The following is a 137533-nucleotide window of genomic DNA, read 5'->3' as shown; positions in this document are numbered from 1 at the left end:
TGCGTGCGCACGTTTATTCCGGTTCATTACCAGAGACGTCTTAGTGATTTGGAGGCGCAGGAAAAGAGAGAAACATCGAGCAAGGCAAACACAGCGATGACGCCCTCTGCATTTGCGGAAGGACACACGAGTCCCCGAGAGAAGTGTCTCGCTGAGAAGCGCGCCTCGTCGACTTACTGGAAGAAGGTCGTTGACAGCACTTGCGCCGGAGAATGCGCCGCCATCATGCTGTTCAAAACCGTCAGTCTGAGCAACGCAAAGAGAAGGGAAAGCGACGCTATTCAGCGGAGGTGAGGCGGGGCAGCTTCCAGCCCCCTGGAAAGTTGGGTATCTGCATGCTTGACTCGTTTTTGATCTTCTCCGTGAATGTGTAGGTGATTTAAAGGTACAGCCGTCAACGGTTTGAGCGATGGACTTTGAAACTATCCAAAATGCGAACCATAAAACGGCTGCCGCACCATCTAAAGAAGAACCGCAAGAACGAAGCCGTAAGCGCGAGGGCCTTGGTTTCGCCTCTGCGTTGGAGAGACAGAACCTCGCGCCGGGACACGGACGGCCCTGCGTTGGCGTCTGGGTGACCCTTGCCAGTGATCGCCTCTGCATTCATCTCTCGCTTTCCTTTCCTATCTCGCGCAGTGCGGATGCACACCCCGAGTTTGTTGCTCTCTTTGCTTTCGGTCCCGCCCTCTTCTCGCTCCTCAGCTTCCCGCTAGCCGCACGCCCTTCCTGATACTCTCTCTTTTCCTGTCGACAGCCGCTGGATTCCTTGCGAAGTCGTTTCCGTGCTTACGTGCAGTACGGTTGGAGGTCGTGGAGCACAGGCGCCGCGAGACACCACGCCTGCGTCATTGCCTCTGTCTTCAGACTCTCCAAAGTTCCCCTTTTCTTGCCTTCTGCTGCGGCGTCTGCCGACCCGTCGCCCTCTCTGGAGGAGACACCGCGCGCAGCAAGAGCGTGCAGGAGCCGGGCGCAGTCCCGCGGCGTCGCTCGGCCTCGCTCGGAACAGAAGTAGCTGCGGGAGAGGCGCTCAGGCGCTTCAGCCGAAGAAAGCGGAGAGGAGGCGAGGAAGAGATCGACGTCACAGAGGAAGTGTTCCAGCAGCGCAGAGAACAGAGGGGAAGGCACTGCGTATCCCGACTGAAAAGACAGATGGAAAACCAACAGGAACATTCTCCACCTTCAACAGGTGCATCCACGAAAACCACCAACACAAGCAATATACAAATATTCATATATATATATATATATATATATATTCACATATATATATATATATTCACATATATATATATATATATATATGTTTGTATATTCAAAGATGCAGGCGGAGACGAATGTGGAAGTGGGTAGAGCTACCAGAGGCAAGAGACCACTGTCGGTGACCGTATATATAAATATATACACGCTAATAAATATGTGTCGAGCATGGCAAAGCACGTATAAGGAGGCAGGGGCTCGGGCACATCTCCACAACCTTTCGTTGGGACTCCTTTCGTTTCCGTCACGTTACGCTTTCCTTCCTGAGCCGCCCGTCCTCTCGAGCTCAGGCCCTCACCGTCGCGAAGCCGTCGAGAACGGCGGCAATGTCCGTCAGCGACAAAACGTCGCTTTCCTGAAGAGAGCGAGGAGAAAGCGCGCTAGATGCGGAAGAAGACGGCGGCGCCGAAGAGGGCGGAGACACGGCAGTCGAGGGAAGGACAGCGGTACGGCAGAGGGAGTTCCGTAGCGCGTCCGAGAGAAGAAGAACGAAGTCGAGCGAGGCTGAAGAGACCAGAAAGCCAGGTAGAAGACGGAAACGCGAGAAGGAAAACGTGCGTCGTGAACGAAAGGCAAGCTCAGGCTGACAGAGAGTCACATCGATCGCTATCTAGGGAGACACAGGAGAACACGAGCAGCTTTCCCATGTCCCACTCCCCTCCCCCCCTGCCATCGCTATGGAGGGATTCTGTTCATAGACGAAAGGGGTCTTTTTCGGTTCACGACGGCATATCTGTCGCGCTGTGTGTGCATTGTGAGGAGAAGCTTCGCGCTTTCTTCTCCTTCTCCACCACCGGCCGTCGCCGTGGGGAAGGGGTCGTCGCCGTGGGCAAGGTGGAGAAGCGTCACCACGGAAACCGTGGTTTCTGTCTGGTGCGGACTTCTTCCCAGTTGCGTTTTCGTCGCGACTCAAAGTGAGAGCTCCTCCCGCAGCAAACGAGAGCTCGCTGGAAACGGAATATTGCGTTCGTCTCTGCGCGAGTTCTTATGTGGGAGGCTTCCCCGTTTTTTCGGGCTCGTCTTTTAGAGTCTCGCGTCTTTGTTGACGCCAGACTGGCGAGACGGTGACAACCGCCGTCGGCATGTCTGTCGGTTTCGACTTTCTCCTTTTTTTCTCTTACGTTGATAGTCGGCAACTGCCAGGAAGGTTGAGAGAAGCTTGGCGAGGACGCGACACTCCCAGATTGCCGCGGAGTTTCTCTCTTCTCCCTCAGCCGGTGCGAGGTCCGCCGATGCCGGGGAAGCGAGGGGCGATGCAGGTGTCTAATTCGGCAACACACACACAGAGACGCACCGCACGAAGGCCGGGTAACGAGAAGAGTCGGAGAACAGGGGCAGAGAGGATGGAGAAAAGATGGGTATGGAACAGGAAGGACGTGCACATGGTGGTGAGGCCGAGCGACGATGGCAACGCGTGCGGAGTGCAAGAGAGAGGAGCGAGGAAAGAATCCCCGAGAGGGAGACCGACGCAGATTTGAAACAGTGCACGGCCCGCGTTATCTTCCTTCGCTTCCAGTTTGCATGCACTGACAGAGTGGACAGAACCGAAGATGCGCGAGCCCGGTGGCGCGTTTCGTAGTTGCTCCGCAATCGCTTGCAGGCGCTTCTCTCCTTGTGTCTCCGAGGCCTGCTCGTCGCTCGTTCGACGCGCTTGTTCACTTCCTCGCGTCGCGAGAAATCCGTTCTCGCGAAGCCAGAAGCGGAGCGCGTCCTCCAGGTGCAAAAACAAGCGTTTCGTGAGAGTGAAGGACGACTGTGAGAGAAGAAACGAAACGCTGAGAAGGTGAGGCGCGACCGCGTCTGCCGGCCGCCGCAGGAGTCTGCCGAAAACTCACAATCCAAAAAAACGCGTGGGTAAAAGCGGACGCAGCCGGAAACCATGTCGAGGAACAGTCAAAACACCAGGACACCAAGGAAATACAGGGAGAGGAACGAAGAGGGCGAAGAAGAGGCAGACGAAGAAGGAGAAGGAGAGAAGGAGGACAGGGGGAAGAAGACGGCGAACAAGAGACAGACGAAGAAGAACACGAACAAGAATGAGAACAAGAAGAACAAGAAGGAGGAGAAGGAGAAAGATAAAACGAGACCAAGGAAGAACGAACAGATGCCGGAGGAGAACAGAGCGAGTGCCGGCACCTTCAGGGAATGAATAAGAACGAAAAAGACAAAAGGTGTCGACAGAGAACGCAGCCGTGGACAGGAACGAAATATCATCATCCGTACCTGGGGCAAAAGTAATGTATACACTACCCAATGGTATGCACGTATTCCCATTCATATATATATATATATATATATATAGCCGAGGAGTACGTAGGCACGTCGACACACACGCTTATGTGGTTCGCGTATGCGAATATATATGCATGCAAAGGACAGGAATCGGCGCAACACAAATCGCGTACTCAGCAGCCAGCAGATTGAGCGTTTCGGGTAGCAACTCTCCCCGCAACGGCCGCTGTGAACTGGGGGCGCACATAGCGGCGACGGCGACGAGAGAACCGACTGAAGCATCGCGATGAATTGCCTGAAGACAAAACACCCAACCACGGCCACAACCCCTGCGCCGATGCGTGGCGAATCAGCGGAGAAAGAGGACGGCATAAAGGCGGGGGGATGCAGCCAAGAAAAGAAGCGCGCACAAAAAGAAGGTCGGGCCACGACGAGAACTGTGCGTCGCGTGCGCCAGGACCGACCGACCCGAAAAGATCGTTTTCCATCCCCTCGCATACCTGACGGCCATGCAGAGCAAGCGCCGCTGCGAGCTTTCGCCCGTCAGCTTGGCGGATGACTTCCGCCTTCACGTAGCGCGTCCGAACCACGCGCCGCTGCTTCTTCTCCCACGACTCCATGCTGGAAAAAGTACGCAAACGCAGGTTCTCGCCTGGCTGGGATAACAACGCAATCGTCCCCACTGCCCGTAGCGTGCAAAACAGGCTCTGCAAACTGCGTAAAAACGCGTATACAGACGTATACATATACATATATACATAGAAAGAGATACGGGTGGATGAGCATCTGTAGATATGTCTCTGAGTACATGTGTTTACATACATACAGGTGTAAATGTACATGGAGTCGCATAATCAGGTAGATATGTACGGAGTCCTACGCAGCTAAGCGAGGAGGCGACGTCTGTCTGCCTAGGAGGGCGTATCGCGCAAGGATATGAAACTTGGTTGGCCACACAGGTCTGAGAGTGCATGTGTTGTGTGATTTCGCGCTTGCGTTTGGACAACTTTTGCGAGTTTGCTAGCGGTTTGCTAGCGGAGGAGCACGGAGGCGCAGATCGACGCAGGCCTAGCAAGACTGAGCGACGCTCGTCCGCGGAGTTGGGCTCTTTTTTCGTACTCGACAGGATGCATCGTTTTCCAATTCGGAAGAACGAGGGGAGCTGACTCCGGAGGCGCCAACCAGCCTTCGCTCTCTCGTCTGTCGCGCTCGGAGCGCCGTTCGGCCTGGTGCGACAGAAAGCAGAGGAGAGGCGAAGAAAAAGACGCAGGAGAGAGACTCGGTGAAGACAGCAGGCCGCAAAAGGAGGCGCGTGGCGAGACACCTCAAAAGACCAAGCAGCGGCGAAGAAAACGGAAAACGAAGGGAGAGGCAGCGAAGCGAGGCAAAGCGGGAAAGGGACAGAGAGTGGGAAACAGCCTAGGAAAACAGTACCAGGAAAAGGACAACCGAGAAGGCGAAACTCGAGAGCAACTCTACGGAGGGTGAGTGACGTCGGAAAGAAGAGATCACGGCTCCGACGCCGGAAGACGCGGTGAGGTACCCCCGAGACCGTCGAAGACTTCAGCGAAGAACCCGTGAGGGCGGATCGCCAACTGCTCTCGAATCGACGCTTCCCTCTCAACAAGGGAACGTTCAGCCGTGTCTGGCGTAGCCTTCGTTTTACCTGGACAACAACTGCTTTCGCGCTGAGGGGAAGCACGTTCACCAACGCTGCAAAGCTGTCGCACGGCGGTTCCCAGACTTCGAACAGCTGACGCGAAACACACACGAGAGCGGAGAACGCAGATCTCGCTGGAACTCGTCGGCGCAAAGAAAACGCGAGCGAGTAGCCACAGAACTCCCGGTTTCATCTCGGGATCGACGAAAAAACTGGCGCATCCACGCATTCACATCGACGCAAAAAGACGGGGACCCGCCTGGAGGCCTGCACACCGCGCCCCGTGCCCACCAGGGAGCGTGTACAGGGTATACCTATAACTATGTACGTATATTTGCACATACGCACACATACGGTTGCATACATATAAAGTGTATTTGGGCACGTATGCATATGCGTTGGTGTGCCGCACATCTGTGTGCATCCTTTTTGGACTCGCAGTCGAGAACCTTACCGGATGGAAGAGAGGCTTCGAGAGCGCCTGCGAGGAGAAGTATCCCGCCTCCAGTCTCTCCAGCAGGACCGGCAGCAGCTGCGCGTCGAGCCGGTTGGTGACGCACATGGAGTAGAACACGAGGAAAGCGTCCTACACAGGTCCCAACAGGCGGGCGCGAACCGATGTGATATCGATCGAGACGGCGAAACCAGCGGGACATCAGGCCGAACGAGGCCAGACTTTCACGAAGGAAAAACGAACCGGTTTTCTGAGGAGGCGCACGACAGACTGAATGGGGCAAGGAAACGCGAGATCGCCCAGGCGTTGCGCTGCGGACACCGTGCAGACCCTCATCCCGGTGTTTCGCGCAGACCGCATGCCGCTTTTCGGCTGTCTAGGCAGTCTCGCCCAGTCGCGTTTCGCTCGGGCCAGGAAAAACACCGCTCAGACGGAGAGCAGCCCGACCCTGGGATCGCGGCAAAGCGAGCGACTGGGTACGGAGAGAAAGTAGCGTCTTTTTCACGCTTCTTCAACGGGTGAAGCCTTAACCTACCTCGTGGTCGAGAGCGAGTTCTTTCAGTCTGGCGATGCACATCTTCCATTTTTGTTTGTTGGATTCACACTTGAGGCGCCATTCCGACGCGTCGGTCTGCGCGGTTTGAGACGCGCCCCGCGCCTCGCCCTCTGTCTCCGTCTCGCCTTCCTCGCCTTGTGTGCTCTGCTCGTCTGCCGCCTTCCGTCCCACGTCTGAGGCCGCCGTCGCCTCTGTCTCCTCGCCCACCTCGCTCGCGGTTGCGCTGTTTCTCCCGCCCCCGGTTCCCAGGCTCTCTGCTTCTGCTGCGAGGAGCACCAGGAGATTGACGGCGTCTGCGTGCGGGAGGAAGGCGATGCGGCCCGTGTCTCCGATCTGGTCTGGCGTGTGGTCACTCGCGGAAGCCGCGAGCGTCTCCAGAATCTTCATTTTCTTCTGGATCTCCTCTTGTCTCGCGACGGCGTCTTCGAACGTGCACGAAGCCTCGCCGTCCGTCCCCGCCGGACTCGCGCTCTCTGCACTCTCCCCGCTCCCCGCGCCTGCCGCGCCTCCCGCGCTCGCCGCCTGCAGTTGCCAGTCACGAAGCAGCTGCTGCTGCCGCGCCTTCAGCCGTTTGAGCCGGGAAGAGAGAGCGAGGAAGGGAAAGTCTTTCACGGGCTTGACCGAAGCGAAGGCCTCAGGCGCAATCTCGCCGGTGTCCAGCAGCCACCCCGAGGAGGGTGTTGCGGCCGACGAGCGCGAAAGAGAAGACAGGAGAGACACTGCAGTCTCGTCTGCTTCGTCTGAGGCGACGCGCTTTCCCTTCCTTCGCTGGGGAGCTGACGGGGCGTGTGAAGCCGAGGAGAAACGTCGGAGAAAGAGAGGCGGCGTGGAGGGTGGGCAAGCGCCGGCGTTGGCCTGTGTAGGAGAAAGACATCCAAGTCGAGTCGGTCTGGTCGTGCGGTGTTTCGTAGCGCGAGGAGACGCCAGAGAAGCACTTGCAGGGGAGAAGGGCGAAGTGGAGGCGAGAGACCGACGCGCAAGAGGAGGCAGAAGGCGAGTAGACGAGACGCGCAGCGACGCGACACTGAACTCAGTTCCGAAAAAGAGAGGCGTGCGCGGCGACGCAACCACGGAGGAAACAGAAGGACCGGGCTGCCGCGCCCCGGCGCTTCGAAGAAGTTGCCCTCGAGAAAGCATCTTGAAATTGGGAAGGAATTCCCCCGGCCCCGAGATTTTTCGCGATCGTCCCCGCTCTCTCTGCCTTCTCTTGCGCGGGAGACACACGGGGACACCCGCCACAGAAAAACACAACGCTCAGACGCCTCCTCTCTTCCTCGGGTTTTCTCTCCGTTCAGCGCACGACCCGTCCCCTCCCTGTCTCTCTGTGTGTCTTCCTGACTATCCCTTCTGCAGAAGAGCCATGGAACGCGGCGAGAGAGAGGGAGAGAGAAAGAACCGCGGTTGCGAAAATCGGGGACTCTGCGCGAACAGGAGACAGCGAGACAACACGGTCGAGGGAAGAGAAGATTCCACCGGAAAGGCTGACCACGCAGACAAAGGACACGAGAGACAAAAGACGGCAGCGCAAAACGCGTTTTCGTTTTGAAGCAGAATACACAACTTTGCAAATCCGCATGCACATAAATGTAGTGATGTGTCGGGATATTTAAGTACACACACACGGAGGTGGCCCTGGCGTCTGCACAACGGAGAAAGAAGGAGAAGAAGGCAGGTGGGAGACGAAGAACAGGAACAGAATGTAGGATAAGGATGGACAACGCAGGCAAAAGGGGAGTGATTTCTTGAAAAGTAGGGTGGAAAAAGAGGGACAGCATCGAAGTCTCGCTGCCTCTCGAGGTTCGGTCTGGGACTGCATGCTCCCATGCTTTTTCGTTGCATGCGCGCGCTCGCGGTCACTTTTCTGTGGAAGTTCATCCACTTGTCTCTGGCTGGGGCCCAGTCGCTCAGAAACACACATCACGTTGCGAAAGATAGTGTATCTTTTTTGCCTTTGTTTGTCTTGGTTTTTTGTCGTGCCTCTAGATACAGTTTTTCTCGCGCACTCTCACCGACGGCACGACCGCAGTTCTCCCAGTAAGGCCCCGACCTCGCCTCTGCCACGTGGGCCTTTTTCTTCCCTGGCTTCATCTGCTGCCTTTCCTTCCCCTGTCCTCTTCCTCTCCTCTTCCTTTCCGCTGTCATCTTCTTCCCTCCGTCTTTGCCTCTTTTCGTTTTCTTTGGCTCAGCGGATCCTCCCCGACGAGGCAGAGATAGCTTATAGGCGCCTCGCTTCTTCGCATTTCAACGATACCGAACCGCGGACGACTTAAAAGGAAATCAGCCAAAAATTCGAACTGTCTCTACAGCCTCTCTGCTGTCTGAAGCAAATTAGCTGCCTCTTTCTCTATCTCTGGATCTCCCTCGTTCTCTCGTTCAGTCTCTCGCCTCTTGACCCCTTGTCCGGTTCCTCTCGCGCGTCTTGCCTTCCTGCATCTCTTCCTCTCTTCATCCATTCCTTTTTTCCTCCCTGTGTTTCTGCTTCCTCGCTTTCTTTTTTTTTCTCCCTTTCTTTCCTTCTCGCTCTCTCACTTCCTCTCTTTCTCTCTTTCTTCTTTCCTCCTCCCTCTTTCACCCTGTCTCTCGACAGCAACGCCCAGGAGATACGACCGACCAGGGCCAGATTGCCGGAGAGAAGTTAAGCGCAAAGTCGACCACAGGGAAGGAAAGTTCGGGTGTCCGTTTATAAGCCGCAACAGAATCAAGATGAAGCAGCGACGGAGTGTGGCGTTTTTCTCTGCCGGCGGCAGGGCGTGCTCCAACGCCTTTCCCTTTCCTTTGTGGAGCGCGTGGGAAGAGACGCAAGACAGAAGCCGACGCAGGCCATTCCGTATCAGATTTCCTCGTATGCCTCGATCGGGTAACTGCATGCAGATGCTCGTTTTCCACTTTTTCCCCCCTGTCTCTAGAGGCTCAGTTTTTTTTCGTTCTTTCCGCTTTTCGAGCACTTACAAACACCCGCTGACAGGGTGAAAGCTGAGGGTTCACCTGGAGGGAAACATCTGCCAAAACCCGTTTCCTCGTGCATCCTTTCTCGTCAAGGTTTTCAGTTCAGAAGTCCGACACCGCTGTGCTGCTCTTTTTATGCAGCCCCAAAACAGGTCTGCGGTGCTTGAGGCTCCGTTCCGTGAATATCCCGTATAAACCACTTTTCTCCTGGCCTAAAAGTGTTTTCTTTTGCCCATCTCCTGCCGGGACTGGGCCGATTCGGCGTTTGTCAATCCGAACCTAGTCTCCACACACACAAACACCCACTTCCTGACCTCGCTCTTTCTCTTTTCAGGACTCGCGGCTGCGGCGGCCTTCTTCGCCCTGTCCCAATCTCGACCTTCTTCGCCTCCTTCCTCTCGTTCGCCTCCTTCCTCTCGTTCGCCTCCTTCCTCTCGGTCGCCTCCTTCCTCTCCGTCGTCGTCTTCGTCTGCCTTCCCGCTGCAACCGCGCCGACCTGCGTTGTGTGCGGTTGTTCCCTCTCCGGAAACCTCTTCTGTGGACAGTCGAGTCGCACTGCTCGAATCTTCCTCATCTCGGTGCACGCGGGAAACTCCTCGCCCTCTGGCTGTGTCCAGAGCCTCAACGACCGGCTTGGACAGGCTGGACAGACGCATGCAGACTCGCTTCGCTTCCTTGACCAAGTTGCCGCGCCTTCTCTCTCCGGCTCCGTCAGCGAGATGTGCGGGCGAACACGGCGGCCGTGTGAAGCCGCCGGAGGCTGCCGCCCCGCGTGCAGAAAGCGAGAAGGCTGCCAAGAAATCGAAGACGAGGCAACAGATTCTGATGTGGGGAGACCGCGCCGCGCTCCCTGGAGGGGCTCTGGGCGACGTCACGACGCCCACCGAGTTCCACTGGTTCACAGGTGATTCAGATTTTGCTGAGCGTCCGGGTCTTCTTCGGCCCCGCCTCCACAAAAAGGAAAATTGCTGATCCATCTCTGACAAACGCGGCATTTCTCCGTTGTGAACAAGCCTGCACAGGCCTGCGCTTCAACGCTTCACACTCAGAGAGAAGGGGATTCTCTCTGAGTGTGAAGGTTGGTTTGCTCAGGCATAGATAGGGAAAAGCGAGGATGGCGCACCTGTTTTTGCATATGTAGGACCGTGCATGCAGCCCTTGGCCTTCAAGCGTTTCTACAACCGAGGAAAGTCCTAGGCAGGCCGCTTCCTCGCATGACCAAGCACAGGGTCCACCGAGACACGACCACGAGAGAGAGAAAAAACCTCCTGCGAGGACATCTAACGCATTTACCACGTTCTCCGGCGTTTGTCCATTTGTGCATTCCTTCCTGAGTTTCCGCGGGGTCGCTCGAGGAGGAATGCAGGCTGTCTTCGCGCTTTGTGAATCGATTGCCCACGTTTTCCGTCAAAAGGTGAAGCCAGGCCCGAGAGGCAGAAGCACATGCCGCTTCTCTCTGCGTGTGTTGCCTGTGCGGGATGCCTTCTCCAGATCAAGCAGCTTCACGAGCGCCGTGGCAGCAGATCTCGTTCGGACCGGCTTTTGGCGTCGCTGTGAACGAGAGACAGCAAGTGGCGATTTGGGGCAGTTTTGTGCCGAAAACGGAAACCGAGGACGGCGCCAGCGGCGCGAGGGAAACCATGGAGTCTGCTTTGCGTAGGTTTCTGCGCTCCCTTTCTCCTCTTGTGTGTCTTCTGCGACTCTCCCCCTCCTCATATCGCAGCCTGTGAAGGGGTTGGCCGTTGCGTCGTGTTTGCCTGTCGCCTCTTCCTGTCTCCGTTTGCCCTCGATGGTCTACTACGGGATCAGTTTCCCCGCCCGCCTCTTCTTGCGGCACTGTCTCTCTTCTCCGTTCCTCGATTTCCCGGCCTGCGTCGCGCCACCCTTCCTTTTCTCGTTGCTTCCTGTCTTTGCTTCTCTCTTTTTTTAGGCTTCGTCCCGCCTTTCTACCTCGAACTCCCGTTTAAAGTGACCGACGCCCAATGCTCAACAGCTGAAGTTTTCCTTCTCTCCGCCGACGGTCGAGTCTTCGTCCTGGACAACCTCCCCGACGTCTTTGGCCGCGTCGCCCAATCTTCTTCTCCTTCTTCGATCTCCGACGAGCTCGCTTTCTCTGTCGTCACTGGGGCCGACGGCACGCGCTCTGTCCGCTGCGCCGTCCGCCCCCTGCGAGGCCTGGCAGACGCGGAAGAAGAGAGCGGCAAGGCCAGCAGTTGGACCTGGGCGCTCGACAAACTCGGACAGTGGACGGGATGGGCCGACCGCGTGGTGAAGATGAGCGTCGGAAGCACGCATGCAGCCTTCGTCACGCGCCGTGGAAAGCTGTGTGAGGAAGGCAAAAGGGGAGAAAGCATCGGCCCGAATTGGGGAGGGGGGGGAAGGGGAAGGACTCGGGGAGAAGTCTCTCTCGCTGGGCAAAGGGAAAAAGGGTTTCACTCGAAACGAGAGAAGACGCAGACGAAGGCCAAACGTGTGGAGAGAAAAGCATAGGGGAGGTGAAAGGGGAAAGCGAAGAACGCTAAACCGCACGCAGTGGAATTTGGAGATGCGAGTTCCGACGGCACTCCTGTGGCGCTTTCAGATTTCACCGTTTCTACCTGCTGGTGTCTTTATCAACGTAGCGCGTTTTTTCTGCTCTCGTGCCGCGCACCCATTTCGTGTCTTTTTGCGTTCGCTCGGTCGTCTCTTTGTTCCCCTCGCATCGCGTCTCTCCACCTCGTCTTCCGGTCTCGCTGTGCCTTGTGTTTGAAGATTGCTGCGGGGAGAACCTCTTTGGCGAGTGCGGCGTGGAGCCCCGGCCCTTCGACGAGGCGAGCCTGCGCGTGCACTCCCACCGGGTCGATTTCTCAAACGCCGACTCCGAGTGGATCGGGAACGCGAGGCGAGAGCCGCACATCGTCGATGTCTCCTGCGGCCTTCATCACACTCTCTGTCTCTCGAAAGACGGAAAAGTCTATGCGTAAGGCGTCTGTGACCTATATATATATATATATATATATATATATATATATATATATGCATGCATGTCTATATCTATGTATGTGTTTTGTATAAAGGCATCAGTAGAGTCGTTGGCAACGGATATATACGAGTATATAGGTAGATATGAAACAGAGAGGCAACGTCGCTCACCGCCTCTTGTATAAACGTGTATATCTATCCATGCATGTGTATATACATCTAGATGTATATTAGGGATACACCCCGACGCCTGCATGCGGAGAGGACATGTTCGGGTCTGATCCGGTCCACGTGTGAGTAGATGCCGCAGAGGCTCCGCACGCAATGTGTAGAGACGTAGAATTTGTTTACGGTTGAGACACAGAACCATAAACCTATATTCCTCCATATATATATATATATATATTTATTTATATATTTGTAGACATGCATCTGTATAAACGTGCCAGCGCACGGTGTGCGAGACTCTGGTTGCCTTCTCCGCTTTTGGGTTCTCGCTTTAGGTTCGGAGACGATTCGAAAATCCAGCTGGGCCTCGGCGACACGCGCTCGAATCAGCAAGGCGTGTCGGGCACGACGTGGATGGAGCGGTTAAAGGGTGGGGCTCCGAAAAGGATAGGGCCGAGGGGACGGAAAAGAAAGAGACGGAAAGGGGAAGGACTCGCGGAAGCGAGGAACTGGAAATGGTTTCTCTGCTTCCGATGGGCCAGCTTCTGTGGCGGAGAATACATTGTTGAGACAGTGGGGCGCGGGGGAGGGGGGGGGGGGGGGTCAACAGAACGCGGAAATGAACCGGACGCGTATTAAAAAGTAAAGAGAAGAACAGGTGAGGGGAGAGATGTGGTCGTGAGAGAGGGACGGCGAAAGAAGAGTGAAGAGGGTGGGAGAACGGGAAAGCATGAACGAATGAACAAACACAAGAAGTACCCAAACTGCGGCATACGGTCTTGAAGAACGCACAGCATCTCCTGCCGCTTTGTGCCATGGTGTTTGGTGGATGTGTCTTCGACTAGCGTATTTCTGCGTTTCCTTTTCCCCTCTTTTTTCAGGCAATAAAATCTCCATTCCGCGGGCTGTCTCCTACACCTACGCGGACCGCCACCTCCAGCACACGCCAGTCGCCGTTTTGCCGCCAACGGGCTTTCCAGGAGGTCCGACATGAAGCTCCGGTTCCTCGTTCCCTTTATTTCTCTCTCGAGATTTCTCTCTTTTGCTTTCGTTTTTTCTGTGGCCAAGGCGTCGAGATCGGCCCTATTGTCAACTGGGGAGCACGCACAGTGCCCCTCCCCGGAGGCAACAACTCCCACCTCGTCCCGCCGGGATCCCTCGTTTCTGTTTTCCTCGCAGCGCCTCTCTGTCCCTTCCCGTTCGCTCCGGCGCCCACAAAACGCTCGTTTTTGTGTTTTCTTTCTGCAGCCAAGCAGTGCGCCGTCACCGCAGTCGCAGCTGGAGACGACTTCTCGCTTCTTCTCTTCCAGGATACCCATCAACCGTGCGTCGTGCTTCTCTCGATTGCACGCGCGGTTTAGCGTGTGTGTGTGTGTGTGTGTGTACGGGACAGCGACACCAGTAAAGAGGCGTATACGCCATTAGTCAGTGAGATGGCTACACAGGGAACAGAGGACCCGCAGATCGGGACACAACCACGAAACTGTACATTCTTGGAGAGACAGAGACAGACTTCGCGCGGGAGACAGCCTTAGATAGCTTTAGAGCACATGCTTTGCTTTGCATGTAAAACTTTCGGACTCTTGTCGACTCGTGTGTTCATAACGGAGGGACGATTGGGAGACAGATCCGGTTCCCCCGCATTTTTAGGTTTCTCGTTCCCTGTTTGTGCATGGTTCTTCGTGTCCTCGTTTCGTTGTGTACTCCTTGCCGCTTCCATCACGTAGATTCGCTGACACGCTGTTGAGGAGAAATGCGCTTTTCTGTTGTGGAGAAACGGCGCGGGGGCAGTGCGGGAGGACACTCCAACAGCAGCAGCAAGTCCTCTCTCCAGTGGTGGTAAGTACCCTCGTCTTCGTTTCTCCTTCTTTCTGCGTGTGCTTTTCAATCTCGATTCGCCGCGGTTTCTTTTCCCCCTGTTTCAGGAGGTCCGTATCCTTACTTTCCGACCACGCGCTTTTGTCCTCTCCACTCTCACCCTCTCTCTCCTTGTCCCTCTCGTCGTTCGTTCTCCTTCTCTCTCTAAGTCTTGCTCCGTATCCTTGCTCCCCGTCCCTTTGCGCTTCTTTTCCCTGTGTTTTGCATGCAGTTCCCGCGTTCGGCCTCCGCTGTCGCCGCGCCTTCTTCGTTCGCTTTGTCATCGTCTCGTGATCTTCCTGGCCCGTCCTCGATTTTTTGTGCGGAGAAAGTTGCTTGCGGCAGCGCGCACTGCCTCGCCCTCATGGCCTCTGGCAAGCTCGTGGGTTGGGGCTTCAACGCGCATGGTCAAGTTGGCACCGGAGGGCGAGGTAGGCAAACAGAATGCTGAAGAACCTTGAAGGAGCAAACACTTAAGACAGCCTAGCAAGTGTGGATGGGGAAGCAAAACGGTCTCCGTCTTTTGGGCCACGCTCTGGTGGGTTTTCTCTGTCGCGTTTGCTTTTCCATTTTTTCTCGGGCGCGGCGAAGGTAGGTTTGGCCGCGCGCCTTTGGCAGCAAAGACAAGGAGGCGAGAATGAGAGAGGCGACGAAGGACGGAGAAACGGAGAGGCAGGAGTACTCAAACATCCCTGATCTGGTATCTCTGCGGGCAATCGTTTGCTTCGCTCCCTTCTCTGGCACTTGTTGGTGTCTCTTCCATCTGCCTGTCGCCACCTACTGTCTCCTTCCGTTCAGTGAAGGGGGCTATTAGCCCCCCCAAGACGATCGCTGTTGATCCGCCTTCTCAAGAAGAGCAAACGCTTCCGAAATGCTCACAGAATGAGGAAGGCGCGGAGATGGAGGGCAAATTGTCGCCGCCTCTGCCTCGCTATTTGCCGGGCGAAGACGGACAACCCAACATGGAAATTAAAAATGTCTTCTGCAAATTCAATGCATCTGCAGTTATCAGAGCAAGCTGAGACGGGAGACTCTCGTCTCCACGTATCTGGAGTGAACAAAAAATGCACAGAACCATGCAGCTCTCTCTGTCTCCATACACACATGTGTGTGTAAGGAACGTGCCCATCCGTACGCATTTTCACCCGTACCTTTTATACATGCACGCCATATCTAGGCGCAGCTGAAAACATGAGCGCTTCGGCAGTGTTCCATATACAAGTATACGCCCATATATATCATCTATATATTTATGTTATGCTTTTTGTAATTGTGGATCTATGTGTCCATATGGGGTGTATGCACACTCTATGAAGCGTGCTGGCAGTGAAGATGTTTTGTGTGTAAGGTCTGCATCTTGGCTGTTGTCGATGTGGCTCTGTGAGCTGCTCGCGAGACACGAAACACATGCTCATGTAGAACACATTTGTTAAGACTTTTTCACATAAATTGTTTGACGCATGTTTCAAAGAGCACAGCGAACCATCTTGAGTCAAGCTTCTGCTGGGTGTTAAGCCCAACGCTGAATTAACTGCACGCATGCGTGCAAATGCATGTATAAAGAGGTCATAGTATCAAGGCATTGAGCCTCAGTTCATGATCCTATCTCCCGAATTTTGCGGACAGACATCCTTCGGCCTTCGTCGCTGCAATGGGTACGCTGAATTTCCATTTGCACTACATCTGGCAATATATATATATATATATATATATATATATTCGGATGTCGCCATGCGTATGCATATAGAGGTGGATATACATAGATTCGTAGATGCGGAGAGAGAGCACGAGAGATCCTTTGTTTTGCAAGGATGTTTGTACGAATCCTGCATGTACCGCGTCTCCGACTGTGGCTTTCAAGTCTCGGTCTGCGTACCTGCGTAAGTATGTTAGTCTACATGTTTCTACAATGAAAATACGCGAAGGCAGGGCGAAAGCGATTTGTGTCTGTGAAAATCCTTGAAGTAGAGGAAACGCGGCAACATTGTGTATTTCCAGGCCACACTGATGGAAGTCCTCGTAGGCGATCGCGACGGGAAGAGACCGCATGAGGCCGAAGCACGGATTTTGCTTGTGTTTGAAAGAGCAGGGAAATTAAGAGACGAAGTTGCACCTGTGTTTTTATTGGAAATGGTACAACGACACCCGCTGCAATGAACAGTGTTCAGAGACTTCGGTGGGTACTGTTGTTTCACAGAAAGGGAAAATTCGGAAGAAAACCGATCTAGGGGAACGGCAATAGATATGACAGCTGTTTTGAAGCTCGATTCGACGGTGAAGTTTACCAATCACAAACCTCAGGTGTAGAAAGGAAAAGCTTTTAGAATGTTTTCGGGGAAAAGCAGAAGGGGTGTCGTCTTCGCACCATCTCGTTCGTCTTCCTCAACTGTGAAGAACGAAACGAATACACGGACTTTTCACGCAGACGCACAGAGAGGGGAAGCGTATCTCTCTTGACGGATTGTACACGTCGGCAAGAAGAGAGTTTCTCATGCCTTGCATGCCAGTGATAGGAGAACGAGCTACGGAGTCTCTTCCTGTAACACTGGAGAAAAAATGGAAACTGACGAAGAGGACCTGTCAATTCGTCTGGCGAGCATAGAAAACCAATCAATCTTTTTTCAAATGAAAAATAGACTTGCCGGTCTTGCTACCTTACAAGACAGGAGGTAAACGCGAGGTTGCCTCGCATTTCGAGACCTAAGAGAAGAAGCCCCTTATGCAGCGTCCCTTATCGGCTTTCAAAAACAAACATAAAGCAGCCCGAGACGCCACCGATATCCCAGACCGCAGTCGGATTGCTTTTTCCTGATGAGCACAAACTTCGAGGTCGAGCCCCCGTCTGGGGCTCTGTAGCACCCAACACACGGCATCGTTCGTGGGAAAAGGCCACAGTATCTTCATAAAAAAGTGAGATTATACATACGAATATATATATATATATATACGCATATAAGCCACTGACTCAATCGCTACACTCTCATATATATATATATATATATATATATATATATATATATTTCCGGACACCCGTGCGTGATCATATATTACCAGTGTAACCCGATTACAAGAGGCTTACATTATACATGCATAAGTCTGTATGTAAAGATCCGTACGTCCGCATACCTACCGGGAAATATACGTATGTGTATGCGAACACAAGATACGCATCTTTTTGCTTGCATAGCCGCCACCCGCATAGACGCATGCACCTGGAAGATTCAAGTTCGGTGTCCCTACCACACATCAGCGTTGTGGAACCGCAAGAGTAGACTTTGCGTTTGCGTGCGTGGATCGAAGGAGTTCGCGTCATTAGTCAAATGCGTGAACCCTGCGTCCTCTTCTCCCTTTCCATGAAAGAGAACGAGACACGCGAGTAGAAGAACCAGACAGAGGCACTGAAGCTGTCGAACTTCCTCGCGCGTCTCGTGCCGTGTCCGTTCCCTCTCTTCCTCGTCTACGTCGTGTTCCACAAATACGTATCGTTCACCTCCGCTAGCGAATGTCGAGAAAGGATGAGAGTACGGCCCAGGAACCCTGCACAGCGAGGTCGGCGTCGCGCCAAGAAAAGCCATGTAACAGAGGGAACCTTGAACGCATGTGGCCACGGCTAATCGAATGATCGCGTCGGAAGGCAGGAGCTCCAAGAAGCCCAGACCGCACAAAGATAACCAGTACATCTTTGCACAGGTTCTGTTGAGGGTGCAAGGCATCCAGTGGGCGGATACGAGCACACCGCTCGAAGGAACCACCAAAAAGTCCGGAAGCACACTCTCGACTGAAGCCAGCGGGAACCTTTGCACCTCGAAATTTTCACGGCAGCGGTTTTGGAAACCACTCGTGAAGAGCCGCCGGCACCTGATTGCTGGTAAGACGCATCCATACAGTGTTCCCGGTGTAAGTAAACACTTTCGGGTGATCGATCGTGGATGGCAATCACAATCGCTGTGCACGCGTGTCTGTTCAATAGCGTCTACGCATCTGTTGGAATGCTAATATCTTCGCTCGAGATTGCGGTTTCCTTCTTTGCACTCAACTACGCGTCCATCGCTCAACACCATACCTGCTGGTCGGAGCATAAATATATACAAGACTAGGCAGATCAAGAGACAGGCACATGCACACACATAGATGTGCGTATACGTAAACCTGTGCATACGCATATTTTAATGCATATATATATATATATATATTTTTACCCGCTTGCAAATGCACCGCACTGTTTAGCCCGGATTGGTCTCTTTTGCCGACGCTATGTTCGGTTTCTGATCAATGCCAACGAAAATTTCTTTACAGAGCAATCTCTTCCATTTTTTGGAACATCAACGTTTCTCTTCCAAATGGCAACAACGAAGAGCCGGCCTCCACATTGAGTGTCTCTCAACGTTGGTGGCTCTGTCGTCAATCCTGAGGGTTCTTTGAAGCCCTGTCTCTTCCCACAAGATCGAAAAATGCCACAGTTAACGTGTGCAGTTCTAATCTGGGGGCGGCGCTCGCAGTCCCACATATATTTCTTCAGTGCCCAGATATTCATGCCAGATATTCGAGATCAAAGGCCTCCGCAATCCGCCAAATTTCCAGACGAACGATGGGTGCGATACTCAGCCTTAATTTTGAAACATACCGAAGCCATTTCCTTGCTATTTATGAGTTCTAACTGAAAAAAGAACCACACATGAACGGAGAGCGATCGGCCGTCACAACTCACGGAAATGTAGACGAGAATTCAATCATGGTTGGCAGTGTAGATTTTCGGCGATGATTCACCGGAAAACATCCGGAGGTATTTGCAACAGAGATCACGAAAAGCTCGGCAGGCACTAGTGCAGGCCTGATGTTACGTTCAAAGGTCATCTGGGTTTTTCAACCACTAAGAAACCTGTTTGTTTCGGAGATTGGTGAAAAAGACAGTGGAGCTTCGGCAGGAGGGAAGTCTTTTAGAAAATGGGCGAGGAAAATCAACTTGGGTCCGGCAAGATTCGAGACACACACGACGGCAGACGTTCGCAGCCGAACAAGGGCGAGAAACTCTCCCCGTATAGGACTCAGGGTGCTATCGAGAGGATTCACAACACAACCATGAAAGAACCTGAAAAGACTGTAAAACGCCTGTCCTGTGGGAAAAAACGGGGGGCTTTGCTTCGTGTCAGAAAGCCCGTAGCTTCTGCTGGAAGGTTTGCGTGCGGCAAAAGGCCTGATAAACGCCTAACCAAGTTTTCGACATCGACTTTCAGTTGTCGGAGAGCAAACAAGGCAGAGTTTAGGCACGAGAGCAGCGGGCATGTTTCTCGAAGCTCAGCAACACACACCTGCAGAGTCTGGAATGTTCGAAAACAAGTCAGGACTGCTGTGAAACCAGCAAGGGCATATTCGGCCACATGCACCTCCCATCCCTCCGTATCTGCAACATATCTCCTTTGGTAGCAGGAAGGCAGGTCTGTCGAAAACGGGAAACATCTGTGTTTTCCTCTCTTTCTGTCCAACCTTCCAGCTCTACTCGACGAGAAACGTACCTAGGTGTCTGGAAACTGGGAGTGCACATGGATTTAGGGTTTTATGTCTGTATCAACAATAGAACATTAGGTTGATATGAATAGCGGTGAATCCAGTGCCTGTGGTATTAACTCGTGATGTTTGGTAGTTCTCTGTCCAGATGGGATCGTCTCATCTATTGACGGTGCAGGCTTTGCTGGGTGAAACTGGCAACGCTGTTGAGAATGTAGTCTGTTTTGTTGAGGATTCAACTCCGCACAGACGGCAGAGTAAGGTTCCTATGGAAATCTATGCATGTTCTTCGGATGTAAAAGGCCAGTTTTCACCGCACCGAAAAGGCAACCAGACTTGTCTCCTCCGATTTCTTGCCTACCGTCTCTTCCGCCACTGTGGACAAAGCCACAAACGCGTCGTCATCTGGATTTATCCTCACAAATATATGTTGTCCATTCTCGCTCTCCATGAAATTTACAAGGACCGAACTCGAACGTAGCACTGGGACCTGCCCTCCATGCGTGTGTACGGAAGCAAACAAAGTAAACAAGAGGACGGTCCGTGGTACTGCTTCACTGTATCAGCGGTTAACTGATTCACTGTTGTGTTCGTGTTCCCCGGGTTCCCTCAGACCTCTCTTCTGTCCGCGGCCCAGCAGCGAGACCAACGCCACGGCAAACGTACACGAACTCTGAACGTGGAAGGAAAGAGTGACTCTCGGATGAGCGGTCTGCGGGCTCCGAGCGACAGAAGCGGCTATTGAGACTCGTTTCTTGTTGAAATGGAGACAAAAGAAAGTATTTCGGGTTCGCGCTCTCGGATCAAAAACGAGCGACGCATGATATTCCAAAAACCTCCGCGAAAATTGGAAAAGGCGTTTCTAGGAAAAACACGTCGAATCGGCATACAGTGGGAATGTAGACAAACACTCCTAACCACATGGAAGAACAGACAGAAAGACTATTGAGCCGTTGCTTTCTCTCGTGAGAATGCCAAGCGCGTTGTGGTATTGAACTGGAAATGAACTTGGTGTTCTTTGTCACACAAACGGATGAAAAAACGTAGGTGGAAGAAAGTGCCTTCCCACTACAAATCATCGACCTCCCGAACGTGGCCTAGAATTCCCCCTTTCTACGGAACAGAAAGTTTCCGCCCTTCTTCGCTTTGTTCACTTGCTCACGCAGGAAACAGTGGCGGACCTGCCTATGCTGGAATCGTCTCGTCAGTCATGTGTGAGTCAGGCGCATTCTGGAGCGTCTTCGACACAGACACCCGACTGTAAAACTCTAGATGAAGGGTCTGAGAATGTTTGGCTCCTGACAGACACAGGAAAACCTTGACCATTTTTCTCCGGGTCTTCCTTTTCCGTTTCCTCTGCTTCTCCTTCATCTTTCGTCGTGGGTTGTAGAGATAAAGATAGAGAAAACAGAGAAGAACCCGGCAGGGTGGGACGCGGAAGAAAGGTCGAACCCCCGTCTTCTTGACGAGACGCCTGGGCCACAGAAAGACAAACATGTGGCGGAATAACGGCAATTACGTGCAAAACAGACCGTTCTACACGGGTACACACATATATACATAAATAAATACATATACATTTATATATATAAATATATTTCCAGGAATCCACAGATGTACACAATTCGGGTACATATGTGTCTCTGTTTAGGCACCATGTGCATGAGCATGGATATACGAAGGCGACGGAGACGGACGGTTTTCTCCCAGCAGAAACACAGATCTCTTTTGAGATAAGTCGAAGGCGCCGCAAAAAGTACAAGAAACCTCGGACAAAACACAAAGAGTGGAGGGTTCATACCACGCATCTCGTCCAATGCCTGGAAGTCTTGTTCCGTTCAAGGTTAACGTGTACACCTGCCGACCTCTTCAGACTTCAGAAGAGCGTAAAGGAAAACTATTCACGGATTTCTTTAGCAAAACAAAGCGACTTTCTATCTCCCACGAGCGGTTCGGAGAAGATTCAACATGAGACACACGCTGAACAAACATGTGATGGTAGCATATATATATATATATATATTCATAGGCTGCCATAAAATTTGTTTGAACAGAAACAGGAGCCACACCCGCAAGTATCCATGGACCCCTCGACGCGTATTTGTCTGATCTCATATATTTCTATATATTTGCACTGCAAGCCGAAAACTGCTGTTCTACCGCAACCAGTATACGGCCGCTAAAATTTTTCCAGGCACAGGCGCGGCCGCTGAGTCCGAAGTCAGGTTATCGCTTCGTACCGCACACCCGTCCATTTGTGTACATACTATATATATATATATATATATATATATATCTATGCATGCGCGGACTTTGAACAATCGCTGGTGGCTCGTCGTGAAAGGGGTACTCGCCAGACCTCGTCGAAATTTCGCACCTGGGCAGAGGTCGCACTCGCGCTGCATCCACTGTGCTGCACGAGAGCATCGGTTTTCTTTCGGGCTCAGAAAAGCGGAGCGGAGCCGAGAGAGGGACTTCCACAGGCTCCTCCCCACAAGCGAACGTCGCTCCTGCAGAGGCTTTCACCACCTAGAGACCATACAGCCACCAGCAGCAGGTATATATATATATATATACATGTATATAAAAGTAGAGAAGTACAAGAGAGCGAAACAGTGAGGCCTCTCTCTGCATATAAAGAATGCATGAGTTGACATGTGTGGGCGTGTATCTACGTGGGAGAATCTGGATTTTTGTTCCGGCTAAATGCAGAAGGAAAAAAGGGAACCCGAGCGATCGATATTGGCGCTCCCGCTTCGATTCTTCTGTCTCCGCAATCGTCCTGTGAAAACTCGTTCATCCTCCAGTCTCGGCACATCCGTGTCTAGGACGATCGCCCCTCCAGTGGAGATTAGCCCGCAGGAGAGTCGAGAACCGCTGCAGAATTCATCGAAGAGTCAGAAATGCTGTCCGGTGTTTGCTTTGATGTTTCCATCCACCACACACTCGTCCTCGCACCTTTCCTCGTCTGCACAGTACGTTCCATCACGAGATGCGAGGATACACCCAAAAACTGAGCCGTCGCTGGTACTCTCCCATGTGACATTTTTTCGCTCTTGTCTCTCCCTCCTTCTCTCTCGTTTTGCTTCGTTTGCGCCGATATGCTTCCCTCCGTCTCCGTTTCTGCCGCCTCCGTCCTCTTCCCCGAAATGTCCATTTCCCGATTCCTTCTCAAGAGAACAGAAACATCCCCACATTGAGAAAAGAGCAACGCAAACTGAAAAAGTGGAGAAGCACGAAGGAATCTGGGGGTTGTGGCGGAGTTTCACGTGAATACACCCTGGGATTGCCATGTCAGGCTTTCATTTCTCTTCTTCACTCTGTTTTTCTCTCAAGTCTCTCTCCGGCTGTCTCTGTGCCCTCAGAGCTCCATCATCGACACCGTCTTCCCTTGCTCTTGATCGCGCCAGAAGTTTGCTTCCTTTGAGCATCTGCATGCAGAGAAACAAAAAGGAATATATACCCTTTGGAAAAATATGGCCTCTCTCCTGTGTTCCCTGTAAAAACGATCCTCTACGACACCCTTCTTCAATGCCGCAACTGCGGGCGAGGGCGTGTCACACAACACGCCTTCTACACAAGGTCTCGATTTTATATAATATATATATATATATATATATATACCTATATGTGTGTAGAAACAGATATGCATATATAAATATATGCATCGTCTAGATTTCTATTGGAAGAAGGCCTGTAGGAATGAATCCGAACAGAAGTAGAGTGAGGAGGGGGAAGCGCGATGCGTCCTTGCATGTGAAGAACTGAATGGATTGGACGGTACATGAAAAATAGCAAAAACACGGTCATGACAAAAGGCTTTCATGTATAAATCTAGAGACACTTGATGTTCCGGTTCTTGTTTTTCAGGTGGGTCGTTGAGTGTGGTAGCCTCGGTCGTCTTGATTGTCCGCACCTGGTTTCGATGGTTTCCATCAGCGCCTTTCGGTTGGCAAGAATGCGTTCGACGAGCTCTCGGGTGGTCCACGACGAAGAACTTTCCACTTCTCGGTACACGCCGAGTTCCTTTGGCACGCGATACGGGTCCACAGCTTCTTCGTTGTCTTCTTCCTCTCCAGACGAGAAGACTCCCGGAGAGCAGGAGCCTTCGCGTCCACTTGCCGTGTCGCCCTTCTCGCGCCGGCGCTCCGCGGGACCGCTCTCTCCTGCCGCGTCGCTGCGTGCGTCTTCAGAAAACGAGTAGGCGATGGAGTCAATTCGACTGCCGCGCACGACCACGTCGATCTGAAACTGCTTCAGCATGTAGTGCGGAATCACCCATGGGGCGCCAATGATCACCTCGTCCACGACTCGCATGGCTGAAAAAAACAGGAAAAAGCAAAAAGGGAACCGAGCCATGGAACGAGAGCGACTCAGCTGTATCCGGACAGGACACTGGCCGGAGCCCGCTAGAAAAACGCGCGCAACCGAAGAACGCCGCGACATGCACACACCGCCTGCAAGTCTCATAAAAAAGAACGGGGGAACCCGTTTGAAGAAACAGCCAGAAAACGCCTTTTCGACAGGTTTCCTGACAATACAGAAAAACAAGGAATCAGTGAGGAAGCACTTCAAGAAGCAGAACCCTGCAACGACGCTGACGGCACAAAGACATCACTCAAAGAAGCGAACACGTATTTAACCACACACATCAAAGACATCACCCAAAGAAGCGAACACGTATTTAACCACACACATCAAAGACATCACCCAAAGAAGCGAACACGTATTTAACCACACACATCACATTTGCATGTTCACGCGTATATGCATATATACGTGAATATCGATATAGATATAAATAGATACGTAGACATCAGACTAACATAGATACACACACCACACCTCAGATACCCGGTTTGAACACGGGAGCTCTCAATCGGAAACCCATGCTTGCGGTTACACATAAATTTCGCAGCGAAGAGTGTCTCTCCCTGTAGAGTGTAAGCCCTGTAAGGAAGCTGTCCGCCCTGAAACCGCGCTACACAACCAGGTCCTACAAGGCTCTACTCGCTCCTTCGCCTTCCCCCCCCCCCCCCACAGCGGGGCGCGCACAACCGAAACGTGCCACATCTCCCGAAAGAGAAGCTAAACTGGATTCCTCCCCTGAAGAAATCTTCCAGTGGGGAGCGCGCCGCGCAACGCGAAAAGCCACAGAGCCGAGAGACGTGACCTACCGAGGACGTTCAGCGCTCGCTCGTGGAGGTTCAGCACTGGGAAGCCCGCGCCCTTGACTCTCGCGACAGTCTCATCGTCTATGAACGCAAAAAGAGTGGACATGGACACCGGGAGATGAAGGATAAGAGATGTCCATTCTCTTCCCATTTCTCTTTTTCTCGTTTGTTCCTCCCTCCTCTCTTCACTCGATCGCTCTCGTGCAAGTTTTCCATCCGTTCGCTTTCAATCCCCGCGCACTTTGCGGTGCTCAAGCGGCCCCACGTGTTCTTCGGTGTCTATGTCTTCTTTCCATCTTTCTTTGCATTTCGGTTCTCGAAAAAACCTTCGCTTGGCTGATGTTTCCTCTTTCGTTCTTCGTTTCGTGCCTGTTTCGTCTTTCTTGTGTGCTTATGCTGCCTCTCACCGTGAATGCCGACGATCAGATAATCTCCCAGCTGCTTGGCCTTCTCCAAAATGCGCAAATGACCCACTGAGAGAAAGAGCATTCGCAGACAAAGACGCCAGACACGGGAGCATGTAGGCAACTTCGGCCCTCCTTCGTTGCCGTCTCCACTGTTGGCTGTCACACCAGCTGACTGAGGAGGCCTCACCTCACACACCGGGTTCCACTTCTCAGTATGTCTCTTTTTTTCATTCGTCTATGAATATATATATATATATATATATTTATAAAATTCTTCGCTAATGAGTTCTCCGCTGCAGCCGCCTGTGCTGGCTCCCGTGGCACTTTTTCCGGTTTTGTAGAAATTTATCTCCGTGCCCACATCTCTACACGCGGCGGTCTCTGTCCGAAGTCAAAGGCAAATGTGCACCCGGGTGTCTGAATTTACGTTTGTGACTACGTCTGTGCTATGCCTGCTTGGGCGGTGCACAAATCCTCTTACCATGGAAGACGTCGAAGGATCCGTCAACGTATACGATTTTCCCGCCTTTCTTGGGGCGTTTCGGCTGTCCGATGAACTGGAGGAGTCGCTTCGTGGACATGAGCATTCTGCGCTCCTCAGGGTCTTGCGGTTTTCGCGGGCGATGGCGACCGCGGACTGAGCAGCACTTCTTTTCTCTCTCTTCGTTCGCGTTTCTTTCTCGTTCCGCAGGCGATCCGCCGAAACTGCAGTGTCTCCGGTCGCTCCCGCTCCAGCTCTCCCGGCGCCCTTGTCTCTTTCGGGCCCCGCTCTCTCCATTGCTCTTTCCGCCCTCGCCGTCGCTGGACGAGAAGGAGAAACTCGACAAGTTTGCCGAAGATCCCGCATCGCTCCCGCCTCGCTCGCCGAGTTCTTCGCCCGCCCGGGCGCTTGGGCTGTCCGACTCAGGCGCCTCCCGCGCGCCGTCGCTCCTCTTGCCGTGCTTCTCGTCCCGGTGTCTCCGTTTGTCCTCGTCCGCGCCCCGGTCGTCCTTCTCACGCTTCTTGCTTCCGCACGAGCAGGTTAACAAACTCTCCTTCTGTTCGCGCAGCGAGTCTCTGGCGAAGCGCTGGACCCGCGTCGGCTGCGTCACCGCCTGGTTTCTGCTCAGCGTAGACTTCACCGGCTTCTCTCCTTCGAAAAGATCGTCCCCGAGAGCGGCGGCCCCGCGTCTGCGGCGCTGCTCGACGTTCGCCGTCGCCTGGAGGAGCCGCGAGACAATCGTAGACGTGCTGATCCCTTCCGTTCGCTTGAACAGTTTCATGCGCCCCGCCTGTCTCGGGCCCGCGTACGCGTCGGTGCCGTCCGCCCCCACTACCCAGTCGTCGCCGTGCGCCGCGAACGCGCAGTTCAGCCGATCCAGCATCTGTACAGACACCTCGTAGGGTGTGCCGACAATGACTTCGTCAACCCACTTGCAGCCGCGGACGATTTCCGCGCGCTCCGTCTCCGTGTAGATCGGCCTGCACTTTTTCGCGGCAAACGTCGCTGCGTCGCTGCAGATGCCCACGACCAACTTCCCGCCCAGTTGCCGCGCCTGGCGGAGCGCGTTGAAGTGGCCCGAATGCAGGAGATCGAAGACGCCGTCGACGTAGATGCGAATCGGGGCACCCGGCCCGCACGCGGGACCGGCTCGGAAAGGGGACAGTTGCGGAGACAGACACACTGGCCAGCGCGACGGAGACAGAGCTGCGCGGAAGGCGCCAGAAGAGGGCCGGGAAAGCGCAGCAGCGGAGGCGCGAGCACCCTCCTCAGTCTCCTCAGACAACGGGGACGGCCGGGGCGTTTGCCACTCAGAAAGCGAGGCCAGTGGAGACGAAGGAGACGGAGAGACAGCTGTGAGAGGGGCGGAGCAGGCGTCGGAAACCGGAAGCACCGGAGGAAGGGCGTTCCAGTGGTAGGCGGGCACGCAGTCCAGGGAGGACCGCGCACAAGAGACAGAGTGTGGCGGACTAGAGACAGAGTTCTGGAGACCGGCAACACCGGCGACAGTCGCCCAACACGCCGCACGTGCCATATCGCGTCCAGAAGCGCTCGAAGAGACAGCAGCGGAAGCGCTTGAAGTCGCTCCTGCCTCAGAACGGAGCTGGGCGAAGCTCCCGGCTGCCTCCGCAACGTCTGCACACTGTACCGCTCGCGTCTTGGTTTCAAACACGTCTACTCCACTGAAGCGGCTTTGGCTTCCTCGACGCACAGAAAGTTCTCCAAGCGTTTTCTCCGGCGCCGTGTCTCCAGAAAGTCCGGAACACGACGCGTGAACGCGACGCTCGCCGTCTGGAACACCGCGATCGTCTCTTCCGGTCTTCTCTGGCGTGCGGGCACCTGCATCCTGCATCTGAATGGTCGACAGCGTCACGTGTGTCCTTTCCTCTTGCTCGACGCGCGTTGCCTCTTCGCTGCCACAGTGCGAGACCACGTCGCTGCAGCGCGTCTCCTGTTCTTGCGGAGACGGAGCTCGATGGCACGCCTTCACGTTTGTGCCTGTCTTTCGCTCTTCCTTCGCCCCGCACAGCCCCGGAGCGTCCCGTCCCGTCTCCGCTTCCGCGGGGAGCCCACGAGAGACAGCAGCTTCCAGTTTTCCCACGTGCGCGCTGTCCGTCTGGCTCCAGTGTCCCCCGAGGCCTGCGTCTGCGTCCACGTTGTCGGTTTGTGTGCGTTCACGAGACGCCGCGAACGTGCAGTCTCTGGAACTTCCCTCGGCTCTGTTCTCGCCGGTCGAGTCACGCGGAAGAGTGAGAACACTTGGACTTTCTGCCCCTGCCTGTTTCTCGCCCAGACGCGATGCATCCGAATGCAGGTCCGCCGAAGCTTCGCCGCGAGCAACAAACTGAAGCAGGTGCGCTCGCAAAGCCGAGAACTCCGCGTCGGCCTCGGCCGTCCACTTTGGGTCTCTTACGCAGCAACAGAAGCAGCACGGAGGGGAGACACCCTCGCCGCTCGGGCTTTCGGCAGCCTTCTCTCCCCCGCACCCGCAATATCCGCACGAGCTGCTCCCTCCGCGCGGGCACGCAGAAAGAGTCGACACAGAAGAGCGAGCGGCAGAGAGAGACGAGGCGTGGAGAGAGGCTGACAACGGGGACGCGCACTGGCAGCAGGAGGACCGCCAGTGTCGAAGCGTCGCCGAGAGCGTTTCATCGGCGTTTATTCGCAGGTAGAGGAAGATCAGTTTGTGGAGATACGAAGAAGAAATGAAGGGAGAAGACGGCCACCTCTCGGAAGAGGAAGCCAAAGCACCGGACCGGCCGGGGCCGGGCACGCCTGAAGCCGCCACCGCTGTCATCGGTGACCTTCCAGACAGGGGAACCCCTTTCGAAGAGGGTTTGAAAAGGTGTAACAACAGCTGCGAAAGCGCTTCTAACAAAACAAAGCACGAGTCAGAGAGGGAGTTATGGGCGTAAATCGGAGGAAAACGCAGGGACGGAAACCACGTGTGTTGGTTTCAGGCGATGGAGGAAGGCCTGAATCGACGGGTCCTCCCCGTTTCAGTACACTGCTGTGCCTAAACACACACGCGCTGTCCTCTCTCTGTTTCGCGCGTCGCATAAGAACCTCCACGAAACGATGCCTAGAAGCCTCCGTTTACAAAATACATAACTACACTGCAGCCCCGTTTTCACAAGCGGTGCACGTGAACCGCTTTGCTCTCGCTGGAAGATACGCCTTTTTTGCCCCGCCTTTCGGTCCGTCCCGCATAGCACCTGCACACAAAAAGGTCGCCTTCTGGGACTGAAGAAACCAAGCAATCAAAAGGCGGAACGAAGAACGCACGACGGAGAGAGAGGCAGGAAAGGGAGAGCCAGCGGAGGCTGTCAAGACACCGCAACAGGGGGCCGTCTTGGGCACGGTTGGCTGGGCAGTAGACAACAAAAACGGCGGAAAACTTGCACAAAAAACGGAGATAAAAAGTTGAAAGGGAAGAGGTGAAACAGGTTGGCCGAAAAGCACAGAAAAGCGACGCGAACATACAGCTCTGTGGAAAAAGGGGCCGAGTGCGCTCGAACGCGAGAGGGGGCGTGTCACTTCTTGCAGGCTAGCAAAACGCGAAAAGGAGTGATACACGACAGATTCCCGTTTCCGTCGTCTCGAAAGAAAAAACAATCACGTTGAGGGACAAAATCAAAGCCCCAAGGGCAGTTCGACAGCAACATACAGACATGCAGGGACCCCGCTGCGGGAAAGTTTACGCAGTTTGTAGCAGAAGAACCGCGGGAGGTAATTAAAACCTGGACCACAGGCAAGTGTGCACGGAAACGAACTCCGAGGTCAGGAGACTGAGTCGGCAGAAAAGAACGGGGAAAACAAAACAGAGAACCACGCGTTCAGCTTGAGGAGACTCTACGCATACACAAAGTCGGGGACTCCACCAAGCATGTACCTGCGCGACGGGTCTCTCGCGTCACCTGTAGCCCCGATGTTCTTCCTACATCGTGCTGGGAACAGTCGCACGAGTCCAAATGAAGAGAGAAGTTTCCCCTTCTCCGCCTTCTATATTCGGGTAGAAGGCTTCCGTTTCTTGGGCAGTAAAACTAACCCCCAGTTCAACCCTGTATTATTTAACTCAGTTAATTCCTGTTACACGATTTTAAATGGTAGATAGGGGACAAACTGTCTCCGATGTGGAAGAAACTTAATGCAATAGGATATTAAAATCCAACACTTGTAGCCGTCTTAAGCAGTCCAGGGGGGTGGTGGACAGCCATCGTAAAGAACTCTCTCCTAAAGCGATTCCTCAAGAAACAAACTATGGATCCCTCTTTCCCCCTTTTTCTTTGCACCCACTGCCTAACGGGTTCCCCTGCGTGGACCCGCTGGTTTATGAAAGGAGGGACTCCGCACTGCTACTGCCGCCGAAGAAGCTTTTGTTCCGGTTCTCTCTCAGCTCGTCACAAGGGAAGGCGTTCCTTGGAGCCTTGTCTTCGCGTCTTTTAACCGCGACTGGAAAGTGGCAGAGTGGATAGACCCCCCAAAAGTATGGGACTCCTGCACAAGTGATGGTTCGAACCAGTCGCATCTCTGAACGAGGCGGCGTGGCTGCAAGGCTCCCGAAGCCACTCTCTGGGGTCTACCCTCCCTCGTCCACAGAGTCTGCTCTTCGGGCAAGTAGCGGAGCGGCGGAATAACGCTCGCGTTGCGGGAAACGAAGAGTCGTGGTTACAGAGGATTATTCAGGTAGTAGCAGAGACTAAGAATCCGAGGAAACGAGGAACAATGAGACGAGAAGACAAGTCGCTTCCCACTTTCAGTTTGCTTACATCCAAGGAAAACAGGGGGTTCGCGACGAGGCTATGTAAGTGTGGTCATGGAGAGAGAGAGGGACAGAGGGAGACAAATTGACCTAGTGGCTGTTTTTTAGATTGAAACGAAGGCATGCCGGTGGGCGGGGGGAAACTCATAAAAACGGCATAGGACTGAACTCCTCTACCTTTAGACCAGCTTCTCTTTGTGTTTCGTGCTTCCACGCAAATTGGCTGTCTCCAGAAAGCCACCTCCGAATACTCTTGCATATATATATATATATATATAAACAACTGTCGGTAGGGGAACTCTACAAGCATAGGTACCTATAAATGCATGAAGCCCGTGCGCCGACAACTTAGCGCGGAGATCTACCAGCTCTATATTGTTCCGAGACAAGGCAGCGGAGGTTGATGCAAGGAGGCCTCTCGAGAGCAAATCTGGTGTAACTCGCACGCTACGGTCTCCATAGTACTGCAGAGGCACGTACTCTCTGCCGTAAAGCCGGTTGGGAGAAGGTAGGCCTGCCGTGGAGTCTCGAATGCACTGGTCCGTCCCTGGCTTCTGCGGCCACTAGGTCTGTGATGTTCGCCGCTTGTTTTGGGCTGTTTTTTCTACAGAATAAAAGTGATAGAAACGGCCATGCTGGGTTTAGTGACATAACAAGCAGCTTCACTCGACTGGTGGGGGCAGTGTAAGCTTTGCAATCCTTTGTGTGGCAGATGTACAGACCCCACAGATGAGAAACGAACGCGTTGGCAGCCTCAAAACAAAATAGCATAGGCCTCAGAGAGGAGGAAACGAAGCAAGAGAATACGGGAGGATGGCGAGCGCTGCTGGGGCGCGAGCAAGTCAAACCGCTTCCCTCAAGGACTGCAAGGCACCAATCCGTTCTCGATAAAGTCGCCGATTCCGTGCAAACTCTCCAGAAAACCACAGGCAATTTGGATCAGAAGGTGGATGGATATCCTGCCGAAGGAAAAGGCGACACATCGAAAAGGAAACAGTCGAGATAACGAGTCTAGAACTAAGCGGGAAAAGCCTCAGCGCCAGGTCAGTGATTGAAGTGGAATTTGTCGTGTGCGATCACACGTACCTACTCAGATGCAAATATACAAGTACTTTTGTTTATCACTATAATTCGCCCTCAGCTTTATATAGATATATATGATTGCATTCAAAGGCTTGCCTGCTATTACATATCTCTGCATATACACAGATAGGCGACTCACCGCATCTACGGTACAACCGCACACCTATTTACGTATATATGTATGTATGCATACCTCGCCACAAAAATGTATACATATGCATGTAATTGCATCTTGCATGCGCATATGTATAGGTTCGTAGATGTAGATGCCTATATGTATCAGTATGTATGTGTACTTGCATATTGGAGATTTCCAAACGCCTTCACGGGGCTGTGGATTACTGTAGACGCCTCGGCATATATGCAAGTCCAACTGAGTGCATCCACCGGTGAGTTTGTTTCCCTTGCGACTGTTTTCTCGCAGACTCTGTTTACGTTCTATGCCAGACTGCGGTGGGGAGCCCGAGTTGCGTCACAGCGCGCACATATTCCTACGCAAGTTGTCTATACGGGCCCCAAGTGACTGTCACTGATTCGCTGGAATCCCATGTGAACCATACTTGGGACTGAGTCGTTCGCTGTCTATCGGCCAAGCGTTCGCTGAGAGCGAGACAGCTCTCAGACCATAAAGTGCAAATGGAGTCAGCCAGATTCAGGTGTTCGAGAATCTCCGCAACACGCTCACAACGGGGATCAGTAGTTCTGAGCGTAGTCGAGGCATCTCGATCCTTGAGCGGAAAAAACAGGAAGAAGCCCCAACGGAACCGCCAGCTGGTCAACTCCTCTCGGGATGTTGCGCTCGTTCGAGATGCAGAGGAGAGACGAACTCATAATCAGTGCTTTTGTAGGCTGGCTTTCTGTGCGTTGTGTCTTCTGTGGATTATCCAAACGTCATTTGAATCCTTGGTCGCCGCGGCGCGTTTCGCCTGCAAGTTTCTTACGGCTCTCTCTCCGCTTTTTCTTCTGTTTTCTTCGTGGCGGCTCTCGGAAAGGCTCGAGATCTATCCACCGCTCACCCCTGCTCGGATTTCCCCATCACCTACCTCCGACCCTGCCGTGGTTTCTTGTTCCTCGCCCTCGTTATCCTCCTCTTGTTCTCCAGCGTGATCTTCTCTTGCTGCTTTAGTGGCGTATTCGTGCGGCGGGGAGGCTGTCTCTCTCCGGCTGCTCTTCCTGTTCTTTCCAACCGTCTCTGCGCTGTCCTTTTGATGCGTGCAATTGAACAGCGCTCGTTCGCTCCGGTGAGTGAGTTCGTTTGCGAGCGTGTTGAGCTCTGTTGTCGCTCGAACTCGGACTGTTTCCTGACAGACGATGCAAAGGAGCCCAAAGAAACAGAGAAAACCAGAATCATATGGGATCTGGTGGCGTTGGCTCGGGCTTATCCGCGCTTGAGCGAGGGAACACAGGAAAATCTTCATTATCTTTTTCAGTAAAGTGCTGGAGAAAAGCAAAGGGAACCTTGTTCGCGTGGCTACCTTCACCGTTTTGGCTTCTTGATGAGGAGACGAAAGAGAGAACTCATTTCATTGTTCCCTCAAAGACGCTGGAACTGGAAAAGGGAAACCAAGCGAAGCGGACCGTTGCGATCTTGACAGTTTTTTCCCCTGCTCCGCACGCGTTTCCCGACCTGTTCGTACTTTCGAGTGGGCAAAAACGATTCCGCAGGAAATCGCTTGGCAAGAAATCACCAGCAGAAAAAACGCCTTACGGGAGGAAAGGCATGCGCATCTGTAAAGTGACAGATCTGAACAGAAGCTCTTGAAGGGGACAGCAGTCAACGTATAAACCAGGTGAAGCACAATCAAGGATTCCCGCCAAGTGCCCGAGAAAATACACACGTGTAAACGGGCCATGATAAATCTGTAGATCGATGGAAGAATATAGATATATGCCAGTAGGACATTTCCGCTGGTCCTTCGGAAACTTGTTGACCGATTATTCCTTTGAGGAATCTGCCTTCGTTACTATTTTTGCCTCGATTTAACGTAATTTTGTATAAACAGAAGGAGAACCCCTTGTTGATGTTCCGCACTCTGGACGTTTTTGTGTTCATTATTTGTGTAGTGGGGCTCGGGCTACTGCTTACCAAATAGCCAGCAATAGCCTGGTCGCCTAGGTGAAGAAGAAGGAGATCGCTGCTGCCTTTTCGGCCAGTCGAACGAGTGCGTTTTGTCTTGCCGTCGGTTTGACGATGCTTTCGCCAGCAAGGAGGAGGTGCGGGGTCAAGACTATGGAGTTCCAACAGATTGCGCAGGAGTTCCCGTTCTACTCTGCATCTCTTCCAGGTGTCTAATTTCTTTTCTCCACAAGTAGACGTCGTACGCGAGACGTTTGCCGCATTGCTGTCTTGCCCTAAAAATGGAAATCGCGTTTTTTCTCGTATTGTCTTCAGACCCTGTCGAGGGCGGTGCTGTTCACGTGTACAGTTATCGCGAGCTGTCTGCCCGTTTCTGCAATGATTGCCGTCTGTTTCCGGAAAGAGGGATACGCATTCCTCGTCTTTTGCCTCTCTCCGCTTCTTCAGGACATACTCCCAGATCCCGTTGATAACAATTTGCATCCTCAGCACCACTGCAGACGAGACAAAATCCAGGAAAGGCAGACAAAAAACGTTCCGGAGGGAAGTAACAGAACAGCCAGGGAAATTGCCCATTCGGTTTCTTGTCTCACGTCTGGTGCCGACTGGAACGACTCTCAACGAAGAAATGCGAAAACAGAATGTTCGCTACGTTTCAGAAAAAGACGGTTGCAAGTTGTTGGGGAGCCGGAAGCGTGTTTTTCAGATGCGCAGCCTTTCCCGTGCTTTTGCTTACCAATTTCACCGGCCGACTTTGTGAGGAATGTTCTACACGCTTTGCAGTTGGCGAGCAGCCCACGAGCATGACGCGTTCGCCTGTAGGTCCGCGATCTTCTAGAAGAAGGGCGAACATACGTGAAAAACATATTCTGCGTGTCACCTATGTCAGCTATGAAGAGACGACAATACAAATAAAAAGCCTTATTTGCCAGCACGGCCTGTGATCACCCTTACCACTTTGCCGACCCCCTAACCTCATGCAGACAGGAACGCAGATATATATTTACGCAAACAAATGTGCTATACTTTCACGTAAGCATGCACACAAATCCGCGTATGAACACACCTACAGCTACGTATTTAGATGACAGCTCTACATCTCTATAGCAGTAGATTGAAATGCACATATGCAGCGTGCGACAACGTAGGCGCTTCAGGGATATAAATGTGTCACGTCTTGTGACATTGCGCCGTAGCGTGAGAAACCGTTAACTACTTACAAATGAGCGTCCGTGCGGTTCGCTCTAAACAAAGGAACGCATCTTTGTCGTGAGGCAGAAACGGGCCGCAGAGTGAAGCGGAAGGCTCGTCGGAAAAAGCAGTTTTCGTGAATTCCATTGACCTGAAAAGAAGAACAGTGGACCAACGCAGCCCTGGCCACAAAGTCTTCATTGCACTTGCATGCCATTCTTCTCACTATCCACCCTGTCCCAACTGCAATGGAAGCTTTATCAGGAAGCACTGAAACGAAACTTTGAAACGACACTTGCGATACTCGTTCCAGCAGCGAGTTTTAGATTTGGGATCCACTGTAGAAAAAAAGAGACAGAAGAGCTCTTCAAAACACAGAAAAGGAGAAACTCCACTTTGTTCTAAAGCGAGCGTAATGGCACATAGACATTATCGTTAGTCGACTTCTTTCCTGGGTCTTGAAACGAGGTACAGTAGCTGCATCTGGAAACTTGTTACTCCGCTCTCGTTTCAGTTTTCAGTGTATATTCAAGAAGTCGGTTGAATCTGTCTCATCACAGCGCCACTGACATTTTTTCACAAGACTGGACTTTCAGTACGTCGCGCTTGGTTCCTCGTGATGCGGTTTTACGAAGAAATCCTTCGACCATCCGTTTTTCTTGGGGAAAGAAATGCTGTCCTGGGAAAAATGAGCGCGTAGACAACTTCACAGAACCGCGTGCCAAGTGGTACCCGGTGTCCTTTGTTTTCGTGGAGTCATGCAGGGCGCAGCCTTTGCCGATCGCTTTTGTGAATCCACCAAACGGGGAGGCGTTCTTCACAGACGTTTTCCGCGTGGGAGTCAAACACACACTCGAGGAAAGGATGACATCACATGCGTTTCAGCGCTAAACGAAAAAGGCAAACTTCCCTCCCAACCCACAAGACACCAGGCCGCAACCGTTCGCGACCCCGTGTGGACGGCTTCGAGAAATTTCCCAGTCTAGCGACTTTTTACTCATGGCAGTAAACGTTCACGTGTTTACCGGGAAGCTGGCGATGGCAGTCGTCGCTTTTTGCCGTGAGAACCGCTTCTGATTTTGGTAAATCTTAGCGGCCGTGCTCGCAGATCACCATAAGTATATTTATATATATGTATGATTTCCCCTAGGAATAATCGGGTATCACCGACCAAGACGTCTATATATGACGGACAGAATGTGCGCAGTCCACAAGTTCTTGACCTATATCCTCAAAAGGCAACTTTCCAGCATCCCTCACATCACTGTTTTTTCTGTGTGCAACCGCTGTAGGCTCGGCGTTTTTGGAATCCACTGCTGTATTCAGATGATCTTTGGGCAATCGCTGATCTGAACCCCTTTGACTGATGTTGGCCGTGTGCGTCCCGATACGGCACGGTGGTCGCACAACAACTGTTGTAGTTGTGTAGTATTCAATAACGCTGTTCTCCGTACAAAAAGAATCTCAAGCTCTGCGTTGATCGATGACTGGTCGTCTTTCTGCTAAAACGCGGACAAAACGCTGACAATTGTTGAGAAATCTGGGCCCCCAGTCAAATCCATCCCGTTTCATCAAATGCCTCGCCTGCCTGACAACCACTCTTTCTGTTCCTCTACTGTCTCTGCTTTTCTCGACTTCGTCTTCAGCCCACCCCTAGTCACAGAAACACATTCGACCACTGCTGCTCTTCACGTGATAAACAAAAAGAAAATACAACGTATGATCTGTCACGTGCACAGGGTGGGACCGCCAACAACATCCGTACAAAAAAATCGACTTGTGCGTTCAAGTCACATGCTTCGATATGATGAATTTCTAGACATATATACACATATATGTACATATATTTATGCGTAGGTGACTGTGTCGGTACGGGTGTGGGGATAGGGAGATGGAAGCACTCAAATTTTCCCAGGCAAAAGGAGTCATCGTCTTAGTTATGTTTTTTCGGCAGAGAGGGCCCCACAACTGTAACCATACTCGCAGGCGTGCAGTAACGGTATAAACGATGTTACACGAGTTGTGAATCAGCAGATAGATGAACAGATTAGAACGCGTTCCCCTCGTTTGACACACACCGTCACTTTTCTCGGCAACACAGACGCCTTCGACTCCAACCTCAAGGAGTCAGACTTGTGTTCAGCTGCAGAGACTCATGCAACGGACTGGTCCCAGACATCGATCTCATCCCAAGTTCAGTTTCGCCACCGTTCATCTCTGCTTTCGACTCGGAGTTCGTTGGTCTATGAAGCAATGAAGCCCCGTTCCTTTTGTTTTTTGAAACGACAGCCTAGCGCTGACGCAGACAGACCTCACATCCCGCTTCTGACACGAAAGTTCCTTTTAACGGATTCACAGCTCCGAGACGGCCGCCGCCAGCGTGGAAAGCCGATCGTCCCGAGTGTACAGAAAAACGGTTTTGCACGCTGCTTCTCGAACTCGGGAAAACGCCCAAAAGCCGTGCTAGGGATAACATCCTCCCCCTCAGTGAATATGTCGAGATGCAGTCGATGCCCTTACGCAGAAAAGTGTGTTGTCCTCGCCTCATCCAAGTGGGACTCTCCAAGAGATGCAACGACGAGGTGATGATGCGCCTCAAAGCTAAACATCGTGTCCGCACTTTGTTCTGAGTCACTGATTTCACTCTCTTCCACTAACGCGGCGCTGATTTCTCCGATTTCTTCCCAGTCCACAACGTGTGCTTCTAACTCTTGTCGCCTTCTCTCTTCTTCCTCTGATCCGGCTTCCGAGTTTCCGTTCCCTGCCTCGCCGTCAAGCCTCACTCTATGGCCTCCGCTTCTCTTTTCGTCCTTCCCCGTAGCGTCTCTTCTATCTACGCCTCCGTTCGCCTTTCTTTCTTCCACCGGCTCTCTCTTCTTCGCTTCCTCCGCCGCAGCCTCTCCCTCGCTCTCCAGCGTCTGCCGCTGGGCTCCGGCCTCTCCCGGCTCGTCATCCCTCTCGTCGCCCCTGCTGGCCGCACTGTCCCTTCTGGAAAGCTCAGCTGTGTCCACGGACGAATTCGACAACTGTTTTTCAGAGAACTCGTGAAGCAACGCAGGCAACTGCTTGGGCGCCGCCGCAGCTGTCAGGTCGTGCGGCAGCCACAGACTGCAGTCCGTGAGGTTAGGAAGAGCGAGGCCAGACGCGGAGACAGTCGCCTCATTCACCCACGCGCGAACACAAGCTAAGATATGCTGAAGTAATCCCGGCTGAGATTCTTGTGCCTCGACATCGGCTGCCACCGCCCGAAGGAAATCTCGGAGAGGATAGTAGCTGACGGCGTAGCGCTGCAGGAGAGGAACAACTCGCGTGTACTGCAGAGAGCGAGAAGCAGCGAGAGACAGACAGAAGGCCCGACGATGGGAAAGGCGGGAGAAAAGAGAGGGAGAAGAGAGTGAAGAGCGAGGCAAGCCGACACGAGAGAAGAGACGTAAGAAAAGACGCCCAGGGGGAATGAGGGCAAGGAGCGCGAGATGAAGTGCCCCCAACGGTGACGCAGGAGGCGGCAGAGAGCGAGGCAGGATATGAAGACGGAGGCCGTGAAGGGGAAGGAAAATCGAATCCAGGAGAGGAAAAAAGGGAGAAAAGAGGGGGAGACAGCTGGGGAGGCGAGGTACGAAGCGCCAGAAAGAGGTAACTACACACACATCCAAAACCTGGTTCGAATGCGCGGTGAAACAAACGCTTAGAAGTGTTTCCGGCAGCGTGAGCGGCCGAGACCTGCAGAAACTGCATAGAAATGCATTCCGCAGCTGAGAGCACGGCGGAGAACGAGAAAAGGAAAGAACTGACGCACGGAGAGAAGGAAAGCCTAGACATGCGCAGCGAAACAGAGAGACACACGACTAACGCACCTGCTTGAGCTCAATGAGAATCTCGACAATCGTTCCCCAGTCTCGCTGACGGAGTGCCATGTCTAGGCACGTTTGCCTCGTCCATCGTTCGTCTATCGCACTCGCGAGACACCGGCGGCGCATGCGTAGCTGCTGCCACACGATGTACAGGCGTTTCAGCATTCCTGGCGAGTCCAAAAGAACGTGGTATTGCAGAAGTTGCCGAAGAATGTCCCCTGTATAAAGAGATGCGAAGGTCCAGAGGCCAAGGCAGGATCACAAGGAGAGAAAGGAAGGTCGAGGACTGCGAGGAGCCCTCTCGCGTTGACGCACATACGGCTGCCACTTGGCGGGCAACCTCGATAGCCGCCTCCTTGCGGGGAGCATCCACCGCGGCAATGCATCAAAAATCTGTGTCGCCTGCACAGCTCGACCTTCGAAAGGCGGCCGCCGCCGTGATCAGGAAAACAAGGTTTGAGAGCTATGCGCTACTGCTTCGTGTACTTTTCCTACCTCTCTTGTAGAAAACGCAGGCATCAAAAATAAAGGTTTGAAGCACTCGATGAGGAAGAACCTGCTGACCGAGGAGCAAGCGCATGTACTCGAGAGCTGCGCTCAAGACATACGGGATTTCACTCGAGTAGCTGGAGAGCTGCCCGCCGCCGAAAAAGCCAGACCCGTCGCCTGAGACTTCTGTCCCTCCCTCGCCTCCGACCGCGGTCGGAGGCGGAGACGCCGAAGGGCCTTCGGACTCCCACGACCCGCTGCGGGGGTCACCTCTGCGCCACCCCACGCCGTCCTTCCCCGCCGGGCTTCGAGTGATCGCCCCACAGAATTGGCCCGGGCAGCCGCACGGCGCAGCGAGAGGAGAAGCGGGAAGAGAATGCGACGGGATTTTGCGGCAGAGAGAAGACGACAGAGACGAGGCGGTTCCCGGGGGAAGGTCGAACGCAGCTTCCAGCAAAAGCTGGCCGGGGGGTAGGTCCAGGGTCTGAAAACGAAGCAAAACCGGCAGGCGGAAGACAGAAGACAGGAAAGACCAGGACACCACGCGAGATACAGGAAGACGGCAAAGAACGTGAAGAAAGCAAGAGGTAGAATACCCGGGCACAAGGAATGAACCCGGAAGTTAAACAAGATTTGTGATTCGACTCAGAGCTGGCGTCTCCACCCCACTCGTCTCCAGGGTGTCTCTGTTCTCGCCCGCCGCCTAGACGGTGCCTTTGAGCGTGCTACGAATCCGCTTGCTCCCATTTGCGTTGCTGTGCCGAGCCCACGAAGTCGTCGTGAGACTGACCTTGTGTGGCCCCTGTGCTTGGCGTACGCTGCCCGTTGCTTCCCGATGGATCTCCGACTCCATATATACTCCCCATTTCTCTCTGTGTTCCGGCTGTCCTCTGCACTGTTTGCTTTCTTCGTCCTGTCCGGGTCTCTGTCTCCTTCCGTTCCCCGCCCTCTTTGTCCCTCCCTTCTCTCCTCTCTCTTTTGTTTCTTCGCTTCTTCTCACCTCGACAACGTACGGATAGAAAGCAGACAGGACGACGTCTCTCTCCGTGACAATCGTTGCATCCCCGACCCAGGCAATCAGCCGCTCGAAGGCGACTCGGGTTCTCCCTTCTTCCTCCTGTTTTCTTCCCCGGTTCTCTGTCGCCCCTGTCTTTGCATGCTCCGCCGCCTGGGCCTTCGCCTTGACCTCGCCACTCCCCACGAGTCTTGCGCGGTCGCTATGACCGGCGTCTTTCGGGCTTTTGCCCGCCTCTTCTTTCCCTCCGGCTCGCAACCCTGAGCCCCTCTCCTTGCTCGTCCCATCCGCGTCTGGCTCGTTCGGGTCTCGCCTTTTGCCGGTGAGAAGAAACTCGTCAGGGACGGATTCCACTGCAGACCTATAGCGCTGATTGACGAGCATGAGGACGGGTGACAAATCCGAGAGTGGCGTGCGCAGCCGCAAAGCGTGCTGGAGGAGGCGAAGGACGTGCCGCCGGCACCCGCTGCGCTGCTGCATCACTTGGAGCGCGAACGACTGGAGAGACAGATAAGACAGATAACAGAGAAGAGACACGTCAGAAGGAAGGCGGCTAGGGCCGAGTGGAGAGAGGAAACATGATCGACGAGGAACAAGAACAGCAGGGTCGAGAGAAGGTCTGAGCGACGAGAGAAGAAGTTGTGGCCTGATGCGCCGTTTCGGCCGGTCAACCGGCAGCGAAATGGAAAAAATGAAGGCAAAGACGAAACCAGGAAGACACATGCACAGGACAGAGACAGGACCGAACGGCGGGATCCCACCGTGCGATGCCGCGCGGCCTCCAGAGGATTCTCCATTTCCAAGAAACACTGTGCGTCTCATGTATTCCACGATAGGGCCGCTAGGCGCGAGCAATTGCCCGTGGAAAGAACGCAGCTCGTGTGTTTCCTCAGCACGGTGGCACGCTTTCCTCAAAACCTCTGTCCAATTCCCTAGCTGACTGGACAAGGAGACGGACGAACGCCAAAGAAGGCGCTTCGGAAAAAAAAGAGAGACAGACGGTCGGCAATGCGTAGCCGGGACAGCCACCAGAAAAAGAGAAGAGAGCAAAGAAAAAGGTCAGGTGTCTGTAGCATGGGCGTGAACGGTCGAGACGGAGAAAGGGGTACAGGAGGGGCGACGAACGGCATGTGAGGCCTGGAGGCGAAAAGAACTGGTGACAATCGGAACGAGGACGGGGTCGATAGACTCGGGTAGAGAAGGAAAAGACAAGCGAGAAAACACATGGAAAAGCGAAAAAGAGGGGCGGAAGTTGAACTGACCAGAGACTGCCGCTCAAGCAGCAGCAGATGCATAAGTACATCATGGTTAAGCGCCAAGATGTACATGTGTCCTCCCTCTTCGTCCATGACGAATTCGCCTCCGACAAAACGCGCGGTATCTGGAGAGGCAGGAACCAGGGACAAAGGCGAAAGCAGAAAAGTCGAGAACGGAGAGGCACGCCAGAAAACCCTGCAAACGCACGGCCCCCGAGAGCTCCGTGTCAAACAGCGCCGAAACGAGAGGAGTGAGCGCTCTTTTCTTTCTCTGGAGGCGTGGACGCCTCGGCGAACAACGCGCATGGGCAGCAGGCCGTCCCCCCAGATCAACGCGCATGCGCATCAGGCCGTCCCCCAAGATCACAGCTAGACCATGTATTGTTATTACCACATTGTAGTTAGATAGTGTCTGACGGCGAGACAAACTGCGATACACAAAGGAACCGGTTTGCAGCGTGAAAGATGAACGAGAGGCGGGCCGGAGGTGACGGGAGACTAGACACCGGGTTAGCGAAGGAGTGACGCGTGCATGCGTGCAGCGCCAGGAAGCCGGCGAACGGCACGTGGTCCGCAAAGCTTATAGGCAGAACCGCCGAGAATAGGTGCCCCGGCAGACGCAAAAAACACACATTACCATTTAAAATCGTGTAATTATATTCACCAGAACTACAATGTTCACGCTCATGGATTCAGAGTCGAGAACTACCTGGCGCTTAAGACAGATTCCGTCTTTGAGCTTCCAATTAAACTACAGTTTAAAATGAGCGCGAGCTCCGGGCCCTCAGAAGCACGTCAGGCGACGCAAAGTGCAGAAGACGCAGCCTGGCGAGCACATAGCGATTGGGGCGGCAGGGGATTGGACCTCGAGACAAACTAGGATTTCCCCTGCTTACCAAAGTCGACAGTTTGCAACTCGACATCGTCGAGTTGCTGAGAAACGCTCCGCTTTGACAGGCTGGCGCTTCGCCCTGCCTCGTCTTCGTCTCTCCCTGCCGACTCCTCGAAGGACGGAGACGGCCGAGTCCCGGCCACGCTGTGGTGCACCAGCGGCGTCACGGCGCGAACTGTCTTCGCGGCGGCGGCAGACGAGAGAGACGAAGAGAGAGAGACCGAGAACGGAGCTGTCGGAAGAGCGGGGTAGTCGTAAATGTCGTAAATCAGAGTCGACCGCAGGCGCTGGTGATGCACGAGAATCAAGTCGTCCACTACAGAAACCTCCATCGGACCTGGGAAGCGCAGACAACTCAGAGACAGACGGGCTGACGAAGGAGACACAGAGAGCCGAGCGAGAGAAGGCAGTGACAGAACCAAGCGACGAAGCACCGATGCACGAGGGCAAACACGAGAAAGACAGAGTCGAACGCATGCAAACGCGATGTGATGCTATCGAACGGAAAAATGAAAGTCGCACCACATACAACATATATACATACAGATGATAAGCTACCGCATGCTGGGAAACTTATGCGGATATATTCAGCAGCATAGGCTTCTATCTAGCCGTCGAAAGTTTCTGGCGTATCCTCATCGAAGGGTTGTTGTGCGCCGAGGATTGGATTTCTTTTTACCAGGCTGGAGGCAATCCAATACGATGTCGGGCTGCAGATGACCCGTCAGAGTCCTCATCGAAATACGCCCAGCTGCTTGGTCGACGTGGATACAGTAGACAACACCGTAGACAAGAAGGAAGTGAACTTCTTGTTGCTGAAGCGTTTGCCATTGAGGTAGATTCAGTTCAATCTTTGGAAGCTTGGCGAGGGTCTGCACAAAAGGCGCCCACAAAACGAAGCCAATCAAAGATGCCCGTTACTCACCCGCCTGCGCATCTGTGTGAGGGTGTACACACCGTGTGCGTGCACACTCGAGGTCCGTAGATACGCCTGTCGAGCCCCTATCTCTGATTCGAGAAAAACTGGGGAGTGAGTCCTCTGCTGGCACACACGTCGAGAAGTAGATCTGGTTGTATTCGACCGGAACAATGGACAGGCAGCGGCTAAGAAAGAAGAGGGAATGACAAGATACAAAGAGATGCTCTCTGCGGGTGAAAGCGGAGGAGACGTCAGTGCTGTGACTCTTTCCCTTCATGGGACGTAAGAAGAAACGCTCGCTGTCTCCTCAGTTTCATAAATCGGTTGCATCTGTGTTTTCCGTTTCCTCACCACGCCTGGAACTCCATTTTCATTCCACTTGAGGAGGAAAGGCTGAAGCGCCCGTGCGGCCACCGCGAGGACGAATGCACCGGCGACGGCCGGTCGGCGTTCGCCGGCCGCGAGGACGGACGGCCGCGTTGGACCCCGCGCCCGACTAGCGGTCGAAGGTGACCGGGAGAAGACAGAAGGCGCACGTGAGGACATGGTGGTTGAAGGAGTGCTCGGGAAGGGACACAGAACCGCCCAGGCAAGATTGCAAGGCTGGGGAAGCCGCCGGACTTGACGGACTGAAGGAGGCTCGAAAACGAACTGGAAAACAGTGAAAGAAAAGAAAACCGCGCACAGCGTGCAAACCCATGACGAACAGACAAGAAAAGCGGGCGGAGAAGGGGCCTCCCCGAAGGAAAGCTCAAGACGGGAAAGGTAGGTGGAGAGAGAAACGAAAACACAACAGCAAAAAGTGCAAATGGAAATAAGATTCAACGGTCCCTGCAAACCATACAGATTACAGGAAGAAAACACGGCATTCTTCCGTCACAGAATCAACCCTCTGCGGCCACCAAAGCAATCCACGCAATCCGTGGTACACCCGCATGTGTGCACCTTCACAGCACTTGGTGCCAGCAGACGTGGCCGACCGTTATCTGTGGTTAACACCTTTCTTGTGATCTGCGTTCTGTAGCGGAGACAAAGAGTCCGCGTTTCGTTTACTACAGGAAGCAGAAACAACCCCCTCTAACAAGAAAGGGCTAGGGGCGTTTGAGACTGGACGTAGTTGTTCAGGGCACTCATAATCTTTTCTCTTCTTCGAATTTTTCTCCCGTTCCTCTTCCTTCGCCGTTGCTTCCTTTTCTCTGGTGCTTGCGCCCTTGTTCTCTTTACCGCGCTTCTCTTCTTTCCTTCATGTCTCTTTCCTTTTATGTCGCTGCCTGCTGTTGCTCTCACCCGCTTTTCCTCCCCGTCACCATTTTCTTCCTCTCCTCGCAACCTGTCTCTTCGCCTTCGCCACTTACCGTGAAGATCTCGACGCCTTGCCGTGTGATGACACAGATGTTTGCCTCCGTTTCAGCAGGGACCAGAGAGGGGAGCCAGAACGCTTGAAGAATGCCTCCTGCATGTGCGCCGTCCTTCCCCCTCTCGCCTCCTACAGTGCCTTCTACTGGGAGAAGCACAACGGGCCCCGCCTGCGGCGCGACGGTGTCGACAATTCCAATTTCCACCTCCTCTTGGAGTGTCGCCGTTCCGCCTTCGGGCATTGCCTCCGAGGCCGAAGCCGCGGCGCCTCCAGTGGCCTCGCCTCTCCCCCCTCCGCCTCTTGGCGAAGGCGGGACACGCGGAGAGCCTGAGCCAGAGGAGGGGAGAGAAGGCTGGGCCGGGGGAGCAACGTAGAGAAGATACCGACCACAAGGTGAAAAACGGAGAATCGACGCGAGCCCTTTGTTGAACGAAATGACAACGTCTTTGCCTTCTTCGTCTTTCGACGAGCCGGAAGCTGAGGCGCTTTGTTTGTGTCCTCGGCTTCGCTGTTTCTCTCGGGTGTCGACACAGAGAAGGAAAGAGCACGACCCATTTCCATGGAGCTGTGGTGTGTGAGCCCCCCCGAGAGCAGAGGCGGGAGACTGCGCTGTGGAGCGATGAAAGGATAACGTCTGGCCAGAGAGGGCCTGAAGATCCGGGTCTGAACCCGTCGACAGCGGAGACGCCTGCAGCTCCAGTTTCCCGAGCTGAGTCCCAAGCGTCCCAGGCAACGCAGATGGGGGACAACCAATTCGCTGGTGGATAATTTTCCGGTGAACTTCATCGAAGAGAACCCGCTGCTGAATGAAAGGCTGGGGACTCGTTCGAGCTCGAGCAGACGACGTCCACGAGTAGATGGGCGGCTGTAGATACACCGGAGGGAGAGCGGCGTAGTAGCGCAGCTCTGCCTCTGTCAGGGGAGGCGGCGGCTTATGAGCCGTATATTCCAGGTGGCCAATGCCGGTTCCGGAACTGTCCGGAGGACGACTGATTTCAGCGCGGCACTGTCCGGACCCGGCAGAGTCTGTGTAGTTCTCCCAAGAGAAGGACGGAAATGCACCCGCCCTCGTGCGAGACGGCGAAGCCCCAGACAGTGTTGCCTCGGCGGAAGCCATGCTGCACAGAGAAGGGTCAGGCATGGGGGCATCTGACACGCAGGGAAAAGAGGGCTGAGAATCAGCGAAAAAGAGAGCATACGCTTGGTGAAGAGGAGGGGAGCGTGGAGAGACACACCAGCTGGTGAAAATCGGCTCCAGGAGTATCTGCTCCTGGCAATAGGAGAGGCGCGGCGACACGGTCTAGGACATGATAAAAGTGACACAGTAAGAGATATGAGGGTTCATAGCTCTTTTCTCCAAAGGAAGGTACGACTTTTCGAGACACCAAGGCTCAACTGGTTGGCGACCGACGCCCGCGGGGCCGTAAATCCAAGAGTACAGAATACAATAAATCAAAGAATGTAACTTTGGGGACATGGAAAGATGCGAATCTCAGGCGTTGAAGCGTTGATCGTATCACCTCATCGGAAGAACGGGGTACAGTCAGTAAAGTGTGGTAGATATATCAGCATCTCGGTGCCTCTCTGCGACCAACGACGAAACGAACTTTTTGGTCACACACTGCATGCGGCAGAAAAACGCCTGCTTCTAACAGAACTCCCATGAAAGTTCGGAGCTGGCTCTGCTGCGACGAAAGAGAGAGAATAGACCTGGTTTCAGGTGTTTTTGTGAGCCTGTGATGCTGGCCGGCAACTGCCGAAACAGGGTGCACACCGAGGAGACGTGAGTTGGAAGAAGCGGACTGGCCCGGAGTGCACGGAACCAAAGCTACCTGGAAGTAGACGAGTGGGTAACACAGCTTCTACGAGGAAGACCAGGATACGCAGAAGCAGAATGTTATGGGCTGCCTGAACAAAATGACAGAAAACCACAGCTGGGCAAGTTATCACTACGCTAGATGTGTGTGACGCTAGTCATTGCAACTATCAGCCAACCGCGAACTGATCGCACATAAAGAGTAGACATTTCAGGCAGATGAACAAGTGAACTTCCAGACCACACACATTACAAAATTTGAAGATGCCTAGTCAAAGCAGACGCTTCAGGCAGTATGGGTTGGCGTGCTGTCTTTTGTAGGGAGTGAAGACCGCCCAGACAGCCCAGCTGGACTGCATGCAAACCACACTGAAGCGAGACTTCGCATTCGAGCGCTGAGAAAATCGCCACCGGAGCTTGTGCATACAAGAATGTCTTTTAAAAAGTACTTTCCGCTACATCTCATGGAAACCAGCGTGCCTCGTTTCCCGTGATATTTTTTCAGATTTATTTAGGCTTGGAGCTGGTGCCGTACGCCCGCCAACTGGCAACCGTTGTCCTTGAGGCAGTATGGTCCTTTGGCAGCGACGCCTGTGGCACGGCGTGGTGATCTGAAGTCGACGAACAAAACTGTGGTAGCGGCAGTGGTAATTGGGCTCTTCCTGCTTTTTTACCTTATGCAACGAGACTTTCACACAAGTCATCTCCGGTGCCGGATATCTCTGCTTTGCAGACACAGCGATAGCGGCAGACGGCGCCGGCTCCTACGTCTCTATGCATCTTGGTTTTTGTGGCTTTCATGCCGTGTAATGGCTGACTGCGACCGTGGGGTGGATTACAATGGAAGCAATGCCTATATCGGCAATCTGTTTCGGTTCGATCGCCACCGACGCCATGTTCGGAACGACACTGTTCATCTGTACGTCACGCGACACAGGCACGGGCAGCAACTGTGCTCCCGTTAGTAAGAATCATACTATAGGTTGCGAGCCATGGGATACCAATCAGATAGCAGCTGAAGCTAGACTACCTTTTACACATTAGAAAATGAGATGTCGTGGTGTGGACAAACTACCTGTTTTGGGTGGTATATACAACGAGTTGGAACACTAGTTTAGATCTTGAATGTCTTTTTTTCCGGATCCAAGTTCCCTTGTGTCATTGGAACGCAGTTAAGATGGTAACTGTTGTGGAAATAGGAGCATCTCAACACCGTGCATTGATATAACAAAGGTACTAGCGGTAATGTGGGATCCTTCTAGACAGATGTCCAAGGACAAGCCCAGGAAAAAAATTCACGGGACATTTGCCAAGAACAGCACAAGCCGTTTAATAAAGTCAGGTGAAGAAGCTTGAGTCACTGTGAATTTGTATACGGCATGTTTCTGGAAGAGGGCTACGGTACAGAAAAAGGAAAGGCAATGGACCGGAGTTCGTTGCCCGGCCTTCTCCAGGGCGCCGGGTCCTCAGGACTTTCGAATACGTTTGCTATTCTCCGAAAACAGGTTTCCAAAAAGGTGCCCGTTTTCGGCCTGAGCTGTCTGCTACCGATTTCGCGTGAGATTGAGACGAGAGCGACCTCGCCAGGGAAGACTACGGTGAACAATCCTAGTCGGCAGAGAGTGTGCTGGGCAGAAAGAAAAACTCTATCAGATTACCGCCCAACGCCTGTTTCCACTCTTCGCTTCATCTACACAAGCAAAACACCTGAGCATAAAAAAACCGGGCTCACACATCACTGTTGTTCAGCCACACACGTGTATGCGAAGAGACAAAATTCTTTCTTCGGGAAGCTTTTCAGCAATTCGTAATCTTTCTCGGTTTCCCGTTCCTTAAAAGAAGTCATAATCGGCTTTGTGCCTTACACGAAGGAGGGACTGAGTGTACCTGAGAACTCGGCCTGTATGCAGCTCGCCTGTAATATTGACTCAAAATAGAATTTGTGTCCGCGAACCAGCATCCTATAGCAGCTTCTCGATATACTGGGTTCTACGAGATTCTGAAGGGAAGAAGAGTTTCTACGGTGGCCACTTGGTGACTTTTCGCGTAGCTCCTTCGGTAGAAAATATTCCAAATTCTCCAGGGCGGCCGGCCCGGCTTGGACGAGGGCCGAAAGCGCCAAAAGTTACTTCTGCGCTGAACAAAACACGGCATTATAGACAAATCGTTTAATCGTTCCTCTATCACTCAATCGGCCGCTAGCAGATCACCTTCCATTAAGCATATTACGGTGCTCAACAAGATCCCATGTACTGCCCGCTGAACCCCAACCGCACGCGCGTGTCTCGCAGACGGAGTGGACATCCTCAACAGAAATAGATACAGCGCCACTATTCTAGCAATTTTTGGCATACAACCGAGCTGTGTGCGAGACATCCCATCAGGAACCATTACCGTCTTTTCCCCATGATCATCAAAGCTGTCCAGACCTTATCTCCTGTTTCGTAAGCTCGAGACCCCGACTAAGACGGGCCACGGTTAGCATTCATAAAATCGCTCGCCATGTGGGCGAGACTGTAGTGATCACAATCTTCAACAGCGAGAAAGCTGGTCGCGAACGTCGAGGGAACTTCTGGATCCCTTCTACTGACGTGGCGATGTCCTTACGGGCATTTAATGCCAGACACACTCACACAAGAGCACCACAGCAGGCTGCGGAGGGGCTGACCGTTTCTGAGTTGATTTCTCTCCTAGCTGATTGATGGATTTCACACGAGAGAGCCAAAGGGAGACAAATTAATTGATAGTTGTCGCAATCGTGTATTGTGGGAAGCGCACCGTCCTCTCGTTCGCAAGGGGTATGACGAAAGGGTTGTGTGATCAGCTTCGCTAGATCGACATGCGTCTCGGATCTGTGCGTCGCTGTGAGGAGAAAATCCGTTTATTCGCCATTTTGAACGTGGCTGACTCGAAGCAGACCTACCGACAGGCTTCACTTCGGGCAGCATTTTTTTACAGGGGAAGGAAAGACCCGATCAATAAGGCGGGTTGTTCATTTGATTGGTTTGATGTCCTAAGGACTACGGAAACAGCTATTTCTTGTGTGTGTTTCACTAGCCGGTTTGCTTTTATTAGCTTATCGCCTTGGCGTCCGATTGTCTGTGTTCTCTTAAGTGTTACTTTTTACCAAATGCATGGGAAGAACAAAGCCCGACCCTCTAAGCAGAAGTCTGCTTCGATCCTGTTGTCGAGGCGCCCTCCGCAGGCGTTGCGCCTTAGCACTATTGACGAGCTGCCGGAAGATGAGGTAACCGTATTTTCACTTGCTCTCTGGGTTTCGGTTAGGACCTTCAGGTGGTACACTTCCCATCTGTGAATGAGTTTCAAGCTGAAGCACCAATGCCACGTGGGTGATGCATACGAACCAGTGTTGCGCTATTGAGCCACAACTGGGGCGCGACCTGGCAATGCTTGGGGTGATGGTTCGTGTGTGTAAGCGCTTCATACCACTTGCAGGGTTTCGGTAAGAAGGAAAGATCCATTCGCAGCCACATCAAACTTACCCACAGCCAGCACAGGCATTTCTGCAGCTTATCAGATCCCGGATAAGGTATCTTTCGCAAGGTCGATTTGAAGAGTATTATCAGGTTGATAAGGTGTTCCACATCGTAAGATGACCTTGCCATTCGACGGTTAGTCATACGATGTGGATGAATGCATGCATCTGCTGCTGCTCATGTGGTGACAGACGCCTTATGTTGACCTTGTGAAATGTGAACCTTTCACTCAACGGTACTTCCGTGTGAGAGATCATTCAACGAATAGGCATGGACGCATGATTGCTATTAAAGTTAGTATGAGCATCCAGAGGGAACTAGGTTGCAGTCGGTGGACAGCGAATTGAGGGAAGCTCGCCTCAAAGGGAGGCTTCTATCAGAGACAATTATCAGTATCAACCCTTGGACATGACCTATCTGTCATTATGCGTAGGAAGAAGTACGGTTACCCCCTACCATGGATCCAGAGGAACGCTTTAGAAGGAATGACGAGATCGGTCGACGGGCGCGAGAACGTTTGGCTGCAGAAAGCAAGGCATACGCGAAGGCAATGGATCGCCGAAGTCACCATCTGCAAAAGTCAATTGCTCGATACAGTAAGGCAGCTACGCAGATGTGGTTACTGCTCACGTTTGCAATCTAAATCCTCAAGTGTTTGCTCGGAGTTGCGTCAAGATTTGTACACTAGACACCCTCAGACCAAGCTACAAAAGCAAGTGCAAAATCTTTCATACAAAGCCGCTTGCAACCAATGAGCAAGCGCTTTCGGCAGTAGCACACTAAGAAGACTTGATTTCACTTTCTATTGTGTATCGCACATCTGCCGAAAAGCAGCTGCAGCGATGTCGAGATATCCGCCTTCAGATGTTGTGGCTCATGAACGTCATATCCGCGCTTGCGCATATACCGAGTATCCTCCGTGTGACTTCAGGCGTGGGGTGTCGAGGTGACAGCACGGGACTGAACGAGAAAGGCGGTGATCGTGATTCGCAACCCATGTTGGCGGCAACGGACGCTGCCATCCAGGCAGCAGCGAAAACTGCATCTGCGGTAGCGGCTGCAACAACTGCTGGTGTTGCGGGAGGTTCCAACTCGAACGCTGCAACGCCAACGGCCCATGATATCGCTGCGGGTACAGCGGCTGGCATTGCAGTCGGTGTGGAGGCAGGAAAGCGAGAGGCTGCTAAATTTGGGAAGGAGTCGAGCGAACCGCCAAAGATCAGCGCATCTGCGGCATCAGAGTTCCTGGAACCCGTTCCCACGGCGCAACAGATTACAGTCGGAATCCAGAAGCAGATGATTGGAGAGAATCCAGAAGATTCACACGGAAAGCAGACTGCTTTCGCCAGTACAGATGATAGGCATGGCTCTCGGGCTGTTTCGCCTGCAGCGCCGGAGGAGCCTCTCACGCGTCCAGAATTGTCTGCAGACGGATCCATCAACTCAAGGCCGGCAGTAGTTGAGGCGTCGCCTGACGGGGGGCGGGGTGGATCACCCAAGGGCGACGGGCGATACAGAGGCACAAAACACAACATTTCCGATTTTGCACCAAGTAAAGACGGACCAGATCACGAAGGAGGAGCCAGCTGCGACTCTGATCAGCAACAACAAAGAGGACGTGGACGCAAGGAGAGAGCCAGAGTGGGTGTAGACTTGGCTCTGTCTGAGGGCACCATCCGGACGGCAGGGGTTGCGAAAGCTGACTCGGAGCCAGATAAGGTCGATAGTGGCTTGGTTGCGCCAGTAGCAAGAATTTCTGACACGAAATCAATAACGAAGATTGCGGAGAAAACAATAACGATGATAACAGAGAAAATAGAGGTCCGAACTGAGACAGGCGCATCACGGCAGGAAAGTCCGGTGCCGCATTTGAATTTAAGGGGTGACAAGACTGTCGATGTCACCTCATCTCCTTCGAAGCAACAGACCGAATCCGCTGACTGTTCTGTTTGTGAGGGTCGTCGCACTGAAGCTACAGTAGGTGCATACATCAGGACTCTTACCGAAGCAGAATGGAGTTGCGCACTGGAGAGCAGGGTCGTCGAGACGTTTAACCGCGGACGTCTGAGCTAGATGCGATGGCACTGTCTCAAACATCGACTGAGAAAGGTGGAAAGACAGATATGTGTCGCCTCATGAAATTCGTAGATGAAATATTTTTTGCTTGTGCGGGAGGGAAGATGTGTCCTGGAGTAAGAGGGATTCCGGGTTTGTTTTCCTTCGTTTGCTCACATTGTTTGCTCCTTTCTGCACATGCCACTATGCCCTCGTTGTGTTGGAACCTTGAACCGGAGAGATCACCGAGCTATACTCCACTGCTTTTGTATGCATTGCTGGATTCTCCGGGGGCCAAAAGAAAAAGTTCGGTGTTTTGGTGCTAGCTCAAAGAAGCAAAATACCGGTAGCGTGACCCAGTGTTTGTTGGTGCAAAACTTCACCGGCTTTCTGGGCGCGGAACACGCTTGCTTAACACGGAAATTTCTTACCTTCAATCTGGGTTATCCGCAACGGCTGCTTTTCAGCGAAATTTACTAAGCGTAGAATTGACGTTCGAAGCCGCCCCCATATAGCATTTCCACCGAGAACATGTAAGGACTGCCTATGAAGGAGTCGAGAGACGTACAAGCAATTGGTTAGGTGCGCGGAAACGGCCTTGCTGAAAGTGCCGCACCATATAGTCAGCAGTGGTTTCCTCATTTGCTAACGTATAACAGAAATCAGTAAGTCTTCTGACAAAGCATGCCACGTGGAAACAAAGCAGCTACATGTATGGTCCGAGCGTGAGCGCCCGCCACTGGCCGTAGGAAACTCATATGGCGTGATCCATCATATCAGAGCGCTGAAGGGGCTCCCTCATTGCCTGCATTTGCACACACAAGAGTTCTGCGTGCTCATAGTTTTAAAAAACAGAGACCGTCCCCAATTCAGTCTGGAGCGCGCGAGTCCCAGAACTGTTGCACTCAATTTCTGCAGTTGCACAAAGACTATTTGCGTGCTGCACGGCCAGCAGTCGCCAGTAACCCATGGGGTAACGGACTCCACAGTGGGCTTTGAGAGCTCTTCCAGTAAAGACGGAGTGAGGTAAGATTTTGCCGAAGCTTGTGCATGCTGCTTTGCTAGATTGGGTACTAGCACGCGTCGAGGGGTGATCCAAAACACGCAGAGAGAGCGGGACGTGGCGGGTGCGAAATGTTGATGGCCTCTATCCATTTTGCCACGACCCCCGTTTCTCCCATTGTAATGGGAAGCAAATTGCTTTGTTTGTGACAGTTGCGCACAACCTGGAGCAAAGGCGATATTGATAGGTTGGCACTAGGATGTGCGACGCGATCTTCTATTTCCTAGTACCATTGGTGAACTCTTTTGGTCTCTGATCCTAAGGACGCAGCTAGCAGGCAGTTGTAGCGTGCAACATCCTAAATTTCCATCCTGCTTCTACCTTTCTAACTAGATGTTGACCGCTAGCAAATGCACAAGATCCTTCCGAAGTATATCTAAACGCTAAGAGTCGCGTTTGAACAAGCGGTCCGCACCCACAACAGGCGTGGAAGACCCTTTGCATCTAGGAGAGGATCTTCTTTTCATTGTTTGTGTCTAGTTTTGAATGCCACTCCGGGATTTTAGATACACAGATGCATTCACACTTCATTCGTCTCACGGTTCAAGTGAACAGGAACACCATACTTAACTTTATTGCGTGTCTCGGCGATGTTAGAAGCGAGACTTCGCTGTGTCTCCTTGACCCTGCATGCACGCGAATTTTCTTCGGGGGCGGGCAACAGAACACAGCGAGAGACACACCTCACGACAAGGACGGCTATGTCGCGATGGGAAAGGACTTTACAAATTGTCGCAACCTCTCTGTGTCAAATGACTTCGTTGTAATGAGGGAGGGTAAGCAGGTCGCCCATGATTCGATGAAGCTCTTGCGCTGCCGTGGGGTTTCGAGGTGTAGGGACACTCCGTGACTCAGCAGGCACAGGTCGAGAACATCGAGTTTTCTTGAGTTTCTTCCTCCCCAGTGACCGTTCTTAATGGAATTTTCCCGTTCATGTATTCATCAAAACACAGAACGAGGTGCAGAAGAAGGTCCTCCTCAACTTCACATCGACGCGTCATTGAGCTTGCCATCGAGGCCGCCTCCTCAACCATGCCCTCGTCCGGGACGTGCAAACCGATTTTCTGGTGAAAGGCAGCAAAGCATCTGTGTTATTGGTCGACACCTCTCGTTCAATGGGTGGCAATCGGCAGCGCTGGCTCTGTGAACAGACGGTTCCAGTGCGGCGACCGTTTAGATAGTTCACGATCCCCGTGTCGCATCCCTTCGCGTTCGCGGCAACGACTTGCGTGCATGGCCTCACGTCTGCCCGTCTGTCTGCCGCGTCACTGGCGCTTTCCCCTCTCATCTTCATTTGAGATCTGTCCCCTCACGTTTGCGCCCGTTTAGGTGCGTCCTCGACCGCTCGCAAATTTTTATTGACAGCGGATTTCTTGCCTTGGAAGTTTGCAGTGGCAACGACCGCGAACCCACCATTCGTTTTGCTGGCTGTTTTTAGCGTGAGGGAAAGAGATGCCTGCACAAACTTTGTTTGCGGTGGCAGCAGCTCTCAGACTCGAAGTGGCGTCGCCTCGTTTTTGTCAAGGGTTCCGGTCTTCGGTGCTAGGTGTCGTTCGCCCCCACTTCAAGTCTTTTTCTGTGTCTGTCTAGTTGAGTGTGTCTTTCCATGGTGCTCAGAACGTGATGGGAACCGCAGCGCCAAACTGACACGGCTTGCGTCAGTTGTTTCCCTTCCTCCTTTCGGACTCACTCGGCTGTCTTCATTCTCATCTTTTTTGCTCTCTCCCGCTGGGGTCCGTGCTTCTGTAACAATTAACAGGGACAATCGGTAGGATTTTTCACGCACGTCTAGCTCATGTATCGCGGGAGCGATGGGCTCACCACTGGGACAGCAGTGTGTTGTGCGCGGAAGATAGAAAGGTCTTCTTTGTCGCCCCTGTCCCCGCCTCGCTCTGCCGCCTCTTCGCTGTGTCAGTGGGATGGTTTGAGAGAGAAACCTTCGTTTTGTCTTGCCCAGGACCTTCACCAGCTTGGTGAAACACTGACGTTTTCCGAGACTGGACTGCAGCGTCCTGCGCTCTCCATGGCCATTTCTCTCAACCTTGCCTGCTGCCGTACGTTGTACTTGGCTCTTCCTGTGCTAAAAGTGTTGCGTGAATCCCGAAAGAGGCGCTTCAGGGAAGGTGTGTAAAAAGAGGAATGAGAGTCGATCATGCTGGCTGACTGCGGCGTCGTTTTTCTCGGCACACCAAAGCATGGCGGGAGGGAGGAAGCTGGCGAGGGGAGAGGAGGGGAGAAGCGGGGGGAGCATGCGCACCTGCTGGAAGGCAGAGGCACTCCGCTGTTCTTCGGCCAGCCGGAAGAGAACAAGGAGCGAGGCGCGAGGAGAAAACGGAAGGCGCCAGGACAGCTGGTTCGGTACAGTGACGAAGTTATCAGTTCCTGGCAAGTCTTCACCTTGTTGTCGGGCACGGTGTTCACCTCCCGACGACTTTGGTCGGCCGTGCTTCTCTACTGGATCCTTGCGCTTATGATCTGCCTTCTCATTCTCCACTTGGAATCTGTACGTCCAAGCCGCGGCGAACGAGGAAAGACGAGAAAGAGATCGACTTGAGGAAAGAAGAGAAAGAGATCGACTTGAGGAGGAGGAGGAAAGAAGAGAAAGGCGGGCAGGGGAAGAAACCAACCGGAAAAAGGAGTTGCACCAGAGAGACGAAAGTGCACAGACAGTCACAGAGGAGGGGGAGCGACAAAGAGTTTGCAGCAGTGTTGATGTGCGACACGTGCTCTGGGACCGATGTCTGAAAGCACACCAAACGGAAAGGACAACGAGCAGAGTGTAGGCCGGCGCCACGGCCTTGTCCCTCTCGTATCGAGATCCTTCGTTCTGGCAGCCGTTCTCTGGAAACATCCGAATAGCACGAGATGCATCCGTTCTGTCTCCCTTTGTTCCCTGTCGCCGTTGACCACTTCTTAGCGTTTCTGTCTCATCATCTTTCGCCCACCCACCTGCCCTGTCGTCCTTCTTCTTGTTCTCAGGAGGCGTCGCATCTTCAGTATACGTCCTTCAAAGCCCTCGTGGACTATCTGTCTACCTTGATTGGCTTTCTTCTGGGCATGTACGTCTCCAACTCGCTTTCGCGGTGGTGGTCCCTGCGGATGCACATTGACCATCTGTGGGGTTGTGTCGACGACCTCTGCATGCTCGCTTGCTCACACGTTCTCGACGACAATGAGAACGTCGAGTTATCGACCGGAGTTCTGCTTCCTCCTGTCCCCTCCGTGTCGCCGCTTTCGGATCGCTGGCCAAGACAGCCAAGCGACGAGTGCGGAGAAGAGCCAGAGGCGAGGACCTGTGGGAAGAGCGACAGACGCGCCCCTGAGCCTTCTGCGCCCGAGAGATGGAGAGGCGAAGAAGACGCAGGACGCGGAAGAAAGAAGGCGGAGGAAAACGGTGAGGAGCGGAATACCGGAGGAGCCGGCCTAGATGGCGGGCAGAGCCGACAAGCGATGACCCGTGGGAACGGTGAGGAGAGAGGCAGACTCGAAAAGGAGAGAAAGCAAGAGAGCGCAGACGAAAGACGCGTCCTCACGTTGCATCTCGAAGAAGACGAGGAGCGACGGTTGCTGACCAAGTCCAATGTCCTGCGCCTGATTCTCCGTCTCGGGATGGTCACCATGAACCTCACCTTTGATGCAGCCGAACGGGAAAACGGCGACCTCACCTACCTTCAAAGTACGTCGGCCTGCCAACTTTAGCCGTTACGAGTTTCCACTCCTTGCGCTCGAAACGCCTTCTGCGGCGCGGTCGCTTCGACACAAGGTCTGTCCTAACACTGGCTAGATGATGAACGTCAGTCCCTCTGCTAAGCGTCCGTTTCTCGTGCATTTCTCTGCTTCAGTCAAGCTGCGTAGACAGCACCGAGAAAAGGACATGTAGATCGACAGAGCCGGACGAATGGGGAAGTTGACACAGAGCGGTCTACTAAACACACCAGAACTTTTTCGTAGATATTCCGGAAACCGAATTCGTCACCTCGAAGACAGAGGTTACACACGAAAGGCTGCATGAACGTTGTGCAGATGCAAAAATGTGAGAACGAACTGGGCTTGGCGTCGTATTGGTTCACACAGGTCTTCCGCCCGCGTTACGGCTTTGCGCTTGGCGGCGAGGAAACCCGTGAAAAGAGCCTGAATCGGCCAAGTTCTGCGTTGTCTGCAACGTGCAAGACACACCAAGACGCTCTCTGTTCTGCCTGTCTCTTTTCCTCGACTTACGCAACCTCACGCAGACGCGGGGCTTCTAGATGAGCAAGAGATCCGCCTCCTTCAGCCAGCGCCGTCGAAAGCGCAAGTCGTCTGGGTTTGGCTGTCCCAGCTTAGCTCGCTCCTCGCCAAGCGCGGGCGGCTTCTATTCGCGGCAAACACCACGCGAAAGTGGCACGAAATCTGCGCGAGGGTAAGGCGCTGGACGCGCCGCGAGAAGGGGAGAGAGAGAGCATGCCTTTGGGAAGCGCACAGACACCGCAGGGAAAGAGGGAGAGAGAAAACCGCAGGGAACGAGGGAGAGAGAAGCTGTGGGGGGAGCAGAAGCGTCGCAACAGGCGCAACAGGGGCGGCGAGACAAGAGAGAGAGAGCGAAGACACAAAAGAAAGAAGAGGGAGGGAGGCCCCACACATGCGTTGAAGCGGAAGACGAAGCGAGAGGAAAGAGCAGATGACTTGGTAGATAGAGAGCGGCCTTCGTGTGTCCCGTTGGCGTGGCACGCGTCGTTCTGAGAGTTTCCTGCGGGAAAAAACCCACCGTATCCGGCTGGCGGGTAGCCGAAGTTTTTTGGGTGTTTGCCAGAGCCATCCACTTTCCGGTGTATACGAGGAAGGGTGTCCGGCTTTGGAGGCAGGAGGCTTACACGTCTATTGGGTTCTTGCACCAGTAGCTAGAGAGGGGGTATGGCGTAGCCCTTGCAGTCTTTTTCTATTTGGAAACGCCCCCCTGGGACGAAGGACAGATTCCCAGAGGCTTTGCCTCGTTCGTTGATCTCCAAGTCAGCTTTTCTGGGTTCGCGTTCAGGGTCGCGGCGAAGTGGCGGCGTGCTGGGCCTTCGTAGAGACGCAACTTCCCTTCTCCTACGTCCACCTCTTGTCGCTTTTAGTGCACATCAACAACCTGTTTCTCTCCATCCTTACAGGGGTGGGGGCGGCTGCATGCGTCAGCCAGCTAGCAGAGGCGTACGAGGCACGCGCCACATGGTTTGCGCCTCCACCTCTCATCGGGGGCCCTCCAATTCTCGCGACGAGTGTCGCCACTTCGCCGCCTGGACAGGCCGGGGCGGGGCTCTCGGGAAGGAGCCAGGCGAGCGTGAGAGTCGCAGGCGACGGAGGCGGACGGCTCCTGCCTATGCAGCGCACGGCTGTGTGGGAAGTCGCCCAGATGCTGCTCATGCATCTCATGCTGCTTATCGTGATCCCGATTTTTTACCACGGCATGATCAACCTTGCTCAGACTATTGGGCACCCTTTCGGGTAAGAGACGGGATCGCGAGGAAACAGCAAGACTGGATCCTACGGACGGGGCGCTGACGGGCAAACCGAGAAATCCAGGGGAACGTGGGAATCGGGAACGCAGATGCTGACACGCGTTATCCGGCGGCGGAACGAGGTTACGGGTGCAAAGGAGCCGCGGAAACCGCTGAGCAAAACCGCCTGGAAACGCTCTCTGAATCCGACGGACGCCATGTCACCCTGTGTGCCCTACAGCTACAAGTCCGTCGCCTTCCCCAAGGACCTCTACGTTCACCGCATGGAGGCCGAATGCTCGTCATTTTTCACCGTCGGGCAAGCTGGGCCACCTCTCTTCCACGCAGAGTCGTATCCTTCATCAGTCGCATGCTCCCCTTCCTCAGCGGCCCGTACACCCTGCAAAGCAAGCTTTTGGTCTTCGATGGGAAACTTTCTTGCAGGTCGGAGGGGGGCCAGAGTTGCCACGGATGGCAAGATTGAGGCAGGCGGCCTGGAATGACGGTGAATTCGCTTTCCGATGCCGGACCCCGCTGTGGACGGGGTTGCAAGTACAATCTGTGAGGAAGCCCGTAGCCATTCGCACGAGGCAACCGCCGGGGCCAATTGTTTAGCAATGCAGCCGACAGTTCTGCTCATTGCTCACCACGCATATTGCTTCAAATAATAGCGAGAGTGCTCCAGACAGGCCGTTCTGGTCGCAGCACGAGTCCTCCGCTTGGATACGGCATGCACATTCTGCGCCTGTGTCCCACGTTTTTTGTCAACAGGCGCAGATGCTAGGTTCATACGGGCCACGGCACTTGAGCAGAGTAGACGGATGGAGCATTCGAACAGGTCCGGGTGGCGAGCATTAAGGGGTGAAGTCCAGAAATCTGTCGTGGGGGACGTAAAAACAGCTCGCAGCGACAATTGGGAATAGGCCTGACTAGGCTGGTGTCTGTGAAATGAGGTTCTTTCTGCACGCATGGCCAGTTTCTTGTCTTCCCCGCGACGCCAGCCTGGACACTTGGTAGACAGGTTCCCATCTCACGCTTTTACAGCAAGACGTCTCGACCGCCACGCCCGTGGCTTCTGTCTGCGTGGTGTCGGCCAAATCACGAAGGCTTATCTCTTTTGGTGTAGGACGCGACAAACGAAAGCTTGCACGACTCTTGAACAAGGCGTCTCTAGGGCCAAGTGGCAAACAGCTGCCGGCAGCTTGGGGCTCCAAATAGAGAGGTCGGTCATATGGACCGTCCGGTTATTCCGCCGCCCACCCGTAAAACCCATTTGCAGTCGCACTGCTCAACTCTCTCCAAAAAAGTGCAGGTGTTCGCACCGCGTTTGAAAAGACAACACGATGGCCTCTCTTCCCTTCTGCATGCAACGCACGAGAATCCCAAACAGGTGACCTGCTGGTCTGGTGCCCGTCCTGGCAGCCTCAGAGTCGCAGAACGAGGGTTCAGATGTGCAGTGACCGTTTTCCAGGGGCGTTAACGTTAGATGCACAGGAGGTTAACTCTGGCAAGTGCGTCTGGTTCCACGCGCGTCGGGCAGCTGTGCTTTGCTGCAACAGACTTCACGACTCCTAACCATCGGCCGAGTCGCGACAGGGCCATACCAGTTCAGCCTCAGAGTCACGAGCTCGAAGACGTTTGAGCTGAGGAGGCCTTCCTTCTTCTCTGATCGATCGTCCGGGCAATCCTTGGTGCTTTGGAGGTGTCGGCCGACAGCAAATGACCTTTATCTTTTTCTCAGGTGTATCAGCGGGTTTCCCTTAAAAGGTCGGAACTTCAGCGTCCGTCACATACGCGCACGCTTTCCAAAACCGACCGATCCAGGGCCTTTTTTACTGAAAATGCTCACTGCTGTTGATTTCCCCTACTCGTGTAACATACGCAGTGGTGGCCGCGGGTAACCCCTGTTCAATCACGTGGTCTTCTCACCTTTTGACGAGAAAGCAGAAATTTGTTTCCGGGTCCTCTCAGTTGGCGAACGCAACGCCTATCCGGTCTCTTTTCGAAAGCCTCTTGTGAGATCGCTCTATTGGAGACGTCAAAGAGAGGGTGGCTACAATGAATGCCGTATATATCGTGTCAACATGCAGGGAACCCCAAAGGAGGCAAGAAACATCTGGTGGTAAAAACGAGTCCCAGACGGTTTGATCACATTGGTGTTTTGTTCGGTCAGCCTTTCCCAGTCGTGATGTTTCTTTCACCACGTGTAGGAAGACGGGTGGTGTGAACGGCCACTCAGAGGACGAGAAATGGATAGACAGAGGTGAGAAAAAAAAACGACGAAGCGTAGAAGGTAGGCAACAATTTACTCGCATAGGCGAGAAGACACCAACAACTGCTGATGCGCCCCCGCGAATGGAACGGTTTGCCATCTGCGTCTACGAATTTTGGCATCAGTTAAAACGCGAGAGCCCAGGAAATCGGGAAATCAGGACGGAGCAGATGCCGTCTGTAGGCGCAGTGTGTTTCTCGCCTCACAAGATGAGAGTAGCGACAACGGACGCCCGAACTTGAACGTTCACGAGAGCTCGCCACAGGGGTGGAAAAGTTCGAGTGCCTGACAGCTCTCTCAAAACAGAGTGAATGAGTACGTTCAAGGCAGGTTCGCCTTTCTCCTGAGGCAAAGAAACGTGGCACGCCGGTTGCCTTCTCTGTTCTTTCTCTTTGGTGGATTTGTGCTGCCGTCGGCGGGTGTCCCTCGTGTGCGAACACCGTCTCTTCGACAGTCTCTCAACGCAGCGCCTGAGTGTGTCAGCGCATCGCTTCCCACAGCTTCTTGCCTCTTTTCTTTCATCCTCTTTTTCTGCAGTCTGCTGCGTCAACTGTCGGCCGCTCTGCTCCACCGGCTTCTCTCTTCTCGCCGCGTCTTCGCATTGACTTGGCACGGTTCGTTCTATTCGTCGTTTTCTTCCCTCCGCCAGCGCCTCCGCATTGGCTCCCTCTTGCGTGTCCGATCGTTTGGTGTCCATGAGCCGTCCCCTGCCTCTTCGTTGGATCCGCGCCACGAGTGAAACTTTCCCTCCACGAAAGCCGCACCGCTGCACGGAGGCATCAAAAAAAAGTTCCGGAGCTCGCGGTCGCCAAGGACTCTCTCTTACCGCAGTCGAATCTATTTGCATCAACCCCGCTCTGGCTGTCTCGGTCCGCTTTTTTCTGTCTCGAGGACTGCCCCGAGAGGGACACAAGCGGCGTCGGCTTCAGATCCTGCATGGCTTCTGAACGCAGCTCGCCGCCCCTCGCCGACAGTCATCGTCGTCGGCGCCTTCTGCCTCCAGCAACAAAAAAGTAAACCAGTCCAGCGAGAAGGCCAATCCCCAGAAGGCAACCCATGATGATCAAAGCAATCTCGACAGTTCCCAGCTCCTGACTCGCCGCTACCATGCCGTAGTCCGCTGGCCCCATCACCGTCGGCCGCATGCCCGCCATGGTAACCTGCTGCATAGGAACCCCTCCAGATGCAGGGAGGCCTCCGTTCTGCGCGAGCACTTGCGCTCCACCGCTGAGGGCTGTCGCCAGAACCTGCTCAACGAACTGCATTTTCGTTTGGAGGTGAGAGACTGCAGCAGCTTCTTCGGGAGAAGACAGGACAGAAGGCGCGTGGAGCGAAGGCCTTCCATGGAGAGCGGGCGCGCCAGCAGGCAGCGCGCGAGACGAAGGCGCGTCAGGCGACAACGCAGAGGGGGAAGCAGACGAAAGTGGCGCCGCGGGCAGAGACTGCAGAGCAGAGGAACGCGAGAGCGAGGGTGGAGGGGCCGAAGAAGCCAGATGGGTCCGCACGGCCCTTATGTGTCTCCCATCGGGAACAGCGGATGGCGAGTAGGGAGGACGAGAGGAATGGTATTCCAGGAAAGACACAGAAGGAAGCGGTGTCATCCCGGAGGCAGGCTGCGAAGTCTTCGGACCGTGCTGGGGGTCCGCCTCCCCGCCCCGTCCGCCTTGTCCCTTTCCGGCGCTATCGCCGTCCTCCGAAACATGCCGAGTTGCGTCGGCCTTCTCGTCTCTTGGCGCCTCTCTGTGCTCAGCCTTTGCTGGCGCCGTCGATTCGGAATCGAAAATGCTCCGCCAGGAACGAGTTCCCCTCCGTTCGAAAATGGCCAACTCGTCGTCGCCACCGGTCGTTCCCGTTTGCCTGGCTTCCTTCGCGTGGCCAGAATTAGAGCTGCTTCTGTCCTTGTGCGCCTTCTTCTCTTCTCGAGCGCGTGCTTGGACAGCAGCCTTTCTCATGAACTCTTGCTGCAGGAACTGTTTCGTGATCCACGCCCCCTCCTGCAGAAATGCGGTCGGTGCGGCTTCGTCTGCGTGTTGTCCTTCGGAGTATGGGGCCTGTTTCCCCGCTCCCATCCCGTATGTCTTGTCTTTCTCTTCCATTTCGTCGTTGTCCCCCACAGCCGGGCTGGCCGTCTCACTGCGGTGTTGCGAGACGGGAAACGCCGTGTCGGGAGAGAGAAGATGAAGCCTTTCGCCAGGCTTCCCTGACGTATCCAGAAAGTCAGATGTAGAGTGCTGGGGCCGCGCCACGGCCAGAAGTGAGAAGGGACTTTCTAGAGAAAGAGGCGACAAAAGGAGGAGCAGAGGAATCAGCTGGAGACAGTGCAGCTGGGGACGTAAAGGCGACACCTTCTGAGCATCACCTTCCCACTGCCGCAAAGAGAGGGAAGCCGGACCGTACATTCTTCAAATGGACTCAGAAGAGCACAGAACGCACTTAGGGGAAAGGATACAAAAACACGTATGGGGCTTGGAGAAAATGACGGGGAACGGTTGGCGGGTGGAACGCAACGCAACGGGAGGAACGAACGGAAGGCGGGTAGGCAGCGGGGTCCTTCTACGAGAATTTGGGTTTCGAAAACACGTCGAAACGAGGAAGCGACGAAAGAGTTGGAAACTTATCCGAGGATAGTGCGCTAAGCAAAGAGAGTCCAGCTTCTGAAAGCCAAGTGGGGAGAGAGAGAACCAGCAAAGCCGCCCCTGTTTTTCTTTTGAAGCCACCCTCCCCGAAGGCGGAGAGGCGGTGAGAGTTCAAGGAAGAGAGTGGGTCAGCAAAAACTGAGAAGGCCGCGAACGGAACCGTTGTTTGTTGTGTCTTGTAGTCCTGAGGCTGAACTGTCCCAGCACCACCACGGATTTTGTCCAGCAGAGCTCGCGTGTGGATTCTGCGGCCAGAGCATCTGAAACAATTTAAAGGACATCCGCGGAAAAAAACAAGTCGAGGGGAGTCCAGAGCGCACGCTCCGAGACCCCTCTGTAGCCGCGAGGGGACTTCGCTCGGGCCTTTGTCGCACGGTCGGAGACGCGAAAGGAGACTGCTTGGTGTCGATCAAAAAAAAACAAAGGCACTGCAGTGTGAGCGAGGCGCGAAGAAGGCGAGGGATAGCACGCGCTTAGGGACGAGGCAGGCTGGACATTTCCGCCCGGGAAGAGAGAGAGCGAGAGCGACTCGGGCTTCAAGGCAGAACGACAGATATGCGGAGGGTCAAAGAACGTGGCCTCAGGTGGTGTCTTGAAGATTCGAGGCGCGGGCATGCGTCCTAGCGAAGAACATCGTGGCGGATCCTTTGGCCAGAGAAGTCTCTGTCAGGAGAAGAAACTCAAATCTCCACTGCCTTTTCTGGGGTTCGGGAGAACGACCAGGCTGGATGTCGAAAAAGCCCCTCGCGGAGGCACTCTTGTCTAGCGCAGCCGAGACGCAAGCTGGCCTTTCGTAGCGGGAGGCTGCTGCGATACGTTTCGTCGAACGAAGAAAGATGTGTGCAGCAAACGCGGAGGATCTCCTCGTACTTCCTTTCGCTTCTCCATTTCGGTTCTTCCCCACCTACCCGATGCCTGCCATCGATCTGAGTGGCAGGAGCTGGTCGGCAGCTCTCGGGGTTTGGCGAACTTTGGAAATCTTTGGTTCCTGCTCCAAAGAGGCCGTTGACACCGTGAAACATACCACAGAACAGCGCAAATTATCCGTGAAACGTGGAAGCGGAAAAGGACGGCAAAACGAGTCGCTTCGGGGGCGTAGCGGGCCGCGCGGCGCTTTAGCGCCTCGTGTCAACCCACGTCTCGTGTCGCTAGCAGCAAGACGCCGCCACGAATGCAGCGCTCGATGAGAAGACGCGACCAGGCCAAGCCAGGATATTTGCGCCAGGGGCCGAGTACGCGCACGCAAGGACTGTACAAAAGCGTGTTTTCCCCGTCTTTTTTATTTCTGTCGTCTAGAAGCATTGCGGCGCTTTAATGAGAATTTGAGGCGCGGAGGCGACCGTCCTCGTGACCCGCCCGTGCCGCGCCACAGAGATGTGTCTATAAAACCATGGGCACCATGCTGCATATAAACTAGGCTTTTCTCTTGCATTTTTCTCTGGAGGCTTGAGTCATTTTCAAAGGGGGCTACGCAGCGGTTCCTAGGTGCTTAATTCAACGCCGTCGAGAACAGCCTGCTTTGTCTCCTCTAGTCCACCTTGTGTCTCGTCAAGACTGCCATCAACGCGTGCCGTTCGGAACTTTTTTTTGTTCGCCTCCCACAGGAAGGCCTTACACTCCGCGAAAACATGGGGAAGACTCGGCGGAGCAAATAAAGAAATGAGCAGCACAGCTCTCGGGGTAGGGGCCGACTTCACCTCCTCCACTTGACTCCGGCCCTCATACGACGGGGAGCGGCTGTTCGCGTTTGCTTCTGTCGCCTGGAGCTGTCGTCTCTCGACAGCGTGCAGCAAGTCGAGCGTACAGGCGGTCCTCTGCAACTCGTATTTTTTCTTCCTCAACCTGGAGCAGGAGGCACACCGACTCGCAGAGATTTGCTTCAGTCAACTTTCTTCTCCACGGGTAGGCTGATCCAAGGGGGTTCCGCTGGAGGCGTACCTTCGACAGTGAGCGGACGCGCACGGGAGGCCTGGCACGTGTTTCCAACAAGGTGAGTCTGAACGGAACTCTCAGCTGAAAAACCGTGTCTCCGCTGTTTTAAGGTTTCGTTCCATGAACCATGTGTATCCAGAGCGGAGGGGAGCATTAGCTCTCGGTTCGTCTTTTCCACAGCCCGTTTCACTGACGACCGACAAAATCCACTCAATCGTTTTACGGTGATGCGTCCGCTGAGATTCCCTTTGGAATAGAGGCAATGGGAGAACACGGCCTCGCCAAAGGTCCGACTCGGTGGGCAAGGACCGATATGAACAGTGCATGGTGTTTGGGACGACGGCTCTTGTGACCGAGTACACGCCTGTATCCGAGGCTGGCTGGAGCTAATTGACGGTTTTCGTGCAGGCTACAGTCTGTCTCAATTCACTGAGCCTTGGCCTCGCACCGCCGTCGACTCTTTTCATGTGCTATTCTCTTCCCTTGCCGCGTGCAACTCTCTCTTGCAGCTCCTGCAGTTCTCCTGCCTCCTCGTTCTTGGGATGCGGCCACGACGTACGCTGTCGCTGCAAACTCCCTCCGAACGATGCTCTCGTTTCCCTCGGACGGACGACTCCACTCCCCACATGCACATCCCAACGGATTTGTATGAGTTTTGGCCTGGCTTTTTTTTCTTCAACAAAAGATGCTGTCTGAGACCGTCCGCTGCTCCCCCGCTCCGCTAAAAATGTCCCCGGCCAGCACACAAACACACAGCCGAAAAAGCATCGTTCCTGCTTATCGCCGGGGGAAAATGAATCTGCCAGCTTCCTTTCTTTTGCTTTACATTCTCAAGTGCACACTCTTCGTTTTTAGCCAAGCCGAGGGCGCGCCTCATGCATCTCGCCCAGCGTTACCGGCAAGCGCTCTGGGCACGGCAGAGCCCCTCCCTCGTGCATATGCGGTAGACCACGCGCCTGCCTCGTCTCCCTCTCTGTCAACACTTCTTCCACGTGGTTCCAAGGTCGATCAAGGAAAGGTGAAAAACTCGTCTAGGTGGCTGCGAGCGCGCGACGGCTCTGGAGGCGACCGAGTCGTGAAACGTCACGAAAGAGCCTTGGCCACACATCGCCCGGCTCCGACGACGCCCATTCTGTCTCCAGGCGAGTCGCCCTCGACGTTTAACCAGTACTCTCGGAGGAGTTTCGCACCTGCTGGACTGAGCGCAAAACAACGGGAAGAGGCGACTGAGCAAGTCCTCGCAGATGAGCAACGACGCGCAGTTGCCGCCGTCGAGGCTGTTTTTGCGCAGCTGACACGTAAGCCGCGGCACGCGAAGAGACAAATCTTGCTGTTGAGCACTGGTCTCTCCGACGTCTTGCAGGGGACTGTAGGAAACAAACAGAGGAGAGCGCACGGGAAATCCAACGGCCCTCCGCGTTCGCGTCCTCATGTTTTGGAGGAGAACTCGTGTGCTTCGGCAGAATACACGCTTTTAGGACAGTTTTCTAGAAAAGATGCAGGCTGTGCATTACACCGTCCCTTGGTTCGCTGCCTTCCAAGGGTATGCAATTCGCCAAAAGGACGCGTGAGGCAGTAAGTGGATGTTGCATCACGAAAGTCGGCGGTGGTTTTTCGCTGGCTCGGTCCCGTGGCGGGGGAAGGGTCGCCTGAGCGTCCACGTTTTCCGAGTGGGCTCTCTGACTTCTTTTTCGCCTGTCCGCTCCTCATAATTTCCCTGCAGTTGTTTGTTTTTCCTACAGAGTTCCACCCCGACGCCTACGAAACAGCGAATGTACGAGGGCTAATCAAATGGTGGGAAGATCCGTACATTATCATTCTCCTATGCCTCAGTTTTGGAGGCCTTGTCTCCATGGGAATTTGGTGCCTGGTTGCAAGCTACAGGTAGCGCGGTGACGGAGAAACGAGGCGGGAAGGTTCCGGAGGGGGGAGGTAGAGCTATAGCTGGAGAAACATGAACATGCGGGGGGATGTAGGGAGAAAGGGAGACAAAGGAATTCACAGAAGACAGACGAGGAAAGGAAACGCAGAAAAGAAGAGCGCACCTTCTCTCTGTAGCTGAGGACTGTAATAGAGAAAGAAGGGAGGAACCGTATAGCTAGAGCTTTGTAGGCCGTAGGGCATGCTCCTTCCTGCTCGGAAACAGAGAGGTAGACGAACGGGGAAACAACTGTGTGTCAGAGGGTTGCGGCTCAGGGACGAGGGGCGAGAAAAAAAGCCCGCCGACAGGGACCGAGTGAGTCCGCCAAGACTCGGCGGGCGCAGACAGGTTCTGGATGTGCAGAAATGGAACGGCATCTGGGTGTCTAGCCTTGCACGCGGACAAAAAGGACCGGTGTGGTGTGAACCTCTGATTCAGCTTTTTTTTGGGACGCACCGAGGACCGAAGGAAAAAACCTGTTGAAATGCTACTGAAGTGCGTACCCGACGGGCTGTCCGTTTTGTGGGTCAAAGCCTGGAGTGGCGGGTGACTGAACAGACAAGCGCTCCGACCTCAGGCATACCAGTTGTTCTACGTTTCTCTTTTCCGGTCGTGTCTTCCAAACAAACGAAGCTCTTCAGTCAGTGACTGCCTAGACAGTGCTGTGCTCTTTCCTTGGTTCCTGGTTTGACCAGCTGCGGCAACATGGCGCTTCGATCTTTACGAAGCGATCCTGGGGATTCAGTTTTGTGGACGCGTTTTCAGACGGGTTTGTCATTCGGATAAATCGCTTTTCATTTCAGAAGGACCACGCCTTCAACATGTGGTGTCTGAGGACGCCCCCAGGCGACACTCCCGGACCACCTCGACTTAGAGAGCCCATTCGCTCCTGGTCTCCGTGACTGCTCGCACCGCAACGCGGTTGTCGTTGCGTGGAACGCATTTCCACAAGAAACAGTTTCTGGGGACTCAGACGCGCCAAAGCCCGAGTCATCTAGTTTCCCTAGCCACCTGGGAAAACGCACGGATTCAACAGACTGGTCTCCCTGCTTATAGGCTGAACTCTGCATGATCACGACACTCTTGTCCTCGAACCAACTCCGTTCGGGAGGTCAGGCTGCTGCTTTGGCTCTTCCCCGCGTCTGCCATCTATCTGCGTTGCACGTAACTTCTCAACCACGATGCGCACGTACGAAAGCGCAGAGTCACATCCCGTCGCCGCAGCCGGCACAGGTGAAACTGGTGGAAACTCCCGAGGCCTCTCGCCTCCCCGGTGTGTGGTGTGTCACGGCATCATCACTTTGCGCCTCTTCTTTCGCATACTTTTGTTGCACGTTCGTGTGTGTTTATCGGGAAAGTGATTCGCTGGCGTTGATGCGTCTCTCGAGCACCGCGCCTTCCAACGGCCCGTTCGCCTGTCCTTCCCGGGACTCCTGCTGATCTGTCAGCTCGTGACGGCTACGTCTGAGACGCGCGCCTAGCGGATGTGAAATGTCTTTTGGGTCATGGACCTAACTCTTTCGTCGTGTGCTTCGTCTCTCTCCTCCCATTCCAACCCACCACCTGTCGAGCGAGAAGGAAAGGTGGGAACGGAGACGGGAATCCGAGCACCATCAGAGGGAAACGAACACTCAGAGCCACAGACGACCGCAGGGAGTTCAGAAAGAGAGGCGAGTTTCGCCTAAGGGAGAAGTGAGTGTTTGCTCCATGCTCCACGGTCTGTGTCAAGGGTCATATGGAAAGAACTTCTTTCTCGTCTCTCGCTGTACACAACGCACCTGTCCACACACTGGGGTGGCAAGGACACGAGACGAGACAACCGCGTAGAGCCAGCACATTCGATCCGCCGGACAAAGACCCGCTTTCACATTTCAGGTCGCCACGCCCACGATTTTCTTACAAATTTCCCTCGGGCGCCAAAGGCACGGGGCTCTGCCACCCGCTCGAAGGCGACACACTCTTTCGACTCTCCATCGACCTCCCTCCGGCTCCACCTGCTCTCGAGAATGGGCCCCGATCAAAGGAAAATAACGACAGAAAAGACGGAAAAGGGGGCGAGCGCAAATCAGGCAGACTAAAGCAAGCACTGGAAAAAGGGTTTGGCGACTCTCCTGGGTGGCGAGCTGAGAACCAGAGCACCGACGCGGCCTCGCCCGCTCTGTCCTCGCGCTGGCTACAAAATGGAATCAACGGTTTCTCCGGGTCGACTCGCTGAACGGTACCCGGAGCTGTGTAGATTGTGGCTGACCACCTGCAGGGAGAGCCGACGAGTCGCCATCGGATGTTTTCGTGAAACGTGCAGAGACAACTGAAGTCGCCACAGGCCAACAGCGGGTGCGTGATCGCGTTCTCCACCTGACGCAGATTCTTCCGTTCGGCTGCTCGTCAGAAGCGTCCCTTCCCCTTTCCTTCCAACGGGACACTACAGGCATGCACGCGTTTTCCCCTCTCGACTTTTGGAACGGAGAAAGATACACGAGACGTGACAGCGCAAGTCGCCCCTGGCGGTTTTCGCCACACAACCACCCAACAGGGCACTTTCTTCAGCTTCTCGCGTGTCAGCTGACATAAAACAGCTTCTGCTCGCCGCTCGAGAAACGATCCACGGAAAACGGTCACATCGACACTGCCGTTTTGAATGACGCAGGGCACAAAGGCGAGGGTTCCACCGCGGGCCTTTGCCTTCCACTGCACGGCGCCGGGAACACAGAGCGTACCACGTTTTTCCGCACTCTGACGACGCCGCCCGTCGTTGCGCTCAACCAGATAACCCGCGACTGTCTGCTCTCTGTCCAGTCGCACTGACAATCTTCTTCGGATAAGGAAACCAGAGAGATGGCGTTTGTCTGTGCGTCGCTGTCGAGGTCTCCATCGACCTGCCTCTCTCCGTTTCTTTCCAGTCAACCTCGTTGCCGTCGGTTTTTTGTTCCTTCTCGTCCGCGTCCTGTCCTCCCGGTCGACCTTTCCGTCCCCGCCGTCGCCAACGGCTCTTTCGGCGCGGGCGACAGCCCCACGCACCGCCTACGGTCTTTGAAGAGGCACCGGTTGTTTTTCCTGCTTCGCTTCTGTCCTCGAAATGCAGGGGGAACGGCTCCCTCTTTGGAAACCCCCTGAAGGGTTTTGGCCGACCTCGCCTTTAGTCTCCGTTTTTGCCTCAGCGAAGCGCCTCCCAAACAGAAAGTCACGGCCTCACATCGCGCGTCGAGTATCGCCTGCGTTGTTGCGTCAAGCATCTTCCTGGCGAGAGCGCTTGCGTCTTTGGCGGCAGACGAAGAGCCACGGACCGCCGAGCATCCCAGCCCTTCTCGCGTTCCGCGAACCTACATGATTGTGCACTTTTGGCGGAAGCACTTGCTCTGGTCGCTCATGCTGACTCGCGATCGGCCGGACCGCCGGTACGACCCTCGGCGTCGATACGAGTCGCAAAAGTCGTCATCGGAATCGAAATCGCCGCTCCTGAAGGTCGCCTGGCCCCGGTGCGCAGCTCGTTCTTCCTGCAGAGCGCGCCGCAGCTCTTCCGTCTCGCTGTTTTCGCACCGCAGAGACAGCAGAGACAGCAGAGACACAGTCCACGTATGTGGGAGAGGGCGCAGACGGCGGAGCCGCGTGGGTCTGAGAAAAAGGGAAGACCCCCCGAGTCAGAAACCAACGAGGACGAACACCGCGAGAGAGGCCGCGGGAACTCGTGAATCGTGCGACGCTTAATCCCAGGCAAACGGCTCGGTGTCAGAGGCAGATGAAAAGAACAGGATCGAGAAGCCGGCGACGCCAGGGTAGGAAAGGGGCGCGAGAGAGAGGACCAAGGAGAAAAGCATGAAAGAAACACGGGAAGAAACTCGAGCGGAGAGTATCGACCTCCCACACGCGATAGGATCGCCGCTTTTTCCTCGGCTGCGAAGCGAAGGTGAAGCGCACATCAGGGAAGACGCCCCCCGCACGGCCGGAGCCGAGAGACAAGCGCCAGGAAGACGGAGAGACGAAAACGCGAGAGAGTGGCGAATGAAGAGACCGAAACGGGAGAGACAATAACAAGACAGACGCCCGCACACCAGACGCAACAGGATCTGCTGAAATCTGCATTCGGTGGGGAAGGCAAAAGTGAGAGGAGCCGTGGCCGAGATGGAAGTTCTAGAACGCGGCGACGGAGGGACACAAGCCTTCGCGGATGCGCCGCACAACGGATGAGGCGAAACTGAAGAGATGGAAAACACGGCGAGCGAGCAAAAACCCTTACTAGTCGCGGTGCTGCAGCTGCTGCTCCAGTTCAAGCGTTTTCTCCAGAGACACCTGGGCCTCCTGCGCTCTCTGCTGAAGTTCGTGCACGGTTTTCTGCAAACGGGCACGCAACGCAACACCCACGCGGCAGAGGACTCACAGGATCGCCTTCCAGGGAAAAAGCCAGAAGTGCGTCGCAGTGGCCCCGCACCCTCCCGAAAGTGTTTCTTTAAACCGGGCAGAACGCGTGTCTCTGTGTATCGCCCTTCTCCGAGGAGCCCCTGTTTGGTCTCAACAGAAAGGAAAAGGGTGTTTCTCCCTCTCTCCCCCCGTCCCCAGGTCTGTTCGATGCGGTTTTGCGTCCTCTGGCGTAACTGGAAAGTCGCCTTCTCTGCAACCTAGGATCCTTCCACAAAACGCTCTTCCAGCGTCGAATGCCGCGCACGGGCCCCAGAAATGTTCACCAAGGAAAGGGGCGAATTTCCACGAAAGCGAAGATCCAAAAACACTTTGGACGCCCTCGAGTGTTCCCGCGCTCACCTCGGCGAGTCGGCTCTGGTCGAGGAGAGCCCCGCAAACGATTTCGCTGCCTTTCGCGAGGAGCTCGTCGATCTGATCGTTCATCACGCGCTGGTACACGTGGCTCGGCCCTCGGATGTCCGCGTTGAACCTGAGCGAGACGGCGACAAAGCGAACCTTCGCACGTGGAAAAGAGGCGAAACGCGGGGCGAGGACTGGAGCCGAAAAAGGGACGGGGCCGCGAGACCGCAAACACATCGGTAACGGACGTCTCTCGGATCTCCAGAACCCTCAACAACGCCGCCATGTGTGCACAATAAATAGAAACACATGAATACATACGCAGATAGACACAGAGACCTACACAGATCTGCCTATTTTTTTTTGTTTGAGAGCAGTTGAGTCACTGATGTTGACGAACGACGCAGAAAGCAGACGAAGAGGTAGATGCAGGGAGCGGGGTAGCCGACATATCAACTAAGAGACCCGATTGGGAACGGGGCCCCGGGGTGAGAACACAGCAGAAGTGGATTTATGTGGATTCATGTGAGGTCTGCCCGCTAGTCCACGTCTGTATGAACATATCTACCGGTATCTAGCTGGCTGTAGAGACACCCAGAGATCGAAGCGTCTTCGTGCGTCCTGTTAAAAACGCGCCGACGCATGAGCACGCGTGTGCCCTTCCCCTTCCTCTTCGCCCCGTTTCTACGAAAACTCCGTTTCCGCCGCTGCTGGTCTCCGGCTCTCGAGGCACACCGCCCACGTGGGGAAAGGTTCCAGAGAGATTTGTCTCCTGGGGGGGGTCATCCCAAGCGGCCTGTATGCCGGCCGCCTGTACTCCGTCTTCTATTCCGTCAGCTCCACCTTACTCCTGCTTTAGTCGCTCGACGTCTTCGTTGACTTGGGCCATGCTCTCATATAGCCTCTCGTTCAGCTTTTCGTCGATGCGTAGACGCTCGCGAAGAGCGCGGAGCCTCGACCTCGCCTTCCACTCGCCGTGTCTCTGAAACACAAGCGCAAAAAAACCAACGGTCGCAGAGTGAAAACAAAAGGCCTCTCTTGTGCGATTCCCCCAGAGACAGAGGCCTAACGCCGGGGGGATTTCCGAAAGAGAAGAGCGCAACAGATACAGACGACCCTCCAGAATTCAACAGAGCCCCGTCGGGGGGAGAGAGAGGCGAGAGTGTGGACGGATTGGAGCTAGCAAAGAGAAGAGAAAGACAGGATTGATGCGGACACTTCTCAGAACTTCCTGGCAGGGGCTGAATACGAAGCCGGCGAAGCTTGAGAACAAGAAACCGCGAGGCACGGACGAAACGAAACCCCGGTAGAGGCTACAGAGAAGCTAGACTAGACAGTTGTTGGCGGAACAGGGAAACGAGAGAAAAGGAAGAAAACTTGAAGCCAGGCAAGAAGGTCTGTGTCCTGTCTGCGCCGCACCTCGTTTTCTTCCATGGCTCGGTCTGTAATCTTCCGGAGCCGGTCCTTCAGTTGCTGCTTGTAGCCTCTAACGACATCGTCGTCTCCTGCGAAAAACAGCGCACCTCTGAAGCAAACCAGGAATGTTGCAACTTTCGCCTTGTTCTGTCTGGCTTTCGGGTCGGGTTCCTTCTCTGTGTCTGTCACCCTTCTCTCCACTTTTTGTGTCGGAACTCCCCTCTCTCTCTGGCCCGCCCTCGCCCTCGCCGAAAACAAGAGACGTGTGTCCGCGTTTTTCCGGCCTCTTTCGACTCTCGCGCCCCCACCTCCCCCCCCCCCACCCCCCGAGTCGGTCTCTTACCGATGACGTGCATTTTGAAGAGGGCGAGAGCCTTCTTTTGCAGAGCGGAGGCGCCTTCTTGGAGCTCGCGGCTGGCCATCGGCAGGCGGCTTTGGAACGCCTCTCGCAAGTCGTTCATGAAAACCTGTTCGCACTTTTCCTTCCACTTTCGGCACTCTTCTCGCTGGACGACAACAACGACGGATCCGCTTTCGGGAACCTGTCCCCCGTTGATTCCATCGATCATGCGCTGCAGAATCTTGACGAACCCCGCGCCGGTTATCGCGACGCTCTGCGCGGCCTTCAGTCGGCACTCCTTAAAAACCACGTTCTTCGCCTGCTGAAGCCGCCGCCGGTAGATGGGCTGAAAGTCGCTGACCGGCACGGTCTCGAGGCAAACCCCATCCCTTCCGTTCCTTGACGGCAAGGGCGGGGACGAGGCCGAAAACGTTCCCGGCGAAGGCGAACCTTCCCGAAGGACGAAGGACGCGCGGCGCGCGGAGCCGCGAGGCCCGCTGAGGACTTCTGAGTTTCGGCCCATGCTCTCGCGCTTGGTGATGGCAGGGAAGGAAGACGAGAAGGCAGACGGGCGTCCCGGAGAGGCCATGAATGCGCCGAACGACGGCTCAGCGTCGATCTCCCTTGCGGATTTGAAGGCGCGAGAGGTCGCGTCGTCACAGCCGACACCTTCGGCGCCGAGATCCTGGTAGTCCCCCAGAGGATGGGGCAAAGCGAGACACGTGCGGTCCCCGAACAGCGTCTCCAGTTGCTGCCGGAGCATGCGAATGTGGGGCAGATTCAACTCGGCGCACGTGCGGCTGAAGGGGGACGGAGAAGAAAACGGAGAAGAGGAAAAGGGCGAGCAGCACGTGGCGGGATGCGACGCCGTGGCCAGTATCGCCTCCAGGTAGTCGGTCTCAGTAAGCGGATAGTCGTCCTCGTCCGACAACGTGAAGTTGAAGTCCTGGAGAATCCACAACAGCGGCGGAGCACACCAGCCGGAAGGGACCGACGGTCCCTCGGAGGGAGACGGACCTGAGAAAAAACAAACTAAACCAGACATCCACGCGGTAGTTAAATAACTAAAAACTCCAAAAAATTCGAGAACGGAGTACGCAGCCAGAGATAGTCCGAGACAGCACAAGAAACACTCGGAGACAGCAAGCGCCCGTCGGAGATATACAGCTCACCGCCAGAGAGAGAGGGGCAGGGAATGCCCAAGACACACGCCTGATTGTGGGCGGAAAGTGCAGAAAGGAAGGACGACGAGACAGGGGAGACGGTCGGAAACATCACGCATAGACGATGGGGAAAAAGCGAACTGAGAAACGTTTGGAAACGCGCTTCTTCTCCTGGCACAAGCACGAGCATACTCCGTCGGATCTTGTCATCAGTTCCACCTTTCTCAGAATCTGTGCCGGCCTCTCAAGCACGCACGGTGTGGACGACGAGATCTCCTCTCGTCCCTTTCCATTCACGTCTCGTCTCCATTTCTTTCCCTTTTCTGAGGGGTTCCCCTTTCTGCGCTCGCTAACTCCACTCCATCTCTCCTTTCCCCTTCTCTCTCTTCCCGGCCTCCCCGTCTGGCGGTTTATATTTCTCTGTTCCTCTCCACCGCGTCGTCTCCTTCTCTGTTTGCATCCACGAACCTTCTCGAGTGAGGGAGGTACGACTTGTGTCGTCGAGCGAAGCCGGCGAGTGTCCGGATGGGCCAGTGTCTCCGCGCTGCAGGAGTCGCTGCGTCCAGAGCGAGACGGAAGCGAGGCCCGAAACGGCGTCGGCGTCCAGCACGCCGCGCGTGGTGTAAATCAGGTAGTGCGACACCAGCATCGCCAACGTGAAGAGCCGCTGGTCGTGCTCCACCGTCTTCCGTGTGCACCTGGCCCAGGCAAAAAGACGGGTAGAAAAGACAGAAATGCGTTCTCGAAGAAGGCCAAAACACGGGTAGAAAAGACAGAAATACGTTCTCGAAGAAGGCCAAAACACGAGGCAAAGCGCACAGAGACAAGCAGAGAGGCTTCTCTCGGCACTTGAACCCCAAGGATGTGTCCAGGACCACGGATAGCTACATAGGTTTTCCGTTGTGAACAAGGTCAACTACGATTTGAGCAACTGGCTGCATCTCTGTAGACATGCAAACGTTTCATGCGAATGTATGAGGTGTGCTCCACAATTCCAGTTCCTTTCGTGCCCGTGAGCCTTCCCTTCTTTCTCTCCTTCGTCTCGTTCCCCTCTGCCTCCTCCCTGCGCGTCTGCCTGGACGTTACCAGGCGGCAAAACGCCGCTGCCGCGCCTCTTCTTCCCTGTCCTATCGTCCCCGTTCGATCCTTGCCAGTCTTCTCCCGGCCCGTGCGTCCCTACCCGACGCCTTCAAAGTCGAGAATGAGGTAGACGAAGTCGTCCTTTCCGTCGGCAGCCCCGTCGCCTGCACCAGAGGAAACCGCCTGGATCCAGACGCCTTCTGTGCATCCGTCGCTGAGGATGCGTTGCGTGAATTTCTTCCCCGCCTCTTCACCTCGAAAGTCGTCGGCGTCCTCGTCTAGACCCTCTGCTCTGTCCAGGCCGGGAAAGCTCCGGTCCCCTGCGAAGGCACTGGGAGAGACACTTCCGAAAGTCGCCCCGCGGTCTCCAAAGACGGCGGGACTCCCCACAGGGAAGCCGCCCGCAGAGCGCATGTGGGAGTCGTCGAGGAGGAGGTTGGCGAGACTGGACTTTCCCGTTTGCGTGACCCCGCAGATCGAGAGAACAGCGATGTGCTGCGTTCCCAGCTCGTGCAGGAACTTCTTCGCCTGCTCGTCGATCGTCAGAACTTCCCGACCGTCCCAGCGGTTCACGTGAATCAGTTGGAGCGGCCTCGACAACAGCCGCGTCCGGTTCGAGGGCTTCGCCGTCTTCTCCAAGAGCAAAGACGTCAGCCCGACGGAACCGCTTCGCTCCCCACTGTGCAGACTCGCCGCGTGGAACGGCGTCGCAAAACTCGCCTGGAAGGCCACCTGGGCCGAGGGCGAGCCGGCGCCCGCGCCGCCCGCGGGCCTCATCAGCCGCGCCACGACCCCACAAAACAAGTGGACGCGAGCGGCGCGAGACGACGGCGAAGAGGGCGAGAAGTCCCGGACGCGCACGCTGTCGCCGAGGCCTGCAGGCGCGGGACGCCGGGTCTTCCTCTTCTTCTCCAGGGCGTCTTCCGCCTTGTCAGCGAGCGCGGGAGCCGCCGCGCCCGTGGAGACTGTCTCCGTGGTTGGCGCGGGCGCAGCGTCAGGCTTCGCTTCCGCTGGAGACACATCGGGCGAATCGTCAGAGGCAGGGGGACAGATCGGCGGGGCCGAGGTGGACGCGAGCAGAGACGACAGCGCATGCCAGGACACGGCCGAGGCGACGGCAGGTGGCGAGATGCCGCTCGTCACATTTCGCACAGGAGACAGCTGGACGGCGGGACGGAAGTCGAGGTAATCCGCGGTCAAACACGAATCTAGTGGAGCCATCGGCAGAGCAGGCAGACACCGCGACGCGGTCGAAGACGCTAGGAAAGCACAGAGGAAAAAAGAAAAGGAAACGTGCAGGAACGGCGAAAAATGGATACCGCTAGAGACCGTGGGAGCGGAACCTCCCACCGCGACACAGATCGACATCTGCTGAAAAAGGTGTGCAGAAAGAAAGGCTTTGAGGAGGGAAGGGGATCTTGCGTTGAGGAAAAACAAAGAAAACGGACACCAGACGCGTCCCTGTCCACGGGCCTCAGACGTGCATGACATGAAAGCTGTGCTTCTACCTCTTCGTGTTTACGGACTATGCATGGAGAAAGCGTAGATCCGGATGTGTACCCACAGCAGTGCAGAACGCGGAAATAGACGTGGAGGAGGCTATAAAAAGAACGCATTCACTGAATCGCGAATCTGTGGCAACTTTTTGCAGGCATTTCCAATCGCATGCAGCGCGGAGCACGCGCATAACGAATCGGCAAGCACCCGTTCACGTACATATACATATACATATATATATATATATAAGAAGCTAGACGAACTGCGACGTGAGTCAGTCAGGCGACAACACGTTCTGGATCGGGCCGCTGTCTGATGTCCCCACAGGATCTAATATGTTTCGGCGTTCACTGCGGAGGGCGTTCGACGCAGAGGAACGACTTTCCATGGGTTGCATGTTGAGAAACTGTGTCGGGTCTCTCCAAAACGAATCTTAGCGCAACTCTCTTACCAACAGGCTGGCCGTAGGCGACAGAGACTGGGGCAGCGGTGTGGTCCACGGTCGCCGGATACCGCGACATGTCGCGAAGCGTAGCGACGGCAGGCGAGGCAGAGCTTCCATCTGTAGGTGACGGAACAGCAAGACACACAGAGATAACGGTCACATTTCCGGGACGAAGTGAGGAGAGAGAGAACAAGAGAAGAGAGAGAGAGCGGAACACTACCCCGGGCACGCGGGGTGTTTCCTAGGTGCCCGTTTTTGCCTGAGAACCAAGACGGCACGAGTATGGCCGAGACAGAACTTTGAAAGTCACAGAACGTGCATTTTCGTGGCGCAGCGCAGGCACGGTGGGGATCACGCTGTGGAGACAAAAAGCGGGACCGTTGTGCGCGTCTTCGGTCCTCGACTGGATTTCTCCTCGGGCAGCAGGAATGAAGCGGCGCGTGTCCACGAGTTCGACGAGGAACGTGCATGCTCTGTCTCGCGATTGACGGACGTCCTCTCTCTGTGCCTCGTAAAACTGTCTGTGGCAGTAGCCCGTGATAGAGTTGGGAAATACCCTGTTCTTTTCCTGTTTTGAGGTCCGCGTTTCGGGCTCTTCTCGGCTGGCCGCAGTTGTCCTCGTCGCGGCGTTTGCCGGCCGTCTCTTGGGTTTCTTCCTGCCCGACAAAGAAAGCTCCAATGGCCGCGACGGCGTCATCCAGGAGAGACTGGAGACCCTGAGAAGCTGCATTTCCGCTCGGCTCGTGGTTCCCCCTTTTGAGCCTTTTCTCCTCCGACAGCCACCGGCTGCTTCCTCTACGCTGCTGGGGAAATCCAGGCGCGTGGCGGCCGAGACTCGTCGACCGCCGCGCAAGCTGGTCTCGACGCGAACCGCGCTCCATCGTTCTTGACGCGGCCGCGCCGAGGTTCTCAGCGGTTGTTGCCTTCTGGCCGGCGACTTCCCCCGAGTTGTCTCTTCTGTTCCCGGCTCCCGAACCCGCGTGAACAGCCCACGTTTCTCCTTCGCTCCATGCCTCGAAAGATCTGCTGGCGCTTCGCCTCCCTCCAGCTGCGGCCTGAGGCGCATCTGGGCTGGACCTCGCCGAGCCCAGAGGCGACGCCGTGCCTCCCTTCCTGGACTCTCCGGTGTATGTACTGCTGCGACTGCTGTTGCACGTCGCGGCCGCCGACCACGGACTGCTGGCCCCGCTTCCCTTCGCGCCTCGGACCGTCCGAGACCTCGAGTCTCCGTTGACGCTTTGCGGCCCGAGACTCTTCTGAGAGGGCGGCGACATCTCCGGATACTGGCTAGAGAGAACGGAGGCTGACGGCGAGAAAGCTCTCCGTGAAAGCCTCCCTCTTCCTCGGTCCTCTGCAGAGTAAGCAGAAACCGACCGAAGAACCGACGTCGAGGTCGGCTGGTCCTTCGCAGCGGAGAGGCAGTACAGCGGAACGGACGGGACGAGCGGAGGTGTACATACACTTCGGCTTGGCGCGAGACCGCCGAAGCTGGCCGGCGTCTGCCCATGAGTCGTTTGGAGTGAAGCGCTTGCCTCCGCGAGTCCGCAGACGGCTGGCGCATGCGTGAAGAGGTCTGAATTCTTGACCAGAATCGAGTGAACGCCGACGCCTTGCTGACTCGCAGGCGCTCCGGGCACCGACGACGAGGTGTAGGAAGACCAAGTAGGAAGCACGCGAGGAGCGTCGCTTCCTCCGTAATGGAAGGAGACACTGCCAGTCGAGACGCCCGTGGCGGGCAGAGACAGCCGGCGACCGTGAACCTTCTGGCTCTCACTGACTTCCAGCAAAGCATGTGAAGCAGGGATGCATGCGTCGCTCCTCAAGGAAAAGGGTTTCTCGCCTGTCGAGAAAAGAGGTGCACTCTGGAGAGCTCCCCCGACGCTGCCGCGCCGCCCGCCGTAGGATCTCGGAGGCAGAGGGGCTGCCGTGTACCGCAGCTTCGACTCGAGAGCCAGGGACGGGCACAGCGCCGTTGATGCGAAACTCGTCGGCGGCTGATGGAGAGTTTCGACGGGGAGCGGCGCATGCGCGGTCGAGCTAAACGAGCCTGTCGCCACATTCCCCACGACCCCTGCCGATTCATTTGAAAGAAGAGTTTGCATGTCCCCGCAGAAAAGCCCCCGCTGAGGCTTGAAAGCCTCTGCAGAGGCGCCAGGATGCGCCAACCCCGTGGACGACGACGCGGAGGGATTCGGCCAGACTGCTTGTTTCAGGCTTCCGCTCTCTCCCGGTGTCTCGACGCCCAGGTGAAATTCCGGCTGGGACGAAGGAAGCGATAAAGCATTCTGAAGAGGCTTCCAACTGCCTGACCACGCTGCGGCGCCGTTCGTCGCCTCTTGAGAAGCCGCGGCCACCGTGGGCGGAAACGGAATCGAGATGGAACTGGGACAGCTCCAGTCTAGGCAGGAAAGGCAGGAGCGAGGAATAAGTCAAGAGCGCACCTCAACGGGAAACGCGTGCGTTTGTCTCTTCAACTGCAGCGCCTCCACATAGTGCTAATGACTAGGATGCAAAAGAGGTCGCAGCTAGCCTTGTTGAAGGCGGGGAAAAACCGTCTTTCCACGCGAAGCAGCTAAAAAGGCAATTGTCGAGGGGGCTGTGTCTCGAGCGCGTTCTAGGCGACCGGTGAGCAAGATCCACACTGTGCCAATCGCAGCGAGCGGTGCACACGGGAGACGTGCGCGGACAGAGGACGAGAGGAAGAAGAGATGGAGGCGAGGCCGAAGCCGGTGGTGCTCAGCTCTACCGGAGAGGTGGAAGGGTCACGCAAGCGGACGCATGCACATTCATCGAATGGAGGCAAACGCGGGGTTTCAGTGTGAAGCGAGTTCGTGTCCATCTCCACCGAAGATTCGGCAGAGACATGACGAAGCGGTGTATAAAAGGAGGATCCTCCGCGCTCTTCGCCAATGGTATTTTGATATTAGGGTGTTGCGAGGGAGACGAGATGCTTCGAGATACGTTGTCATCCACTGGTTTCTTCCGCACGGAAAAGTTACAGTGGCATGGTGTCGGTGATTTCCAGTGGCCGTGAACCGTGGCGGAATCTCTGAGAGTTCCTCCCATTGCCGTACGCGGTCCTTTGCGATGGGGTGTTCCCCCTGCTGGAGAGAAGAAAGTGTCTTGCGCTGCTCGGACGTTGTTCCAGAGACGGCGCGGACTCGAAAACGTGTGAAAGGATATGTGAAACGCGGAGGGCACAACGACAGCGATGTACGCATTCGCGGCGAGAGTGAAACAGCCTAGGGTGGCGCATGGAGACCCAGGAGCCTTGGCTGCTCCTTCCGCGATTGTGGTTTTCGGGAGAAACAGGCCCAGGCAAGAAGCACGCGACACACTCCTGCGGACGCAAACATCCGAATCTGTCTCTATGTTGAGGCTACCCGCCCCCCCCCCTCCCGTCGCTAAAAGGATTAGTCTTACCGTCAACGGTTCTCACGACAGCCGAAGTCTGGTAGGTCTGGGAGAAGGGTGCCCTGTGCAAGGCTGCTGACCCGGAGTGGGTCACGGGATCGGTGAGAATGTAGGAGGCGTGGTGCTGGACGGGTAAGGCAGTTGGCGCCGATGCAGTGCCTGCTCCAGGTCTGAAGAAAACGTCGCCGCCTATGGATGCGGCCGACGCGTAGAGCGCTTGCGAGTCTCCCCGTGCAGCCTCCCTGCCTGGAACGGCCGTTCCCGCGGAGAAACTCTTCCCGAGATAAGCCGAAGCGTATCGGATCCCATCCGACAATTCCAGTCTGCCCCAGCTCGTTGCCCCGCCGGTGCGCGCCGCGTCGTGGTTGGAGGCGGCCGTGCTGCACGACTCGTTGGAGCCTTTCGTCGCGTAGGGATACTCGGCATCTCCTGGGCCGCTCTCACCTCCGCCGCGACAGCCTGGCTGCGGAGGGCCCGCAGGCTGGCCCTTTGCCCCCCACGTCTTCTGGGGCTCCTGTGAGAGGCTGCTGGCGCTGTGAAGTCCAGGGAAGACCGCAGCCTGCTTTGCTCCATCTCGGACCTGTCGGGCATCGTAGGAGGCCCAAGGATCGATGGTGCGGTAGCCGTTCTGGTTCGACATCCCTACGCCCGTTCGGTTGTTCGACACAGTTCTGGAAGTAGGTGCAGTCGCTACGAGGTTCAATTCTTCGTCGGAGGCGAGGTGGTCTCCGGCGTTGAGTCCCTTCAAAGACTGGCCGGCAAGACCCTTCGCACTGGTCCCGTTTCGAGTGTCTGTACACCGGCGGCGAGGTGTATGCGAACCCCCGGCGGCGTCTGTTTCTACCGACTTTTGTGCGCTGCGGAGACTCGGGTCCGCCAGGTTCTTACTCGCGGATCGAATGGGTTTTTGGGCCTTGGGCTCGACGCCCGAGAGACTCGTGGATGCGAGATCCCCGGTGGCGAAACAGGCCGGACTCATGGGAGGCGCTGGACCCGAGGTGCTGAGTGCCAGTGGCGAGGCGCCCGCGACGCGTTGTGAAGACGGGGAACGGTAAAGAGAAGACCCGACACGCTGAGAATTGCCTGGAACGCAGGCTGGGAAGGGCTCTACCGGAGCGCGAGACGTGGGGCGCGGCGCCGGCACGGGCGGGTGCATATTGGCGGCGGCGAGGACGACCTAGAAGATTCAGAAGCAGAAAGCACTACAGCCACGAAAGACTACACGGTCTGGACCCAGAGGGAAGTCTAGATTTTCCGTGCATGGAGCATACAGGGCTTCAGTTTTGTGAAGCCAGACTGAAAAAAATACGGCATAACGGCCAACGCATCCCTGAGAACAGACACGCGGAGCGACGCTGAAAATCAACAGAGAACGTACGGAATAGGACCCGGCACACATACCCGAGAGCGAGAACTAGCACGGAAAGAGTGACTCAAGAGCGTTTTGACAGGAAGGGAATCCTCAAAAAAAGAGGTAAGCGTCAACTCACACGAGCGTCAATTCAATGTACTAAACAAAAACAAGGCAGTTCGTGCCGTCGTGTCGCACAGATGCACGCATCGAGCAACATCGTCCACACAAAATTTTCAAAATGACACCAAGAAAAAAGTCGCGAGAAGGGAGGGGCATTGAACGCCGAAACTCTGGGGCGCTCTTTTATACTGCAAAGATTCACTTGCCCGAACAGACGGAAGACGCGGAGACGTTGCGGCCCTCTGCCTCGTCCGGGGATCTGGGAGGGCAAACCTCGAGATGGATAGGCATCAAAGTGTGGCAGACGGAAAAAGAAAGCCACCGCAAAAAGTTGACGCACGCTCAGGCAGCGACGCACGAGAGGTTTTTGCAAGTCTCAATGGCCTACAGCGAATTTGGGCACCTCGGCTTTCTAAGAAGGCAGACTTTTGCGCCAAGGCAGCGGAGTGCAGCCGACAGGCCCGCCCGGCAAAAACGGGCTTTTGGATGCAACGAGAATTCAAGACCGGAAAGAGGAAAGCTCGAATGGGACACGGATGCTGACCCTTTGTCTAGGATGAGACCACTTGATCTGGAAGTTCTTCATCCCTCCTGCTTTCAAGGAAAAAACCAAAGTGTTGAACCGACGATTCTCACGAAAAAAAAAGGTGCGTGGACGGTTCCGAACCCTGCGGGCTTGGGAAACGAGGAATGGGTTACCTCATAGTCACACGCTGGCGTCCTGGCACTCCGAGAAACCGACACATTCGGGATACGGGAAGCACCGAGGCGTTTCTGTCCCTTTTCTATGCACCGTTCCTTTTCAAAGGCGTTGCCCACAACTCACGCACAATTGGTCGGCAATATTGAAACAGGAACGAGGCAAAAAAGACTCGCTGATCGCGCGAGACCCAGAGCACAGGCAGCGCAGCTAGCGACGACTTGACACGCTCTGTTCCGCACGTTCCCGCGCATTCTGGTTCGGGTTCGCGTCCCATCTCGTTTCTTACATTTGTCTCTCTGCTGGACATGAAGACTCCATTGGGGAGAGAGGGCAAATTGCACAAGAAGTCTCACGTTCCGACTCTGCTAGAAGTTCAGAAAGACGGTAACGGGATTCTTCTGCGTCATAAATAGGCTTGTCAGCTCGCACAACCTGTGCATACTCGATCCGCACCGATGGGGGTGCTCGGTAGAGGAAAACACGCAACTTTTCCGGTGAGAAAATGAGACTGCCACGCTCTCAGCAAGTCGAAGCGATTTTCCTTCCTGCGAAAATTCAGTGTCAGCTGCAGCCGGAAACTGTGTGGCCGGGGTGTGCGGCCCCTCAACTGAAGCATAGCAGAAGTGGAAAACCCTCAAACGAGGGTCACTCGTGGCATGCGTTGGTCTCCGCAAGAGCCGCTTTTCACGATTCGTTTACAAAGTTCTACAAAGTCGACATCACAAGGATCCCCTCTCGGCGACAGAAACCGACATTAACCGCCACAGCGACACGCGCAAGGCGTTCTTCGGCACAGACAGAACGGAATACTTTATTAATCTGTGGACGATGTGTAGACCTATCTTCCTGTGAGACAAACTGCCCGGGCGTGGCCCTTCCGAATAGACCAGGCATAACGAGAACACACCTTCCATCGACGAAAATGGGTGATTTTGATCGAGGGGACAGAGAGTAAAAAGAATTCAGACTGGGAGTTGGTTCCGGAGCGCGCGGGTCAAGGCCGGCTTTCGTCAGGACGCGTTCAGTCGGTCTCGGCCGTCGGCTGCTTCCAATAACGGTTAGCAAATGGTGTTCAATCAGAATCGGCGGAACACTAGCGGTGAGTTTCAAGCGTAACCGGCGGCAGTGTCGGCAAACGGAGTGGTAGCCCTTTCCGCTGGTTTAATGCATTTTGCATTCCCGCCTTCTGAAAAGTGAACTACAGACCCACCGGTGCTTCGGGACACACCCGATACCGGTCCAGGGAACTGCTTGAGCCCAACTGTGTGTTCTGGTCAGGAAGATCAGAATCAATTCGTTTTTTGAAAATGACAGCACTACATCCATCTGGTTTGTTTGTGTAGGGACAACAGTTGTACTCGGACAACTCCGTGATCCTCACTCTCTTGCGAAATGACTTTCCCTTCACAGCGCGATGATTCGCGATGCGCCACCAAAGATATTGGTGTTAAGTGTCTACGCTGTATACATCAACTGCGGATGGTTTTTGCAAGGCGGCAGGATGAAAACCGAACACTCACAGCTTGCGTAGCTGTAGAATTGGCAACGACGGCTACTCGTTGTACTCCGTAGCTGATGACCCTTCTCGGAGTCGCTGCCGACGAAACCCTGTCACGTGTTCTATTGCGTGTCTCGGATCAAGAAGAAAGTGGAAAGTCCTGCTCTGGGCGCTATCAAGGTGTTCTCCCACGTTTAGTGTCACTGTGGGGGTTGTGTACTTCGCCTGATGCTGCTGAGTTGCAGCGCGCTTTCCCTTTTAAAATGGGCGTGCGTCGCAAGCTGACACTTCACTGTCCTTGCTAAAGTGTACCACCCGCCAAAGTTACGTGAGAAAGGAAGGACGTCATGCTCAACGGCCATTCACTGAGTCACTGTGCTGCTGTAGAGCAGGACGTAGATGGCAGAACCTTCCATTAGGAAGCAAATTGAACCTAAACGGCCTCAGACAGCAAGGCACACCGCAACGGGCGCATGCTGTGTGTCCGCTTGCTCAATTGGAACCTGAAGTTAGTCTCATTTTTTCACCTCTGTCTAACGATTGCCGTGGAATTTACGGGGATACATAAAACTGGCATGATAAGGTTTTATACCATACTACACTGCTTGTCCGGTTCTCAGGAAAGTCGTCCACTTTTCAGCTTTTTCCCTTATGACTGCGAGATGCGGTAAAGTATTTGATATTTCCTTGTACAGCTGGCCTTTGTTTAGAGAAAAAAGAAGGAACCGCAATAGCACTTGTGACGCTCCAAGACTGTCTGTGTTGTCCGTACCTCAACAGCAGACTCTGTTTTAACAGAAGCGCCGCACTTCCTAGCCGACGAGGGAAGGCAACATACCATCGGATTCCATATGGCGGCTTACTGATGCGGCGATGTTGTCTCAGTTTCGGTACCTTCGTGTTTTTGGTAGACATTCCAGAATCGAAGGGTGCAGGCTTGAATGGTTCCCGTTCCCTCATGTCTGAAGTCTCACTCCTCTCCGCTGTAGAACACGTAGCAGAAAATCGACATCCTTTCATAACCCGTATGACGTCTTGATTTTTTGAACGGCCACGGACTACTTGGTGGTTCGATTTCAAAACCAGCATGCCCTATCGTTCCGCGACGGACAGGCGGATCGGATTATTGCAGTATTGTATACAGAACGTACACAATCAAAAGAGTGAGGAGGAAAAATGCGCCATCTACTCTGTCACCTGAATGTTTTACATTCTGCCCATACGGATATTTTTATCGTAGCTGCATATGGTTGTAAAAGAGGGGGGGGGGGGGTTGCGCCCAGTTCGAAAGCACTCATAAGTGTAGGCGCTCGTATTTTATTCAGACATCCACTGCTCCGATTTGGGATTCTCAGACGCAGGTGAAAGAAAGCGCGAACATTACTAGCGGTTGGTTGTTTTCCCGTGACGCGCTACATAAGAACGCACTGAATAAGTATCACAACGAGGGCCGCTAGAGCCGCCCGAAGAGGAAGAATCCGCGCATGTCGGTCTCCCGAAACTTCGCATGCCGTCACGTTGGGTGACTCGGAGTATCTGGATCGGGACATACACCAGCATAGCCTTCTGAGAAGTGCTGCTGCCTCGTCCTGTCCGAACAACCTGAATGCATGAAGGGTTAGGTACTACTATGCCAGCTTTCAGCGGTTTGCCGCTGCGGGTACATTACTGGAACCACGCTAGTCTGCGAGAGGCCCCCATGAAGCTGTGACTGATCTTTCTTTCGGAAGAACAGAGTGCATCCGTTCTGAAATATTTGAGCAGAATCCCCGTATAATGTAGCATCTGTGGAGCTGAGCAACACACCGTCTGGCGTGGCTACTAGCTTCCTGTACCAAATCGGAAGGAAACGCCCTCTGGGTTCCTGTGATGCGTGGTAAGCTCTTTCGAGTACCCGATCGTTTCTATACGCCAAAGTAGAGATGACGATATTTTAGCTCACGAAAAACGCGTACTAAATACCCTATTTTTCACGCGGTACCTGCGCCTACGTCCATGCAAACGGTCATGCTAGCCTGACCCGCCTCTACAGAGTCCGCCTTCTGAGCGCGGATCCGTACGGCGTGCCTGTCTGCCGACGGCACACCGGAGTGGCCTGGACGCTTCCGGGGAAACGATTCACACTTTTGGCCCCGAGGCGTGCAAACAGCACACGAGATGTTTTTGTGAGCTACACTTAGACGGCAGATTGACTGAGTAAAAGCGTCGCACGCTCGTACGCTCTCTTGCATAGATGGTACGCTGCCAAGCCGGTGAGAGAGTGCTAGCATCGTCCACCTCTTTTTCGCCGTCGCCATTACCGTATCCACAAGAGCGAACGACAGCGGGGTTTTTGTGACACTATAGGGGAAGAAGCACAGATTTCCTTTTCTACTTACCTACATGCTTCTCGAAAGATCTCTTCTGGCGGGGGGGCTGTTCGCGGCAGGTGAACCGCCAAGCGTTCGGGACCAAGTATTCGGCGTCCAAGTGCATGTATTAACATTTCTCATGTGGGTTCACTACGCGTCGGTTTGCAGTCCCTTGCGAAACTCTCTCTCCGGCACCAGGCAAACGGACCGCTCCTTTTTGACTGGTTTTCGGGTCGTACAATCCTTAGGACTTTCTTTTCCTCAGGGTTTCCGACTTGGCGGTTTGTTGCCCCGCGCGTGCGTTCGTGTTTTTCTTGCCCGTGCGATGGTCCTGGCCTCGCGTTTCTGTCTCCCCGACACCTTCAGCTGAAAACCGTTTCTGGCGGCGTTTCCTGCTTTTCCTAACTGCCTTGCTGTCATTGTGACTTGAGAAAAGTGCTTTTCTTCCCTGTTTGCAAGGATGAAGCTGGCGTCTCCATGTCTGCTCGCGCGGTGCGGCAATGCACGCCACGGCAGCCCATTGGTTTCTGTCTTTCTGTGTCTATAATCATTCTGGCTTCAACACCATTGTATACTCGTGGCGTCGATTCACTCGTAAGCACCGGATTCGGCGTAGATTTTTCCATGGGGAGAGAGGACACGATCTGGTGCGACCACAGCAAAACTCCTGGAACTCGCTGCTCAGTGGAGTAAAATTATTCCGCTTGTTTGTCCGCGTGGCCTTTTGCCTGGAGAGAAAATGAAATGTTTCTTGAGTCCTCAGTTCCCCGAAGGCAAGAAAGTGTCGAACTCTGAGCCATGTCCTTTTAAGCATGTATATGATTTTATCGATAGCAAGTTGTCCACTGCCGTCAAAAGAAGGGGAACCGTTCTGTGTCCCGGTGCGTATGTGGCCGCTGTTTATGCATCGTGTTGGGCGATTTCCACGTGGTTTCTGAACCCCTCAAAAGCTAGGCGTATTTTCTCGGTGGTGCTTTCTCTGTAGCGGTGGCGTCGTGTGAATGATCCCGCGCCTCAGCTCGCCAGAGTCTCTTTTTCTCACGAGAACGCGTCATGTCCCCCTGACTAGGAGCGTGGATGCTCCATCTGTGCGGCGCGTGATTGATTCGTCCGGAAGACTCCGCCGCGTCTGCGCGCGTCCTGGCAGGCAAGCGGAGCGAAATCGTTCTTCGCCGGTCTTTTTTCTCGTGTCACGATGCCAGCAGCCGCCTTGAACACGTTTAGGGACGAGACTGCGAATGCGGCCCTGTTGTCTTCCTCAAATCCCTTTGCACAGTCGGCGACGTATCCTTCAACATGCGCGTCAGACGCACACTTCCCACCTCCACGGGGCCTAATGGAGACTGTTCCGCCCCTATTGGGCAGCGCGGGGCCCTCACAGAATCCTGCAGACGAAGCAGCGAGAGCGTCGCAGAAAATATGCCGGAGCTATTTGTTCGGCCAGCTGGCCAATGTGACGAAGGCTGCAGTGTGGTGGTCCATGTTTGGAACGTTGATGATATCGATTGTGGGAAGTGACAATGCGGTGGGAATCACGCGGTCTGCGTTCAACCTGGCCCTTGTCTTGGTGTCTCCACTTGCAGGAGCCGTGGCCGAACGTGCAAGCATTCGACGGCTCCTAGCGACGACAACGGTTACGCGTCTTCTGATTTGGAGCGCCGCAGTTCCGGCCGCGTGGATTTTTTTCAAGAACGACTTGGACCGCCCTGACCTGTTTCTCGTCTGTCTCGTAGTCCTTATGTTTTGTGACGGCGTGCAAGTCGCGTTTGCCAATGTTGTCGACATCGACTGCGGGGGACTCGACACACTGAGTGCACAGTACAGCCTCCCCATTGACGACAGCTTGAGGAACAAGCTAAATGGGTGCCACCAGGTGGTGTTTGACCTCTCCTTCATTCTTTTCACGCCCCCCATTGCCTTTGGAGTGTACGTACTGTCGCAGCACCTGGGCCACCTGCTCCCGGAACCGTGGCTGCCGTACCTGGGTCAGGACCCCGGTGTCTTCTCTCTCGTCTCCAGTATGAGCTTCGTCTTTTGCGTCTTGTCGGCAGTCTCTCTCGGCTGTTACCTTTTCGGCTTGCCCCGCAGAAACGCGGCGCACCTTTCCTACGGTGAGGGCGGGAGCAGCGACGAAAGCTGCTACGAGGGCAGCGCGGGCCAAGCGGGTTCCGGGCGACGGCGGCAAGAAGGCGGAGTTGCCAGTCGGGAAAACGGCCTTCTGGATACAGTCGACAACTATAGTGAAACAAGTGAAACGCAGACAGATCTCTCTAGCGCCCATACCCTGTCCCTTTTCCAGGAGACGGTCAGCCGTCTGGAGGACGTTCGAGACGGCTTCTTGATTGTTCTGAAGGAAAGAGAGTTAGGCTGGCGCCTCGTGTTTCTCGCCTTCGAAACCGCGCTGGAGGACTCCATGGTCTCGGTCGTGATTCCCGAACTCGCTCTGCGGTGCTACGCGACAACCTTCGCCATGCTGCATGCTGGCGGACCGGTGCCCCACGAGGCGGCGATTCGCGCCCCGACTTCGACTCCCGTTTTCGGGCACGGCCTGTCGGATGAATTCAACGTGAACGGGAGTTCCACTGTCTCTGCCTCGGTCCTGTCTCCGTCCTCCTCCGCCTTCTACTTCCCGTCTGCGGAAGCCCTTTCTGTCGCGTCCTTCTCTTCTCTGGCCAGCTGGCCGCTCTCGCTTTTCTCTTTGCCCCTCGACTTTGCGTTCTCGACGACGGAGTTGCCTCTGGACGGCTCTCCCAACCGCGCGTACGCGAATCTCTGGGCAGTCGCCATCATCGCGGTCGGCAAGATCGGCGGGTGTCTTGCGGGGTTCTACATGAACAGAAAGTGGGTTCCGCCTGCCTCGTACAGCCGGGACTCGGCGTACTGCCGCCTCTTTTGGTGCGTGCTCGCGTCGTCCCTGTCGGTGGCGCTTCTTCCTCTCTCACATTTTCTGTTCCTCCACCACCTCGCTCCCGCGTGGGTGTGCGCAGCCCTCGTCTTCCTGTCGGCGTTCTCCTTCTTCCTTTTCTCCACTGCACCGAAAATCGGCTTCGCCACCCTGCTCCAGGGTCTCGTCTCTTCCCAGCAAGTCGCATGCAAAGTCTTCGGCTTTGTCGGAACGTTCGTGACTGTGACCGATGCCTTGGTGATTGCATGCATCAACCTCATTTTCACGGCCTTCCCTGCGGCGAACTTCTTCGCCGCGCTCCTCTGCGTCTCGGGAATCTACCTCGTCCACGGACTCATCGAAGCCTTCATCGGCCCACTCCTCATCCTGGAGCCGCCGGCGTCGAGACTTGGACGGACTGAAGGACGAGCCGGAGTGGGCGATCCGCGCTTCCTCTCCGCTCGCGGACGAGAATGCGTCTCGGGGACGACCGCGACTGGAGTGGGAGAGGCAGACGGCGTCATCTTGGACTCCTCAGGTTGGCCTTCGTCGTCCTCGCGACCGAGTGGAAGGGGAGGCCAAGAACTTCTCTCTGCGTACCGAGGCGAAGACGGAGACTCCGGCGTGTACTGGACAAGAGAAATGGGCTCTTCCACCGGTGTGGGGAACCAGTACCCGCTCGCAGCTGATCAACACCAGCGGGGAAGGAGTACGGGCCGAGGATAAAGACACAGATTGAAGGCAGTTTTTCGTGGTGTGCGCCAACCAAATGAAGACCGCGTTGACGTCGCTGGGGACAAGCGACCCGGCCAGGTCAGAAATGAAGGTATAGAGAGGAAATTTACGGAGGGTCCTCCCTCTCTTTTCTGGTTTGCTTTTGAAACGGGGAGACCTGGGATCGCGCGTGCGCGAGTGAAAGAGACAGCGAAGAGATCAACGATGGTGTCGACACGGGAGACTTCCAGCAGGCCGACGAGGATGTTCACTCGTCCTTGACCAGTACGAAAAAGCCGCACAGACAGTCGGGTATTCGTGCGTAGAAACAATGGCGGGTAGGACTAGTGTTTCAAGAGTACGTGGCTGAAAACGAACCGACCGCGGGAGACTGAGAGATCAGCCGCAGCGGTGGGTTCCCGACAAGCCTTTCGGGTGAAGCTTTCCGTTCCCGCGCGCCGAGAGAGTGTGCGAGGGGGGACTGTACGTACACGTCTTCTGTTTCGCTTCGCCAGCTTGGTCTGGCATGCCTTCGGTTGGGAACCGGCCTGTGCGCACGGCTTGGTTGACGAGTCTGGGCTGAAACACCGGCGGAAACGGCCTTTTTTGTGGCTGTCGTTCTGGCGAAGGATTTTCGATCGCTTGCAAGCAGGCTGTGGGCGCTCACAGCTTCACGTGCCGTGGCCAGTGCACCACGCAAAAAGCCCCGCAGTCTGGGTGAGCCACGTTCACTTCCACCAGGGGTCTGCATGGTGTAATGCCAGGGGGAAGACAGGCAGGCGTTTGTACGGTCGGGAGTGAGCGGAGCTGGCCGGTGGTGAAATTCGCGAAGCTTCCGTTGGTTCCTGTTCCGCGGTGCGTCCTTGTCCGCATTTCGGTGCCACGACTCGGTCGAACACGATTTTTTCAGTTTGTCTCTGTAACTCGTGCAGTGACGGAGCCCGCAAGCTCCCTTGAATGCTGCTTGAATGCTTCACTTCTTCCACATCCACTCGGGAGACGCAGCACCAATTGGGAAACCGACGGCCGGATGCCAGACCCTGACGGGACGCGAACACGCTCGCTCCGGGCCAACTCCTAAACGAGATTACCACGAGTTTTGGTCCGGCGTTCAGCCGACTTGCGTGCGCTGAGAGCGACCTCCCTGGTCGATGGCTGCTGAAGAGCATACGCGCGAGTTTTGTTCGCAGTTCTCGCGGTATACTGCAGGCGTCCCTGGAGACGAAACTGTTCTTTCCGGGCTGTCACGACGGGGTTTTTCAAATCCTCCTCGGTGGGATTCAGGAGCGTCCGAATCCGGCATGGCCTCGCCACAACGAGGAGGAAGACTCGCCAAACAAACATATCAGCAGTCATGCAGTGACTCGGACCACGCACAGTACTCGGCAGTTGCATCACGTGCGAAAGAGAAGGGGTTTCGAGTAGCCAGCTGGAGGAGCGGCGAGTGGCGACAAAGTGTTGTGTTATCGCCTATCAGAGCATCTGAAGTGCCCCGCTCGATGCTTCATTCCTCAAGGTATTCGCGGCGTCGTATCTAGTGCAGCCATCTGCAAATCATCGATTCCGATGTCCAAGGAACCAGTGGTTATCCAACACAAGCAAACGCGCGGCCACACACAGCTTCCGTAGCTGCCGTGCCTACGGACATTCGACATTTAGCTAGTGGTGCGTCGTTTCTCGCCGGTGATCCATTGCGCAAACTGTTCCGTGGGCTGCATTAAACGAAACTTTGCCCCGTTAAAGAATTTTTCCGGTTCTTGGCGCTGCCTCAAGCGGCAACCAGTCCGGAGGTGGCCATGTGCGAACGTGTCTGCACAGCATTCGACGCGTTTTCAAAATCCAGCGTCGGGCCGTGGCCACGTACGGGGTGTGGCAGCAGTTTAAGATCTGGACACCGATTCTTCATGTCAAGAGTGCCCCCACGCGTGCAGTCGTCAAGGCTGTGAGATTTTGTGGTTCGACAGGGGGAAGTGGTACACACGTCTACACACTGAAGGCAGCTGGGCTTCTTGCGAATCACGATCCAGAGGGGTAAGGATGACATCCCCAGTGCAAACACGGGCCATCGGTCTCGACTTGTTGCCAGTGTGAAGCCCGAATGACAGCGAAACAGCGAGGATTTCAAAGAGGAGCATTTCTTACGTTAGACAGATGCGGTTGACTCGGTGTACACATCGAGACACCTCAAGCCTGATCGACACTGGTGCATCATCACTTTCGCATGTCGGAAATAATGTAGCAATAAGGTGTCTCAAACGTTAGAAGCAAACGATGACCAGCTGCTGTGCTGTGCTCAGTGGCGGCACGTGGTACTGTCCAGGATTTTGGATCCTCCTGGCTCACTGGCGGCTCCTTGATCCTTGAGCCATGCCTGGGTAACGCCTCCCGCTGAGGTAGGAGGGAATAGTTCGAAACGCATAAATAATTCCCGCACACTTGGCGAGAAGCGGATTTTTAGTCCTGGTTTTCCGCGCCGGTGACATGGCCAAACGCGTCGGAGCCTCGAGCCTCCCGAACTTTGACCCGCGGGAAGAGGCTTCTGGCAAAAGAATGACTCTCTTGCCAGACTCACAGGATGACAATGGCCCCATAAAGCTTGATTTCGCCAGTTTCGCTATGACTGTCGACTTCATCTCTATTCTTTCCGCAGCGAAACTGGAGGGAATCGGCCTGCGCATGCAGCACCTTTCGACCACGCGTCCGAGCGCAGTAACGCTATTGCGCTGTTCACACAGAGAGGACCGGAACAAACACGATCAATGAGGCGTCGAGGTGTGTCTTTTTTCACTTGGTAGCGTTTTTGTCTTGATTTGAACCAGTTGGAGAGTCGAGGGCCGAACACGGTGTTCGCAGTGCATGCCGAGCGCATGCTCACACGCCTCGGCAAAAGTTGCAGCGTTCGTGTGTAGATACACCCGGAATCGTTTGCCAACCACAAAACCCCCGTGAGGGCCCATTCCTCGATTGTGCCATAAATTTTTGTTGCTCCTTGCGTCCTGAGTTGCATTCCATTCCACTTTGAAGGCATCCCCCGCCTCAAATCACTCTGTAGACCCCGAAAGTGGTGACATCCAAGGTCAACAGGCCATAGACATCCGCGTTTGTCGCGGCAAGCCCGCGGGCGCAGCCACCACGAGGTAGAGATCCGCGGGCTGTTTTCCGACGCGTTCTGTTTCCTTGCCGAAGGAGGGGGGCTTTTCGTGCCTGAGTTTCCAGGGAAACCTAGGATTCCGAAACTTACTGCCAAGTGCCCCTTCAGCCATGGACGGCTGGAGAGCAGGCGCGCCTTGCATCTTCACGGTGCGCGGCAGCGCCCGACGAAGGCTCGCTGCAGAGATTCAGTTTCTTTTGCAAGATGCCGTGGTCACCTTTGACTTTTTCAGGGCTCCGAGAAATCCAGACACCACCTGTCGGTGCTCCCGAGAGCCTGCGGAGCACCAGGAAAGCAGCCTTCGGGCGCCGGCTCGGTTTTCTTTGGCAAGTTGTTCAAGACAGCAGAAGCAAAGTCCTGGAGAAACCCCGAATGCTACTGCTTGGACCTCCTCGCTGCCATCGCGCGTGACGGGCGGGATTTCTGTGTCTGGGAATCGATGCGCGTCCGCCACGCCCGTCTTCCGCGACCGTCCACGACAGAGACCGACCAAACCGCTAAAGACACTCGCACAGCGTCCTGCTGAGACGCCCTCGTGTACGTTTCCTTTTTCACAGTCCTGCGGTGGTTTCCGCCCCCGCTTCATTACCGTGGGGAAACTTCCGACCCTTACGGGAGTTCTCACCCGCATTAGGGCATCAAGGAGACACTGTGTGAGGTGTTGCAGCCACACAGGGAAAGGAGTTGAACAGAGCTGCTGAAGAGATGAAACTCGCTATGGACACAAACGGCATTTGTAGGGGCGGTATTCTTGTTTAGGACGAGACCGGAACGATTTCTTCCCGTTGCTCAAAGACCGTTCCCTTGTCTCCCTTTTCCGTCCCCAGGTACCTCGGAGGTATGCAGCACGCGACTGCCGTTCAAGGCGCACCCACCGCGGACTGTTGCATGCACGCCCCAGTGCCGAGATCTGTTTGCTTCACATGTCATTCGAAGGGGGTTTTCCAGTCTCCCTGATGGAAAGCGATGGCTCGTTTCCTGCCGCGAATCGCCTCTCTGTGCTGGACCTGAGCTGGGTTCGAGCAGTGCAGGGGTGTCGTCGCTTTCGCGTCTCACCGCGGTACAGGCGCTCCGGCGCAGCTTTGCCACGCGCGTCTCGAGATCGCCTTCGTTCACGAGTGCGGAATGCGGAGACGAGAAAGGTTCAGCGACCCCTGTTAGCGGATCAGACTCCGCGCCGGTGTCTCTCGACAGTCGAAGAGGCGACCGAGTCGTCGTGGATGCTGCGCCGCCCGGCGCCGTCTCGTACGAGACACTCGCAGGGATTCCCTGGTGAGACCGGAGGCGCGTCTGTGGGCGAGGCAGACTGCAAGGCCTCTCACTTTCTCACATGCTCTCCCGTGTTCTGGCGTTTGCCCCACCTGGCTGAAGCCTGTTTCAGCGAAAATGTGCACGGAACGGGCCGCATTCACACCCTTACACTCGTCGCGTCTCTTGCCTAGTTTTCTTTAGGAATGCCTGGAGGCCATCATGTGTGTTTGCTGCTCGCGAGGGCCTACTCGGTGGTTGGTACATGGGTAGGGTGTTGTCTAGCTTTGAAGAGTGTATATGGATATAGTATCACATCCATGCGACCAGAAAAAAACGCTTGCAGCGGCTGCCCGTATCAGTCTAGGCTCTGCTGGGCATTTTCGTTCTCTATGTGCCCTTCATCGTCTTCAATCACCTAGACATCCTTTTTATTCCTGTGATCTAAAACGGTTTACTCTTCACTGGGTCATGCCTTTCGGATGGGAGCCGCCTCTCGGTGGCGTGTGCACTGCTGGCTGCAGGATGAGTCGAGGCCGCCTGTGCACCGTGCTTGAGGAAGTGGCTGAGCGCGGGCCGTACGATGTAACGACTTGGAATAAGCTGTTGTGTAGAGTAAGCGAAAGAACGGAGAAATGGAACCCTGGAGACGCTGTGGCCGACTTTGTGCGTAGCGCACGTCGATCTTACGGGGGTTCTCAAAGAAGCAAAAGCTCTGCCGCATCCTTCATTCTCAATGCATTCCTTCGGTCATCGCCATCGCGAGTGCGCTATCTGAAGCACTGCAGAGTCGCCAGTCGGTTTTGCTTTTGGGGGGAAAGTGCTGTTTCTCTTGACACGGAATCTGCGTGTTGGTGATCACCCCCGCATCCCGCAGGGATGCGGGTTCTTTGCGGCCTCCAGAGTCGCCCGGCGATTCTGCGGCTTCGCGCGCCTCTGTATATTTGGGCGTCCACGCCCCTCTCCGCTCAGCTGTGCACTTCGTGCGCTTTGCATTCGTGTCAGGCAGAGGCAATAAGCGCGTCGTTGTCTGTTCGCGATATCGGACGCCTAGTCGTCGGCATGGCGAAGGTGAAGTACTACCACCCGAGCCTTCTTCGCAAATTTTCGTTGCTGGCCCGTCGCCACATACACGAGGCTGACGCGTTTGCTTGTGCCGGTGAGTCGCGCTCATTCCGCATTTCTGATGGGTTAACTCGGCTCTGTCCTGTCGTAGGACGCGCGTTTCAAATAGCCAAGACCGTTTCTGCTCTGAGCCGACTGTGGACGGAGGCCTCGTCTGCATGCGTGTCGCTCACTCCCAGTCCCTTATGTTCTCTATTTTCCGCGGAAGAGTCTTGCTCCAAATACACGCGGCCGCTTCGGGCGCACCTGGAATCGCGAAACGTTTCTCTTTACGGGCGAGCCGCGGACGGACTCTCGTCCCATCTCGAGCAAGAATGAAAGACAGGTGGTCCTCCTCTCTTTTCGGCACTTGCTTTGTTGCCCGCCTGACACATGATTCATCGCGGCGCCTCTGGAGTCTCACGGGCTGCCGCTGACGCGTCGAGTACTGGGAGAGGCTCTTTTTCTAAGGTGGTGTCTCCTCTGAACCGCAGCGCGAGTCGGGCCTTCACAACTTCAAAAAAATTGCCGAATGGATGGTCAAGCTCCGATGAAGCCATGCCGTTGCGTGCAACATCCCTGGTTTCCCTATCCCTCCCCTCATCGCTCTCCCTGTTCCTTGCTGTCTCCCTTAAACACACACGCAGGAATTCTTCACAGCTACAGCACTTTGAACTACTTCGATGCGAAACTTTTCGAGGCTGTCAGCAAGCATCTCCAGGTAGGGTAAACGTAGGCTGATCCGAAGTCTCGAGGCGGCCATGGAAGTCGTCACCCGCGACTCGCGCTTGCAAGGCACACCGCAAGGGACACTCTGTGTCTCCGAGAGAAGTAGCTTCGCCTCCCGGACGGTGGGGCAGATAACTGAAGACAGCTGTCCCCTTTGTGCGATGCTGCGACCTCTCGATGCCTGCGTGTGCAGAAACGTGAAGTGATGGACGGCTGCAAACTTTTCCCGCTTTCGTTGGTACGCTGGAGACAAGCTGTCCGTTGCGGGTGGGCCTTCGGGCCTCTTTCCGACGGCGCCCTTCCTCGCCTGACACTCCGCAGCCTGCCGACCCGAGCTGCGCTGACCGTCGGCCTCGAAAAGCGTTGGATCATATCGTCCCTCTCGTCTATACATTGCAAACTACAAAAGGGATGTTTAGCTGGGAAGTTAGCGTCTAAAATATATAACCGAGTATCAACTTAGATGCGCAGATGGACATAATTAAACCTTGTACGGTTTTGCGCGTGGAAAGGTCCATACGCTCCACCCCTCATCCAGCGTCTTGGTTTTGGATACGCCCAACTGCCAGGCGGCGGCTGCTCCATGCCACGGGTCTTGCGGGATGGTTGTGCACCGCGCGTCTAGTGGACACTCTTTCGTGTGTTGCGAGCTCTCTGCGCCTGGTGCTCATGGCGAGCTCAGGGAAGACGGTTTTGTCAACACCCGGCGACGCGGGGACACGGGGAACATCGCGACGGGCGTCTGTGATCGGTTTGTGCATGCTGTAGGCGCTGTCCGCATGCGTACGCGAGCAGTTTGTGGACAGGCGCCTGTTTCTCGCGGCCGGCGAGCGCCTGTCGGAGCTCCTGCCTGAATGCAAATCGAACGATCAGCAGAGTAAGTGCGCGAAACGCCTGCATCCGGTTGTGAGAGCCCCGACCTCAGCTTTATAGAGGCGGCGAAAGAGTCTACAGCGACGAAGCGAGAGAGACGTCAGAGCGTTGGACTGTATCCTAGGGGACCACGACGCAAGGAGCGGGTCCGTGCGCCGCGTCGTGTGGAGCACGCAAAAGGGTCGAGAGTCTCTAGCGAGGCGCTGAGTCCTTGTTGCGGATGGAAACCTGAAAATTTCGGCAAGTCGCCTTTCAGCACGGAAGCAGCTGTGGCAGACTTCTTGAAATCCCAGACGCGGGAAGCCGCAGCGGTGTGTCGGAGGGTCCGTCGCGCATGCGCCACTGCGGCAGAGGCAGTTAACAAAGAAAACGGGAAACGTTTGAAGCCCCCGGAAACGCAGAAGCTCCTGTTGCCGCAGGGGATGCACTCTAGGTTCCTGCGCTGTACAGACACCGCAGCGCTCAAGGGGAGTCCGCGAAAACGGTCAGCCGCTTCACCCCAGGCGTGAAACGAAAGAAGGGAAGAGGCTGCAGCCTGCTGTCAGGCCGCGTTCGTTGCGTAGTTTTGTCCTCGTTTGCGTTTTCGCGGGCCTTCAGGCGTCGCGCTGATCCTCAACTGCCTTGCGCGTCTCTTCAATCTGCAGCAGCAGCCGAAGGCCCCGAGTCCGGCGAGCCGCGACGCTCCCGCCGAACCCGTGGAGACTCAGCCCGTTCCTCCCGCAGAGTCCCGAACTGACGGACAGCAACTTGATCTGTGAGGCCAGTTCACGACGTTCGCTGGCCGCCTGCGTTCGTCTTTCCGCGAGAAGGCGGTGCGAGTCTTTTGATGCCTCGAACGAGAAGTCCAGGGCGTGCCGTGAAGTCTTTGTTCTGAAGGCGTCACAGTTGTCAGTTCGAGCAGAGTGCAGACTCGATTGCCACATGCTGTCCGTCGACGTCGTGTTCCACGCGGCTCGGTTTCACAGCGTCGATTCTCGAAAGGGCCTTTCCGCGCATCGAGGCGAGACGTCTCACCTGCAGCGCGTGCGGGGTTAGGCAGATGCCTGCGGTGGCTGGAAGGCGTCGTCAGTGTGGTTCTGCGGCTTGGTGCGCCCGTTTCGGTGTGTCTGTCTCAGGAAAGAACTTCTTGGAAAGATTGCCTCTTCGCTCCCGCGTCTCCTGCCGACCATGAACCTCCAGTCACTCACCCTGGTGCTGAATGCCTTCTCGCGGCTGAGATCGCTCTACGCTGTGCCGGTGCGCTCTTTCAGCAGGCCTGCAGATGGCCCCGTCTGTCGGCCGTGCCAAGGCCAGACCATGACACAGACAGCGGTCTATGTCCCCATATCTCATCTGCCGCGCAGCCCCAGACGGCAAACGCATGCAAAGCTTCCGTGGCCGAGGCCAGCGTATCCGCGGGCAGGACGGCAACTGGAGGAGCCGCCAAAGTGCGCCTCTGGCGTGCTCGATGTTCTCATGTTTTCTTTGTCGCATGTGTGTGCGCTGCACTGTCCGACCCTGCAGCCGGCGGTTGCGGTGTTGACGTGTGAGACCATCGTGCCACGCGCAAATAAAGTAAGTGAACAGCTTAGCCTCGCGTGTTCAGAGAGCGGCATCCACTTCATTCGCGAAGAGGAGGGCTGAGAAGCCAGCAGCCCTGGCGGTGTCGCAGGGATGGCTTCGTGCATAGGCCGCTCACCTGCGCTCTCTCGATATGCGGCCCAGATACAGAAGAAACAGCCCGACTCCAGTTCGTATCCTCGGTCCTTTGGCCGTCGCCGTGTAGGCGGCGACTCGCGCTGGTGTCGCCGAGCCAGTTGTCGTCTGGAAAGGCGTGGCGGTTGATCATCTTTTGGGCAAGGACAACATTTTGGTTCTGTTCGAACCGGTGGCTCTTCCGCTCGCGTTCACTCTCTCTCTCGTGGTGATCGCCAGTGCCGCGTTCCACCTTTTCTTGTCGACAGTCGTGTTACGGGACGGCGTCCACAGGCCCCGGTCCCCACTCCGTGTGTGTCTGTGCAGCTCACGGCGCTCCAAGCAGTTACAGTTCTAAACGCTCTTGTGAAGTTGCGACTCGGCGGCGAAACCGACCTCTTGGAGGCAGTCCTTCAACAGGTGGGTTGTGGAGAAGTTTCGTAGCCGACCCTGAGCCTCCCTCTACGAGAACGAGCCCGCCAAGACGCGCGTCTTCATAATTTCAACCTTGATTCGCTGGGGATCGCCTCTCTTTCTCGTCCCGAGTGAACGCGGTGTGACCGCTTCTCTCCACTCTTGGTGTGGGCGTGGTCTCTCTTGCGTGGTCCCGTCGAACGGGCCGTGTGTGCCTCGCGAGTTTTCCCCCAGAAAAAGCTTGTAAATAATCCTGTCTCAGAGAGTATGACTCCCAGTACGATTCCGGCCCCACCACCTCGATAGCGGCAGCTACCGCTTGCCTCGCGACTTCGCCAAAGCGCGGTGCATGCGTTTGTGAGGTGACTTGGAATTTTCGGTTTGGTGGAGAAGCGGCTCGGGAGGCCATAGAAGAAACAAGACACGAGAGCACGAAAGCACGCCCTCTCCTGACTCTCCCGATTTGATCCGCCGAGGTATGCGTCGCCTGCTTCGGCAGCTTTGGCTCGGGCGGGGTCTCTGGATCAAGGCGCCGCACCGTTCTCGGCTTCTGTGCAGGTGCGGGAGCGCGCACACCATCTAACTCCGCAAGGCGTATGCCTGACAGTAAAGGCTCTTTCAGTTTTGCGCTTGAAAGGTACGCGCATGCGTTTGCGGCGCTTCACGACAGTTCAGCAGCGTTGCCGTGAGACACCCAGTGAGGGAATGACGGGGGGTTTGTCAGAAAAAGGCGGTGGACCGAGGAAAGGATCAGGAAGTTGAGAGGGGAACATCTTACGCACAACGGCCCTCACAGCGTCAGGCAGGAACTGTGTTTTGTTGCGCGCCTCTCCGGCGGATAAGAGGGGAGAGCGTCCACTCCAAAGGTTCGGCGGGCTGTCGGTTTCTTGCATGCAGATCAAAAGCTTGAGGAAGAGCTGGAGAGACAAGTCTGCCTGACATACCACCATTTTTCCACGGCGGAAGTGGCGTCGGTAAGGACCGCGCTGCCGTAGCGACGACGGTTTTTGCGCGCCGCCCGAAATTCAGCTTTTCTACCCCTTCCGCCCTGGGTTGACACGGCACCTCCGGAAAGCCACGCGCATATCAACGCACGCGGTAGCAGACCAAAGACGCTCGCGTCAGACGCATGCCTGAGCGCCGTCGACAAGCAGGGAAGCGGCGCGTCTGCAGTCTGCCAGTAAACAAATGCTGGGAGCTTTTGCGCCTGACAAAACGAAGAGAAAGGGGCTCCGTGTAGGCGCGGAAGCGCCGTGGCACAGGGCTGTCGGAGAATTAGTGTTTGATCCACCTGTTTTTTTAACAAGATTGATGCTTCGAGTGCCGCTCTCAGTATATCGCAACCGCTGAACGGTCGATGCGCTGTCAGTTGGCGTCGTGATATGATGTGAGAGTGCTTTTTTCCTGCAGCTTCGAGCGGCCTGCCAACGCTGGGCGCATGTGCCTCCCAGCTTGGAGCGCCTTCTCAAAGAGGGTCGTGGTGCAGAGGCAGATGCAGAGAAGCCTTGTCCCGACCTCGAGACCTAGCCCACGCGACTGTGGAGCGTTTGTTCGATCGTATTTTAATGAGAAGAAGCGTCGCAACCGGTCTCCGGTGTGAATCTCTCAGTCGCATCTCCCGGCATCCGGGAAATGTGTTTTCCAGGGGATCCTGCCGTTCAACGACGAAAACCCGTACACATAGGACCAGCCCTTTGCGGTGGACAACTGCAGCGTTTTGTGAAGAGTGGACGATCCGCCGTGGCGCGGCATGCGGCGCAGACGGGGTGGCTGCATGCATCTGTGCAACTGAATTCACTCTGTGCCTCGACTGCTTCACGAGCCGTCTGCCGGCTTGTGGCGTCCTTAGCTATGCCCGTCCAGTGTTTTTCGTGCTGTCCTCGGCGCGGAAGAATCAAAGACATGAGCCAGCCGGCGACCGCAAGCGACGTCTTGCCAGACACAGTTTCGCAGCGTCCGTTTGCAGTCCATCGAACCCGATGTTCCTTTGGCATTCCCGAGTGCGCATGCAAGTATTCGGACTCGCATACCTCGAAACACTTGACGTGTCGTCGTGCCACTCGAGTTAAAGAGGCGACACACACTCCTCGCTGCCTTGTGTGCGACGAAACGGTGCAGAGATCAAGTGTAACTCAAACGCATGCACATGTCGCTTTTTGTCGAAGGGAGAGGCCAGAAAAAAGTCTGCAGTCTCCTTTCTGAAGAGTAGCTTCTACGGTGCACGATCACACCTTGGCTCTGCAAATGCGCTTCAGCACCCGCATAGGGTTCGACTGCCTTGCACGTGTAAGTTGCTCTCGCTCCACTGGGCGGCCCACAACACTACCTACACCGCGACTTTCGCTTTGTCTTCCGAACAGGAAACAAACGCATCCTGCTCGTCACTCGTTCTTGCATCCGCAACCCTGCAATCGGGCGCGCCTCTACCGCCGGGGCGGCTCCAGAAAAGCAGGAGAAACCGTTCACGCAGACGACACTCACACAATTCTCACAGCTGAGAAGTATGCACACAGCCGTCACTCACTTTCGCTCTTTCCTGCCGCCTGAAATCTCTTCGACTAGCTTTCGTAGAACACAAGACGCCGCCGGCTGTGGCCTGAAAAGCGGCTGTCTGTAAATACAGGGAAAATCGTGCGAGATGCGGCGTTCCGTCTCTCGACGTCCGTCCTGCTCCCGGGCCAGCGTGAAAACTGAAACACCTTGCTCCTGTGTCGAAAAACGCCGAAGGGAATCTGCGTCATACACCCAGCATCTAGAGTACTGACAGGTTCTTTCTCTGTGGCGGTGTGCGCGCCAAACTTCCGCCTCGTAGGCACGAGTAAGCCTGAAGGTGCCGAAAAGCAACGGCTAAAGGGTGAAGAACTGATATTTTCCAGACAACTGAGATTCCGTTCCTCTCCCTCGTACTCAATTCAGCAACGGCAGAGTCGGGTCACCTGCACGTTTTGCCCAATCGCGGGACGCATGCAAACCCGAATCACCCTGCTGTGGAACGGCTATGCTTTCCGTTGGTTTTAAGTCGGGGTTTGTCTTGCGAAAGGCCTTCTCTGAACCGTGATTCGGCGGGTTCTCTTACTTGACAAGAAAACGAGAAGGTGTGCGGAACGGACTCGCAAGGTTCTTCCCGTTCCGCTGGTTTCTTGGAACCCTGCCGCCTGTGTCTCGCGCAGATCAGCACACCGGGCTCACAGCGTCACTTGGAGAGAAGACAAAAGACTTTTACCAGAACGCATTTCTTGTCCCAGCGTCTTGTCCCCGTTTGTCTTGTATCTTTAGGCGTCTGGGAATGTAAAAAATATAGGCAAATTTAGGCACCGACTTGGAGGCGACGCCTTTTCCCCCGCTCCTACCGCGGCGATTTCGCCTGTCTGGTGTACCTCATGTCTCTCTCCGTCTCCCTTTTTCCCGGTCCATTCTTTTTTCTCACCTCTTTCTCTTGCCCCGTTTGCCCTCCACGGGGAATGTTTTTCACTCTCACGTTCCGAACATGGATATTGGTTCGCGAGGCCGTCTGGGTCTGTCGAGGCGGCGCCGGTGCCGCTAGCCAGGGCGTAGAACATCTCTCCCTGCTGATTTCCCGATCCGGCGAGGAGACCAAGTCAGCGGGGAAGTCTCTCGGGAAACGTGGCAGTCTCTCGTCAGCTCAATTTTATTTCGCTATTTCGCTATGGCGTTCCCGTTCTGAGTCAATGCACTCTGCCTCCTTCCTCGCCCTCGTCACATTTCTCACCCGTTTTTTCCTGTACCTCGCTCCTCCCTCGATGGAAAACGCGCTTCCTCCGCAGCAGAAGCCTTAGTGTCGGCTCCAGGGCAAACCTTTCGCTCGTCTCTTTCCTCTTTGTCTCCTTGCTTGTCTTCCTTCCCTCTTTCCCATCTGACCTTGTCCGCTCACCCTTCCGTCGCACACACTCTTGTCTCGCTCCGTTTTTCCTCACCTTTCCCTCACTTCGAGCTCACCTCCCGCTCTTCGTGCCCATATCGCTACGTGTCCCACTTTCCGTCCTCCCTTCGTTTCCCTTCCTGCGGTTCAACTCGCTTCACAAGATGGGAAACACGGTCGCGACGGCCAGCGCCACGTCGACTGGAGGATCCCCGCCGCCGCCGCTGCCAACCTACACGCCCCACACATTCCACAGCACTGCGGGCTGGAAACACTCGCCCCAAGCCGCGAATGCGGCCACGAGCTCCGCTTTCCCTTCCAGCCTCGGCTCCGCGCAAAAGAACGCGGCGCCTGGAGGCGCGCCGCTTCCCGACGATGTCGCCGCGCTAGTTCCCGACTTCCCTGCCGTCACCGTTCTGCGGTGTATAGGCAGTTCGCGGCTCTTCCGCGCGGTTCTAACCGTCACGCCCGAAGACGGGATCGGCGTCGGGAAACTCCTCGTGCGGAAGGATCCGCAGGAAACAGCCAAGGCGTACCTCCAGAAATATGTCCCGATCCTGGAGGCCTATACAGCACAGCTCTTGCCCGACGTCCATCCAAACGTGTAAGCCAGAATAAGCAGCACACGGGCGGGGACACTGTCATATTTTTTTCCGTTCCTCGACTTGGTCTCGGAAGGCTCTTTTCGCTCGCAGTCGTGACGACCGGCCGCCATCCGCAGGCTGTACAGCTACGGGTCAGCGCCTTTTTTTAACTCTCCCCGGCGGCCCTCACCTCGCCGCTCGTGCCGGCAGTCTCCTGGCCTCTTCTACCGCGGGACGGTTTCGAGAAACACGGTCTGACTCCCATCCTAGAAGCGGTTGGAACTCGAATCCGCTTCCACGTGTGCAGCCAGGAGGGGGTGACGAAGCCCGCGAACCGAGCGCGGCTGGGGTGGATTCGCGCCGAAAGTCTACGCAGCGTCTCGACGGAGGCACCATGCATGCGGCAAATAGCGCAGCGACGCTCGCAGGGATTTTGAAAGGAAATATACATGCATGTGCAGGGCAGGTGCGCGTCTTCGCGCGTGTGTGTGTAGACTGTGTGCGTTTGGCGCTGCGTGGGAACGACGAACTGGAAGCGCCGTCGTGTGTGTGCGAGGATGTTTGCAGGTGCACGTATGGCCGGGTGTTGTCGTCGGATCGAACTGTCTTGCTGCTGCGTCGCTTCTTCGCGCACTGCCTCGCGGATAGACTCCATGCACGGCCGTTTCTCTCTGCAACTCAACAGCTCTTTCTCGCGTTTCAGCTTGTCCTGGGGGTTGCGCAGCTTCACAGCCTTGGCCTCGTTCACGGGGACATCAAAGGTAAGACGAGAAGGACCAGCGGAACTCGTCCTGCGCTCTCGGAGGACAAACGAAACGAAAGCGACGGGCGTCGCGGTCCTCGCCAACTTCTTGCAGCCATATACGGTTCCTCGGGTGTATGTGGTGTGCGTTGCGCTGCGGGCTTGGACCCCTTGATTCCGTGTTTACCGAACACCGAGCGGCAGGAGGCAGTTAGAGCCATCGCTGCGGCGAAGTCCGGAAAGGTCTGTGCGTCTACAAACCAGCATGCATGGAGCCGCTGGAGTGTCTCCACGCGAAGTAGAAACTTTTCGGAACAAAAGTGCACCGCGTTCATTTCATCGACAGGGCTGTGCCGTCGCTCCAGGATCGAATGTGCATTCTGTGGGCGCATGCACTTCAACTCGTCCCCAAGGGGGCGTGTTTCGAAGCACTCCACGCGACTCCTAGACCGCATAGCCAGAGCCTGCCGGAAATTGTACCCTTTTGCGAGCTCTCCGTTTTCACATCGCATTTTACGCCTCCAAGGGTTTGGCGCCCTTCCGCGCGACAAGCGACTCCCGGATGGACGCCGCATCGAGACACTCTGAGTTGGTACGTTTTTTTTGCTGGGGGCCATCACGTGTCGATGCATACGCACCTTTTCTGCCTGTCTGTGGATCAGGAGAAAACGTGGGCATCACCTCGTGGCTTCATGCCTGCCTGATCGACGCCGCGCCGTGGAAACCCCTGCGCGTGTCGCTCGCCGACGGCCGGCAGCTGACCGCGTTCTTCGACGGCTCGTACACGGGGCGGTGCTACCTCGCTCCCGAGAGGTGAGGAGCAGTCTCTCTGTCTCGCTGCTTGGGGGGCTATTTCCGCTGGTGTGGGGTCAGAAAGATCGAGGAAACAACTTGTCTCCGGGAAAGGCTGCACGTGGCCCCCGTCGTCAAACGCTCTTCACTTGAGCAAGCGCCTGCCAATGTCCACATCTGTGTGCAGAGAAACACACAGATCGCTGTATTTGTGCATATATCTTTAGAACGTTTTGGCGCTCAATCGCTTCACAGTCGTGTGTATCTGTGTGTCGCGTTCCCCCGCTTCTTTCGTTCGCCTCTGTCTTCTTGAGTGCACCTCTCTCCCTTGGCATCCCGATCCCCGTTCTCACTTTTCACTTTCTGGCCCCCCCGTCCCTTTCTCCGCGCATCGGCGTCTCTTTCTGTCTCCAGCGGCCATCCCGTGAGTGTCGCTGCACGTGCCTCCAGGTTTCTTTCGGAGCCCGAGGACTCTGGGCGAACTGGGCCGGCGACGCAGAGCCGAGCCGGAGGCGCAGGGGCGAGCGAGAGCTTTGAAGACACGTCGCCTCGGCAGGTGCCTTCTCTCGCTTCGCGGTCGACCTCCGCGTTCTCCCTCGCTTCACTCGAGGCGCTTCAGAGCGCCGACGTCTTCTCCATGGCCGCAACACTCGTCGAAATCTTCACCGCAGACGCGCCTGGCCGCCAGCAACACGTCCTCGACCTGCCTTTGCTTCTTCAGCTGCGGCGCGCGCTCCTGGAGCAGCGCAAGAGTGCGGCGAGGGGACACTCACCTCGGAAAACGCGAGACTCAAAAATGTGTTCTTGGCGCTCAGCAGGTTCGGACAGCTGTTGCCACACACGTGCAGAGTACGGCGACGCCAGTGCGCCACGGGAAGGCACGGGGGCTAATGCGACGGCTTCTGAGTCGTTACACCCGCCTGCAGGGGATCTCTGCCAGGAAGCCCTCGGCCACGGAGACGAGCTGCGACAGTCGGAAGAGACGGGACGGGACGAGAACGACAGCCGCTTTCACGCCGAGGGCGAAGACGCACCGATTTGTCTGTCGGGGCAGGAGGCGCCGACAAACAAATCGACTGGCCTTCGTGCGATGCCAGGGGGGACGGCGACAGCATGCAGACCGGCGGGGCGTGAGGCGGCTCGCCGCGGGAACTCGCCCGTTCAGGAGGCAGTCGGATGCCACGACCCGAAGAGATGTCCCAACCGTTCGATGGCTGAGGGCGGCGACCCGACAGCGGGTGGAGGTGTAAATGGACCTTGTGACGCGCAGCCGCGTCCTGACTCGCGTTTCCCGGACGCGATTGCGCCGCCGCCAGCTCTCGTACGAGCGCTGCGGGGCATCCGCAGCGCATGCATTCGCCAGGCGCTGCAGGCGGACATACTGCTTTGTCAACCGGAGAGTCGGAGCTCGGCCCTCGACTGTCTGGAGCGGTGGGGCGCACCCTGGAGTCCGACTGCCTTCTTCCCGCCCTCCTTCTTCTCCTGTTTTCTTCCTCTCTTCACGGTCATTACGCACCCGACCTACCAGCAACCGGACATCCGCCTTCTGCTCGTTCGCAAGTTCCTCCCTCACTTCGTGGCCGCCCTTCTCCAGCGGCGGCGGCGAGCTTCGTCGGGCCCCGGAGACGCGGGAGGCGCGGAAGCGAAGCGCGGCGCGTGTCGCGGGGCGGAAAGCGAGAGCCGGCGCGCGACCGCAGGGGAAGAGCGATGCGAACGCGAACAGGCAATCGTCGAACTTCTCCAAGACGCCGTGGAACAGCATGTCGCCAGTGTCGATCCCCAAGTCATGTACCAGGTGAGAGAAGGCGGCGAACAGTGTCCGCAGGACAAGGCGAGTGTGGCAGCGAGGGCCCACTGAAGCCGCGGGAGCTTGTCGCTTCGCGTTCTCGCCCGACACGTTCCACGTTTTTTCGTCTCCAACTGCGTGTCTTCCTGTCCGTGTCTCTCGCGTTGCTCTGGTGCATGCAGTGCATCCTCCATAGCGCCATTACCTCCCCGGAGTGCTCAGCTGTCGCAGCTTTGGTGGGTGCGTGGGGCGAGTCGCGAAGACGAGAAGCTTCGGCGGCGGCCGGTGCGGCTGCCTCCGTTTTCCAGTCTCGGCTGTCGGTCCATTCCGGCAGCCAAACGCCCCCCGGCGCGGCCTCTCCGTGTTTGCATCTCTTTCACGGCGCCTGTCAAGAGAAGGCCGGGCTGGGAAGCCTTCTCGGGCAGCAGCCCGCGGACGCTTCGCATGCACCGCCCCGAGTCGAGAGGCCGGGGAGGCGCCCTCGGCCGGCTCCGGATGCCTCAGGAGCTTTCTCTGCCTCGGAGAAGCTAGACTGTCTCCTGGCCTCACCGAGCGCTTCGACGCGAGCAGGCGCCCTAGACGGAGACGCACCCGAGGCAGGCGAGGGCCGGCGCGTCGCTGGAGACTTGCGCGAGCGCGAAGCAGCCGCGGCGACGGGCGCCGCCGAGGCAGTGGGTGGCTTCGGAGCTGTGCCCCACGCCGACCTCAGTCTCCAATCCGCCAGGCGGTTCTCAGCGCGTCTGTTGCAGCTCTGGAGGAAGAGCAGACGCCTGGCCGTCGAGAAACACCTGGTAAGTGAACGCGGAAACAGCGAGAGGTAAAGACAGAGACGCCAAACCACACAAAGAGAGACGCCAAACCACGCAGACCGAGGCCACGACGCAAAGAGAGGCAAAGACGCAAACAGAGAGAGAAGGCTGGGGGGAGCAGAACGAAGTGCAGGGGCGTGCGAGAGAGAAAAGAGGATGCGAGTGACCGCAGAGGCCAGGGGAAGGCACATACCCCCGAACGAGATTGGAAACGCGGAAACGAACGGGGAATGCGGTTTTGTGTCGGTGTGCTTCGGTATGGTCTGCAACGGCCATTCGATCGAAGAAACGCGGCGACTGTCGAGAACGGGAGGTTGCCGTGTCTCGGGAAGTTGGAGACGCAAGCGCCCCATTCCGTGCCTGCTTCGTTTTGAAGCGTACGCGTGTCGTCGGCTTTGGAGACGCAAATCGAATCCCCGTGCGTCCAGGGACATCCTTCGGCGGCGTTGAATTCTAGGACCGTTTTCGTGCGAAGTTCAACGTCGCCCGGGACATCTTTCTTGTGGAAGCGCCGGGGCAGAAAACTGCGTCTGCGCGCGCAACTTTCTCGGCGGCATACCGCGGAAAACCAACAATACAGAAAGGAACCCGCTGCGGAGTGCGGGGATCGGTGCGCAGTCTCTGCATGCGCGCTGATCCGGCCTCGATTTGTGTGATGTCTGCAGCCGCCGGCCGAGGTTTTCCGGCAGCTCCGCCTCGACCGCCGCGCCTTGTATGACGGGCTCTTTCTTCCCAGCGTTTCCGACGCTTCTTCAGGAGCGTTTGCGCCCGCTTCGTCTCTCCAGGAAGCCGATGCGGCGCTTCACGGGAACAGGGAGACCGGGGGCCTTGGAGGCTGCGGCTCGTCAAGTCCGCGACACGCGGCGAAGGACAAGGAAGGGCATCGTTGTTTCAGTGGCAATACCAGCACGGAAGATATTTTCGGTTCCGCGTCCGACGTCGATTTCGCTTCCGGTGAAGCCTCGGAAGAGTCGCGGTTTGTCTCTGCCTTCTGCGATGCTAGTCGAGTCGAGTACCCGTCCCTGGCCGCGTTGTCTGCCGCCGCGTCGCGGTGGACGTGCGCGTCGCAGGAGGTGCGCCGCGGCGGCGCTGTTCTCCTCGCTGAGTTGATTGGGACGACGCTTCCGCACTGCTGCTCCCCGCAGGTGCGCGTGTGCGGCGTGTCCATGCTGGCGTTCCTCGCGCGTTTCTCGACGCTGCATTCCCTCCTGAACTCCGTGCTTCCGTATCTTATTCGAGCCCTGGACGACCCAACGCCTTCCGTTCGCGTGGCGGCGGTCCGCGCGCTCCCCTCCGCCATCTCTCAGGTCGCCCTCCCTGCGGGCTGTCGAGCAGCACCCGGTGGATGGGGCGGAGACAGCCGCGACGCAGAGGAGCCGAGAGAGCGGCGGGACCGGGTTTTTTCGCAGGACGGCAACTCTGCGGAGCGAGCGGCCACGAGCTGTTGCTACGAGGGCAGCTCTGAAGAAGGCGGTCGAATCGCGGAGAGAGAAGAGGAAGCCGACGCCTGCGACGACCGGGCTGCGGCTCGTAGCCTGGCGTCCGGGGCCTTTGATTTCTTCGTCTTCTTCTCGCAAGTGCTCCTTCCACGCCTCCAACACCTCGCGACCGTCGACGCCGAGCTCTTTGTTCGGCTGGCCGTCGCGGAATTCCTCCCGAGTGTCCTTCTGGCCATGCGGCGCTGCCTGGAGCTGCAGGCAGGCGCTCAAGCCACAGTGTTTGTTCTCTCCGGCGAGCTGGACGCCGGGAACGTTCCGCTCGAGGCTGAAGGCTCGGCTGTCTTCTCGACGCAGGGTCTAGGCGCCGCCTCCCTTCGGGCTGCGCCCGGCGCGCGAGCGGCGTCTTCCCCATCGCCGGTTCTTCTTCTCGACACGCGCCTCCAGCAGCTGCGAACAGCAGTGAAGCCGCTGCTTCAGCAAGTGCTGACGAGCCGGCAGCCTGCGCAGCGGCTCGCGCTTCTGGAGAGAGTCGAGGACCTCGCGCGCTTCCTCGGAGTCGACGAAGCGCAGCAGTTCCTGCTGCCGTACCTGATCATGCAGCTGAACGACCCGCTGGCGCCGTCCATCCGCGCCGCCGTCACGCTCGGTCTCGGGCGCGTTGGGCTCCTTCTCGGCGGGGCGAGAGGGACAGTGGAGACGTGCGTGCTCCCGTGCTGCGAACAGGCGCTCGTCGACGGCCGCGAGGAGGTTCTGCTGGCGGCCGTGCGGGCGCTGCAGCTGCTGGCCAGCGCGGGGCTTCTCGCGCCGCACTTTCGGGCGGGGGACAGCGGCGCAGGGGCGGCGAGTCGGGGTTCTCGGGCGTCGAAACAGGGCCAGGAAGGGCCGAGTCCCCGTGGAGGCTACCGGTTCATAGGCGGTCTCCTCAGTCTTCTCGAGCAGCGCGTCTTGCCCCTCTTGGTCCTGCCCTCGGCTGCAGTCAGGCGAGAAGTCCTCCACCTTCTCCGGCTCCTCGAAACGCACTGGGGCCGCGCAACCAGCTTCGCTCTCCTGCTGCCTTGTCTGGAACCGTTCACAGAGTCGCGAGGGGACATCGGAATTGAAGACTGGCGCGGACTGAACGGCGGCAATGAGGCAGGCAGCCGAGACGCCTCCGCACCGCCCGTTCTCACCGTCGAGGACTTGGCGCGGGGTCTCCGGCCGCCTCTCACGCGCGCGGTGTACGTCCAGCTCCTCGAGCCGCAATTCCGACAGCCTCTCGCTGCGCTCGGCGCAGCAGTCGCCGACGCAGAAAGGGGCGGCTTCTCGGCCGACTCCCTGGCGCGCGTCCTCTTCCAAACGGGCTGCGAGGGCGTGGCGAAAGAGCGAGCTCGCGAGCGGTCGCCGGGGCTCCAGATCCTGCATGCGGGCGGTCCCTCGCGCCGCAGCAGCGATGGCGACAGACGGCGAGGCCGTGCGAAGGAAAGCGCCTCAGGAGACAGCCGCTGCAGCACTGTCCACGCAAGCTCGGAGGACGAGGACGAAGAACACATTGTCTCCCGCTTGCGCCGCACATTTGCCGCCTACGCGGACTGGCAGGCTCAAAGGGCCAGACCCGGCGACTCCCAGCAGAGGCCAGGCCAGTGGCGAAACTGCATCGTCGACTTCCTCGCCTTCGCGGACCGCCAGGCGCCTGCAACTGTCTCGTCGAGTACAGCCTCGTCTTCTGACTTGTCTTCGTCTTCGTGCTCCGCCTCCATCTCTGTGGATTTCTCTCCAGAGCAGCTTCAGTGTTTGGGCATCCTTCTCGGTTTGAAGGCTGCGGATCGTGAAGCTCTGCTTCTTTTGCTCCCGTACTTGCGCAGCGCGGACCGGTCGCACGCGTCTCCGGCGCTGCTTTCCCTCGCGTTTGCGCCGGCGCCTCCAGGCTCTCCGGGCCCAGGGAAGGGCGCTGGAGCCGCAGAAGGCGCTCCCGGCCCCGCGGGCGCAGACCTGGACGAAGCGATGCCTGCGGGCCAGCCGCTGGGTTTGGTCGCGGACGAGCCCGAGGGCGGCGAGGTCGACGGGGACGTCTCGCTGGAGTGTCCGTGTCTCGAGCCTCCGAAAACGGAGACCGCTGCCCGCGAGTACTTCCTCATGTCGTGTCTCATGTCGCCGCCCCTGCCGTCGACGGTTCATTCTCTCCCGTCTCTCCGGCTCTCTCCCCTGCAAGCTCTGCTGCCGCTTCTGCCTGCATCTCTCGTCAGCGGCAGCTCCTGCGAAATTGCGTCGCTGTTCCCAGTCTGTCTGGTCCTCTGTCTGAGTCGCCAGGGCGCAGCGCTGCCCGCGCGCACGCAGCGTTTGAAAGGCGGCGCGGCAAGAGGCGGTTTCCTTCGCGAGTTAGAAGACGCCGGAGTCGCCGCCACAGGCGCCGCGCATCTGCTGGCTGTCGCAGCGGCCGCCGCAGCAGGGACGCGCCGCCCGCTTCCTTCTCTCCAGCAAGCGATGCTCGGTCTGCCTGCGCCGGGTGCATCGCTCGGGGACCTCCTGGCGGCCGACGCTTCTCGGCTCTCAGGGCCCATTCCCTTCGAGCTCTTCCCAGCCGCAGTCTTGGGCGCCTGCGCAGCGAGCGCCGTGAAACCGCGCTCGCTCCTCGCCTGCGCGTCGCCTGGCGCCGCCGACGCGTCCGCGCCTCTGGACCTTGCGCGTCGCCCCTCGTCACGGGCCTGCGCGCTCCCGCTTCCCCTCCAACGCGACTGGCGCTGCGGCGTGCTCGGCCTGCCCCGGCGGCCGGCGCTCGAGGTCGGCCGTCTGCAGAAGGCGATCCCGACAGGGAGTGGAACTTTGAATCTGTATTCCTACTTGACTGCTTCGCCGCCAGTGCTCCTGCTCCGCCACCCTCTTCTTCCCTCGCTCGTCCCCGCTTCAGCCACGGCGCCTTCGCGCCACGCGTCCTCGACTGTCTCTTCTTCCGCACTGCCCATCGCGCCCTGCCATCTGCTCGACTCGCCGTCTCCGACCTCGGCGCGAGGCACCGCGAAACCCCAGCCGGGGCCCTTTCCCTCGACGGTTCTCGGCGCTGTGGGCGGAGTCGCGCGCCTCCTGCCGTCTGGCCCGCATGCATCCTCCATTTCAACGCCCGGCGCGCTTTCGTCGCAGCCGGCGGATGCTCGCCTAGACGCCTCGAAGGCGCACGCCGGTTCGGGCTCGGGGGACACTGGCCTCTCTCCGCTCCCGGCCGCTGTCCAGTCTCTGGCCCGCGACGCGCAGGCCGGTGGACTGGGCGCTGGAGGCGTAGGCGCCGGGGCGGGGCGTCGGGCGCCTTCCGCGGCGGCTGTCCCTGGTCCCGGCGGGGACCGGCCGCCCAGTGGCAGCCAGGGGTCGGCGCAGAGGCCCAGTGGAAGAGACACTGAGCCTACGGGGCTCCCGCGAGGCGTGCCGCCCACCACGGGATGCGGCGTGGTGCTCTGCGCAGTTCCTGGCCTGGCCGAGATGGCGAGATGGAGACCCAAGGGCCAGCTCGTGGGGATGCTCCTCGAACAGGACACGACCGGAAGGCGTCAGCTCGGCGCAGACTTGAGCAGCGCCAAGGGGCGAGGGCCGAGAGGCCGAAACGTGACGGCGGGGCATCGGGTGCGACTCGCCAGCACTGAAGACGGACGCCTTCTCGTCACCGCGTGCATGGACACGGTCGAAGGGAGAATCGCTGCCTGGAGCTGCGCAGACGTCGTCAGGCATGGGAGAGGTAAGACGTTGATGAGACACAAACTGAAGACAAGAAGGAAAGACAGAAGAGAGGAGAGAAAGAGACGCACGAGAAAACGATCGGCTTGAGGACGAACGCGGAAAGAGAAACTGTTTGTGCGAGGGCTTCTGGATCTACCGGCGAGGTGGGGATCTTCCCAGCCACCGCTCCCTCTGTCGCCTTTCTTCTGTCACCAGTGAAAAACGATTCTTTTTCTTTATCCCCGTTTTTTTGTTGTCGCTAGGCCAATCTGAAGGGAGGGATCCGTTCGTAGATACCGGGCGGCTCCGGTCGATCCCTATATATATCTATACATACATAACTACAAGTATATACTTATACACGTATACGTTTTTTAGACGCAATGTATATGGGCTGATGGCAGGCAAAGAAACAGCTGAGATCGGATGGAGTGTATGCCCGAGAGGTCTTCCTGTTTTGCGCGCATTTCTTCTGTGTGAAGACATCGTGTTCGGCCTGGCTGTTCTCTCGGGCTCTCCATCGGGGTGTTCCTCCTCAGCTCCACTCTTTCGTGTATCCTCTGGAAATGCTCGAATCGAGACATCCGTGCAGGTGTGCATTTCGTTCAGTAATTCCACCCTTGATCAGCTCTAGGATTCCTCGCGACTCCTCTCTCTTTGAAACGGCCGTGCTGGACTGAGTCACCTAGTGCCGCGGGGTTGGCGTAGATCTTCTTGATTCTTATAGGTAGTGCTATTCTGCATTAGAGACTTACATCGTATATGGTAGATGACCTCCGATGCCTTTTTCTACCGGATGTGACGTAGCCAGGAATCCGTGTCTCTGCGCATGCACCTGTTTTTGTCTGCTGTCTCTCTCGCGTTTTGCCAGCGACTCCGCTCGCGACTTGGGCCCTGCCGTCCCCTGTGGCAGCGACGACTTTGACGGTTCTTCACAACACCCGAACTCTCGCAGTCGGCGCGTCTGACGGAAGTTGTCGGCTGTATCGGGTGGACGGAAGTTCGCAGGCGCCGTCTGGTCCGCGCGAGTCCGCGTCGTCCCCGGGGCGCGACGGGGCATATCTCCTGTTGACGCTTCCGCCTCCCGCCGTTCCTCTCTTTTCCGCCTCGTCGTCTGTCACGTCTTCCTTGTTGCTGCGTCTCTCCCAGCCGGAATGCTCTTCTCGCCACTGTCGAAGCCTCTCGGCGGGTCCGGGATTCGGCTCTGCATGCACGTCTCCCGAGGAACGGTTTCTCTTTCGCACGTTGCTTCCTGTGTCCCTCCGCTTTCCTTCTCTCTTCTCGTCCAGTCTCTCGGCGCCGGCGCGCGACGAGGGCCTTCTAGCGGCTAGCGCAGCTCGGGCCGCACAGGCTGCGGCTGCTGCCTCGCGCGGCGTTGTGGCGCTGGACCACTTTGACAGTTGCTTCGAGCAGCTTCTCCTCTTTCTTCTCGAGAACGGCCAGGTCGGGGCGTACGACTTGCGGGCGGCCTCGCTCCCGGTGTTTTCCGCCGCAGCCCTGCCGCCGTGGTGGGGTCTCCCCACTGCCCAGAGCGTCTCTGCAGACGGCAAGTTCCTCTGTCTCGGAACGGCCGGAGGCGTTTTGCTGCTCTTCGATCTCCGCCTGCTTCTCCCGCTCCGGTCCTGGCGCGTGCGTCTCGACAACGACGGGTCGCGGGCGGCTGTCGTTCTCCAGCTCCGCCCCTGTCCTCTGCATCTGCTGCGCAGCCACCGCGCCGCGGGGGCGGATCCCCTCGGCCACAGTCTCCCGCGTGCGTCGTTGGGCGCGCGATCGGGCGCCGGCGACAGATCCGCTGTTTTTTCCGAGGAGCCCAGCGCTTCCAGCGGCTCGAGCGGGCCTCGCGCGACGGGATCAGGAACGGGAATCGACGAAGGCGATGGGAGTTCGTGTGGCCCCCGAAAAACCGGGAACTGTCTCTTCCTCGCTCTCCTCGGGGGAGACACCGGCGCGGCGGTCGCTTTGGACCTCGAGGCGGGGCGCGTCGTCGCGACCTTCTCGAGCAGCTGCTTTTCTGTGGGGCGAGGCGAGGCGGGGGTCGCCGGGGATGACGATATCTCGGATTCCGAAGAAGAGACACCAGCCCGAGAGACAGAGGTACGTGCAGGGGAGAGAAACGAAGCGTGCAGGCGCCTCGGAGACTCCGCTGCGTCGGAGGGTGAGAGCGAAGGGTTCGCACCGCGCTACTGGCTCGACCCTCTGGAGCTGTCGTCGCTGGCGACCTCTCAGCCTAGCTTGGCGCCGCAAGCGATCGAGGCGGGTCTCGCCGCCACCGCGCTGTCTCCCCACTGTCCCCGGTGTCTCTTCGTGCCGCCGCCGCTCCGCGGCCCCCCGGCGTTCTTCCTCACGGGCGGAAACGATCGCTGCATTCGGTTCTGGAACTTGGAGGCGGCCGCCGCCTCCTACCTCAGCGACGAAGGCCTCAGGCGAGGGCGGGAGGCCGAGGAGGGTCGGGGGGTGACGCCGCCCGGAAGGCACGAAGCGCGTCAAGGTTCAGCGGCGCGAACAGAACGCACGCCGCGCATGCGCGCAGGTGTAGGACGAAGAGAAAGAAGCTCGCGAGTTGTCGGCAGACATCAAGGCGTCGATGCGTACGTCGTCGTCGCACCTGAGGACACGTGCGCCTACAGGGGGAGCGCGGGCCGAGACGGAGACGGCCTAGGTTTCCACAGCTCGCTGGGGGGCTGTCAGGACAGTGGGCGAGGCGGAACGTTCGACCGGGGCGGTCCGCTCTTCTTCTACGAGGTTGTAGAAGAGGAAACTTCCACGTTCAGCTTCGAAGCGAGAGAGACGTACACGGTCGCCCACGTCCAGGAAGTGTGTCGCCGCCACGGCCCCCGGGCGTTTTCAACGAAGCGAAAGACTGCGAGGTTGGGGAGCACTCCAGCCGCGCGGAAGCGTATGGAGAAAGAATTCGATCAGAAGGATCTCGGCCTCTCCGACGAAGAGACGGAAGGACAGAGAAGAGCGAGGAACGCTCGCGAGTCTGGAGACAGGGCGATGCAACGCGACTCACAGAGTTCGTGCCGCGGCTTCCTGAACCTTTCTCCGGACTCTGAGGGGGATGACGGGGCGGCGCGTGCCTGCGTCTTCGAGCAAAGTGACGCCGATGAAGAACCATGCTGTTGTCGCCCGACGGTTCCTTGGCACGAGGGAAGAGGATTGTTCGACCGCCGCCGCTGGTCTTCATCTGTCTCTTACCCCTGTGGAGAGAACGGGACGTTTCTGTCCACGTGGGAAAACGAGGAGCGCCTTCGAGACGCGGGCCCTCGGCCCCCGTCCGTTCAACACCGGGACGCAATCCTGGACCTCTCCTTCGTTGAGTTGCAGCAGCAACTCTTGCTGGTCTCCTCCGGTCGCGACGGCGTCGTTAAAATTTGGAGATGAAACAACTCTCACCGGGAAGGGGAAAGAGACAGAGACTCCGCCCAGAAGAAAACAGCGCCAGGAGCGACGAGGGACTGGAACGAGAAGTCGACAGTCCAGGACAGCGCTTGCCGGATTGAGATCGGCGTAGCCAGGGCTTTGTGTGGAGTCACGAAAGACCAAAGAGAAAAGTGAAGAAGTTCTGAGCACGGCTCGTGTGTGCCTTTTAGACAAGGGGAGGAATGTGCCTGACGGGTCAGGAGGGGAGGCGGGTTTTTCGTATTTCACCTCCCGGCGTGTCTGCTGTGCAGTGAGGCTGTGAAACACCGTGTACTAGGGCTGCATGCACTCACTGGCGGTTGTGTGAGAACCGTTTGTCTGCGACAACCCTGTGAATTTTCCGGCCTTTGTGGTCACCCATATGCGAGAATGTGAGGAGCAAGTGCCCGAAGTGCGCGCATTCGACACTTTTCACGCTTCGCGACTGGCCACGCCATCTCTGGTGAGACCCTGACACGGCGTCGCCTCAAGAGCATCGAAACTGGTGAACGCTAGCGCGACTTGAGCTGTCGCAAGCGAAACGGTCCCTTCCCTCGAGAGTGCATCCTCTCATGCGCTTCGTTTTGTGTCGAGTCAAAGCACGAAGAAGCAAAGTCTCACACCTCCCGCTTGGGCCTTCCTTCTCGTGGTTAGAGACGCCCTTCAGGGGTCGGTAGGGCAGAGTTTGTGCAGCGGCGAACAGACACTGGCCATCTGCGCTCTCTCTGAATGTGGCCGTGTCGCGAGACTTAACGAGACTTAGAAGAGCCTGGTCAGCCTCCATCCTTGCTCGACAAGCGCAGTTCATGAGCGGAGAACCCTTAACGCGGGGGCTCGCCACGAGAAGGAAAATGACGGGCTGATCGGGCTCGCGATGCGACCGTAGCGACACTTTGATTTCCTCTGCGCACCCCTAGTTAGCTAGCCGCTGCTGCTACGGTACTTTATACCGTCGCGCACCGCCTTTGTGCATTTTTCCGCCTTCGGACTCGCAGTGTCGAACCCTCCGAGGTCCTCAGTTGCCTGGTTGGGGCGCCCGGCCGCTGAGTATATACAGACGAAAACGAGTGGCCAGGGGACTACAAAGTCGTACAGACGCGCAACGACCCGCTCCTGACTGTGAGACTCTCCGCATTTCAACTTTGTTCGACGCGACCGTCGCCTGTGTGGAGTTCACTCTAGGCCGTCAACCGTTTGCGCTTGTCAAGGCACGTGTTGCCATTGCGAACAGAGAGACGTCGGTCAGGCCGACCGCGCCTCCCTGTTTCCTGCTCTGCTTCTTCTGCACGTGACTACTGCGATCGAATGTAGACGGCAGAAGAAGAGTGCAACGCACAAAGAGAAACGCTGGGTGTTTCGTTTCTGGCGGTTGGAGTTTTCTTTTGGAGAAAAAGGCATGTCCCCTTGTAGAACCCAAGAACTCTCAGTGGGAGTCCTCCGTGGTCAGCCAACCCCGCGCGCGAAAACGAGAAGGACAGATGGGGCACTCCGACGAACGCGAACGTGGTAGTTTTATCTACGAACCGACCTGCCTAAATGGCAGGTCGTGCCCTATCTCTGCAGGTTCGACGCCTGCGCGTAGAGCTGGCCCCCGCCAGTCTACTAAACCCCCGGGCGCACATTCCCCTCTCTCGTGTGTGCAGTGGAAGACGCCTCTCAGACAGCGCCGGGCCGAAACAGCCGCATGCAGTCCCCAACGGACGACGCGTCTTTTCCGCTTGACGGCAAGAGAGTGTCGTCCCTCTCGAGTCAAACCGAGCACCTGGCCCGAGGGGAACTTAAATCAAGAAAGGGTGGCCGCCAGCGGCGAGGTGAACCAGACCTCTCAGGTGGTGAGCATTGCCAAAGACCTAGTAGGGAGTACCAAACATCCAGGAGTCTGCAGGAAGGAAACACGGAAAACACAGCGGGGAATCCACGCACTTAAGCCCCACGTCGCACCTACGTTGCGCTCTCCTTATTGGCGCATTCAAAACGCACAACTGTCGCATCTGTGAGACACAGGGAGTCCGACGCACAGCGGTCATCCTCTCCTCCAGTTCACGGATGCCAGAGCGTCGCTCAGACACTGAATGTGCAGCCGACCGAGGCCGTGATTTTTGTAGGGTAAGCCCGTGCAGGAAGAACGAAGAAGACAGAAGCCTTTCGCACAAAGGGAACTGTCGCGTACACCACGCACCCCGTCGGTTGTTTTGACCGCGCTGTTCGGAGTGGAATCGGGAGGATTTCAACTACGTGCACCTTTGTGTGTGCGGACGCCTTTTTCGCACTCACCGTGGTTATACTTTCTCGGCCGACCCATCCGGTTTGTCTTCTCGTTCTGTGGGTTGTCTGCAGCGCAGCACAGGAACACCGGGGAGGAAACTCTCTTTGGAGACAGCCTTTCGGCTCAGCAAAACTCTATCGCACCCCCCTGAAAAATAACGTTTGATTCGAGCACGCGCGCATGCACGTCCTCGACCCCCAGGCGAGACCACACCACCTCACAGGGTGACGGCCAGGGATCAGGCACAAACGGCTCGTGCTCCTTTCCGTCTGCATTCGGCACTCGGATGTCGCTTCCAGCCCCCCCCCCCCCCTCCGATCCCACCCCCCCTGCGAAAAAAAAGGCCATGCAAGACAAAAGAGACAGCGAAGCGAACCAAGCGCACGTGTCACTCACAGCGGTTGCTGGGGTAGAGCAAGTCGGAGGTGGTCCCAGTTAGCGTCTTCATCTCTGTGACCAGTCCATTGAGTTCCCGCCACGCATTCACTGCCCATATGGCTGGGAGCTGAGGAACGTCCAAGAGGAGGGTGAGGTTGGCGAATGCAAGGCTGCGAAGGAAACGCGAAACGGATCAGATAGAGCACGTGGACGTCGACGAACAAACCCGCGGCGAAGACGGGGGCCGCAGAGGGTCACAGCAGCAAGAGACGCGTCAAGTGAGAGACGGCATACGAACGGCGTGGCGGAAACAGACACAAACGGCGTACGAACGGACAGTCTCAGAGACTCCGGAGAGGACTGCCGAATAGGGCAACGTGAATTCGAGCACACCGACGCGAAGGAAGGGAGCACAGAAAGAGAACAGCACACAAGGGCGTGAACAGCGAAGGACGGCAGGACAGGCAACGGGGTGGATAGACACCGACGATGCTAGGCACAGGGAAGAGAAAGTCGAGCAGAAAAGCAGCCGACAAAAACACACGGCGAGAGGACGCGAGACTGTCGAAGCACCCGGACGAGGCCGACGTGAAACGCCGACTGGAGAGGACGACAGGGCTAACGCCGAAGAACCCGACAAAAGTGGAAGGAGTTACACTAGGGCATGAAAAAACGGGAATCACCGTCGACAGGCTCATCGAGACGGCGGAGAGAAGTCAGGACTAAGTCAAGCACACGAACACAGGTAAAGAAAAAGAGAGCGACAAGACGTGCTGGACAAGGATGGTCGCAAGAACCTCAAGGAAGCACAAAAACGCAGGGAGATGGTAGTGGGCTGCTGGGAATCGTCAAGCGCTCGCATTCCGCGCAGATTTGATCCCGGAGAGCTTGTTCCAGTGACGACTAATCTTAACGGGTGAAATCCGACCCAGATCCTCGATCTACGTTTTGCATAGCATTCATTGCACAGCCCAGGCTAAACCCATCATCCACCGCAGAAAACTTCTCCGGAGTGAAAAGAACGGGGTTCTTTCCCGCCCTCGATGCACGGTCTCGTGCAAAGAATGGAAGTCAGTACTCTTCTCTTCGTGTTGTCTCAGTGGACGGCACAGAGCCACGGTTTCGTTGGTGAAGGTGGTTCATCAGTTGAAAGCATCGCACTCCTCTTTGGACGATATCCGCAGGTGTGCCGTCAAGCCTGTGGCATCGCTGCCAACCTTAGTTTTTCGACAGAAATGGACAGGTTATCTCCTTGCTTCGACTTTGCAGCGCCAAAAAGCTGGAATGACCAGTCTAACAGACACTCAGACATACCCCGGACTCGTCGACATTGTTGGCTTCTCTGCTGTCGAGACGGGACACCGTAGAAGGGAAAACGCGTCGTCGCTCCCAAAGAGGCCTTGAGAAGATGGAAAAGGAGTCCTTCACCCGCTAAAAGGGGGAAGTGGGAAATCACAAGTACTCTCTTACGGGAGTCTCCCGTCGCCTCAGATTTCCCCGTTTCAGGGAGCGTCAATGCCACAAACGCCCGAGCGACTGGCTGGGTTTTGCTGTGCCTGGGCGAAGGCAGCATGCAGCGTGGGGAAGTAAAATAAACGAGAACGCACCTAATTTCGAGAAGGATTCACGGGTGAAAATGCAAGAGTGATGGAGAATCGACTTTGTGTCCCTCCTCCAGAGACGAATTTCTTTCCCTGGACTGGACGGGTGTAGAACGGAGTGTGTGCATGCACGCTGCTGGAATTTGCGAGGAGCGACCGGCAGCAGACGGACGCCGGAGACAAGTCCTCGACCTCTCAAGACCAGGAATGGATGCCGGCTGAGGAAAGGCTCTTGTTCGGGCTCTTGGCAAAAACGCGAAAGAGTTTTCGGGCGTAGGGTCCTTTCTTCCCACCAAGCCAAAGAAGATACCAGGCTCATCTGGGCAAGGTTCCCGCCAGTAGGCGGAATCTGGACCCATCGGGCTGTGAGGCGGGGCAGGAACCGAGAGTGTTGCTCGTGTTCCTAGCTTTTTTCTCCGCCTGTCCTCTCTGCAAAACGGCAACGCAATTTCTGCAGGCGGGGAGTTTGGGGCTTCCACCGTTACGAGTTGTGGATATGGCGTCGTCCACGGTGCCTGCCTCCGGTGGGCAAGGTCTCCCCAGTCGAGAAGCAAATCAGAAGCTCCCACAAAAAGTGTTTGCTGAAGAGGTTGAGGTGCAGTTCCAGCTTCCAGCAAGAGGAGGGGTGTAACGAACGCGCGTACGACTTCGTCGCGACCTACAGAGGTCGCCAAGAAACTTGCGGTAGACCCTGGATGCGGCAACGTACGTAAGAATATCAGTTTCAGGAGAAGTGTAGCACAGATTCTGGTAAGGCACATTCCCCTTGCTTGCGCACGGAACCAGTGATCTATCTTGTGTGCATCCTACTTCCTTTATGGCGTGGTTTGGCACGGCAGTTCTCAAAGAATCGTCGATAAACGTGTGTTGCCAGGAAAAGATCGGTCTGAGGCAGGACAGACAACCTTCGTCAGGTTTTACTTTTTTGATTTAACAGGATCCAGTTCTGCTTCCAGCGCGTTTTTTAATCGTGTTAGAGAGAGTCCGGAAAGCCGCTCTTGGCTGTTCAATCCAGGTGTCGTGGTCAACGGTCCCGAACGGCTTTCAAACGGATTTTGTGGATGTAGTTCGAATTCCCAGTTCAGCACTCAAAAGTAGAGATCGGTGCACGATGCAAATCGTTTGCTTTGATTCTGGGCAGCGGGGTACGGGCCTTCTTGTACTCGTTTGCGTGGCACTGAGTTTCAGTTTGATTGCCCACGAGCGGACAGCGCTTGCTCGAAGGAAGGGCGGCTACGTGCAGACGACACTTTGACCGCGCGGCAGACACTCTCTGCCTCAAAAGACTTGAAGATACCCAACGCGCAAAACCACACCAGGATCTGGGCAATCTATGCACACATCTCCAAAAAACAAGCTACCAGGTCCGAAAGCTGTTTTTCGTCTTCAATCAGGGGACGCATACAGACGTATTCCGACCCTGCGAACGACCGGATCTGCAACACCTGCTGGAGGAGCTGCAGTTCTAGTCCGCGAACGCGGTAATGAAGACACGTGTCGGAAAAAACATTGCCAATATATTTGTTTCCCGCAACTTTCATGTACGATAACACACGCGTTTTCACGCGGGCACAGGCTCCCCGGTCGATCGAAGCCCAGGAAACCGCGCCAGATTCAGCTTCACTTGTCGACCGCTACGAGTTTTCAAGGCAGTGCACGATGTCTCCACACACCCCCCGTATGCCTCTTTGGTGTCTGACGCAGGCAACGACTCGCAAAGTGCGTGGGCCTCATGCTTGAGGGTGCCTTCATCTCCAGCACAGTTTCGGTTTGACACAAGGTGCACACAAGTCAGCCCCTCGGTGGCGACTTTCCGTCCCTTGGGAGGAACGTAAGGCTGATCCTTCTCTGATGAACACTGGCTAGTTTTTGACGAAACCTTTTCTCTCCATTCCTTCACGGGGTACTGCTCTTCACTTGGTGAAGCCTCGTCATGTCCGAGAGTGCGGCAGTCTCCTGAAGCACTCTCGAGATGGGAAAATCGAACGCCTCTCGGGGGTGACGTGGACGTTTGACCAAATCTGGACAGCTCTCTATGCCGATGACAAAACGCAAAAGGGTCGGCGAGTACTCCATGTACGCGACTGGGGCGGTCTTTGCTTCCGGCCTTGTCACCGCGAAGTGCTGGCGAATCCACAGCTGTCTCCACCCCGACCGACAGTGAGGTGTCTGTCTGATGTCGCTCAGTTTTCCTGACAAGAGGTCCGACTGAACTCGCGTCCGACGTGCGCAACGGCGTCTTGTTGCCTCCTCCACCGGCTACAGCTTCTCTGAGTCCGCTCGGAGGATTTCCTTCCTGAGCGACAGCCGGACTGTGCGTCTTCCTGGCCCGAGGGAGGCTCGTCCCGTTGTCAGCAGCGCCGAGTTTCCCGTCTTGCGAGTATCCCGCAGAGAAAGGGAAGGAACGCGAATCAGCGGGCGTGGAAACAGCTGTCGACGTCACTGAAGGACTCGCGCAAAGAAGCGCGCCTCCGCAGCCCTGCTCGGCGGAACCCCCTGACAGAGCTGGAAGAAACACGGGGGACGCTTCGCACTGTGCTGCAGCGGGTGCACGAGCCGACAGGCACTCGAACAGGAAAGCTCGACTCTCGGTATCAACGGGGGAAGGCGGTAACGAAGGGGCTTCTCCACGCTCCATCCTGCTGGCAAGAACTTCCCTGAGTTCTTGCACCACATTTTTGGAATGCCGCAACAGAGACGATGCAGGCGGGAGAGGCTTCCACAGCTTCATCACAAGCTCGACCGCTGTGTGCGGGTCCATTTGCACAGGCTGTTGCCAGTGCGGTTCCGACTCCATGGCATTCCCAAGAGCGGTATGGCGCTTCTCTCCGCTGTCCAAGCTGATTGATTCAGAGCTTGATGCTGCCGAGATGACGTCAGCATGAGCCCGTCTGAGTTCCAGAGGGTCAGGAGTTGATTTTGAAGGGGTAGCCTCCAGAGAAGGATGACACCCTTCTGCTTGCGTTTTGTCTAAAGAGCAGGCCTGAATGGAAGCAAACGATGACGGCGAATGTTTCAGTAGCAGCTGCTGTTCTTTTGCTTCTGTGTCGAGCGAGGAGTGACTAAACCGTCCACTGAGCTTCCTCCTGAACCTCTTGTTCGCGGAATGGTCCGGTTCTGTATCTAAGTCGTCCTCATCGTGGGAAGATCTGGCTCTGCTAGTATCGCTTGCAGTTTCCTGTGAAGAGTGGAGACATCATAATGGAGCCCCAGGCGAAAGCGTGTCAAACGCTAATCCTGCATCCACATTCGCCCCCTGTTACTTGTATTCTTTTTTATATCCGACACTGCTAGTTCAGATGGGCTAGCACTGCGACACTGCGGCTCTTCACTGTTTACGGGCCCGACAGGATCCGAACGAATAAAACGGTCATGATAGACATGTTTGAACTGGAAGGCTCTGTTCACTTCTTTTGCACCGCCCTTGTGCGAGGTTCGGATGATGGGGTGGTTGAGTTACGCTTACGATTTTCGTTGTCTTTCCGGCCGCGTGGTATCTTCGAGTCTCTGCCTCCCGCACAGCACAGCGTTTGCGACAGCCACGACCCAACTGTACGGGAGAAGGTTCCACGCCTTCACTCGTGAATTCGAACGGCATAGTCGAAAAAGATCGCGCTTTGTTTCCATTCAGTTTCACCGCTTGTCTTGGCGCGTTATCTGGTTCTGTGGGAAGCGGTCGTCCGTCTGACACGCTCGTCAATGACGTATTCTCCGGAGCTGTGCCAACCAGAACACCACCTGAAATTCGCTTGCTTTTGAACGTCCGTTGACGCTTCTCTCGGTTAGGGACTGCGGGCACCGTGGTTGCCGCCACATCCACCATTGTGACACAGCTTTCGCGGAAATTCTTCTCGCACCCGTTCCCGGCGTCCACAAAGCTGCTCATGCCATGTTGATAATCCGGCGAAGCGGGGCAAAGTGGAGGAATTCGAGAGCGCATAATGGAGAGACAGAAAAGTCCGGAGAAGAGGAGCGGCCTGCGGGCGTCAGCAGCTGCACAGCCGGCACGCGAAGAGTTAAAATCGCAAACAGGCTTCACCATTAGATTGTACCGCATACGTTTGCGCAAGTGCACCGACTCTACATCAGAAATCCGAAACACTGTCTCGCCGCTGTCGCCTGCTGCGTCTGGCGCTTGACCAGTCTCTCGTCGCTCCTAAGAATATTAGACACGAATCAAACTTCGATGCGGAGGGTTATTTTACGGTTGATAGGCAGCAGCTGTGGGAGACAGATGACTCGGGACGTGCGCATGTACCTTCGTCACACCATTTGCTGATCACGCCGATGTGGATACAAAAGAACTCATGAATCGAATCGAACTTGCAGAAGCAAAAATTTTTCATCCCAGGCGCCTGTGGTACACTGAACTCCGGAGCGGCACACCATCCACGCAGAAGACCGACCGCTTTCAGTAGAGGCATCTCAGTACTAAACGATTCTTTACTTTTTGATTCAGGTGAAACTCTCGGAGGGCGCGCCAGTGGCAGGATGTGACAAAGGCAGTCTCGCACGAAACAAGAGTTTATGCAAACGAGAACTTCCGCTAAAGTAGAAACTGACACTCGTCTGTCGACGCGGCGGTCTGCGTGCTGTTTTGAATGCGTGCAGCCTTCCAAAGTCCAGACTAGGCGCCCCCACGAAGCAGACGGGAAACTGAACCGCCTCAGTCGAAGTTTTTGCTACTGAGGGGGGCTTCAGCGGTAATTCGCCACTACGGTCGCATAAAGTCAACACACTTGCAAAGTAAAGCGACAGAATCGCCTTTCGATCGGTTTTACTTACACCACCGTCAACAGACAGTTAGCCACGGAGTTTGGTGCATAAAGGAATATTTCGCGTTCTGGCACATCTCATTCCCGCTCTCGGGTACCGCATAAATGGAGAAACCTTGGATAATCGATATTCGCCGTAAAAATATACGCGTTCCTGTGGGGTCAAGCAGTTTTGAAGCACTGCAAATGAACGGAAAAGACATTACGAGCAGAAAAGATATGGTGTTCGTGCTGTCGTACACGCCTCCCGCTCGCACAGCGGCGCAACGAGATACCGACGGCACATTCAGTTCACAACGGCAAACTATGTGAGGCCAGGAAGGTGATCTGAACCAGAGCAACCAAACTATATCCTCACCACAAAATAAACAAAAGGTAATTCTTGAGTTTCACTGCGCGCGCTCCACGCAAACAAGAGAACATCGTGTATGGCGTACTCGTTGCCAGGCCGTGCTGGACAACCGTCAAATTTCCGAGTCATTGGCGGTAGAATGATCGATTGGAAGTTTGGACGCGAGTCGTATGCCGACTGAAAAGTAGGTGTGATAGAAGATAAGATTTACCGCAGATGGTGGATTTGATAGTTGATGCCGCCTGCCTGCCGCTGGGGAAGGGAAACCACCGTTTCACTTGCACACAGAGGAGAACGGAAACATAGTCGTGGTCACATTTTCAGTATTTTCCTGTATCCCGAATGCTTCTGCGTCTCGGTGCTATTTCTTGTATGCGTAGTCGTATCGTGAGCGCAGTCTCTTTCTTTTTCGTCCGCGAGCATCTGCCTCTTCTCGGTCCACATTTGCGATACCTCCAGCAGAGTACACCACTGGCTGAACGTATTGGCCAGAGACATCTCGGATAAATCAGCAGCATATGTACTTCCTCAGCTTGTGACCAAGCATTGTAGCCTCCGCAGTACTCGGTGAAAAGCTCAAGCATCGAACACGGATGAAAACACAACGATGATAGTGCCAGTCGCCCGAAGGGGAAAGTCCGGGACGTGTGCAAAAAAAAGCCTACCGGAACCATTTTTCTTCCTTCCGAAGTTGTGTCCGTTGTTGTGACTGGCACGTTCCTGGTGCTGTGCGACAACTCGCTGATAGGAGAGCAGACGCCACAAAGCGATACCCATTCTTCAGGTTCGAATTGACAGTTTGAGCAGAGGTAGTACCGTAGAAGTAGCCACCGAAATTGACCTGACGCAGGAGTATTTTATCGTGTACGGCCTTCCTTCTAAATTCGGGGGGATCTTTTGTCTGCTGAGTTACATCCAGCACGATAGTTACAAGCCAATGGGCTTCTTCGGTATCACTTGCTTACGTGCACAACAGATATTACCGTTCCCCGTTGAGGCCGCAGAACTTCAACTACCCGGACATTGAATACGCTTTGTATACACCGAGAAAAGACCTTGTTAGACAGAATCGGAAGCGACAGAAGCCATGGAGGACCAGCCCGACGACGGCACTGCGTGAAGAAACACAGTATGTCGAATGACTCCCGATATTTAGAGATGCACCGGGCCGCATGATCCGGCAGTGAACAGTTTGAGAGTGGCAGTTCGCTAGCGTCTGAAAAGCTTAACGCTATGCGCAACGTGATCTAGTGCTTTTACGAAAATTAAGGCACGCATGACAGGCTACGGACTGTTAATCGCGGGGGGGCGAAACGGAAGTCCACGGCATTTTGGCGCAACTCTACCAAGCAGTGAAACTCGTCGTCTCTGGAACAGCGTCGAGTCATTTCGGACACATTCTGCATTTTCTTGAGCACACCTCTCTGTCAATTGGTCGACGTTCATTGCGCGCCGCGAGCGGGAACACCACCGTTGCTTTCAGAAAACGTATCACCGTTCTTCTTCGTTTGACTCCTCATTGAACGTGTGCACAGATGGAAGAGTTCCTCATGTTGCTGTTTAACCGTGCTACGCTGGTTCTCCTCTCCTTCAACGTCTTTCCAACACGGCCCTGCTTTCAGCCCGTGGGGGATTTACTGCGCACGGGCTGAAACGCTAGTATTTCCGAGGGCAGTGTTCTCCACGAAATGGAGGCTACGCCTGCTTCCAACCGAAATGATACGCTTGTGTACCGGACGTGAGGCCATGGAATTAACAAACCCACCACGCTACGTGTTCCTGGAATGTAGCAACGACCTAGGGTCCAATCTCTGTGCATACAGAGACCCGGCGGCGAACGTTCGGAAGTGGCTACACGGTTGTTCCATGTGAGGCTGCCAGGCCAGTAGCGGCGATGCACGTGCTTAATTCTGTCTGCCTCTCTCTCTCTCCTGACTGTACGCAAGCGAAACGTAGGATGGCCACGAAGCGTGCACAAAAAAATGCAGAGTCGACTGCACTCCGCAACGACACCACACCCGCAGGTGGGGCTTTTCTGCACAGGACGGTTTTGCTGCTCACAGGTGCACTGTCTTCGAGTAGCGGACTCCGTTATTTACATAGATGCAGGTGATGTCTGTTCAGGTAGTCCTCAAGCGCTTGTTTGTGCAATTTCGCGTCTTGCCCTCCGCCGCAGTGGCGGCGTTTGGTCGTCCTCGTGCGGGGTTCGAATTTATACGTCAGACGCGTTCTTCCGGTGAATCACCCCGTTGGGCACGATGAAGCCACATTCAACACACCTTTCTTGCTTGCATGTCTACAGAGTTGCGCGAAGAAAGGCCAGTCTGTGGAGCACACATTTTCTGTGTCGCAGGGCTGTGTGATTGGCGACGAGGTAACCGCGTCACGATCGTGGAAAGGCATGCTGTGTCAGCCCTGCAATGGAAGCGTGTCACGCACGCCGGAGTGAAAGTGTACTTCCCCATGCAGCATTTCAAGAAGGAATCTTTCTCGCTCTTTTTCGGCAGGCATCAGAGGTCGCCTCAACACTGGATAGCGTTTCGATTCAGCGACAGCGCCGTGTTCGCGTTTGAAAAGTTTGCAGAGCCGACAAAGAGCGCTCCTCCTGAGTGGAAACGCGCCCCCCTCTCCCCCAGAGAGGAGGCGGAGTTTGAACCGTCTTCCGCGCGAACACCTAACTGGTACTCTCCGACGAAAAACAGTAGCTTCTTTCCTTCCGTTCTTCGCAACACGGCCAGAAAAAGCAGTGCTCTCGCTCCAGAACAGCTGCTGTCTGTGTCGAGTTGCGGGGGCTCCTCGAGGTGGGAACGGATGCTAGAGGGAGGGGGGCATGGCGTTGTTGGGGAGCGCAATACTCCCCCCCCAGCCAACCCACAGAGAGTGCACTGCGGACCAAATGAAGAGTTCTTGTCGCCATTCCTATCTCCCTCGGCAAACTGCGCAAGCTCTGCTTTCCGACGCGATGCTTGCGGAGCAGGAGCACGTCTCGCTTGTGATTTCTGTTCCCTCTTTCGGTGCTTTGCAGTTTCCCCTGGTATTCGCCGTCCGGGGCGGGGATGTTCAACACGGACTGGTACTTGGCTTCTCTCGTCTCTCCGTCTTCGTCCTGCGTCAGAAACGCGTTCCGCACTTTCATCATTTGGCGCAACGAGCGAAATTCCCGCGGTAGATTCCGAGGATGGCACACCGGAAAACGCTTTAAAAACGGCCTGGGGAACGATGTCCCCCCAACCGACAGTCCGCCGAGACCTCGTTCCCTTGAGAGGTTAACTTTTCGACGCGCGCGTTCAGTCGCAGAAAGGAACTTGACGCCTCCCCCCATTTCTGTCTCCGGCCATCCGGCGTCAAAACAAAAAGAGGGCTTGGTACTGGCCGGCGTGTTTTCTCGCCCGGTTCAATCTCCAGTCTGGGGAGGAAAGAGGGGCTGAAATACTGGTCCGCGGTGTTCTGCGGTCTCACGGAGGAATCTTTCAAAGTGCGGGCGAGTGGCGACTCCTAGGGCACACGCAAGTCCCCGAGTCAGAGGCCTCGGGAGTAACAGCAAAACTTTGTGACTAACGGAGCGGGAGAACCGCAGATTTGGTGTCTACCCTCGATTTGCGGAGCGTGTTCTGGTGTTTTCGCGCGTCGAGCGATCTCGGGTAGCTTCCTTTCTCCCCCGCTGTCTTTCCGTACGGCCGACTCAAAATTCTCGCTCCCCCGTTTCCTGCCAGCCTGTGTGGCGTGGCGTCTCGGCCGCAGGGGCGCCTCGCCCTCAATTTTTCGGTAAGGCGTTCGCCGAGCTTCTTGGCAATGGGTTGTTTTCTCCTGCTGTTAGGAATCGAATCCGAGACGTGTCTTCCTCCTCCTGACCCGCCGTAAGCCGTCGGTGGAATGGCGGCGGAGTAGGCGAATCTGGCGTCTCTCTCCGGCAGCGATAAAAAGCGTGGCAATAGGTGTGGCAAGAAGAGCAGCCACTACGGCGCGAAATGCGCACTGTATATCCTTGTCTCGGCTTTTTCTCTAGAAAGCAATTGGTTTGCCTCATACCGGGGACGACCTTGCAAAAACGCGGAAGGAAGGCTCTTCTTCACCCCGTGGCAGCGCTCCACCGAAGGCCTCTGTCTCGGCACATTGAGGAAAACGCTGCGGTCGTCTTTTTCGCTACCGTCTCGCGGCTGCCTGTCCTAAATGCAGCAAGCTCCTTTGGGAGACCCGAAGAAGTCCACAAGGTGGAAAGGAATCCGACTCGGAGCGCCTCTCCAAACAAGCAGACATGCTGCCGCCCTTCGACACGGACCCGCCCGAGTGGGGCACGGCTGGCAAACGCGCCCGCGTACAAACCGATCCGGGCGATGCCTTCTGCTTTTCCTCCAGAACCGGCCGGAACGGCCTGTCGGGTGTACGGCCGTCCGGGTCGCTTGGACAAAGCCCGCAGCGGGACGACAAAGGCGTCTCGACTGCGTACTCCGGGTTTTCCCGCCTACTGGGCACGTCTCAGGAGTCCATCTCGACTGCAGAAACTTCTGTGTCCTTCGACGCGCGGCTGCCAAAGTGCGAAGTCGGGGTGCCCGCCTTCTCGTCGCTTCGAACCCCGCCTGCTGACGGCCGGGTCCTGGAGCGCCTCCTAACCACAGCCAGCGACATCTTTCGACTGCCAAAGAGGTGTCTGTCTCCTCGAAGCAGACACTCGGAAAGTCGGTTCTGCGAGACGCAACGGAGCGCGTCCGTCGCAACTCCAGACTTGGGACGTCATGCAGGCGACGGGTGCATCTGCGCCTTGTCCACAGCGTCGCGGGGCTCGGCCGACGACACAGACAGCGTGTGGGAGGCAGCCTGGCCTGCGGAGCGACAGCCGCTGGACGCTCCTCTCCCCTGCTGTCCGGGGCCGAGGGACGCTGCCCTCATTGGCCGCCGAGGCGCAGACTACGTCGCCAGAGGACAGCGACGCGCCAATACGGAAAGCCTGGCGAGCAGGGAAGCGACAGACGAGGGGGACCCCCCGTCGGCAGAACTGCCTGAAGACGTCTGGGAACGGTCGGTCCAGCGCATCCTCGGCGAAGCTGCGTCGGCGTTGCGGCGGTACTCGGTGGAGGGTCGAGACATCCGGGTTTCTGCTCCGGGCGGGGTCAGCCGTGCACGGGGGGAAGCGCTGTTGGACGACGAGCTCCTCTCGAGGGCCTTCGCGCAAGGCGCGCCTGGGAAGCTGGTGTTGGGGAACAGGTCCGAAACAGTCCATGCTGACGGTGTCCGGCTCGAGAGAAACTCGGGAGTGAACCGGGAAGGCCGCGGCGCCGCGGCGGCATCGCCCTTTTGTGTTGGCGACGCGTGTCTGTGTCCCTGCGGGCCCCGAGAGAGCCAGGCGGGACCGTCTGCGAGTCGAGAGGCTGCGGAGTGCCTCGAGCGGCTTCGCGAGAGAAATCAAGAGAAGGCAGCTCGCCTGAGTCTGGCTCTGATGCTCTCGCGGAGTCCCCTCCACTCAGCCACCAGTCGCAGTCCACGGACCGGGCGCCTTGAGAGCGACGAAGAAGGGCGCGGCAGAGAGGACGGAGGCCTGCTCGAAAAGCGGGCCAGGCATGACATCCCCGCGGCGCTGCGCAGCTCGGTGGAGGCGGCGCTTGCGGGGGAAGAGGACTGGGAATCCGCGCGAGGTCTGTGTGATCGAGCGCAGAAACCCCACGTGGACCTTGAGGGGAGACGTGTTCGGTCGTTGCTGAGTGAAGTCGCCGACAGAGTCGAAGGCAAGAGGCGTCGAGAGGAGGAGCCCGAAATGGCGACCTGTGCGTGCGCGGGACCCGATGGGGACGATCGTTTGTCGTGTTTTTCAGCTCGGGCGGCGCCCAGAGCGTTTGACAGGCTGTGCCTGGAGACGTCTCTGCGGGCGGGCCTCACTGGGGATCGGCACTCGCCATGCCGACGGACCTTGAGCAAGAGTTTGAACACAGAGCTGCCGGCGCTTTCTTTCCGCGCGCGCGGGGACGCTGGATTGTCTCCGGCGGGTGGGCAGACGCGAAGCCGTTGCGTTGACGACGATTTAAGGAACCCGAGTCCTCGCGAAAGGGACACTGCGTCTTTCCCCGCTTCTTCATTCTTCGTGCCATCCTTGCGCGGTCACCAGGGGCGGCGCGACAGACAGGCGCCGTTGAGCGACCCGGAGGCGAGCGAGGAACAGGCACGGCAATCGGACCTCGCCGCAGCCGACGCGGGATTCTTCGTGCCGCAGAAAGGCCGGTCTCTCGGTGGCCCACCGGACCGTGAAACTGAGGACAGCGACGACGGAAAGTCTCGCAGAAGGGGAATTGCGAGACTGACGCGTGCGACGAGTCCTGGGGACAAGGAAGGCGCCGGGAACGGGCGCTCGGTGGCGTCTCTTGGCGTGGACGCGCAAAGACACGAACGCAATGGACGAGGCGACGAGGAAGATCGGAATCTGCCGGACTGCTGGACCATTGGGCAAAAAGACCACTTCACGGAAAAGTACAAGTGGCTGTTTTTGAGTGGCGGGATGCTTGGGTGTCTGTACTGCCGAGCGATGAAAGACAGGGGTCTGCGCGCGCGGAAGCGAGGCATGAAAATTGTAAGCCACTGGGCAGACGGAGCAGTGAAGCCTTCGGGAGCGTCAAGGGTCACCAACATGCGAAGTCTACGCAAGAAAATTTGCCGTCACCAAGACTCCCGCACTCATAAGGAGGCTGCAGAGTTGCTGGGTGAAGCTTCGCAGAAAGACGCCTGTGAGCGGAGTCAGAGAGGAATGTACGAGGCTGCGAAGATGGCTTTGCTCACTTCCCCCCCCGCGGCAGCAGACGACAAAGACGACTGTGCAGACGAACTCCATTCCGATGAAGCAAGTGACGAGAGCGACGGCGGCGAGCCCGGAGACGAACCTGAGAATGGCGCTGGCAGTTCAAGAGGAGGTCGGGGGCCTGCTTCCGGGGATCGCGAGCGACTGCACGAGGAAGAGGACGCCTCCGTCAACTCGAGATCTAAAGAGGAAAAGCGCGAGAAAAAGAGTGTAGAGAAAAAAAGCTCGGCGGAGGCAGCCGAAGCGAGCGGCGTTGTTGGTAGTCGAGAGCGGCTAGGGGAGCGGGACGAGGAAACCCCTCTCCAGGCGAGAGACACTAAGGCGGTTCTGGAATCAGGCGACGATACAGAGACACAGAAGCAATGACTGTACACTGAAGTAGCGAAAACAACGGGGCGGAACTTGGAAGCGCGTACAACGCGGCGTCGTGTCTCAGGTTAATGGAGAGACAACCGAGTAACCCCGTTCCAAGGCGAAGCGTGAAGAATTTCTCTTGCGCTTGGGGGTGGGTCGCGGAAGAGAGGCAGACACACAGGCGACGCGCTCTTCCAGTTGCTGGGGTACCTGAGACGTCGGCAGCAGAGTGCGAAAACGCGCCAGAGCGCCCTGTGGATTTCTGGGACCAAACTGGAAGATGGCGCGGCCAAATGAGACGCTCGGAAGTTCGCGAAGCGAGAGCGGAGAGGAGTGTTTTCGGATAGGGAGGATCGCGCCGTGACGCTCCATCCATGTGATGGCAAACATTTTGGAAGAACGCGGAAATGTGACAGGGGAAGTGGAGGGGGAGGAGACGTAGATGATGGCGGCAGTGTTTCGAGTTAGGTGCCTTTCATCGCTCCAAAACATGTCGCGGCAAAGGGAACAGGCCACTGGAAATAGCAACCGAATTGTCGGGTTCTGTGTGTTGAGTGGAAAGGACGGACCGCTGGAAAAAAAGTACCTCGGTGCACTCGGAGTCTTCGTTTTCTCCGCTCTCTTTTTTGGGAAGGAAGGCGGGGAGACCTGTGTAAAAGGGGGCTCTGTGGGTGGTGTTGTTCCTTTGTTGGTGTGCCTCCAGTAGGCGGCGGTTTACTGGTGCATTTTAGGTCTTGTCACGCGGCGCTTGTTTGTCACAAGGTGAAAAAGGGGAACTGTGAAGGCTTCCTTTCCCTGTGCTTCTTCCGTTGGTTTGTTTCTGCGTACACGCTGGGGGATTAAAGGAGGATCGCAGAAAATGTGCCTTGGCAGTACACGAATAGGTGAAGGGACGGCCAGAGAATGTGGAGAGAAGAAAAAAAACGTGGGTCAAGCACTCTGGCAATCCGCAGCAATTTGGAGAATGGACATTCGTTGGAGGAAGAGGACTATGAAGGCCACACCTGGACAGGTCTTCATATATTTGCTCACTTAAATTCTAACAAGGATGAGTTAAAAAAACATGATGGGAGCGGCTTTGTTCAGAGGTGACTCCCGTGGGCGTGGGGTTTGCTGGAAGAGGAGCGTGAAAGTCGTAGACCAGACGGTAGAGCTTTGTTTTCTCATCGCGCGACGCCCGTGTCTACTCTTTCGGAATACCTCGGCCAGCAAGAACAGGTGGAATTTCTTCTTTTTCAGTGTCTTCCTTCTGTATCCTGTATGCGGATCGTTAAACGGGGACAAAACCCTGTTTGGTTTGACTCAGTAGATGAGTCTTTTGCCTGGCAACTGTCGAAACAACAGGAGTTGGACCGTTGGCCATGTATCGCGTAAGCGCATGCTGTGCCTTGTGGTTTCCTTCGTTTTCTTCCGTTCAGAACGAATTTTTAATTTTAGTCGTAGCAATGCGCGAAGCAGGAAGGGTCACGTTCCGATTGAAAAGAACACTTGGCAAGGAATTTTCTCAAATGTTTAGTGATTAAGCAAGGACAGACTGAAGGTAACTCGACTGCTAGTCTTCTGTGTTAAAAGTTGGATACAGATGTGCAGGCAGCTATAAGCTCCGTCATTATGGGCTGTCTCAGCTGCAGCCACACTTGCGGCACTCTCTGGAAGGGCATCTGTTTCGCTACTGCGCAACTTGGGGTTGTTCCCAGCTCTTAGTGAAAAGGTGTGACAGAGGTGGTATCTCTCATATCCAGTTGTTTCTTCTCCGTCTGACGACGCATGAGTTGTCTGCGTTCGCCATTTTAGAACGCCAAAGTGCTGTGATATAGTCGAGTTCACGTTTCACGGGCTCTTATCTGCGCTCTGGGTCTGCCTTCAAACCATGGGGTGGCCGGTGCCATTGAAAACAGTCGTGGGATGCTCTTAAAATCATGCCCCCTTCTTCGGATGACATGTCTTTCTTGAGTCGTCTAGGACGCCATCCGAAGAGACGACAACTCGACAAGATCCGGTCAACAGCAGACATTTGTACTGTTAAACACCTGTAGTTATACAACCCTGGGCGTTTTTGGGGCGGTTTTTGCCTTGTGTTGTCCTGCTGGGCCGCAAAAAAAATCTTCGGATCGTAGTGGGTCATGAATTCCCGCCCGAGATTGTCCAGTCTCATCCATCACACAGCGCCCACTTCGTGGTTAAAGATCTCGTCTTCTTTTGAGGCTTCCGCAGACGGTTCAGTCCAGGTATTGCGTCTTCATGTTTTTGACGCTCTGAATACGCCAACACGCTCCAGCGTGTCGAATTGTAGAGCATGCGTTTAAAGTGCGGGACACGTCGTGACAGCGCACTGTGGAGTAGGCGTTCTGGCAATGCCGTCTTTTTCCACTGAATTACCTCATGCACATCGAGCCTGGCAATATGTAGTTGATGTCCCCGAGCGCGCGGAAATGAATAGACGCATAAAGGCTGGGTTCTCGTTTTTCTCGGCATGCGAGTTCGAGCAACGGGCGCGTGCCTGCAGTCATGGTGTAAGCATAAGGTTGGCTACTTTTCTGTAGTACTGCCGGGACGTGGGCACATGCTCTACCAAGCTAGTCATTCAGTGGGCGGAGCAAAATGGGTATTCCAGTAACAGGGTGACCTTCGAGGGCAAGGCTTAGAGTGGCCTTAAACGGACTCGGTGTCGTTGGCTCTGCGTGTTTATTGTCAATGCTGATAGTCTGGGATGCAGTTTCTAAAAGTTGAGATGTGGATGCACCCTTCCACAAAGTCAGTCAACCGTGAACTTATATGTGTCCCAAGCCTCAAATCAGTGACTACTTTTAAGTGCAAACCGGCTAAAGAGGGCCGTGTTTTCAGCCGAGCGCAACGACCAATGCTGTGAGAGTGCCACCGAAATGGGGTGCTACTGGCCTTTCAGAGACACCCGATGCATGATGTCCTGAAGGACGCCAACGCATCGAAGGTGCGCGACTTCAAGTCGACCTGTAGTGCCAAGGCCACGTATGCTGGTAGATGCTGTAAGCACTTGTAACGCGCGCGCTCTTGTGTTGGCTGCCTATATCCTCTTCCATAAATTGTGGCCCTGCCGAATGTAAACACAACCGTTCCACGGTTTCCCCCCATCTCCCGCCTCCCGGTCCCTGACAACGGCATCGGATGGATCATGTAAGAATCCAGGTACGGAATCGGGAAGCATATGAACGGTCGGCGAGTGTCAGTTACCCACGCAGAAAGCAAGGGCTCCTTATAAGGGAAGCTGGTTTCGCGGTAGGCTGCGAACATCGGGATATCTGCCAGGTAAGGTTTCAGACCTGAAGCTGGTGAACCAAGACAGCTGCTGCGGTTGTACGACTGGAGCAAAGACTCGTCGTGTTCCGTGCCAGTCTCAACAAAGCTGACCAGGCGACACAGCGGCGCATTTCTGCAACTCTACGTGGCTCTCAGCCTGCAGTACAGTAACTACCACATTTAGTCCTCGTTAGGGTCCAGCACGGCTCAGTGATGGGGTTCTGGTGTGAACACTGCGAGCATTGATGGGATTGTTGGTGTTGCGAATGCTGAGATCAGAAGCCACACTTACTAGGTTGGCACTTCAAAGGAAGTTACTGCTCCGACCATGAATACCGACATTCAGCAAGGCCGGACTTCGTGGACGACGTGTGGTTCGGCAGAGTTGAACTCGTCTGTATCACCACGATTCTAAGCCTACAAAACTATCGCTGCAAGTAGCGACTGCAGAAGTAAATCGGGCAGCGACAATGACAGCTGGTCAGCAGCGTGTCGGGCGGCGTTGAGGCG

The 137533-nt window shown here is 55.9% G+C and overlaps 13 protein-coding genes across 13 annotated transcripts in view; 7 read left to right on the top strand and 6 right to left on the bottom strand.

Moving 5' to 3' along the window:
- NCLIV_054390 (conserved hypothetical protein) overlaps nt 1-7296 on the bottom strand; it is a gene marked incomplete at both ends in the record, with an annotated part of 7985 nt that extends 689 nt beyond the window's left edge. Inside the window, 9 exons of the mRNA XM_003884991.1 lie at nt 178-246; nt 791-1137; nt 1556-1761; nt 2379-2520; nt 3990-4110; nt 4609-4715; nt 5156-5242; nt 5604-5735; nt 6139-7296. Of these exons, the coding sequence (XP_003885040.1) occupies nt 178-246; nt 791-1137; nt 1556-1761; nt 2379-2520; nt 3990-4110; nt 4609-4715; nt 5156-5242; nt 5604-5735; nt 6139-7296 (2369 nt within the window). The remainder of the gene's footprint in view (nt 1-177; nt 247-790; nt 1138-1555; nt 1762-2378; nt 2521-3989; nt 4111-4608; nt 4716-5155; nt 5243-5603; nt 5736-6138) is intronic.
- A 2463-nt stretch (nt 7297-9759) lies between these two features.
- Nucleotides 9760-15113, top strand: NCLIV_054380 (conserved hypothetical protein; the record flags this gene model as incomplete). Its single annotated transcript, XM_003884990.1, has 9 exons — nt 9760-10009; nt 10597-10761; nt 11036-11431; nt 11857-12064; nt 12570-12664; nt 13116-13217; nt 13483-13589; nt 14324-14522; nt 14890-15113. 9 exons carry the CDS (start codon nt 9760-9762, stop codon nt 15111-15113), a joined length of 1746 nt encoding a protein of 581 aa, XP_003885039.1.
- Nucleotides 15114-23430: 8317 nt separating this feature from the next.
- Nucleotides 23431-28455, bottom strand: NCLIV_054370 (putative phosphoethanolamine cytidylyltransferase; the record flags this gene model as incomplete). Its single annotated transcript, XM_003884989.1, has 4 exons — nt 23431-23915; nt 24774-24851; nt 25178-25243; nt 25659-28455. 4 exons carry the CDS (start codon nt 28453-28455, stop codon nt 23431-23433), a joined length of 3426 nt encoding a protein of 1141 aa, XP_003885038.1.
- Nucleotides 28456-37287: 8832 nt separating this feature from the next.
- Nucleotides 37288-45691, bottom strand: NCLIV_054360 (conserved hypothetical protein; the record flags this gene model as incomplete). Its single annotated transcript, XM_003884988.1, has 9 exons — nt 37288-38085; nt 38626-38840; nt 39118-39595; nt 40112-40624; nt 41389-41507; nt 42279-42611; nt 42954-43146; nt 43545-43844; nt 44549-45691. 9 exons carry the CDS (start codon nt 45689-45691, stop codon nt 37288-37290), a joined length of 4092 nt encoding a protein of 1363 aa, XP_003885037.1.
- A 5036-nt stretch (nt 45692-50727) lies between these two features.
- On the top strand, nt 50728-51936 carry NCLIV_054350 (hypothetical protein; the record flags this gene model as incomplete). The annotated part of the gene is made up of 1 exon (XM_003884987.1): nt 50728-51936. One exon carries the CDS (start codon nt 50728-50730, stop codon nt 51934-51936), a length of 1209 nt encoding a protein of 402 aa, XP_003885036.1.
- A 3197-nt stretch (nt 51937-55133) lies between these two features.
- NCLIV_054340 (conserved hypothetical protein) lies at nt 55134-58940 on the top strand (the record flags this gene model as incomplete). The annotated part of the gene is made up of 5 exons (XM_003884986.1): nt 55134-55484; nt 55961-56657; nt 57214-57380; nt 57993-58444; nt 58679-58940. 5 exons carry the CDS (start codon nt 55134-55136, stop codon nt 58938-58940), a joined length of 1929 nt encoding a protein of 642 aa, XP_003885035.1.
- A 2743-nt stretch (nt 58941-61683) lies between these two features.
- Nucleotides 61684-63108, bottom strand: NCLIV_054330 (conserved hypothetical protein; the record flags this gene model as incomplete). Its single annotated transcript, XM_003884985.1, has 1 exon — nt 61684-63108. The coding sequence occupies one exon, from the start codon at nt 63106-63108 to the stop codon at nt 61684-61686; it is 1425 nt and encodes a 474-aa protein (XP_003885034.1).
- A 7410-nt stretch (nt 63109-70518) lies between these two features.
- On the bottom strand, nt 70519-82464 carry NCLIV_054320 (putative guanylate binding protein; the record flags this gene model as incomplete). The annotated part of the gene is made up of 11 exons (XM_003884984.1): nt 70519-70723; nt 71433-71527; nt 71954-72083; nt 72802-72935; nt 73373-73458; nt 73713-74726; nt 75341-75570; nt 76053-77211; nt 77901-78011; nt 78451-80292; nt 81318-82464. The coding sequence occupies 11 exons, from the start codon at nt 82462-82464 to the stop codon at nt 70519-70521; spliced, it is 6153 nt and encodes a 2050-aa protein (XP_003885033.1).
- Nucleotides 82465-88529: 6065 nt separating this feature from the next.
- NCLIV_054310 (hypothetical protein) lies at nt 88530-90944 on the top strand (the record flags this gene model as incomplete). The annotated part of the gene is made up of 1 exon (XM_003884983.1): nt 88530-90944. One exon carries the CDS (start codon nt 88530-88532, stop codon nt 90942-90944), a length of 2415 nt encoding a protein of 804 aa, XP_003885032.1.
- A 3249-nt stretch (nt 90945-94193) lies between these two features.
- Nucleotides 94194-101652, top strand: NCLIV_054300 (hypothetical protein; the record flags this gene model as incomplete). The annotated part of the gene is made up of 13 exons (XM_003884982.1): nt 94194-94232; nt 95150-95355; nt 95856-95946; nt 96337-96490; nt 97083-97156; nt 97358-97402; nt 97933-98041; nt 98635-98791; nt 99153-99591; nt 100039-100131; nt 100684-100762; nt 101023-101099; nt 101536-101652. 13 exons carry the CDS (start codon nt 94194-94196, stop codon nt 101650-101652), a joined length of 1680 nt encoding a protein of 559 aa, XP_003885031.1.
- A 2517-nt stretch (nt 101653-104169) lies between these two features.
- On the top strand, nt 104170-117222 carry NCLIV_054290 (putative PIK3R4 kinase-related protein (incomplete catalytic triad); the record flags this gene model as incomplete). The annotated part of the gene is made up of 7 exons (XM_003884981.1): nt 104170-104609; nt 105157-105350; nt 105994-106144; nt 106538-107918; nt 108092-108700; nt 109384-113857; nt 114710-117222. 7 exons carry the CDS (start codon nt 104170-104172, stop codon nt 117220-117222), a joined length of 9762 nt encoding a protein of 3253 aa, XP_003885030.1.
- A 1868-nt stretch (nt 117223-119090) lies between these two features.
- Nucleotides 119091-121215, bottom strand: NCLIV_054280 (conserved hypothetical protein; the record flags this gene model as incomplete). The annotated part of the gene is made up of 4 exons (XM_003884980.1): nt 119091-119119; nt 119515-119571; nt 119903-120054; nt 121199-121215. The coding sequence occupies 4 exons, from the start codon at nt 121213-121215 to the stop codon at nt 119091-119093; spliced, it is 255 nt and encodes an 84-aa protein (XP_003885029.1).
- Nucleotides 121216-130867: 9652 nt separating this feature from the next.
- NCLIV_054270 (conserved hypothetical protein) lies at nt 130868-133759 on the top strand (the record flags this gene model as incomplete). The annotated part of the gene is made up of 1 exon (XM_003884979.1): nt 130868-133759. One exon carries the CDS (start codon nt 130868-130870, stop codon nt 133757-133759), a length of 2892 nt encoding a protein of 963 aa, XP_003885028.1.
- Between the last annotated feature and the right edge of the window lie 3774 nt (nt 133760-137533).

The sequence above is a fragment of the Neospora caninum genome, chromosome XI (assembly GCF_000208865.1).
Source record: "Neospora caninum Liverpool complete genome, chromosome XI".
Lineage (NCBI taxonomy): Eukaryota > Apicomplexa > Conoidasida > Eucoccidiorida > Sarcocystidae > Neospora > Neospora caninum.
Note: the sequence above shows the minus strand (reverse complement) of the source record. Positions and strands in the feature narration are given on the sequence as shown.